The sequence below is a fragment of the Ylistrum balloti genome, unplaced genomic scaffold, assembly GCF_031769215.1.
Source record: "Ylistrum balloti isolate Yb309-2 unplaced genomic scaffold, AGI_CSIRO_Ybal_v1 Utg370378, whole genome shotgun sequence".
NCBI classification, from domain to species: Eukaryota; Metazoa; Mollusca; class Bivalvia; order Pectinida; family Pectinidae; genus Ylistrum; species Ylistrum balloti.
The window spans coordinates 479,641-623,819 of NW_026782264.1; the positions used below are offsets into that span (position 1 = coordinate 479,641).

General features: G+C 37.2%; 5 protein-coding genes across 6 annotated transcripts; 3 read left to right on the top strand and 2 right to left on the bottom strand.

Moving 5' to 3' along the window:
- The first annotated feature begins 7,517 nt into the window (after positions 1–7,517).
- LOC132554108 (ras-like protein family member 10B) lies at positions 7,518–8,153 on the top strand. The gene has a single exon (XM_060218407.1). The coding sequence runs from the start codon at positions 7,518–7,520 to the stop codon at positions 8,151–8,153; it is 636 nt and encodes a 211-aa protein (XP_060074390.1).
- Positions 8,154–39,126: 30,973 nt separating this feature from the next.
- On the bottom strand, positions 39,127–56,037 carry LOC132554104 (protein moonraker-like). 2 transcript variants are annotated; one of them, XM_060218403.1, is made up of 20 exons: positions 55,758–56,037; positions 54,516–54,580; positions 50,057–50,587; positions 49,609–49,770; positions 48,962–49,173; positions 48,557–48,778; positions 48,142–48,310; positions 47,642–47,695; positions 46,748–46,917; positions 46,243–46,394; positions 45,490–45,648; positions 45,316–45,352; positions 45,007–45,062; positions 44,597–44,690; positions 44,059–44,139; positions 43,606–43,776; positions 42,806–42,887; positions 42,484–42,568; positions 41,462–41,740; positions 39,127–40,996 (listed from the first exon to the last, which is right to left on the bottom strand). In XM_060218403.1, exons 1-20 carry the CDS (start codon positions 55,769–55,771, stop codon positions 40,618–40,620), a joined length of 3,174 nt encoding a protein of 1,057 aa, XP_060074386.1. In that variant the 5' UTR covers positions 55,772–56,037; the 3' UTR covers positions 39,127–40,617. The 2 variants fall into 2 exon arrangements, with proteins under 2 accessions (XP_060074386.1, XP_060074387.1); XM_060218404.1 differs by having other exon boundaries at positions 54,516–54,584.
- Positions 55,428–84,780, top strand: LOC132554105 (uncharacterized). Its single transcript, XM_060218405.1, has 3 exons — positions 55,428–56,075; positions 82,292–82,415; positions 82,812–84,780. Exons 1-3 carry the CDS (start codon positions 55,933–55,935, stop codon positions 83,775–83,777), a joined length of 1,233 nt encoding a protein of 410 aa, XP_060074388.1. The 5' UTR covers positions 55,428–55,932; the 3' UTR covers positions 83,778–84,780.
- A 9,441-nt stretch (positions 84,781–94,221) lies between these two features.
- LOC132554100 (serum amyloid A-5 protein-like) lies at positions 94,222–98,092 on the top strand. The gene is made up of 3 exons (XM_060218398.1): positions 94,222–94,578; positions 97,248–97,358; positions 97,598–98,092. Exons 1-3 carry the CDS (start codon positions 94,427–94,429, stop codon positions 97,737–97,739), a joined length of 405 nt encoding a protein of 134 aa, XP_060074381.1. The 5' UTR covers positions 94,222–94,426; the 3' UTR covers positions 97,740–98,092.
- Positions 98,093–120,771: 22,679 nt separating this feature from the next.
- Positions 120,772–123,015, bottom strand: LOC132554109 (uncharacterized). Its single transcript, XM_060218408.1, has 3 exons — positions 122,339–123,015; positions 121,321–121,833; positions 120,772–121,080 (listed from the first exon to the last, which is right to left on the bottom strand). Exons 1-3 carry the CDS (start codon positions 123,000–123,002, stop codon positions 120,812–120,814), a joined length of 1,446 nt encoding a protein of 481 aa, XP_060074391.1. The 5' UTR covers positions 123,003–123,015; the 3' UTR covers positions 120,772–120,811.
- Positions 123,016–144,179: the final 21,164 nt, after the last annotated feature.

The window sequence follows — 144,179 nt, forward strand, 5'->3', positions numbered from 1 at the left end:
CACATTCTCCGTCACATTACGGACACATTCTACGTCACATTACGGACACATTCTCCGTCACATTACGGACACATTCTCCGTCACAATCCGGACACATTCTCCGTCACAATCCGGACACATTCTCCGTCATATTACGGACACATTCTCCGTCACAATCCGGACACATTCTCCGTCACGTTACGACACATTCTTCGTCATATTACGGACACATTCTCCGTCACGTTACGACACATTCTTCGTCATATTACGGACACATTCTCCGTCACAATCCGGACACATTCTCCGTCACAATCCGGACACATTCTCCGTCACATTACGGACACATTCTCCGTCACATTACGGACACATTCTCCGTCACGTTACGACACATTCTTCGTCATATTACGGACACATTCTCCGTCACAATCCGGACACATTCTCCGTCACAATCCGGACACATTCTCCGTCACATTACGGACACATTCTCCGTCACATTACGGACACATTCTCCGTTACACTCCGGACACACAACGTCGTCACGGTACGTTCACTTCACTATGTCGTAATACCAAAATATCTTGTAGGATTAAGTTACGCTGATTAACAGGGGGTTAATATGAATGATTTCTCATTGTTTACTTCATAGAACTTATTATGGCAAATTACTGACAGTGGGAATAGATTTGTTATGTTCTCGACTTTGTCGTTTCTTCTTTTCGTTTTTGTTTCATTTCTTCTGTTTCCGACCTTTCCCTGAATCTTGTGCACCTCACTGACCCCAAAGTGCGACCTCTTACGACCCAATCACATTATTTTACGGTTGATTTTATCATCTCTGTCTTAGGTTGGATTTGCCGAAATGAACATTGATGACTTTTTGTTTTTAAATGACAGGATTTTTTTTAAACCAGAATTTGAAATCGACAGACTCTTCTACATCAGTTGCTTACCTCAATCTTTTCCGACAATGTACCTACCACAGACAGCTTCCCACCAATCTGTATGATTAGAGAGACGATAAAAATCTTTTTCTGATGGGAAATTTCCATTTCTGTATAGCAACATACATGTCGCTGGTGCTTCGATATTGTAACATCTGTCCCCAAAATATCCCGTTTTTTGTGTGGAAGATATCGGCAACTGACAGACACACATGGACCAAATGTTCTCGAGATATAAAGGCTGATGAAGTTTATGGGATGTTTTACAGTCGTCATATAATGATCACATAGAGAAAATATTATATTTGCTGTCCGATAAGGAGCTGGACGTGTTTCATGCGCGTTAGTAAGCCTAGAGATTCCGTTGATTTTTTTTAACATTGTTCTTATTTGAGAACGACACATTACTTACTTGGAATGACCAAAGTTCACATCACTTTCTAGAACAACTGGTTTTCTCCTCCTTTTCAGACGTCTTGGTGGAAAGCCTTCTTCTGTTGTTAATTGTGTGTGAATTAAGTTTTAACATGTCGATTCTGATGTTGTTTTGATCACAAAACATGAAAACATTTGTCGGTGAACCGTTTACTCTATTTTCTCAAAAATAACTTAAATGAGTTCCGTGATTTCCTGTTCAGCACAGGAATTGTTTACATGTTCTAGTAAAGAACCCATCTCTGCTGTGTGTCTTAGTTCAGTACTCGTTTTTCAATGCTGCTGTGTGTCATAGTTCAATTCTCGTCTCATAGGGTTACTTGTGTGTCATAGTTTAGTGTTTGTTGAGGAGCGCGAATATATATCATGCTGAGTATTCGTCTCTGAGAGGTGATATTTGTCTTTTTAAATGGTGTTCGTCTGTGAGAGATAATGTGTGACTTTCAAGTCGTGTTTGCCCCTGAGAATTATGTGTGACTTTTAAGTGGTGTTTGCCTCTGAGCGCTACTCTATGTCTTTGTTCAGTGTCTTATGCAGGACTAAATACAACTCCTTATAGGAACAGAAGACGCTTACTCTTCTGGAACATCCGGTCTTATTCTGTCCGTACTTTTCAAGGAGTCTTCACGAAAATCTTTGTTTTGGTTATTAATTTGCTCTACTTTCGTTGAATTTGATTTTCAGTAAAGACTTATTGTTTTTCGTAGATTGATTGATTCTCAGTGTTGGTGTTTGTAGAATAGAAAACAACTGAATACTGTTTCCGGATTAGTTCTGGATGTTGTGATGATAAACGACCTATAGAGGGCGCTGTGACAGATAACACGTGTAGTATTGACAATATGTCTATATACTCCATCACAACCTTTAGGACCAGAATAACGATTGTTTGGTAAATAATTGGCTAGCTTGGACGTAGAGGATATCATCAATGACAGATGGTAACAAACATGGCTCACAGGACTAATATCACAATGGAATCGTTTCAGTATTAACTCACATCCGCCTTTATATTTCGGCAACACGCCTCAGATGTAGGGACCAAATGTCTTGTCGTTCAATTGTGCTTTCAGTTAGTGAAAGGCTGTTTCATCATGAAAATTACCAAAAAACCTACAGAGAGAATCAATAAAACAATCATAGTAAATAGTTGTTGGTAATGATACGTGTCAGTTTTACTTGTGTCTATTACTGAACAGTTAAACTCCTCCAAGATAGCATACAACGACGACGGAGGAGCTGTTAACATGAATATCTTTAGGGCGTTCATTCTTATACAATTTACCAACATGTTCAACTATATTGATACTTTCAACAGCAAACCGTTTATTTTGTGTAGAAATATTTGTGGTTCACGACGTCTTTCGTGTTGCTGTCTGTTTGGTACCTGTCGTTTTTCTATTGTTGTATGAAATACCATTGACCTTGTCTTTATACCCTGATGTCCCAGTGTTTTCCTATCTCACTAGAGTATGCAGTTTAATGACGGATAATACATTTCTATAACTCGTCAACATTCCGGAAATTAACTAGAAGTATATTTTCCATTGTAAGAATTTCGAGGGTTTTGCTTACTTACTAGAATTGAAATGAAAAAAAGGAGAAAAATGAGAAACATTCCTTATTGGTTGAGAACATATAAGAAATGCAGTCATGCATTAAAGTCCATATGTTTACATGCAACCCTGGTAAAATACTAATAATGACGTCTGTTACATTGGCGTCCATGTAGGGACCTAGGAATAGTACTTAGCCATGCCCCACCAGCATTGCTGTAACCCCTGAAAACTCGAGGACAAGTTATTTCCAGGAGGGGGAGTATGTAACCCTGGTAAAATACTAGCCGCAATATACCACTCGGCTAGAGAGAACTTCTCTTTAGCTCGATTGGTTGAGCGTCAGACTAGTAAGCCGGGTTCGATTCCTAGCGGAGGCATTGAAATAAATAATGACCTCTGTTAGATTTTCTGTACCGATAAATTAGACTTTATATAAATGTACATTTTTGGCGAGGGATGTATGTTTCATCGTCTGGTGCTTTACCTAACAGCAGAATAACTGTCTGGACCTGCAATAACTAACGCAGACATATCTTTCAGATTTCACACTCAATACACTTACTTATGAAATCTCGTTGAAATCTCGTAATCCGGAAAAGATTGTTGCATTGCTAGACAAGCTAATTAGTTTTACGTCACGTACTTGTAGACTAATCTCCCAATCAGCGGGTTCATTCCTCGCGTGTTTTATATTTATTTAGAGTAGAGAGAAAGATTTCCGATTATATTGCAATCACAGCAAGTGATGCAGTCTGTCACCAGTTACATCCAGACGGACTGGATTCTGTTATTGTCCGACAACCAAGGTTTGCAACCGGTCCAAGATGTATCGGAAATTAATTTGCCTGTATCGTTAAGGATTTTAGATTCAACAACAAGCTCTTCTCACGAGTAAAAGACATGGTTTATGTTATGTGTGTTCCTGTACCATCTATACAGTGTTTTCGTGTAGACTTCACATTCCGGGACTCGTCAAAATCTGACGTGTCATACACTACTTGTTGTCCGTCGTTATATTGTTTCAGTAAACCTTATATATGATAATGACGTGATCAGAATACTGACGTTCGTCGGTGAGATAACGCCAAGAGATGGGAGGAGCCATGGAGATGGGAGGAGTCACGGCGATAGGAGGAGTCACGGAGATGGGAGGAGGCACGGAGATGGGAGGAGTCACGGAGATGGGAGGAATCACTGAGATGGGAGGAATCGATGAGATGGGAGGAGTCACTGAGATGGGAGGAGTCATTGAGATGGGAGGAGTCACAGAGAAGGGAGGAGTCACAGAGATGGGAGGAGTCACGGAGCTGGGAAACCTGTAAAAAACCAACCAACCAATCAAAGATTTATTATCATGTTCTCTTAAAAGTGTTTTAAACACATGTAATTGTATAAAAACTAAATAGTTTCAATTATATTCTTAGTTCGGATATGTTGGAACCTGTTCTGCTGTTTGACGATTGATAACGAAATGGTGTATAAAATTGTTTAAAACGGAATGGACATGATAACATACTCAGAAAATAAGTATATTTTAGCCGTCGATTTCAGGTAAGATAATCGATGACTAGCACGCTGTCCATAGCACCTTCTTACATTCATGTTTAACTGACTAGATAACCAGGTAGAGTTCACCAACACACTGTATTCAACCTCTCAACATTACTATATATTTACACAGAAACACATATAGGTATCAGACTTTGTTTATGAGTTACACATATCTACAAATGTCCACAGTAACGCTACCGAGTTTGTGTTAAAACACCCAAAACACCCTGAATACTTCAGTATTCATGTAATGAAATACGACGTAGCAATTCAAATACCGCTATACTATACAAATCCAGGACCTTTGATTGTACAAGTATATATTGTATAACAACGAAGGCAAAAATACTATATTAATAAAGAGGCAAAACGATTACAAGAAAAAGACACCGAAGTGTGAAAATTGAGAGAAATTCTAAAGAACGGGATTCATATCAGAATAAAAAGGAATGCTGACAGACCTACATCTCTGAAAACTGATATTTTTGTGTTTTTGTAAAATAATTAAGTGATAATTTAAAAAAAAAAAGCATTATTGAAGTTTTTGTGTTTCATCAATAATTGATTGAGTGACATTTTAATTTAAACATCCCTCGACAAGTAAATGTTATCAAACATGGAGTGTTGAAAACTGAATGTCACTTAGATCAGTGTATATACCATGTACTAGGAACTTCGTAAGAGGCCCAACACTGATCAGTGTATATACCTTGTACTAGGAACTTCGTAGGGGGCCCGACACTGATCAGTGTATATACCTTGTACCGGGAACTTCGTAGTGGGCCCAACACTGATCAGTGTATATACCTTGTACTGGGAACTTCGTAGGAGGCCCAACACTGATCAGGGTATATACCTTGTACTAGGAACTTCGTAGTGGGCCCAGCACTGATCAGTGTATATACCTTGTACTAGGAACTTCGTAGGGGGCCCAACACTGATCAGGGTATATACCTTGTACTAGGAACTTCGTAGGGGGCCCAACACTGATCAGGGTATATACCTTGTACTGGGAACTTCGTAGGGGGCCCAACACTGATCAGTGTATAAACCTTGTACTAGGATCTTCGTAGTGGGCCCAACACTGATCAGTGTATATACCTTGTACTGGGAACTTCGTAGGGGGCCCGACACTGATCAGGGTATATACCGTGTACTAGGAACTTCGTAGGAGGCCAACACTGATCAGTGTATATACCTTGTACTGGGAACTTCGTAGGAGGCCCAACACTGATCAGTGTATATACCTTGTACTAGGAACTTCGTAGGGGGCCCAGCACTGATCAGGGTATATACCTTGTACTAGGAACTTCGTAGGGGGCCCGACACTGATCAGTGTATATACCTTGTACTAGGAACTTCGTAGGGGGCCAAACACTGATCACTCGAAAATAGACATGAGTGTCTGCTTTAGTGCTATTTTTCTTAGCTTCATTACACTCGTTGAAAATCAGACATGTCAGGAATACAATCATGATCAAAATGTAGACAAAAAGGACGCCGATTGGTCAATTCATTCAATGAGTCTTTGTTTGGGTCTGAATCTCGGAATACCATCTTGATAAAAATTGGGATAATCAGGGAAAAATTGCCATGGTAAATGTATCGAAAATCTTTTGAAACGAAATATTTTCAAATTCCACAGTTACTCACTTGCATAAGGATTTTTTCCCCAAATAAATGTTCCATTGAACACACATAGTACTGACGAAATGAATACTAGCTACATTCTGGCGATCTTTAAATACAGACATTTTTTCTTTGTAAAGAACACCCTGCAGTTGATTTTAGATATCAACCAATCAGAATGCCAGGACTGTTAGCTCTGACGTGTCTACCCCGCAGTAAATATAGATATCAACCAATGACAGAATGACAGGACTGTTAGCCCTGACGTGTCTACCCCGCAGTAAACACAGATATCAACCAATGACAGAATGACAGGACTGTTAGCCCTGACGTGTCGTCGTATTTTCGAGGAGAAGTCTAGCTGAAGTTAAAAAAACTAAGACATGCAATCCAGTCTACAGGAAGCTATCCTGTGAACAGCTGACAAATGTAAAACGATTCATCTTGTGGTCTATAGAGTTAAGTATTATATCTGCGTGTTACGCTACCCTGAATGATGGCCTAGACTGAAGGTTGACACTCCGGGCAGGTCAGAACGTGGTTTTTCCTCCGGGAATAACAAATTGCTCCCAGGTTTACACAAAGTAATTAATTAAGGAAACATTTGCCATATTACGGTCCTTGTTTCTACTGGTCACACCTAATACTAGACAATCAGGCGATTAATCACGGGGAATTAGGTTCTATGGTTATCTACAGATTGACCAATGCTGACCACAAATGTCCATAATACAGCCACCGTGACTATTGATCGGGAGTCTGTACAGCCACATCGTCAACTTGATCGTATTATTTCCTTCTGTACCAAAAGAAAATGGAATATTTCGTGTTAGTGTTCTGTAGAATGGATGACTCCTTCCTTTAGGCTGACTGTTGAGGTACAGTCGGCTTGTGAATTCAATCATATCTCGGTACTGTCTACCGGGATATTTTCGCCCAGATCGTTTTCGCTCTTGTACCATTATACACTAATTCGCCCCATGTTCATTTCGCCCTCTAGGGATCATATCAAAGAGTCATATAAGCAACAATTTTTCGCTCTTGTCTTAAATTCTCCCTTCCTTTTCTAGAACGAGAAGAACGAAAATTAAATGGGGCGAAATGTCTAGGTATACAGTATCAAGGCATTAAAACTGCAGGAAAATTTTTATATGTCATTTCTTTTTCTATCAGATTAAACCTGATCCCTGATTTGAAATTCACAGTAACAGTGCACATGTCATACAAGTGTTAGGCATTGAAGTGCAATTGATTTTAACAGTGCAAGACAGATCATTAAAACATATTAGCTCACTTCGCTAAACCCGCAGTAAGATACATGTAAAATGCTATTTTTTGTTTGAATTATAAATATGTTTTATTCACGACCAAACCGTTTTAAATATTGCTTTATCTTTTTTTCCCAGAATGACCACATGTAACCATGACGACCTCTCATCTGACCATCGACTCGGACCAGCAGAAGATAAAACTGGCTGTGTTGGGAGCACCGGGTGTAGGAAAGACTTCCATTGTCAAACAGTTCGTGTGCAACCACTTCGAGGAGGACTACGAGCCAACAGACCGGAAACACGTGTACCTTCCGTCTGTCATCATCAACGATCACCTATATGAATTAAAAATCATAGATTGCCCATACATTCCATACTTCCCAGTGAATTCTCTGTACGAATTTACGGACTTCCGGGGCTATGGCTTACGAAATGCCACGGCCTATATTTTAGTGTATGACGTCACTTCCGAGGATAGTTTCCAGTATATTAAATCATTACGCGATCAGATTTTGGAAAGTCGCAATATGCATGACGTTCCACTTTTTGTTGTCGGAAACAAACATGATTTGTCAGATGAGCGTGGGAAGTTTCGACGAGAGGTCGCAAATTTAGTAAAGAAACAATGGAAATGTGGCTACGTAGAATGTTCGGCAAAATTCAACTGGCATATCGTGTTACTGTTTAAGGAACTCATGAAGGCCGTGGATTTCATCGATTATGGTCATAAGCCCACGGCTGTGAGAGTGCAGGATGCTCTGCGGCGAAACAGATGCGTCATTTTATGAGATTTTACATAGGATAAATATACCAGTTTAAGATATTCAATCCCCTTTATTTTCAGCCTGTGCAAGTATAAATTGTCTTTTGCCTTTCAGCAGATGTTGTTAATATAATAAAGACTGTTTAGCGCATAGCTGGGGAAGTACATATATATATTATCAAACGATAAAACACGACTTGCTGGCGACATGAAAGGCTGCGTGATAGCGAAACATTTATACTGGAAATGTATCGTGTCTTTATCTATCATTGGATTTTTTTATGGTATGATCGTTTTTGTATGTAATGGAATCCGACATGAAAATAAAGGCGAGCATTAAAATAAGGTGTTTATTTAAGAAACCAGTTTATAGATATGCACGTACATTGATGTATAAGTTCACTATAAAGCCTATTGTCTGTACGAGACTACCATCGGACACCTAGTCCGTCGTCCTTGTAACATCTTCAGTTGGTTTAGTTACCCTAGAAAAATATCAACATGCATCTGATTTTGAAAGTCCATTCAAGTATGCTTCTAATTCTGCTTAAACAACAACGACAACATCAACAACGACTACAACAACAACGTCTACAACAACGACTACAACGACGACGACGACGACAACACCACCAACAACGTCGACAACAACAATAACAACAACGATGACGACAACAACAATGTCTGAAATTTTATTATTATTATTATTGTCTTATTCCATAAAAGGTTATCAACGTTAATTGAAGGTATATAATATTAGAACATACCACCGTCTTGTTTATCACTAAATGTAAATGAAATCAATATTGAATTAAAACTAAAGGCTAAAAGGGTCTTTCAAATAAAATTTGAATAACATGTGTCAAATATCTCTTTAGAAACATCGAGATAAAAAACAAAATCAATTAATCATCCTGGAGAGATCGATATAACGACAATTATCCATGTCGGACAGTCTTATGGCCTTATATATCTTTGTGGGACAGAATCTGGCTGTGACGTACTGGAATGACGTACAGCGATCTATTTATATCTGTGAAGAAAATCAACTGGTACAAACATTCCTTAAGAAAGTATGAAATTATGTGGTAAATTGCAAGCAGACACAATAAAATCAACAAACACAACACTGTTGACAGTGACTCAATATTCCATGTTTAAACACATAATATGATTTCAATTTGCACTAAAGAATATAATTTCAATTTCAACAGAAACGTGGAGTAACACTACTCTTAACATTACAAGTCCGGGAGTATGACAATAGCTGTAGCACAATACTCACCTTTCTGAGTACCAATTGCAGCAGTGTACATGAAAACAAATCTGTGATCTTTCTTCCTTCCGATATTACCACAGAAGCTTCTATCGTACTTTTCAAATGACGTATTTGATCGGTCGATTTTATTTTTGGCCAATCAAATACTTCCTTTGAAAATTAAAATTGGTCCGATCCTATTCGGTTCTGCCGACAATAATAGCGACTGATTTGATTTAAATAAAGTTCTACACGAAAAGAAGTCTCTATCTAGAATTATTCACGAACTGAATAGAAGATTTGTAGTTTGTATACATAAATATGTTACTAAAAGTTATTTCAGCTGAAAGTGAACTAAACATGCTGACAGTGTTTTCATATGATACTAGTCTGATATGACGTGGATATCAGCGGACATACCTACAGAAATGTATATTGAGAAATCGTTGGTATTGTTTCGCTTTGAAAGTGAGCGGAAGGTGTCTATTGTAATGAAGCCATGGTTCCATAGCAGGTTATTTAGGTGTGATCGTTTTGGTACTAAAGTTTTATCTGAAATGTTATCTAGTGTATATATCTCGGATACAATCAAGAACATAGACAGTGTTTGTGGGACCAGATGACCACACACCGTTACCTCGACTTCATCTTGAACTTCACTACTTTCCTGAACGTGCATTACTTTCTGATCTACAGAATATCATACATCGATACATCGATACATCATCGATACATCGATAAATACAACTGATTAAGACAAAGTATTGTTAAGTTATATGAATTAATGACCACTATCAATATCCAAATATTACGGAAACTTAGCACTTTTATAACGAAACATGTTTAAACTATGTTCCTGGTTGTTTTAAAAACGAAACGTATTTAATCTCTGTTCCTGGTTGTTTTAAAACGAAATTTATTTAATCTCTGTTCCTGGTTATGAGCTCTCCATAATTACTGCACACAGGTTTCTCTATATAAAAGTAATTTGTAAAAGGGGAATGAATTGAATTTCACGTTCGGTCGGTTGAGAAATCGAATTCCGGAGGCTTAGAAAAAGCCAGACCACTTCACCACAGTGTGTAAATAAGATACAGATGCTGAACCATGTACACACCAATAGACACACAAATAATACAATAGGATTCCAGTACAGTAGATCAAATACAAAAACATACGGTCAAAGTATTTCAAAACATAGGTAAACTTGTAACAGAAGCCGGAAGGTGACTTTCCATTAAGTTTGAATATTTTTTTGATTATGTTCACCTCCTCAGGATGACGTCATCTACAGACTACAACAAACTACAAGTTGTTAATCCATTCACAGTATTAACAGCATTAAGAAGAAAATAATCACCACAAATTGTAGCTATTTTAAACTAATAATGGAAGCCGGAAGCTAATTAAATATGACATTGTAACCGTAAACGACCTGTCTAAGTAAACCAAACATAACACAGTGACATAAAGCATTCCTCGACTCGGTGACAGATTGTAAACATCTCAGCGGAATTGAAGATTAATATCAGATATCAGAAAGCCCTGTAACACTACAAATTACAAGCAAAGCCCACATCGACCAGTGTAGCACAAAGACGCACAAGAGAATAACACCTTTAGATACACAGTTAAACTAAGATACCGAGAAAACTAGTGAGTTAGACTATGTTATATAATTGTTTCGTACTAGATCCTGTCAGTGATATTACATCATACAGGTGTTTTACTCATCAGTGATGCTACATCATACAGATGTTTCACTCGTCGGTGGTGCTACATCATACATATGTTTTACTCATCAGTGATGCTACATCATACAGGTGTTTCGTACTAGATCCTGTCAGTGATGCTACATCATACAACTGTTTCGTCCTTTTAGGTCTCGTCAGTGATGCTACATCATAAAACTGTTTCGCCCTTCAAGGACTCGTTAGTGATGCTACATCATACAACTGTTTCGTCCTTCTAGGACTCGTCAGTGATGCTACATCATACAGCTGTTTCGTCCTTCTAGGACTCGTCAGTGATGCTACATCATACAGGTGCACTTCTAGGTTCTGCACGGGGACACCGGAAGATTTCATGAATTCAAAATAATGAATGGAAACAAAGGAAAATGTGAGCGTATCTTTACAGGAAACTGTTCAATAAATATCAGGCCTGGTAACAGGCCAAAGTAGTCGTCTTCTTCTATATGAATCGTACCCAACCGGATCAGACCTGGTGCTCTGAAAGGGTAACCGTCTTCTGCTGTATCGGTGATACACAAATGGATCAGACCTTATGCTCTGAAAGGGTAACCGTCTTCTGCTTTATCGATGATACCCAACTGGATCAGACCTGGTGCTCTGAAAGGGTAACCGTCTTCTGCTTTATCGATGATACCCAACCGGATCAGACCTGGTGCTCTGAAAAGGTAACCGTCTTCTGCTGTATCGATAATACCCAAGATATTGTTCAGAGATACATCAGCGATACCAGACGTTTCAATTTTACAACCACCTTTTATATATAAATTTAACTGGTTGTAAGTTTGATTTGCCTAACCATTTATCAGTACTGGTTTATATATATTTGTGTAAATTTATATTGTCAGTTAAGTAATACTTTCTATCTGGGTGGTTAATATCTTTTTAGATTATCTCTAATCTCTATTGTAACTAAGTATATCTTTATCTCAACCTTAAAACCAATTGTACAATTTATATTCAGTTCTGTTCATATGATGTGTAATGATGTTTATGAACTGTAAATGTCACAGGGAGAGGATTAATATAAGCTTTGCCTGGTGCCCGTATTGTATTTTTATATGTGGAATAAAATTATTTTGAAAAAAATGATGTCAAATCTCCGTTCACAATCTGTAGATACATTTATATACATAGGCTTACTGGTGCCACTTTTTCGAACGAAAATTAAAAGAAATTATATTTCTACATATTCTTTAATTGTACTGAAGAGATAAAAAGTGTTTCCAGCTAACTCGTTCGTACGACTTAATTGTGTTTTTTTCGTTCTGAAAGTGACATGGACAAGCTTTCGTGAATTTCAACCACCTACACAAATTATCTTTAGGTCTATATGTGTCGGTTTACTAGCGACGTTTCCATGGTGAAGTCTATATTTATACACTGTATTCATGATTGATGTATTTTTCATCTCGACATCCACTATTTAGACCACAATATCTACTCGTGCGCCTATAGTCTGAGCTTAAGGGGCTGATCAATATGACAGTAAAGCTCCCCTTGGACCACATAATTACCTCTTACACTAAGAATTACACTTGATCTTTCCTAACATCATGTTGGTCACAAGAAGACAAGTTTATTTCCTCTTAAGGTAACAGTGGCCAGGACATTGTCCTGATACAGAGATCCCTTGCCGTATATAGGACAATGATTGTATGGAGGAAAGTGCATCATTCCATTCAGTTAGAAATTAGTCATTCCCAAATTTGTTTCTCGGAATAGTTCTAGGCGTATTGAAGAAATCTCAAAGCTTCCTTACCGTAATGAACCACAAATCTAGAGTTGGTTCCGTTGTTCTATTGAATTTGAGTTTGGATTGTGATTCTGTTCACATGATTGTAATTTTTGTTGTTCCAGTCTGTGAACAATATACGCATTAAGCCGTGTACAAACAGTGTTTCTCTTATCAATCAAGGCAATGATATTACTACCGTATAAAAACCACCCTCACTCTTACATGAAATCCTCAAAACAAACTCTAAACAACACAAAGTTAGCATACAGAGACACAAGTTCCAAGGAGACAATGTATTCCGGAAGGGTAGGCGTTTCCTGCTTCATCTACAACACCAATCGTGTCAATCTGGATTAGCAAATACAAGAATTGACATTAGAACATTGCCTGACAATACACATTAATAAACAACCTTTTTCCTTTCAATGTAATTCTGTGGAATCCTTGTACCATTAGTGTATTAGTGGTAATGACAACAGGTCAGCAATATTGAACCAACTGTGACACGGTAGCATCGTGAGAAGCAGTAATGTTTGTTCTTACTTGAAATAAAAGCACAATAAAGGAAGGTAATTTGAAACCATTACGTTTATTAAACTGATCATCACCTGATAAGAACATGTAAGAACATCAACATTACAGCGTATGTTGTTTGATTGATTTTCAAATTTTAGGGCTTATCCGATTCACATGGTCTAATGATTTCTTGTCATTTGAAAACTAAATGATCGTCAGTATAGATAAGCTCGAAGTTTACAAATTGCACATTTACATCAGCAAAGTATTTCTTGTAAACATGTTTAAAGTTCATCTTCTTGTAGAAGTTATTCTTATTCTTCGCCAGTGAAATGCGTTTCTGTAACAGGAGATCCCCGAGGAGTATTGATGCCCACCGTGATAATCCTGATCCCCGAGGAGTATTGATGCCCACCGTGATAATCCTGATCCCCGAGGAGTATTGATGTCCACCGTGATAATCCTGATCCCCGAGGAGTATTGATGTCCACCGTGATAATCCTGATCCCCGAGGAGTATTGATGCCCACCGTGATAATCCTGATCCCCGAGGAGTATTGATGCCCACCGTGATAATCCTGATCTCCGAGGAGTATTGATGTCCACCGTGATAATCCTGATCTCCGAGGAGTATTGATGTCCACCGTGATAATCCTGATCCCCGAGGAGTATTGATGCCCACCGAGATAATCCTGATCCCCGAGGAGTATTGATGCCCACCGTGATAATCCTGATCCCCGAGGAGTATTGATGCCCACCGTGATAATCCTGATCCCCGAGGAGTATTGATGCCCACCGTGATAATCCTGATCCCCGAGGAGTATTGATGTCCACCGTGATAATCCTGATCCCCGAGGAGTATTGATGCCCACCGTGATAATCCTGATCCCCGAGGAGTATTGATGCCCACCGTGATAATCCTAACTGTTTCTACATCACTTGAATTCTTTTCGTTCTTTCCCTTTCTTTTCCATTGCTTGTTATTTTGTCAATCATTCCGAGATTTGTATTTAAACCCGTTTATAAATCGTGCACAACTAATGACCGAGAGGAACCTGGACATTATATTCGCGCACAACTAATGACCGAGAGGAACCTGGACATTAAATTCGCGCACAACTAATGACCAAGAGGAACCTGGACATTAAATTCGCGCATAACTAATGACCGAGAGGAACCTGAACATTAAATTCACGCACAACTAATGACCGAGAGGAACCTGGACATTAAATTCGCGAACAACTAATGACCGAGAGGAACCTGGACATTAAATTCGCGCACAACTAATGACCGAGAGGAACCTGAACATTAAATTCGTGCACAACTAATGACCGAGAGGAACCTGGACATTAAATTCGCGAACAACTAATGACCGAGAGGAACCTGGACATTAAATTCGCGAACAACTAATGACCGAGAGGAACCTGGACATTAAATTCACGCACAACTAATGACCGAGAGGAACCTGAACATTAAATTCGCGCACAACTAATGACCGAGAGGAACCTGGACATTAAATTCACGCACAACTAATGACCGAGAGGAACCTGAACATTAAATTCACGCACAACTAATGACCGAGAGGAACCTGAACATTAAATTCGCGCACAACTAATGACCGAGAGGAACCTGAACATTAAATTCACGCACAACTAATGACCGAGAGGAACCTGAACATTAAATTCACGCACAACTAATGACCGAGAGGAACCTGAACATTAAATTCGCGCACAACTAATGACCGAGAGGAACCTGAACATTAAATTCGTGCACAACTAATGACCGAGAGGAACATGGACATTAAATTCGCGAACAACTAATGACCGAGAGGAACCTGAACATTAAATTCGCGCACAACTAATGACCGAGAGGAACATGGACATTAAATTCGCGCACAACTAATGACCGAGAGGAACATGGACATTAAATTCGTGCACAACTAATGACCGAGAGGAACCTGAACATTAAATTCGTGCACAACTAATGACCGAGAGGAACCTGAACATTAAATTCGTGCACAACTAATGACCGAGAGGAACATGGACATTAAATTCGCGAACAACTAATGACCGAGAGGAACCTGAACATTAAATTCGCGCACAACTAATGACCGAGAGGAACATGGACATTAAATTCGCGCACAACTAATGACCGAGAGGAACCTGAACATTAAATTCGCGCACAACTAATGACCGAGAGGAACCTGGACATTAAATTTGAGAATTAGTCTCAGAAGGAAGGCTGAAGGGAAATTAACAAACAAAATTTGAGATAAAATCGATCTGTTTCTTCTTAGGAAATACGTTTTGTGACCGTCGGGCAGATCAGGGACGAAGGTCGATTAGAACAGCGCACTGTATGATGAAAGTGAGTTGTACTATATAATGATAGTGAGTTGTACTGTACAACGATAGTGATGAGTACTATATAATGATAGTGAGCTGTACTATATCATGAGAGTGAGCTGTACTATATAATGATAGTGAACTGTATTATATAATGATAGTGAGCTGTACTATATAATGACAGTAAGCTGTACTATATAATGATAGTGAGCTGTATTATATAATGATAGTGAGCTGTTCTATATAATGATAGTGAGCTGTACTACATAATGATAGTGAGCTGTTCTATATAATGATAGTGCGCTGTGCTACATAATGATAGTGAGCTGTACTATATAATGATAGTGAGCTGTATAATATAATGATAGTGAGCTGTATTATATAATGATAGTGAGCTGCACTATATAATAACAGTAAGCTGTACTATAAAATGATAGTGAACTGTATTATATAATGATAGTGAGCTGTCCTATTTAATGAAAGTGAGATGTATTACATAATGATAGTGAGCTGTCCTATTTATTGATAGTGAGCTGTACTATATAATGACAGTGAACTGTATTATATAATAATAGTGAGCTGTACTGTATAATGATAGTGAGCTGTACTGTATAAGGATAGTGAGCTGTACTGTATAATGATAGTGAACTGTATTGTATAATGATAGTGAGCTGTACTATATAATGAAAGTGAGCTGTATTATATAATGATAGTGAGCTGTACTATATAATGATAGTGAGCTGTATTATATAATGATAGTGAGCTGTCCTATTTAATGACAGTGAACTGTATTATATAATGATAGTGAGCTGTACTGTATAATGATAGTGAGCTGTACTGTATAACGGTAAATTAAGGATGAGCATGCTATTCTTTTGCAGGTGAAAGAGTTCAATCCAGGAACTGTTACGACATTTTCTTTCTCACTAAACCGTAAGCAACAACACTTCATAGCAAACAAGGTCGAAATAATGAAGGTGTAACTGGAATGTAAAAATTGCGTCTAGTCTGAATTAAAATTCTCTCAAAATGACTGGTCTTGTACCAAAATGTCAAACGTGTTGGGGTTTTTTTCTTTTCTTGTAGAATCCTAACCGTTGTGGCCATTGACAGCTGTACTTTGCCAATTTGTTTATTTGGGATTTTACGTCCTCACATCAGCTGCAGGCATATAAAGACGGTGCCAAGAAACGATGAGGTCATCCAACGACATTTTTATAGAGTGTCTAAATCTCAACTCCTAAAAATAACTCCTCGGCTGAATATTACAGCTGCGCCATAGGGACGCAAACAATATCGGGGCTCACGACCTTTCCATTATCATAACCTCGCTGTTCCTTTCGGTCTCTCGGGCTCCTAATAAAGACCAATTACACACACATATATATACATATACATATATCTACAGACGAAGCCTGTATCTGAAGCGAGATTAAAGTTTAATATGTAGATGTACTTCTGGGACATGCGCACTGGTATTGAGTAAAGCAGTGGAAAGTGGACAATAAGAATGAAAATATATGATAGAAGGTAAAACGACAACTTTATCTGTTGTTGTCTAATAGTAAGTTTTACGATGAAACATCAACCAAACGAAAAGGATTATTTCAGTGAAAGTTTATATAAGTAAACTATAAAACAAATATTTTTTTGAGTGATATACAAGTTTTTATGTTGAAAATGTAAGTAATATTTAAACTGAGTTTGAAACCCAAGCTTTGATTTTTTTTTCATACATTATTGACCAATCAGATCACAGCATTTGCAGCAGAGTAAATCAATTCTCATTGCGCGCATTACGGAACACCACCATTGATAGGTAATGTCAGGAAACCATCATCACTCTACAGTAATGTATAAAAGCGGTTTTACCTTTCAGTGTAAGAGTAAGACTATTTATCATGTATTCGGTCAGTTCTCCTGTGAACTTGTCCATGTAAGGTTTTTAATATATCACTAATGTGATTTGCGTTGAAGTCAGAAATCGATCTTATAATATGAACAACCACATTATGTCACACAACAAATGCCGGTCTCCGTTTGATTTTGTCCTCCATATTTTTACTTTCAAGCCTGATAAAATGCAACTTTTCTGAGTTAAATGGTCAAAAGCGTCTTAATTTTGTTTTAGTGTAATATGAGATTTGATTAAACAAGACAGGAAAAGATTTCTTTTAGCGAGCCTTGGTGAGCATCAATCAAAACTAAGAGACGAGTGACATGAAATAAAAATGAAAATCTGCATAAAATTTCTAATTTAGTCAAAATAGAAAAATAGATTAAAAATTTACATCAATTGAAAATTAAATTAAAATCACTCTCATTTAAAATTCTAAAAATTTCACGGCAGAAGATATCGGCATGTTAACCTGTTTGTCAATTACATAACACGGCATAATATTATATAGCATTACATAACATAGCATTATATATCATTACACAACATAGCATTACATAGCATAGCAGTGCAGTACACAGCATAACATAACATAGCATTACATAATCATATTACAGCAGGCATAACAACAGATCTCCATTCTCACCAAATATCTACTACAGAGGACATAACAACAGATCTCCACTCTCACCAAATATCTACAACACAGGACATAACAACAGATCTCCACTCTCACCAAATATCTACAACAGAGGACATAACAACAGATCTCCACTCTCACCAAATATTTACAACACAGGACATAACAACAGATCTCCACTCTCACCAAATATCTACAACACAGGACATAACAACAGATCTCCACTCTCACCAAATATCTACAACACAGGACATAACAACAGATCTCCACTCTCACCAAATATCTACAACACAGGACATAACAACAGATCTCCACTCTCACCAAATATCTACAACATAGGACATAACAACAGATCTCCACTCTCACCAAATATCTACCACAGACGACATAACAACAGATCTCCACTCTCACCAAATATCTACAACACAGGACATAACAACAGATCTCCACTCTCACCAAATATCTCACCAAATACAACAGACACTCTCACCAAAACTACCACAGGACATAACAACAGATCTCCACTCTCACCAAATATCTACAACACAGGACATAACAACAGATCTCCACTCTCACCAAATATCTACAACACAGGACATAACAACAGATCTCCACTCTCACCAAATATCTACAACATAGGACATAACAACAGATCTCCACTCTCACCAAATATCTACAACATAGGACATAACAACAGACCAAATATCTCACCAAATACAACATAGGACATAACAACAGATCTCCACTCTCACCAAATATCTACAACACAGGACATAACAACAGATCTCCACTCTCACCAAATATCTACCACAGACGACATAACAACAGATCTCCACTCTCACCAAATATCTACAACACAGGACATAACAACAGATCTCCACTCTCACCAAATATCTACAACATAGGACATAACAACAGATCTCCACTCTCACCAAATATCTACAACATAGGACATAACAACAGATCTCCACTCTCACCAAATATCTACAACATAGGACATAACAACAGATCTCCACTCTCACCAAATATCTACAACATAGGACATAACAACAGATCTCCACTCTCACCAAATATCTACAACACAGGACATAACAACAGATCTCCACTCTCACCAAATATCTACAACACAGGACATAACAACAGATCTCCACTCTCACCAAATATCTACAACACAGGACATAACAACAGATCTCCACTCTCACCAAATATCTACAACAGAAGACATAACAACAGATCTCCACTCTCACCAAATATCTACAACACAGGACATAACAACAGATCTCCACTCTCACCAAATATCTACAACAGAGGACATAACAACAGATCTCCACTCTCACCAAATATCTACAACACAGGACATAACAACAGATCTCCACTCTCACCAAATATCTACATAACAAATACTCTCACCAAATATCTACAACACAGGACATAACAACAGATCTCCACTCTCACCAAATATCTACAACATAGGACATAACAACAGATCTTCACTCTCACCAAATATCTACAACACAGGACATAACAACAGATCTCCACTCTCACCATAGGACATAACATTCTCACCAAATATCTACAACACAGGACATAACAACAGATCTCCACTCTCACCAAATATCTACAACAGAAGACATAACAACAGATCTCCACTCTCACCAAATATCTACAACACAGGACATAACAACAGATCTCCACTCTCACCAAATATCTACAACACAGGACATAACAACAGATCTCCACTCTCACAAAATATCTACAACACAGGACATAACAACAGATCTCCACTCTCACCAAATATCTACAACACAGGACATAACAACAGATCTCCACTCTCACCAAATATCTACAACACAGGACATAACAACAGATCTCCACTCTCACCAAATATCTACAACACAGGACATAACAACAGATCTCCACTCCACTCTCACCAAATATCTACAACACAGGACATAACAACAGATCTCCACTCTCACCAAATATCTACAACAGAGGACATAACAACAGATCTCCACTCTCACCAAATATCTACAACATAGGACATAACAACAGATCTCCACTCTCACCAAATATCGTACACCACAGGACATAACAACAGATCTCCACTCTCACCAAATATCTACAACAGAAGACATAACAACAGATCTCCATTCTCACCAAATATCTACAACATAGGACATGACAACAGATCTCCACTCTCACCAAATATCTACAACACAGGACATAACAACAGATCTCCACTCTCACCAAATATCTACAACACAGGACATAACAACAGATCTCCACTCTCACCAAATATCTACAACAGAAGACATAACAACAGATCTCCATTCTCACCAAATATCTACAACACAGGACATAACAAAGACATGACATAACAACAGATCTCCACTCTCACCAAATATCTACAACACAGGACATAACAACAGATCTCCACTCTCACCAAATATCTACAACAGAAGACATAACAACAGATCTCCACTCTCACCAAATATCTACAACACAGGACATAACAACAGATCTCCACTCTCACCAAATATCTACAACAGAAGACATAACAACAGATCTCCACTCTCACCAAATATCTACATAACACAGGACATAACAACAGATCTCCACTCTCACCAAATATCTACAACACAGGACATAACACAGATCTCACTCTCACCAAATATCTACAACACAGGACATAACAACAGATCTCCACTCTCACCAAATATCTACAACAGAAGACATAACAACAGATCTCCATTCTCACCAAATATCTACAACACAGGACATAACAACAGATCTCCACTCTCACCAAATATCTACAACAGAAGACATAACAACAGATCTCCACTCTCACCAAATATCTACAACAGAAGACATGACAACAGATCTCCACTCTCACCAAATATCTACAACATAGGACATAACAACAGATCTCCACTCTCACCAAATATCTATAAGAGAAGACACAACAACAGATCTCCACTCTCACTAAATATCTACAACAGAAGACATGACAACAGATCTCCACTCTCACCAAACATCTACAACAGAAGACACAATAACAGAACTCCACTCTCACCAAATATCTACAGCAGAAAACACAAGGGGTCTGGACTCCCATCCAATGTCGTTTAATGGACATATATCAATACATCTGGTCTATATATTGACAGGTACCTCAGACATTGTATATCCAATACTTTCCAGCAATGTTATTACCACTATCTATGTCAGTTTACCAATTTATGTACGTGAGGCGCTATTTGTATTGAAAGCCACATATAAAAACCTATTTATCACGACAAGTATTACTAATCTATCGAACAAAACGCTTCTTTTCAGTTCTGACACAATAGTCATTACGGGTGTGTTTCATTTTGAACAAGGTTTGCGATATAGTGACAAGATCTGTAGAGGATTAAATGGTATAATCCTGGTTATTAACGAGACACGCCAGGCGACGGCAGAGATCGACTAACAAGCTACACTCCCTGAGGCAACACTCATAAAACCGTACTGAGACTAATTTATTGTTACTGTTTTCGCTGCTGGGTGATTTGTCTTAGACGAACAGGAAATAATAACCTACTTTAACGGAGAAAAGCAATAGAAATGATGAAATATATATGATGTGACCATTTTCTTCTCAGCCGGTTTTTTTGTAGCTCGAACTCTGACTAAGAGTATCCAATTCTACAACGAAATGCATGGTTACATATCGTTGTTATATGTCCTGTCAATGTCCGTCGGATTTACGCGTGCTATTTCCCGCGCAATTACGTAGCATGTGCTTGTTCATACCTTCAACAATACGTCAAATGAATGACTGGGTCCCGTTAAATTTAGACGTTCGTATAAACCCCGTCTTCTTATTTAGGCCGGTGATTTGTGGATATTGTTGTCTGAGTGAACACGTATAAAGTCAGTTGGCGTGAAATAATGCCATGCCAATCATTGGTAGAAGCGTATTGACACATTCTACATTGTAGTAAACACTACTTGACAAGAAATAAAACCATTTTCCTACACAATGACCTAATTTGAATCTACTGAACGCAATGCACAGTTTTCATGTTTTCTTAACCAAAAAGTCAGCGTCATCAAAAACATGAGGTGATCATGTACATCGATCACCTCCCACTTCACTCCTCACCTACATGTAGCGTGACTTTATAATCGTAGATTGAACAGTAAACCTATCACTATCAGAAGCAGCCATTTTTCCATGTAAAACGTATGTCGCTACTCTCATATTGATCAAATAATTGTTAATTATTTTAGAACATTTTCTCTTATCAAAACACAACCAAACCCATAAATGGAATTAAATAGCCACAGCCTCATTTAATATCAAATTTTCCAATCTCCGAACATGGCGAACAGGTTAGCTTTTAAGCCAGGTAACTATTTTGCCGTATGTTATTACAACTACTGATATATCAAGTACACGCAAGGCAACATCCATGCTGAATGTCTACCCGCAGGTACCGGAGGTAATACTATTTCCTCTTTGGCCTTGCAGAGTTATCAGGCACTTGCAGAAAACCTATCCTCACACCCATGGCAATACAGTAACCATCTCCAGCACTCAGAACAAGCATCTCCAGCACTCAGAACAAAAATCTCCAGCGCCCATAAACAACATCTCCAGCACACAGAACAAACATCTCCAGCACCCAGAACAAGCATCTCCAGCACACAGAAAAAACATCTCCAGCACGCCGAAGAAACATCTCCTTAACCAACATCTCCAGGACGCAGAAACAACATCTCCAGCACACAGAACCAACATCTCCAGCACGCAGAACAAACATCTCCAGGACGCAGAACAAACATTTCCAGCAAGCAGAACAAACATCTCCGGCACGCAGAACAAACATCTCCAGCACACTAAACCAACATTTTCAGCACACAGAACAAACATCTCCAGCACCCAGAACAAGCATCTCTGACACGCCGAACAAACACCTCCAGCCCGCAGAACAAGCATTTCCAGCACGCAGAACCAACATTTCCAGCACCCAGAACAGGCATTTCCAGCACGCAGAACCAACATCTCCAGCACACAGAACAAACATATCCAGCACACTGAACCAACATTTCCAAGACGCAGAACAAACATCTCCAGCGCCCAGAACAAGCATCTCCGGCACGCAGAACAAACATCTCCAGCACACAGAACAAACATATCCAGCGCCCAGAACAAGCATCTCCAACAACTCCAGCACACTGAACCATTAATTAGATTTAAATCCAGGATGACATTCACTCTGTCGTCAGTCGGAGAGAGCAACATTCGTCGCCGTAACACCTCTTGCTTCTTCTGAAATGAATTATCTAACAAGAATGATTTTTTGAATTAATTGGATTTCAAAAATAAATCTCCATTGGAAATCTATCAGTGAAATATAGCGGAATTAGTTTGAATGTGATTTTCAGTATACAGCGGTAATGCTGTCTTCACTTTAACTATAGCCGGCTACCTGTATATCAGTGTTCACTTCCCTCAGTATTCACGTGTTTTAGACGAAAAGAAAACATCAAGGAAGTGGTATAATTCTTACAATTAATATTTCAAACCCTTGAGAGTTGTGGACGTATACCACACAGTTTTGCACCCTCATTTTCCTTTCATTTAAGACCTTACAAATAGTGTTCTTTTGAAGGACGGATATAGTGTGGTTTACAAGAAGGTGTTATGCCTAACAATGGACAGTGAAACGGTCAAAACGAACAGCCATGTATAATACATATAATCTCTTCATTTATCATCCATCTAATATTAGAACCGACAACTTTATTAATTGAGTAAAACGTTTACATGGTTTGTGGTCAATATGAGTTAGTCTCATTGTAATACTTGTATCAAACTCGTGGCCGACATCGTTTCGCTTTTCAGCCTGTAAAGTTGACATAATCCTTATAGTTTTTCTCTGTTGTTTAAAAATAATAAACGTGTCTGGAATATGTTGTTCTAGCATACCAATATATTCACCTCATTTCCGGCATCCTTGCGTCATATAAATCGATATGACATTTGCACACCACTTACTTATATACCGATTCACCGATTCCTCCGCCTAGGCACTTCCGTTTTGTCTTGCGCTCACTTCCTTTCCGTTAAAAATTGAGACTTCCGGTGTCAGAACACCAATGCTCTGCTGAGAGACAGAAAGGGTTGGTTTCGACTCTCCCAATTTAGCGAGGACTAAGCGACCAGTGTCCATGATAAAATCGGTGAACTCAGCTGTCAAGGTGTCTGGCCGTAGAATTATCTCCATTGTTATATTGATACCAACTGGATCGTGGCCTTCTGCCTCTTCACAAGTAATAAGGACAGCTTTCTAGAAATACAATTCCCCATATTAACCTTATCAAGTATTACTCCGTATAACCATCTGAGATTAGATCGGCAATCTGAAAAAACAAAGAAGCTACCGACCTGTCAAAACTCAGCTTCGGTCAAGCTACAGCAAAATGTGAAAAAGATTTACCGAGAACCCTATACGGCATAGTAGATGAATGAGATCAATTGTTCTTGTTGTCTAAGACAACACTCCCAATAGAAATCTTTGTCGATTTCTACACTAATGAGAACCATGGTTACAACCCTGAGATCGAAATATGTAACAGTTTTAATGCCACCCCGATACGTAAGTTTGTTAGTTACGGACGGCTATTTATGACGGGTCATCCATATATATAAGTTTGTTAGTTACGGACGGTTATTTATGACGGGCCATCCATATATGTAAGTTTGTTAGTTACGGACGGTTATTTATGACGGGCCATCCCTATATGTAAGTTTGTTAGTTACGGACGGTTATTCATGACGGGCCATCCCTATATGTAAGTTTGTTAGTTACGGACGGTTATTCATGACGGGCCATCCCTATATGTAAGTTTGTTAGTTACGGACGGTTATTCATGACGGGCCACCCCTTTACGTAAGTTTGTTTGTTATGGACGGTTATTCATGACGGGCCATCCCTATATGTAAGTTTGTTAGTTACGGACGGTTATTCATGACGGGCCATCCCTATATGTAAGTTTGTTTGTTACGGACGGTTATTCATGACGGGCCATCCCTATACGTAAGTTTGTTAGTTACGGACGGTTATTCATGACGGGCCACCCCTATACGTAAGTTTGTTAGTTACGGACGGTTATTTATGACGGGCCATCCATATATGTAAGTTTGTTAGTTACGGACGGTTATTTATGACGGGCCATCCCTATATGTAAGTTTGTTAGTTACGGACGGTTATTCATGACGGGCCACCCCTTTACGTAAGTTTGTTTGTTATGGACGGTTATTCATGACGGGCCATCCCTATATGTAAGTTTGTTAGTTACGGACGGTTATTCATGACGGGCCATCCCTATATGTAAGTTTGTTTGTTACGGACGGTTATTCATGACGGGCCATCCCTATACGTAAGTTTGTTAGTTACGGACGGTTATTCATGACGGGCCACCCCTATACGTAAGTTTGTTAGTTACGGACGGTTATTTATGACGGGCCATCCCTGTACGTAAATTTGTTAGTTACGGACGGTTATTCATGACGGGCCACCCCTATACGTAAGTTTGTTAGTTACGGACGGTTATTTATGACGGGCCATCCCTGTACGTAAATTTGTTAGTTACGGACGGTTATTCATGACGGGCCATCCCTATATGTAAGTTTGTTAGTTACGGACTGTTATTTATGACGGGCCATCCCTATATGTAAGTTTGTTAGTTACGGACGGTTATTTATGACGGGCCATCCCTATATGTAAGTTTGTTAGTTACGGACGGTTGTCTATGATGGGTCTTTGATATTGTTGATTTCCTCTATACGTTATAGATCATACCGAGGTCATTGAAACAAGTACGGGTGTGGCACATACTGTGTTTTTTTTTGAGACAAGACAAAAATCTTAACATTATGAGAGAATAATTCCATATAACGTCTCCATGTCCAATTATATCACTTTTTGAAAAAATGAATATTTTAGAATGTAGAAAATTGGTTTCCGTGATATAACTTGGGTTCCCTTGGACCAATCCAACTCAAACTTTATACAATGCTTCCTTACCAAAAGTGCTTGCTAGAGATTACTTTTCAGATACAGAGGTCAAAGGTTGAGGTTATTGTTGCTATAATGGAAAATACGTTTTGTAAATAACGCGAACCTAACTTAAACTTGATGCAATGCTTCTAACCAAAAAAAGTTTGTTTGAGATAGATTGCCATTCAGGTCCAAAGGTCAAATGATACAGTGATATAAACTAAAATCAGTTTCTGTGTGGTAACTTGAGTTTGCTTTGCCCAATCTAAATCAAACTTTATACAAGGCTTCCTTACCTAAAGTGCTTGCTGGGGATATTGCTTTTTATATCCCAAGTTCTTAGGTCAAAGTATTATATTTATAAATAAGACAATTTGATTATTCAATTAATTTGTTAAAATGTTTTGTTTTTCGTTACAGTCTTTCTTGATTTTTTTGACAGGGTGAACTGAGTAATGACGTGATATTAACCGGAAATAATGTCCCTTGTGCTATAAATAGAAACACATTTGTTTTTAAACGTAGTGACAGTATGTCCGTTTAAACAGTAAAACACCATTTGTTGTTGGTGGTGATGTAAACAAACAATACTGTCATGTCAACGGAATATTAATTCAAACTCAAATTCAAAGAAAACAGAGCAAAATACAGACAAAAAGACAGTAGAAAGATTTCCATAGAAACGCCTGAAAACTATACTCATCAAAATAGGAAGCATGGTTTTGGCATATACAGTAAACGAGTGCAAACAAAATGACGTTGTTTTTGTTTTGTTTGTTTGGTTTTGTTTTTTTTTATTTTTATTTTTTGGGGATGGGGACATTTTTATCTTATCTCATTTTAGTTTTTCGGGTTTTTTGTTTTTTGTTTTTGTTTCACGAAAGTGGCAATGATGAACATTATAAAATCAATTGTGGTGACCTTAACCATTCCAATGTAAGCTGTAATTACGGGAGGGCTCTTCAAGGGTTTTTTGTGATTAATTTGTATCGCCGCCTGAATTTCACAAAGAAATTAAACTGACACTTATTTTGTAGATTTTCAGGTCATACCATTGACCGAATCCTGTTATGTATCAGCGTTATATCCTGACTGTCATAGAGGAAAGCAGCGGTAGACTGGGGGTCTTGACGTCGAGTGAGACAGCATTTTGATTGATTCGTTTAAATCGTCCGATCGTCCTGGAAACGGCCGACCACACGAAATAACCGCTAGGGAAGACCTCTTTATACATGTACTTATAATACACATGCGCAATCGATGCATGATTGCAAGAAAGACGACAAATACATCGTTTGGCGTCGTAGGCCTGCACAAAGAATTCGCAAGCGCAGCAAACTTAAACTGGACAAATTTTGTCACCTTAAGGATCGCATCGTTGATGGCCCTTCCGACAACGGAGCCATATTCCCGTTTTCACATAAATCCTGATTTTTTTTCTTTTTGGAACACGAAGGGTGCTGATTGTGATGGCGAAAAAGGAAGCGTTTTACGACCTGCCGAGTCGGAAACGAAGACCGCTTTGGTGTCTGAATTGTACCATGTAAAATGTAATGACTTAGTGTGGTATTGTGGGTAAAATCGTTCCCAGATAAATGACTATCTAACCGCATATGATAACGGGACGAAAGTTTCAGATCATTGGTTCTTCCATCCTTATGACGTCATGGCGCTGGCGCCATCTTCCTGTAGGAAATCACGCCAATCCATACCAGGCGCGTCAGCAAAACAATCGCGAATCAGAATAACATGCAGGTGTTATATCGTCCATCGAGATCACCTGTCACCAATTTAGCATGTTTGGGACTTTGGGAAATTGGTGAGACAACGTCCAACTTGTAAGAGCTCGCCCAAGTCAACGAATCACACGCCGGTTTACGAGTTTCATATGATGACGCTGCGGTGGTATTTAACTTACAACAGGTGGTCATACCCGTGTTTTATTTGTGTATAAGTAGTCAGGGATTTTTTGTTTACATTGAGAATGTGACTAAGTCGTCCTTTTTGATAAAAGTTCTAAAGTCCCAGTAGATATCCTGAATCTTTTCAACGCTAGAAATATCCATGGTGTACGAATTGACATATATCAACAAATTCTAGATATTATATTAGATATCTAAACACATAATACTTACAACACACACAACATCAACCAAATTATTGCTGATAAACATCGCATCGTTTTAAGAAAAGCGAAGTGAGTTCCTGTCTGTTGCCGATAAGTTTCCTGTGTTCTGGTTAAGGAATTTCGCCATTCAGTCATATATCCTCTGATGATTTTATGCGTGTGATGGTGTGATTACGGAGACGCCTTCGTTGTTTGATTAATTTGCCTTATACTTGATACTTCGGAAATGGTCGCCGTGTCTGTGTAATATTAATTCATGTCGTATTCTCTAATATTCCCCGTGACATGTCGTATTCTCTAATATTCCCCGTGACATGTCGTATTCTCTAGTATTCCCCGTGACATGTCGTATTCTCTAGTATTCCCCGTGACATGTCGTATTCTCTAATATTCCCCGTGACATGTCGTATTCTCTAGTATTCCCCGTGACATGTCGTATTCTCTAGTATTCCCCGTGACATGTCGTTTTCTCTAGTACTCCGCGTGACATGTCGTATTCTCTAATATTCCCCGTGACATGTCGTATTCTCTAGTATTCCCCGTGACATGTCGTATTCTCTAGTATTCCCCGTGACATGTCGTATTCTCTAGTATTCCCCGTGACATGTCGTTTTCTCTAGTACTCCGCGTGACATGTCGTATTCTCTAGTATTCCCCGTGACATGTCGTATTCTCTAGTACTCCGCGTGACATGTCGTATTCTCTAGTATTCCCCGTGACATGTCGTATTCTCTAGTATTCCCCGTGACATGTCGTATACTTAATTATTCTCCGTGACATGTCGTATTCTCTAGTATTCCCCGTGGTATGTCGCTATATAAATCTGTTAGCTTCATCTTTATCATAAAAGACCATCTAATAGTAAAAATGATTATTTCGAACAGTCATGCCAGCAGTTAATGTGACCTGGTACAGAAAGCGCCGGCTTAACCAATTAAGTATTAATAGAAACTGAATCTAAAACTCCATGATTCAATATGTTCTATGTTCATTGGTTTTAAATTCGGCTTTTTAACGTAATGTGATTTCCAAAGGGACCATATCCCGAAGAAATGTAGGAAAAACTCGAAACTTTGCACATGAATTGCTCTATTAAGTAGAAATGTTAACCCAATTTTACCATCTTTTAAGGTTCGTTAGAGCCGTACGCTAATGCGATACTGTCCTGGTTTCCCGTAATCTCACCATCGCCGCACTGAAATAACCACTGTGGAATAAAGCTTGTCCATTCTAATAGAATCCGGAACTCTTTACACTGATCATTAACTTCTTCTATAATGGAGAACTTTGTTTCGTTTTACCATTTTTGAAAAAAAAACCCAAGATTTTCTTAGTGTCTTTTTTAAATCCAACCCGTATTTTTTGTCTTTTTCATCTGGGAATATTTCTAATCGATATTTGTTTTTTCCCTTTAAATTACCAGCACATTAGATTATAGTAATAGAATAAAATGTAAACGATAATTCTAACATCCTAAGACAGGGACCCGACTTTCCAGATGTCGTAGTCATACTTTAAACAGGGACCCGACTTTCCAGATGTCGTAGTCATACTTTAACCAGGGACCCGACTTTCTAGATGTTGTAGTCATACTTCAAACAGGAACCCGACTTTCTAGATGTCGTGGTCACACTTCAAACAGGGACCCGACTTTCCAGATGTCGTGGTCATACTTTAACCAGGGACCCGACTTTCTAGATGTCGTGGTCACACTTAAACGAGGGACCCGACTTTCTAGATGTCGTGGTCATACTTTAACCAGGGACCCAACTTTCTAGATGTTGTAGTCATACTTTAAATAGGAACCCGACTTTCTAGATGTCGTGGTCACACTTTAACCAGGTACCCGACTTTCTAGATGTCGTGGTCACACTTCAAACAGGGACCCGACTTTCTAGATGTCGTAGTCACACTTCAAACAGGGACCCGACTTTCTAGATGTCGTGGTCACACTTCAAACAGGGACCCGACTTTCTAGATGTCGTGGTCACACTTCAAACAGGGACCCGACTTTCTAGATGTTGTAGTCATACTTCAAACAGGGACCCGACTTTCTAGATGTCGTAGTCACACTTCAAACAGGGACCCGACTTTCTAGATGTCGTGGTCACACTTCAAATAGGGACCCGACTTTCTAGATGTTGTAGTCATACTTCAAACAGGGACCCGACTTTCTAGATGTCGTAGTCATACATTAACCAGGGACCCGACTTTCTAGATGTCGTGGTCACACTTCAAACAGGGACCCGACTTTCTAGATGTTGTAGTCATACTTTAACCAGGTACCCGACTTTCTAGATGTCGTAGTTATATTTTAAACAGGGACCCGACTTTCTAGATGTCGAATTCACACTTCAAACAGAGACCCGACTTTCTAGATGTTGTAGTCATACTTTAACCAGGTACCCGACTTTCTAGATGTCGTAGTTATATTTCAAACAGGGACCCGACTTTCTAGATGTCGTAGTCACACTTCAAACAGGGACCCGACTTTCTAGATGTCGTGGTCACACTTTAACCAGGTACCCGACTTTCTAGATGTCGTGGTCACACTTCAAACACTGACCCGACTTTCTAGATGTCGTGGTCACACTTCAAACAGGGACCCGGTATTCTAGATGTTGTAATCATACTTTAAACAGGGACCCGACTTTCTAAATGTCGTAGTCATACATTAACCAGGGACCCGACTTTCTAGATGTCGTGGTCACACTTCAAACAGGGACCCGACTTTCTAGATGTTGTAGTCACACTTAAACCAGGGACCCGACTTTCTAGATGTCGTGGTCACACTTCAAACAGGGACCCGACTTTCTAGATGTCGTGGTCACACTTTAACCAGGTACCCGACTTTCTAGATGTCGTGGTCACACTTCAAACAGGGACACGACTTTCTAGATGTCGTGGTCACACTTTAACCAGGTACCCGACTTTCTAGATGTCGTGGTCACACTTCAAACAGGGACCCGACTTTCTAGATGTCGTGGTCACACTTTAACCAGGTACCCGACTTTCTAGATGTCGTTGTCACACTTCAAACAGGGACCCGACTTTCTAGATGTCGTGGTCATACTTTAACCAGGTACCCGACTTTCTAGATGTCGTGGTCACACTTTAAACAGGGACCCGACTTTCTAGATGTCGTGGTCACACTTTAAACAGGGACCCGACTTTCCAGATGTCGTAGTCACATTTTAAACGGGGACTCGACTTTCTAGATGTCGTAGTCACACTTTAAACAGGGACCCGACTTTCTAGATGTCGTGGTCACACTTTAAACAGGGACCCGACTTTCCAGATGTTGTAGTCATACTTTAAATAGAGACCCGACTTTCTAGATGTCGTAGTCATACTTTAACCAGGGACCCGACTTTCTAGATGTTGTAGTCACACTTCAAACAGGGACCCGACTTTCTAGATGTCGTGGTCACACTTCAAACAGGGACCCGACTTTCCAGATGTCGTGGTCTCACTTCAAACAGGGACCCGACTTTCTAGATGTTGTAGTCATACTTCAAACAGGGACCCGACTTTCTAGATGTCGTAGTCACACTTCAAACAGGGACCCGACTTTCTAGATGTCGTGGTCACACTTCAAATAGGGACCCGACTTTCTAGATGTTGTGGTCACACTTCAAACAGGGACCCGACTTTCTAGATGTCGTGGTCACACTTTAAACAGGGACCCGACTTTCCAGATGTCGTAGTCACATTTTAAACGGGGACTCGACTTTCTAGATGTCGTAGTCACACTTTAAACAGGGACCCGACTTTCTAGATGTCGTGGTCACACTTTAAACAGGGACCCGACTTTCCAGATGTTGTAGTCATACTTTAAATAGAGACCCGACTTTCTAGATGTCGTAGTCATACTTTAACCAGGGACCCGACTTTCTAGATGTTGTAGTCACACTTCAAACAGGGACCCGACTTTCTAGATGTCGTGGTCACACTTCAAACAGGGACCCGACTTTCCAGATGTCGTGGTCTCACTTCAAACAGGGACCCGACTTTCTAGATGTTGTAGTCATACTTCAAACAGGGACCCGACTTTCTAGATGTCGAATTCACACTTCAAACAGGGACCCGACTTTCTAGATGTCGTGGTCACACTTCAAATAGGGACCCGACTTTCTAGATGTTGTGGTCACACTTCAAACAGGGACCCGGTATTCTAAATGTCGTAGTCATACATTAACCAGGGACCCGACTTTCTAGATGTCGTGGTCACATTTTAAACAGGGACCCGACTTTCCAGATGTCGTGGTCTCACTTCAAACAGGGACCCGACTTTCTAGATGTTGTAGTCATACTTCAAACAGGGACCCGACTTTCTAGATGTCGAATTCACACTTCAAACAGGGACCCGACTTTCTAGATGTTGTAGTCATACTTCAAACAGGGACCCGACTTTCTAGATGTCGTGGTCACACTTCAAACAGGGACCCGACTTTCCAGATGTCATGGTCTCACTTCAAACAGGGACCCGACTTTCTAGATGTCGTGGTCACACTTCAAACAGGGACCCGACTTTCTAGATGTCGTGGTCACACTTTACCTTATTCTCTTTCCACGTTTTAATTCACTTGAATTGTGGGAAGGGTCGGGAAATACAAACATACTTGACGCTATTCCAAATTATCTGATGTATGAAAGTTACGAAAATTTCATTATTTTGCTTTTCTTTTGATCACTTTGGATTTTCCTCAGTCGCCTCCTCGGCTTCTAAAGGCCCTCATTATCGCTGACGAGTCCTACAAACACGAAACAGCTATATGATGCAGTATAATTCATTGTTTGGCTGTACTGTATTTCGTTTTAAATTATGAAAAGGTGCTATTCACTTGTGTGTCTTTTAGAGAATTTACTGAAGGTTTGAAGATATCGTTGTCAAACATGGACTCGACTCAAGGTTTGTAAATGCCGTGGGGACAATTTTACGTTTTACGTCATATTGATCACTGTTATATTGTTTATGTCTCAGTGTTATAGGATCACTGTTATATTGTTTATGTCCCAGTGTTATAGGATCACTGTTATATTGTTTATATCCCAGTGTTATAGGTACACTGTTATATTGTTTATGTCTCAGTGTTATAGGACCACTGTTATATTGTTTATGTCCCAGTGTTATATTGTTTATGTCCCAGTGTTATATTGTTTATGTCCCAGTGTTATAGGATCACTGTTATATTGTTTATGTCCCAGTGTTATATTGTTTATGTTCCAGTGTTATAGGATCACTGTTATATTGTTGATGTCCCAGTGTTATAGGATCACTGTTATATTGTTTATGTCCCAGTGTTATATTGTTTATGTCCCAGTGTTATAGGATCACTGTTATATTGTTTATGTCCCAGTGTTATAGGATCACTCTCATATTGTTTATGTCCCAGTGTTATATTGTTTATGTCCCATTGTTATAGGATCACTGTCATATTGTTTATGTCCCAGTGTTATATTGTTTATGTCCCAGTGTTATAGGATCACTGTCATATTGTTTATGTCCCAGTGTTATATTGTTTATGTCCCAGTGTTATAAGATCACTGTTATATTGTTTATGTCCCAGTGTTATAGGATCACTGTTATATTGTTTATGTCCCAGTGTTATAGGATCACTGTTATATTGTTTATGTCCCAGTGTTATAGGATCACTGTTATATTGTTTATGTCCCAGTGTTATATTGTTTATGTCCCAGTGTTATAAGATCACTGTTATATTGTTTATGTCCCACTGTTATATTGTTTATGTCCCAGTGTTACAGGATCACTGTTATATTGTTTATATCCCAGTGTTATAGGTACACTGTTATATTGTTTATGTCCCAGTGTTATAGGATCACTGTTATATTGTTTATGTCTCAGTGTTATAGGATCACTGTTATATTGTTTATATCCCAGTGTTATAGGTTCACTGTTATATTGTTTATGTCTCAGTGTTATAGGATCACTGTTATATTGTTTATATCCCAATGTTATATTGTTTATGTCCCACTGTTATATTGTTTATGTCCCACTGTTATATTGTTTATGTCCCAGTGTTATAGGATCACTGTTATATTGTTTATGTCCCAGTGTTATAGGATCACTGTCATATTGTTTATGTCCCAGTGTTATATTGTTTATGTCCCAGTGTTATAGGATCACTGTTATATTGTTTATGTCCCAGTGTTATAGGATCACTGTTATATTGTTTATGTCCCAGGGTTATAGGTTCACTGTTATATTGTTTATGTCTCAGTGTTATAGGATCACTGTTATATTGTTTATATCCCAATGTTATATTATTTATGTCCCACTGTTATATTGTTGATGTCCCACTGTTATATTGTTTATGTCCCAGTGTTATAGGATCACTGTTATATTGTTTATGTCCCAGTGTTATAGGATCACTGTCATATTGTTTATGTCCCAGTGTTATATTGTTTATGTCCCAGTGTTATATTGTTTATGTCCCAGTGTTATATTGTTTATGTCCCAGTGTTATAGGATCACTGTTATATTGTTTATGTCCCAGTGTTATAGGTTTACTGTTATATTGTTTATGTCTCAGTGTTATAGGATCACTGTTATATTGTTTATATCCCAATGTTATATTGTTTATGTCCCACTGTTATATTGTTTATGTCCCACTGTTATATTGTTTATGTCCCAGTGTTATAGGATCACTGTTATATTGTTTATGTCCCAGTGTTATAGGATCACTGTCATATTGTTTATGTCCCAGTGTTATATTGTTTATGTCCCAGTGTTATATTGTTTATGTCCCAGTGTTGTTTATGGGCAAATGTTATATTGTTATCTATCGATGTACACTTGTCCAAAATTGAAAAAAAAAAATCACAACTTCACCCGATGAAGATCGAGCTTTCTGCAATAGGAAAGAAAACGAGACATCACACGTAGGAACACAAATGCTATGTCAACGATGTTGTCTTTCTAAAAATAAACACAGAACATTATGGACCATTGTAAGTGATACTACTATGTTTCCTGGTCGTAGAAAGAGCTTAATAGCATACTGAAAATGTCAACAGCAATTTTTGTCGTGGAAAGGTACACAAATGAAATACAACACACGACTTAACATTCCAGGATCAAAGAATTTTTATTCCTCCTTTCATTATAGGTTTTCTCCTCTGCTATGCTAACTTTTCGAAGCACAAAGATTTGATTAAAACCTGAACGTTGATAAATAAACGGCGACCCCTCAGAACAGAGCGACAGTAAAGTTTCAATTACTCTCCCGTATTGGCTACCAGGATTCCATACAACAAAACTTTGCACCGACTCGTTAAACTTCAAATGGCTAAAATTGTGCTGCTATCGTACTTTGAAAGCAGGTCTCGTGGGAACAGCGAGGAAGGTTTTACTGTAATGACATACGACGTGTACTTCCTTTGAGCTTACTTACATGCTCGTTCTCTCCTGTGTCAAGTTAAGGAAATTTGAAAACTTCAAATAAAAAAAATAATTACATTACGGATATTTTTTCATGATTCAATTTCAATCTGCGTCTATAAAACCTATCTCGATCCATCATTCTTTGGCCCCTTTTTAAGAACTGCCAATACCATTGATGTTTGTTTTGCATTTCCCGTCCAATCACTACGGATTTTCTGTTCACTGTTAGCATTATTCTAAGAATCATGTATCAACCTGCTTTGAAATTGAATTACATGAAAAATGATTTTGTGCAGCTGCCTTTGGCGTTCAGTTCACACATCATAATGTAATTGACGCACAAAAGAGAAGAGATCAATCGTCATAATCAACGCTGCGGGCAAATCCCAGCAAGATAACGCGCTGGAAATAGAAATGAAATCATGATGAAGGAACGGCGCAATGTTTTCACTAAATGAAATATATTTTGAATATTTATTGAATTTCAACAGTTGCTTTTTGGGTTTCAGAGGGGTACGTTGTCAAGCTTGTGTGACCAATTACAAAATCATATTAACAAATCAATTTATTTCTACTTATAAACAAGCTTCTTAACGGACAAGAATTTGAAGGAATACACGCCAACAGCTATTTTACACGAGATGAAGAAAGAGAGGAAGAAAAATGACAAATCACGTAGTTTTTATTCGGGTATAACGTCCTCGTTTGAAGGTCATACGGGAAAATAAATAAGTAAGAATGCCGCGACCTTACACAGTATGTCATAAACATTACTCTTGTTTATAGGGTCTTTATTGGTGGTAGGGAGGAGGTGAACGGGTAATCATATTCTCAACGGAAATTTGTATCGAAAGGTGCGATTCACTTGTGAGTCTTTTCTACAATCGTGGAGACGGGAATAGAGGCCAGAAAAAGTCGTTTTTATACATCAGTGCATAGCTCTAAGGAAAATGAAGATGAAAAGACTTTAAATCATTTGCTTTGTACTGATAAACGAAAACACATAGCTGTTTGGTCACCAACGTCCACTGGAGAAAAGCGAGCAATATCTGCTGGTTTACAAGTAGAAGTGGTAAATAACAAAACAGTTATGTGTCGCTGTCAACGAAACTATAGACAGACTTTTCTGTTGTCAAATTACATATATGCACTGAAGGAAAAAGCTGGATAGAAAACTCGGCAAAAGACATTAACTACAGCTTAAATACAAAAACGTATATATAAATATAGCAAATACACGGATGATGACAAGATTCAAAAGCGGTTGTGAATTTGTATTATTTCTTTCTTAAGATTTGGACACAAGGAATAATCTAAAACATTCCAAGAAAATATCCCCCAAACACTGTGAGCTTGATGTCTGTAAATAAATCTTTATGGGGCTACGGTCATGGTTGGGAGTAGTACCAAGTTTCACAGCGGTAGGATTGTACAGCAAGACATCTCCGCTGCAGTTCTTACTTTCGTAAGTGGTGGAAGAATTTAAGGTGTCCAAGTTTAGACTGAAAGATGTTTTAGACATCAAGAACACCTAAATTGGTTAACTAGCTACGTATGCACAGTCATCAAAGCGTAGTGTACACTGGGGCTGCAGGACAAAGTATACGTAAGATAGTCTGTGTTGGTAGACGAGTCAATCACCTTCGGTTATGGAGAAGAGCAGAAGGCAAGAATGGAGAATTGTATTAGTGAATATAGTGCCAATAGTGCTTGAATGTATTAGCAGACGTTGCTAATACCTGTGGTTGTGCAAGGACAACTGGGATCGTGGGCTTAGTGGAATCGTCCAGAGTACAACATCACATGAACTGACCAGTGGAAGTTTGAACCAGCTAAAATCTCCTTCATGCGCCAGCCTGTATATGACACATTGACATCACAAAGTTACTTGTGTATGTGATTCCGTTTGTACCCTGTGCGGTAGAAGAGGACTTCATGCGATGGCCTGTATATGACACACTGTCATCACAAAGTTACTTGTGTAGGTAATTCCGTTTGCGCCCTGTGCGGTAGAAGAGCAACACTAACGCACATAGAGACGGCAGTAAAGGCCAGGAACGGAACACCAGAAGTCCTCTCTCATACAACGAACGCCTGGTCTTTCCGGAAGTTCTGGATACTCCACTAAAACCAGACCTCGTGATAAGGTTGTAACAGCGTCAGAAAACCATATGATCGAGCTTCCAAGCATCAACAGCACTGTAGACAGAAGGAATGTAGAACATCCTATACAGTAGAGGTTGGTGTCAGAAGATTCCGGCACATTTCGTGGGTAGGCTGTCGCGGAGACTGGGACTGACAGACGCGAAAAAAACGGAAGCTACCAGCATTAGGCCCTATAGCCGAAACAAATTATTTCAACTCATACTAATCAATCTTGGCGCGGCTGTAACCGCAAGGGGTGAAAAGTGGTGAAAAGATAGATTCTGTCATTCACCCTGATCACCAATCTGTTAAAATGGTTTAGATAAAAAGCTATAAACGAAATGGTCACATTTAAGTGTCTCTTTACCGGTTCTTGTGGGATCATTGTTCTACCTCAGTAAACAAGGCAATATGTCGTATTGAAAACTGAAAACAAATGAATATACAAAAGATGCCGGAGGGATCTTGGCGCCCGCCATTGTTTGATCTTTATATGTCAAATCCAAAATGGCTGAATTGAAACCATTTTGTTTCTTCTGATCAGTCCCAAAATCAAACGGGCACAAAGAGAGACCAAATGGAACATACGTATGAAATTTTCGAGATATCCATTCAGTACTTAAGAAATAGCAATAACAATCTTTACTAGGCAAAATCCAAGATGGCTGCCTGTTGGTCATTTGTTTTCCTCGTCGGACCTAAACTCAAGTAGGCACAACTAGGGACCAAGGGGAACCTCCATATGAAATTTAAGAAAGATCCATCCAGTACTTCTCAAGAAATCGCGATAACAAACTTTCAAACTCAAAATCCAAGATGGCTGTTTCTCGGCCATTTCGCTTTTCTGGTCAGACTAAAAATTAAATGGGCACAACAAGGACCAAGGGAAACCTCCATATGAAATTTAAGAAACATCCATCCAGTCCTTCTCAAGAAATAGCGATAACAAATATTTACAGACGGATGGACGGCGGATCAAGGACGCAGAGCGATTTGAATAGATCTGATGAAGGTGGGCTAAGAAGATTAAATGAGCTACTGTTCCTTGATAAAATCATGAGGTAGTATTACACTTCTTCAGTGTTTAAATCACAAACGTGATGAAGATAAATAACAACAACAGAAACAGATAAACAACAAAGTTGTAAACAATTTATTTCATTTGAAATATTTTTGTTTACAATCAATTCATGATTATAATTGCTGTTCAGTTAGAAAAGATTCCTGTGTTTTTCCCCCTGGACTTTAATGGTACTCAAAGTTTAACATACTAAGTATAATTTTGGGACATTAACTTTGCTGTTATAATACCAAACAGAAAATTGAACTGTTGTAATCTACCTGATATCCTTGAATCTACAGAGCTTAAATAAGACAATTTTACTGTCATATTTATGTAATTCTATCTAATCTGGAAACAATCAGTCCTTCCCCATCCACAGAAATCACCTTAAACTATACAATAAGTAAAAGTGTATATTGTTTCTATAACTATATAATTGCTGCTATACATCACTCATCAAATATACAAAATAAATAGTTAAATATTCACAAATTATACATAAATACTTGTCAAAAACATTACAGGTTTCTCACTGTAACTCTGCAGTGTGTGTACATTATACATCTCTTTTGGTAGCAATTCTTCAGCTACCTCAAGTCAAAACAGGTAGCAATTCTTCAGCTTACTCAAGTCAAAACGGGTAGCAATTCTTCAGCTCACTCAAGTCAAAACAGGTAGCAATTCTTCAGCTTACTCAAATCAAAATACAGGTAGCAATTCTTTAGCTATCTCAAATCAAAATACAGGTAGCAATTCTTTAGCTATCTCAAACCAAAATACAGGTAGCAATTATTTAGCTAACTCAAACCAAAATACAGGTAGCAATTATTTAGCTAACTCAAACCAAAATACAGGTAGCAATTCTTTAGCTATCTCAAACCAAAATACAGGTAGCAATTATTTAGCTATCTCAAACCAAAATACAGGTAGCAATTATTTAGCTAACTCAAACCAAAATACAGGTAGCAATTATTTAGCTAACTCAAACCAAAATACAGGTAGCAATTCTTTAGCTATCTCAAACCAAAATACAGGTAGCAATTATTTAGCTAACTCAAACCAAAATACAGGTAGCAATTATTTAGCTAACTCAAACCAAAATACAGGTAGCAATTATTTAGCTAACTCAAACCAAAATACAGGTAGCAATTATTTAGCTATCTCAAACCAAAATACAGGTAGCAATTATTTAGCTAACTCAATACAAATACAGAAACCATTTATTAATATCAATATAAATTTCATATTTTTTTCACTTTTCTGAATTTTGCTATATGTTAAATTCAAATGAAGAAGCTTATATGAAAACAAAGTTCATTTTATTTCATGCTATAAACCTGTATGTATGGAAACAAAGAAGTATGAAACCATTTATTTAAATTAATTAACAACAGATATTTCAAGCTGTGACTTTTGGAAAGTTTGAATCTCACTTTTGATCACAGTATCAAGTTCAATAGATGTGTGTTCCTTCATAATTCATCAAATGACATAAATACACACAGAACATCCAAACACATTTTTTATCACAATATTTTATCACATTCCAAATATCAAATTGACACCTCTTCTTCATAATCATCTTCATAGTCCTCGTAATCATCATCATCTTCATCATCATCCTCTTCTGAATCCTCATCTCTGTTACTGATTTTCTTCATACTATCATCATCTACCTGTTTGATATGTGTCTCATCATCTGTGGCAGGAAGTGAGAAATGTACTGGCTGATCCTTAAACACCACCATAGTAGCACTGTCCTTGGAGGCAGGGCTAGGCAGGGTGGGGGCTGGTGAGATAGGTGGACTATCCCCTGTCTCCTTAGGTACCAGAAACTCAGATTTACATACATTAGTAACAATAGCTTCATTCAAGTCCTCAAGTTCCAAAGCAATGTCAGCCAAACACTCATCCAGAATGTGGTCAGCAACCCTGTGACAAGTAAATGGAAAACGAAACTAGAAATATATTGTGGCAACTTTTACTCTTTACTCGTTATTAAAAAGAGAAAGAATAGATCAACATTATCCGACTGTAAACAAAGTACTACTTCACATATGATAGTTGTGATGTTAGTTTTCAATCCTATGGATAACAGGACATTATGCCAGTGACTTATGTCTTAAATATAAGTGCTGGAGTTTTCAAGTATGCACCAATTGTTTCAGCAACAAAATGAAACAAGTTTAAGTTTTTTATAAACTGATTACAGTTACAGGGATGTGATGAATATCGTACCAATCTACTACCAATTCAATTCACCCAATATCTACCCAACTTATCGTGAAGTATCCTCAATATCACTGACTGGATTTCCAAAATTAAAACAAAACAAAATAAAAAAATAAATATTTGAAATGAAAAGAAAAAGATTGAAATGAAATTGTGTAAACCTACTCCTCCATGAGTCTCCATGGGTCAAACTTTCCAACACGCTGGTGAGACGTCTTCTTCAGATACCTATCATAAGCCTCTACACCAGACATGATTTTATCCCGAACACTCTTCGATATAGAGACTTGTATTTCTGGTCGACTCCTAATTTCATAAGCTGAATCTTTCAGAGGACCATCATCAAAACCTGTTTGAAATCCAGTCTTGAATTCAGTGAATTTCACTTCAGATTTCATTTTTGTAAATATGATTGGCTCATCATCCATGCTCTTTGTGAATTCCCTGAAATTTGTTGAAGTTTTTAATTCATGCAAACAATGAACAGGCTTCCTGACAGAGAACAGAAAATGTGTTTTATATATATATATATATCAATAAAGTGTTTCTATGTTGTGTCATTGGAAGTCTTGTATTTGAGAGAAAAAAAAGCATGGTTGAATATTTGTTTTTATAAGATCAATACACAGCTGAACTTGCTAGTAAACTATATGTTAGTGTTGAAGAGACATTGATTCCATCGCAATCTGCTCTACTTAAATGTGTGGGTATTTCCTGGCAGCATTTGGAATTATAACTCCTTGCCGACATATTTCTTATCCTAGATTGTAAGCAGGGTTATGATTGACCTATGTTACGTTTCTTTATAAAGTAGACATATTAGTAAAGTTTCCACTTGCTTTGTTTTGAGTGGCTTGATCAATGTTACCTGTACGTGTACATTTTTAGATCAATATTGATGATGTTTTCACTTGCTTTGTGTTTTGAGTGGCTTGATCAATGTTACTTGTACGTGTACATTTTTAGGTCGACATATTGATGATGTTTTCACTTGCCTTGTTTTTTGAGTGGCTTGATCAATGTTACCTGTACGTGTACATTTTTAGGTCGACATATTGATGATGTTTTCACTTGCCTTGTATTTTGAGTGGCTTGTTCAATGTTACTTGTACATGTAGATTTTTAGGTCGACATATTGATGATGTTGTCACTTGCATATGTTTTTGGGATTGCTTGATCAATTTTACCTGTGCATATTTTTCTGGATAGCTCTCGGAGGTACAGTGTGTCTAGTGATCTCCATAGCAGCTGGTGCCAGCGGACGACCTAAATCTAAAAAACAAATGGTACATGTGTATTGGAAACATGAAATACAGATTAAACTAAAATGACCTGACATGGCCTCTAGCAATCACCTTGGAATATATTTTGCACAATCAAATACATCTGGATCACAAAAACAAAGATGAATTTCCAAGTTTCAATGTCAATAAATGGTGAAAGCAATAATTTCATACAAATGTATCATTGAATATTTCTTTTTTAACAAAATACAGGAAAATGATTGACCTTTTACACTTGGTTTGTTTATTGGCTCTGTCTCTGAAAATTGTACTGTTGCCCATCTCCGTCTTATGTTGTGTCGTTCCTCCTGCAAAAGTTTGAACAAGTTTGAACTTCAATAATCTTATTCTTGATAATAATTTTCTTATGTGCTAATTAGAATTTTTAACGGGGGAGGGGGGAGAGGGGGCGGGAAAAGGGGGAGAGAATTATCATTCATTTCTAGGTATGCCCATAGGTTCAGTGTATAAAGCACATACCTAAGGGTGATGTGGTTTACCTACACTTAACACTACAATCAAAGCCTCTTATTACAATTGCAATGAAAGGTGCAAACTATTAAGTCCTTCTGGTCAGACCATACCGCAGGCAATAAAATAGTAAGATAAACAATTGTAACCAGGTACATCAATAACAGTAAATAGCCACTAATTGAGGAGATCTTTTTGTTTAAGTTTTGTGGTGTACACATGCGATGTACATGTCTACTTTTTTCATCATTTTCAAAACTTGTGCTGGCTTGTGACCATACTTCAAATTCAAAACTGATATTTCATGTGAAACTTAACAAATGTGTATAAATCACTAGTATTTTTGATGTAAGGATAGGATACTAGATCATTATCCCTGAGGAAAGAATTCTTTTCTCAATCTTATACATTAAGTTATCAATCTCATCCAAAACAAGAAACATAATATGTCTGGTATTTTAGATATCACAGCCCCACCCCTTCCACCACCCCCTCCCCCAGTAAAGAATATCTCCATAGGAAAACAAAGCATCACAGATACAATCAATGACTGACCTCCATCTGCTCCAGTTTATACATGAGGTTCTCTAAGGTAGGGCGGTCCTGCAGGGCAGCAGCCTTCTTCTCTGCCCGTTCCTGTCGCTCCAGGGCCTGAAACTCCTCTGCTGTGTCTGTGATTACATCTTGGAGTATCATCTCAGTCAACACGTCTCTTCTCTCTTTAGGCTGTCAAAATTAATCTCAAATTAATACATAGCAGAGGTTCAATTAAAATCATATCAGAAATTGTTTCTACATAAGAAGAAATCACACTCTTTAAGTTCTAATCACACTCTTTAAGTTCTAAACGAACAGACATCCCCCTTTGAATACTTCTGATAGATCCCAAAACATATCTATTTTAAGTTTTCATTGCAACAAATAAATGCACATTTTCATATCTGACAGATAATGTTTTCAAAGACATAGTATGTGTGAAGAATTTATCAATTGAGAAGGAAAACTCACATTGGTGATCTCATCTGCAAGTCCCTGTCTGTAGGTGGGATCAGACGCAGCCAACATTTGTTCCTGACGACAAGCTATCTCCTACAATGCATTATGCAAAATCTTCTCAATGTGACTACAAATGGAAAGCTGAACATGATTACCACAGTTTTGAACTCAATATAAACAGTATTACACAAATATAAACCACCCATAAGAATTAATCATCCAAGTTTACAACATCATCCATGCTATCCTGAAATAAGTCCTGCAAACCATACAAATTATCTGTGACTAGAAGATGAATATGGACTTGTCATTTACAATTTAATACCACTTGGTAGTAATTCTCAGAAAAATATTGTTTTTTTTACAACAGGCATGGGTCATTGCTGGAAATATACCTACTGAATTTTGGAGACTGGAGTGTGAAGGTCAACCAGGGTTCATTAAAACCGATGACCTAATGACCTCACATACTGACACTCCTCTGAGTTTTTGAAGAAAACTGTAATATTAACAAAAACAAACATGTCCTGCCTTATATTTTAATGATTACCTCTGCCTGGTCCAGTAGAGGCTGTAATCTCCTCTGGATGGCTCTCTCTGCATTATCAACCAGTCTCTCTGTTGGACTTTGTGATCGTGCTTGCCTGTAGTACACAGTTCACAAATGTACAACAATTAACACACCTTCAAAACCTTCAAATCCCTAATTCACATGTTACAGTAAGTTATGAAAAATACTTACACTTTGAACTTTGAATTTTTGTTTTGCCTTTTAAAAATTTGACCAACGGATAGCTGGTCAATTAGACATCACTTGGTTTGTTAGAAAATATCATTTAACACTTGGTGTTTTGGAGTTAATTCCCTTTAAAATAAGAAATTCATTGAGTGGCTGCACACAGAAAATCTCTAAGAGTTCCCCTAAAGTGTAAATTATGAGAACAAGATACAATATCTTACCTTCCTCTTCGTGAAGTGGCAGAATACAGTGGCCTTCCTCTAACTGGTGTTTTTTTCTGAAAAATCAAAAAATAAAACAAACTACGATCCAGATTTATGTTTACTATTTCAGTTTCTAATACAATTACAGGACATTTATTCAGCAGTATCCTGCTAGCCAGAACATGTACCAAAGATTTCACTAGATTCTGAAATGTTTATGAAGAAGAGACTTTAAAAAGATCCTGTCTAGTACTATATTTACAATCAGATCCTCCTTACAGAATGAGATGTTACCACATCTAATTTATTATAAAAGTCCTAACAAACCTTTTCTGTGTGGTCCATTTCATCAGGAAATAAGGTTCTGAAACAGAGAAATCAAAACTTTAAACCTAAAGAGTTGTCTTAGTAACTCGATAACCACAAGAACAGCTATATCTGGCTGCCATTTATAAACATCAATGTTTTAGGTTTTTTACATTATTGTAATGACCCACTTACTTGACTAAGTCTCCGTCCAGCATGTCTTTGATGAGGTGACATCTCTGTAGGGCTGGACTCTGTGATCGGGTCCTTCTACGTCCTTTAGACGGGGTTCGTCCGGTGCCTGCTGGTCGCCACGGTTCCCGCTGTTGTCCAGGGCTAACAGATCTCCATCTCCTTTATTCAGATAAGTCTAATTTCATTACCACTATCTCTGATCTCCTTCTCATTTAGTCAGATAAGTCTAATTTCATTACCACTATCTCTGATCTCCTTTTCCTTTAGTCAGATAAGTCTAATTTCATTACCACTATCTCTGATCTCCTTTTCCTTTAGTCAGATAAGTCTAATTTCATTACCACTATCTCTGATCTCCTTCTCCTTTAGTCAGATAAGTCTAATTTCATTACCACTATCTCTGATCTCCTTCTCATTTAGTCAGATACATGCACTTATCCTAAAAGTATTCATGGCTTGTCTGTAAGAGGGGAGGTAACTGTGTCATGTTAAACATAAAAGTGATAAATACATTTTATATGTTGTTATGATTCTTGTCCATAGAGTGAGGTTGGGGCAGAAATGGATCATTCCATTGTACCTAGAGGGTGTGGATAGGGCAGAAATGGATCATTCCAATGTACCCAGAGGGTGTAGGTGGGACACAGAAGGATTGTTACACTAATCAAGAGAGTGGTTTGGGTAAGGCAGAAATGGATCATTCCAATTTACACAAAGGGTGTAGGTGGGACTTAGAAGGACCATTATACTTACCCAGAGGGTGTGGGTGGGGCAGAGAAGGATCGTTCCATGACGAGGTTACGTTGAGGGGTCACAGATTTGAGATTGGAGGACACAGTAGGATCTGCAAAGTGACAGTCAGGATTAACTTGGATAGTAGCCCTCTGGGCACGGGCTCTCTTCTCCTGGAAATAAGGATGATACAAAGAGTATTTACAGGAGGCAAAATATTGATCGGTGCTTTGATTTCATTTACTGTAAACAATGTTTTTGATTCCAACACCCAATTCAAATTATAGACAAAGTAGACACAGAAATGACAGGTATTCTGTTAAAAGTAGTCTGCAACCTTAACTTGTATCACATACATGTATAGTGTGTATAGTACATAACAAAATTGTAGTTTCTTAGTAGCTCTTTCCCATTAAAAAAAATGTAACATCTTTTTTCACCTAACCATGGTTGTCTTATAAGTAGTAAAATTCTTGTCGAGAGACTTGAGACAAGTAATAGAGTTCAGTATTGGAATGGTGTGTACCTGTAGTTTGGCTGGGAGAATTAAACTTTTCCCTGCTGCCTGTGATGGATGATGTCCTGATACTTCCCAAGCCATACCTGCTCTACCTTTCTTTAGTTCTCCAGCCTCCACCAAGGCGGCGATGCCAGCTCTCATCGCAGCTCTTCTATCTGGTGTGCCATCCATAGCAACTAGAGAATGTATTGTTGGAAAAAATTTAAATTCAACATTTCCTGTTTTCTATAACTATCTGTAATTAAGCACATGACTACTCAGTAAACTTTCCAAATGATTCTAACAACACCTTTTTACCTAAGCAATACGCTGTAAAACAGTATGATTTTTATTTGTAACTACAACAGAAATGTTTCTTGTAATGTATTCATTTATTTTGACAACGTGATGTTTGTAGATTGAATCTTCAGTTGATGTGTGTTTAAAACAAAAACAAAAAAAACCAGAGACTCATAAAGATATAACACCATCCTCCCACAAACAGACCTTTTTTATATCAAGATATCTTGTAAACAAGCTTTTTATTTCAAAAATTGTCAGGTACATCTTTGGACCGTTTCATGAGATATGATTTATACAAGCTTCATTATGAAAGTGATAAAGTGTGACCTTTCACCTTTAACCTTGACTGATGGCCACCAAAATCTAATCAGGTATAACTTGACAGTGTGATGTTATGTGAACATGAGCTAAATGTGGTTCATGAGATCCCATGTATACAATACTTTGGGTATATGTACGCAAAGTGACTACATTATACTATACAAATCATCCCCATTATTATACACGCTTCAAACATACCATCTACATTAAATCTTATTTTAGATATCCTGCTCAAAATTAGCCTTTCATTTCTAAAAACTCAAACAGATATGGGTAGAGCAGAACAGTAAAACTTACCCTGTCTTGGCTTTTCTACTTTCCTAGAACCTGCTGTAGATGGTTTCATGATCCCTGAATATAAATAAAAGATCACAAAAGAACACAAGTTATTCTCCTGATTGTTCTTGTCATAGTAAATCTGTAGCAATGGCATCGAAAAAGAAACAGGAAATATTAGTACAATGTAGCTACATCCACATCATTTATTTCTTCATAATCATTACAACACAGACAAGCATCAACAGAAACCAACCAAGCATTAAAATATTGTATTCTTCTAAACAATTTAAAATTGGTCAACATGATACAGACAAGTAAATTGGCAGATCCTGACATTATGTAAGATATTGCTGACGTGTTCACTCCCTCAAACTCAAAGCTTCAAATCTAGGAACATCAATATCAGTTTTTAGGATCATAACTATGTCTCTGATGTGTAGCATCTATTTTCAAAAATTTCTTCTGGAAAGATACAGTTCAGACTAAAGACGTTCAACTTATGTTATAAATTACAATACCTTTCGCTGGTCTATTTTCCTTGCCTGTATTCTTCCTCTGTACTTGGCGACCCCTCTGTTGAGGCTGCTGACGAGTGGGAGGTACCTGCGGAGGATCCCGTGTCTTTGTAATCACAGGTTTTGCGATTTCTTTCTCTGGTAAATCTCTGCACCATGCTTTGTTCAGGTCCTGATTTTTAAAATTTCTATGCTTAGAAAAATGTATTTCACAAATCACTATCTATCAATGTCTCTATTTAAAATCCTATTCAAAATAATTAAATTCTTTCAGAAGATAAAAACATGCTGTCATTGAGTTTTTAACCCAGAAATACTTTTGTGTTTACATATGTACAAGAACTTATCATGGTACCATTGTCTTTGTTATAGAGAAGTTAAATAAACCATAATTATAACAGAACAGGAATACTCTTACATCAACTTTGTCCAACATCTTTAGTAGATCAGTCTGGACAGTGGATTTTTCTGAGGACACCTGGCTGCTGAGGAGAGTCATCTGACGGATGAGGAGGGCCAACTCATGGTAGGTAGAAGGAAGTCCCCCACTTAAATCTGTATGGGGTAGGTTAGCAACGAAAGACTGGATCGCTCTCACAGCACCACGGTGAGCTGCTGCTAGTCGAGCAGAGCTTCGACTCTACAGTGAAAATAAAACATATGTTAATCTCAGTCCAAAAAGTAAGTTATACAGTGCAAATACAGGCCAAGTAGTCATATTTATGTTGTGGATATTTAACAAGAATAGATGTCCCAATTAATGCTGGGGACAAAGAGCTATTATATTCTATGTACAATCCATGTATCACTGATAATGTCACACCTTCTTTGTGTGTTTCACTTTCTCCGGTCCAAGGCGGATGAACTCATTCTGCATCTCGCGGACTTGGTGTCGTAACACATAGAGCTGGCGTGATGTGCGTGTAGCCAACTCCTCCATGCGGACATGCTTTCTGTCTGTTCCCTCTTCCACTTCTAGATATCCAGCCTTCTGGCGAGGTTTAGAGGATGGTTGTAAAAAAGATGTGTTTTGATCTGGAGTAAAATAATAAACAGTAAAACAAGTGATTTTCTCTATATTTTCTTTACATTCATTGTCTGTAACTGTTTTATCCTTATCTATAAAAGTCCTGTATATTACATAGTTATCAAATGCTTCAACACATTCATTGTGTAATGACAATAATATGGTAAGAGCATTATATCCAAACAAATTATATTGTGATTTCTATCCATTAGATTTTTGTCACAGAAATGTAGAGAAATATCTCATTGATAAAAGTGTAATAGTGTCTCCAGATATAACTGTGCCCTCGTCAAATAAACTTAAATGTTAGACCCGCCTGTGAAATCTATTTGTATTTACTGAAGACACTATTAGATATCCCCTCTATCTCCATGTCCTAATATATCACTGCTATTTCTGAGTATGAGTCACTAATGAAGTACCCAAGGGTGAAAAAACATTACCATTCATTGCCCGCTGTTCAATTATCTGTATTTGCTGTAAATAACCCTCCATCTCATGCTGAAGTCTCTCTATTTCCTTGTCTGGTTGGGTCGAGGGAGCTGTGCGTGTGACTGGATAGATTTTAAAATCTGTATCTCTTGATGGCGGTGACTGTGACGATACTGATAAAAAAATCAAACAAGGAAATATGTAGTTTTTTCTAAATTGAAAATACATAAATTTTATTTCTAAAAATAAAAAATGTCCAAAATTTTGCGTATATTTGCAATGTTTACAATCCTATATGTATATTAAACTTTGTATCCTTGATCAAAATGTGTTCCAACAATAGAGTGCATTTGTGACTATATACATTGGTAAAAAATTTAAAGCCACATATACAAGTAATTGTAATACCATTTACAAAGAAATTCTTTTCTATATATCTCTACATATACATGTAACTACCTGGCATTGACAGATCAGGCACACGTCCTCCTCCAGGCCGAGACAATCTTGGAGGTGTTTGTGTTTTGGCATTCTTCGGACTACGGTTCCTATCATGTTCTTTAATCTTTAAATTTGTTTTGGTTTTCACTGGTTGGCGACGCATCCTGTCTCTCGATGCTCGATCTCTTATCACTTTTGTTTTTCCGAAAGTTTTTGGAGATGGAGATCGCGATCTTGTTCTAGTTTTTCCAAGTTGCTTCTTCATATTTTCTTCTTCCTTTTTCTTACGTATATCCCTCTGGGCGAGCCTCATAGCTATTGACATTCTGTCTTCAGACATGGATGACATGTTTAGGCCTCCTGAAATGTCCCCTTGTGGTTGGCCATGAATACTAGCATGACCTGCAGGGAAGATAACTCCTGGAGGCCCTCCTCCTTTATCTATTACTATGGGGTTTGGCCGATGGAATTTGAAGGCAAGGTTCTGTACATTACTGGGAACATCAAGATTGAACTGCAATTGATTCTGTATAGGATAGAATGCCATATCTGAAAGGAAAACAAATTCAATCTGTAGTTAATTATTTTCATTTAAACCATACTTAATTTAAATAAATAAAACACTGACTAATCAATGAAAGTATGTGTTTGCAGAGAAATGTGATACAATGTTTTAATAATTTTAGTTCTTCAACATTGCAGTTTAAAGTGTCTTTTTTTAAATAGCCAAGATTTTCTACATATGTACAATTAAAATAAATAAAATTTCAGATCAGCAAATACATTCAGATAAATCAAAGGACACATTTTAATATAAAGAATAACATGAATCAAAACCTATACTTAATTAACACTATATAGATATATTTATCCTGAAACCAACACTGATATTGTCAGAACATACATGCCACACATGGTTTGCTGTTTTCTGCAGTGATAGAAATCAGCTGTATTTGACATGTGCATTAAATCAACAAAATAACTTTCTCAGCCAGAGTTTACTTAAATAATGCAAGTGCAAAAGGCTTTGTCAATGGATATAGTGTTAAATACTGTCACTGTCACTCAGCTGATTGAATGCTTCTTTAGCCGAGTTGGTAGAGATTATTACACTGGAGACCTTGGTTCAATACCTGGTCATGGCACTTGACAGAAGTGTGTATTTTAGGTGTTCTTTCACATTAGTGCCAGCGGCATCGCCAAGGCTGTGGTATTTGGAGTCTAGGGTTCAGATTTAGCAAATCTCAACCAAATCAGAGGAAGAAGCATAAAAGGAGCAAGTCAATGTGGCTGGTGCATACTGTAAATACAATCTCTGTCATCCAGCTAATGGAACTCAGTAGTTGGTTGAGTCAGTCAGTAATCATACCCCAGAATCAGGTTTATTCATTGTCATCGCACTCAATACTTGAACAGCATTGAGTATTTTTCCTGTCTTTTTTTCACATATACACTAAAACCTTACCATAAAGACCATCTAAGGGACTGAATATGAATTGTCTTAACAACAATTCTCTGAATAGCAAGTGTCATAAAACAGACAGACTTTCCTTATGTGTTATATTACATTAAACACATAATGATTCTCCCCAAGTAGAAAGTCAAATACTAAATATAACAGTGATCCCACACCTGGCTGATAAACAGAGTTAAATATAAAAAATCCGACAACTTTGTGGCTAGCCAGTGGTCTGATTAGTGAGGTAGAATTCAATGCAAAACTGGTCTTTTGGACTTTTAAAACTGGTATGGAATACGGTGAAGGATCAACATGATGGATCTAACTTGTGATATATGAACGTCCCTTGCAGTTCATTTAGCAATGGACGTAGAGGTACATATGAAGGGCGGTAACCACTTGGGATAGTGGAATAATTATTTAATTAAATGTATTGCTCTCAATAGTATAATCATACTGACAGCGACTGTTCGCCCGATATTGGACGACAAGCATGGACATGAATTCAGAAACAACTCCTACGTTTAGGTCGAAATTATCTGCACTTTTCGGACGAATGAGAAGGAAATCATGTATACCATCAACATTACATCGAGTTAAATCAATACACGACGAAATGATAGTCAAATGACGCTAATCATGAACACAATCATCGCTTCTATGTCTTCGTGTATCACTCTTACCGTGTTTGTTGACAATTTTTTTCAAAAAGCTTCATTCCACAGTTTCGTACAAATCGCTTAAGCACATAAAAATAAATATGAAATAAGAAATGCTTCTTACACTGTGATAATGACGATAAAATACATTGTAATCTTATCGACAAGTTATTTGTTTACATTACAATTAGAATATAAGTCAAAATAGACAACTTTTGCCAAAGAGTTGAAAAAATATGTCGCTTATATCATTAAAATCAAGTTGTTTCCCTTTGATTGCAAACCTCACCAACCGAATGCATTTTAAAAAATAAATATGACAACGATTAAAGGGAAGTAAAACCAGTATTGATATTAGAATTAGAATCAGTCATATTTTCAGTTTTATGTAAATGATAAGTAATTCAGCAATCAGTTTCAAATGATTAAAAAAATCATATTCGATCCGATTTACCAAAAAACAAAAGTCTACAGGAATGTAGATAATGAAACAAATTACTGACACACTATTTATATGAATTGTAGTTCAGATAAAAGATTTCAAATATGTGAATCCCGACTACTGAGGTGGACCTCAGCCTTTGACCTTTAGGACTCGGTAATAAATATATCAATCAGTTTCTTTATCTCGGAAAATATTATTCCCTGGGCAAAAATTCCAAAACAACAAAAAACAAAAATGTAATATTTCCTCGGATATTTCTCTGTCAAAGCACACAGTGTATGCTATTAAAGTATTTGTGTCTGTGGAAATGGAAAATAAAGTGTCATAGATTTATATAAATTTATATGATTGCTATATAATGTTGAACAACAAATAGTATATACCCAGTCATATTTTGTTTTGGTTTAAAATATAGTCTATTCGTATAAAAACGTTAAAGTATGTTTTGCCAACTATAAGTGACTTCTCTCGAAACACATGTTAACAATCAAATTAAGTCACATGATCACACCGAGAAGAGATTCTGTAAACAACAAGGCACATGATCACACCGAGAAGAGATTCTGTAAACAACAAGTCACATGATCACATCGAGAAGAGATTCTGTAAACAACAAGTCACATGATCACATCGAGAAGGGAGTCTGTAAATAACAAGTCACATGATCACACCGAGAAGAGATTCTGTAAACAACAAGTCACATGATCACACCGAGAAGAGATTCTGTAAACAACAAGTCACGTGATCACACCGAGAAGGGAGTCTGTAAATAACAAGTCACATGATCACACCGAGAAGAGATTCTGTAAACAACAAGTCACATGATCACACCGAGAAGAGATTCTGTAAACAACAAGTCACATGATCACACCGAGGAGAGATTATGTAAACAGCATGTCACATGATCACATCGAGAAGAGATTCTGTAAACAACAAGTCACGTGATCACACCGAGAAGAGATTATGTAAACAACATGTCACATGATCACACCGAGAAGAGATTATGTAAATATATAGAATATTCCATCGCACCATTTTAATACTGTGTGTATTATCACTCGTAAATAACTTGTATAGGGAAAATAAACAAAGGTGTTAACAGTCTTCACAAGGGTGCCCCATTGACATTCGGCAGAATTGTTGAAATTTGTTCTGAAAAAATGACACTTTATTGAACTCGTCCGGTTTCTCAAACGACATTGAAGGATATTTAGTTGTCTTGGTAAATAGTTTACAAAATAACATCGTGGCTCGCTGTTATCTCCAGTTGAACGAGTTCGTTAAATATTTCGTCATACAGTCACTAAAAATGTACAAAAGACACACAATATCGCCATTCAATACAAATTTAGATACAGTAGAGCCAAACAGTATAGTATACAGTTGTCTCGTCCTTCTAGGACTCGTCAATAATACTAAGGTCTAAATCTCAAAACCTAGCGAATGGGAGAAATAAAAATTGATCGATTGAAATGTCAAAGTCTAGATAAAGAGCAACAATAGCTCCATAATGTTTATATATCTGATTAATTCATTCTGAACGAGACGACAGAGGAAAATCCACACTGGTCAAAAGAAATAAGAAATGACATTTTAGCGGGATACTTATGAAGTCATTCTAGTTTATGGACGAGCAGGTTCCAGTGTTGCTGACCTCTAGTGATTTAATAAGGTGTGACAGCTGGGGATAATATTCGTTGGGGGTGGGGGTGGGAGTGAAAAAAGATAGGGGAGAGTAAAAATGTTGGGAGTTTGTGTTTGATGTGGGTGGGGAGGGGGGACTAACGGGTCAACAAGGAGAAAGACTCTCATGTAGAAGGGGTACGAAGTTCATTGCCTCCTGGTTAATATTTGTTTCTCAGGCAGCTGAGGAAAGGAACGTTCTGTCTTGGCTTAATCCCCTGTCAAATCTACCTGATATGTGACGTGCCTCCCGTGTGTTGTTTAGTGTGGTAGCCACCAGCTGGTACAAGGAATTTCTGCCTGTTCAAAAGGGAGGTAAAGCCAGCAGACAAACAACATATGTCCTTAGTGATAATCAATTCTATATTATATAGTTATCACATCTTTATACATTCCGGATGATGTCCAATGGTAGTTTTGATATCATTTTTGGACTAAATCAGATTCAAAAATTGAGTTTGAAATTTTATGAAACACTGATCAAAATTCAATAATTATCTGGTGATGATAGAGTAGTATTAGTGGAAAATATACAAACAAACTGAAATATAGAAAAACAAAAACATGAAATCAGAACAATGAAAATATCTTATTGAAACTCCCATCATAAAGAAAGTCGTGTTTATCCGTTCTGAGTATTCGATACACCGTAACCTCATTAGTCCGTACAGCAGTGTTTAATTAGCACGCACAGCGAAACCAATGTTAATGAGTCCGCGATGTGAAAATTATCCCCAACACCGGTTCCTCGTATCGAGTTTCACTGCGATTTAGATTTCACGGAACAAACTTCCATTGGATCTCAGCATTAACCAGATGTCACTTTCACTGATCTTAATTCATTGATACACTCTGATATCATCTGAATGGTACTTCTGTATATCAAACTATCCATTTACCAGCCAAATAATAGAAAATTAATTGTGATCAGCAGCTGTGTCTAAATCATTAGTGCATTTAGCAGCCTTGGTGTAACTTTACCAGCAGTGTACTATTCCCAGGCTGTTTGCGAGTCTTTGGCGAGCCGTGGTTCCACATGATGCCAACCATAATGTCTAACAGCTGCGAGGATAGCAACTCTTAACAACATCTATTATTTCTCTTATAGACGAAAATCATCTTCACACAAAAACAGGAAATATTTTTAAAGATAAGATTTGAAAGACTTACGTTGTCATGGTAACCCTTAGTAACGTTAGCAAAGATAAAGAGAAAGTATATATATATACTGTACATCATATTACAAGGTTTTCTAAAAGAAAAATGTGAGCGCGAGATATATCTGTACGTACGTACGTCGATATATGTAGTACTGTGAGCAGTGGAGGGGCCCACAGCTCTCCTGTAAACAGGAGCTGTATTTTATGTATTCTCTGCCCCTCGTAAACGCTGGAGCTGAGTTGCCTCTGGGATAACCATTATCGTTACATAGATGTGAAGCTTTTCTGAGAAAACTTACAAAAAATTACTTACATACTACAGGTCATGCGCGTGTCCGCAATTTGGGACTTCTGGTGAAATTTGGTGAACGTCGCATCTTAAATACTTGGAATTACTTGGAGTCGCTGATCGGTTTTCGCCGGATAGTTTTCTGTGTGATATTTAACCGGTTTATTACGTGTGGAACAATCCCCGGGGGTGTAAAGGTATGGCTGGCCCGGGGGAGAAGTTTGTGCGCGTGAATTACCGACATTATCACTCCTGGCTCATCCCACGATCAGCTGTCTGCTCCATTCTATCATGCGCTCTCATCTCCATGTTGATTGGAATCATCCTACTACAGTTTGGAGGGTCAGTAACCAACACTTTGATAGAAGTTCACATTTTATTAGCAAAATAATTCTGTATATCAACAAAACAATATCTATGATATTCATGCATGCTTGTTGATTTCTTGTCGAAAAGACATGCGGTCAGCTTCTGGGTTGGTTGTCTAGAGATTTGATATTTCTATAAGTCAATAACATCGCCATGTTCTTGTTTTCTCTAATGATTAAATAAGCATGTCTCTGTAACGATATTCACCATGTTTAAGATCTGTGGATATTAAACTCCACCCTGTAAGGTGTCACATACCTGTATCACATAGAAGTACACACCTGGTCACTGACCACCAGGTATAGAGGTACTGACCATTATCATACAAACACAGATTACACAGCTATACCGTTACAATTAGAACGGGAAAGCTCCCGTAGCTTGTTGTTCAATATAGATCAAATTGGTAATTATTGTGTGTTAGAAAACTATTTATATACAAACAAATGCGAGATACAATTCTGTCACTCTCAACAATGTCCTGAAATTTCTGCTGTATTGACAGATACTTTCGACGGAAAGCAGATAGTTAGGCTCCCATTAAGCTAATGTCACATGAAAAATTCTGGAATTTCTCTCTAGCAGTAATCGTGTCGCACACACTTGGGATTTCATTCAGGCGATTGTGAGTACAATCCAGATTTTAATTCAATTGAGTAGTGTCACGGTTTAGAATATGATACACGAGTATTTGAGGTTCTAGTTTGATCATGGTTTTCGCTGTATTTATATTCTGATTAGAACTTCCATGAGTTGTCTCAACAGTTTCAACAGATTAGGTATTTAGCATCGCTGAGAGTCCTAGAAGGGTGAAACAGAAGTAGGATGCATTTTCATTCATTTTTTGGCTTTTCTTTACCTAACCCGTTCGTGTTAGTATTTGAAGACAGGAATAAGTTTAATGAGCTAAAACATGCTTTAAAGCTCAACTGAATCATGTTGTAAGACGAATAGGAGAGTACACAACAGTATAAAGCATATATCGAGCTTGTTCGGGATAGGATGGAAGGTGTAGATGTATTTGATGTACGGCTTTAAAGCAATTAGAGAACTCTTCAGGGCGCATTCGGATGTGATGTACTAGGAATTATTTTCAACTGTTCTGAACCTCTGGAAAGGCTGCTTATTTCAGCTTTGTACAGAATTTGAAGATCTTTCTGTAAATACTTGACCTGAATGTGTTTCGTTGTGACAAACTAAGATCGTGTATTGTATTTATTCTGGCCTTCGTCCTATATTGTATATATATATATTATTCACATTTGAACTCTGATGTTGACTAAGGATAAGGATATTTGTCTAAAACATGACGTGAGTTGCAGAATATTGCGGCCTAATATTTATTTAGAAAAGGTAGCGATTTAACAGAGTGATGATTACATACAATGTACCGGACAGGAATACTTTGTAAGCCTACGGCGGGAACGTTTGAAGTGCGAGAGGTCACACACCGCCTCAAACCTCCTGACTATAACCATATGATAAATACCATCAACATCAGCCATTATCATCTGGTTTAGGGCTTTTCATAAATCTCTCGTTATCATCTCTCCGTAAAACACGTAGTGTTTATGTTTACATAAACCATGTTTTACAGTTGTATGCATGTCTATACATACAGTGAAGGTTCACATCTGAACTTTGACCTGGCCGTAATCAGAGAGTGTGTTTACATTACAACCCAACCACGGCTTTCTGGTCGAGCACGTGTAACACAAGTTACTCACTCACTCTATTGCTTTACGCTATATTTTCAATATTTGGCGTGAAGTATAGGATTGTCGAGGATATGTATCAGATGAGTCTTTGTCTTTGCTCGTCGGACATACAAGGGTCAGGAGTGACATGTGTCGTCAATGAAACATACAAGGGTCAGGGGTGAAATATATAGTCAAATGTAACATACAAGGGTCAGGGATGAAATATGACATCAATGTAACATACAAGGGTCAGGGGTGAAATGTGTCGTCAATGAAACATACAAGGGTCAGGGGTGAAATGTGTCGACAATGTAACATACAAGGGTCAGGGGTGAAATGTATTTTCAATGTAACATACAAGGGTCAGGGGTGAAATGTGAGGTCATGTAACATACAAGGGTCAGGGGTGAAATATGTCGACAATGTAACATACAATGGTCAGGGGTGAAATATAAAGTCAAATGTAACATACAAGGGTCAGGGGTGAACTATGTCGTTAATTTAACATACAAGGGTCAGGGGTGAAATGTATTGTCAAATGAAACATACAAGGGTCAGAGGTGAAATACATTGTCAAATGAAACATACAAGGGTCAGGGGTGAAACATATAGTCAAATGTAACATACAAGGGTCAGGGGTGAAATGTGTCGACAATGTAACATACAAGGGTCAAGGGTGAAATATATTGTCAATGTAACATACAAGGATCAGGGGTGAAATATGACGTCAAATATAACATAAAAGGGTCAGCGGTGAAACATATAGTCAAATGTAACATACAAGGTTCAGGGGTGAAATATGTCGTTAATGTAACAAACAAGGGTCAGGGGTGAAATATATAGTCAAATGTAACATACAAGGGTCAGAGGTGAAATGTGTCGTTAATGTAACATACAAGGGTCAGGGGTGAAATATATAGTCAAATGTAACATACAAGGGTCAGAGGTGAAATGTGTCGTTAATGTAACATACAAGGGTCAGGGGTGAAATATATAGTCAAATGTAACATACAAGGGTCAGGGGTGAAATGTGTCGACAATGTAACATACAAGGGTCAAGGGTGAAATATATTGTCAATGTAACATACAAGGGTCAGAGGTGAAATGTGTCGTTAATGTAACATACAAGGGTCAGGAGTGAAATGTGTAATCAATGTAACATACAAGGGTCAGGGGTGAAAAATACAGTCAAATGTAACATATAAGGGTCAGGGATGAAATGTGTCATCAATATAACATAAAAGGGTCAGGAGTGAAATATGTAGTCAAATGCTACATACAAGGGTCAGGGGTGAAATATATAGTCAAATGTAACATACAAGGGTCAGTGGTGAAATCTGTCGTCAATGTAACATACAAGTGTCAGGGGTGAAATGTATTGTCAATGTAACATACAAGGGTCAGGGGTGAAAGATATAGTCAAATGTAACATACAAGGGTAAGGGGTGAAATGTATTGTCAATGTAACATACAAGGGTCAGGGGTGAAATGTGTTGCCAATGTCACAAATAAGGGTCAGGGGTGAAATATATAGTCAAATGTAACATACAAGAGTCAGGGGTGAATATATAGTCAAATGTAACATACAAGGGTTAGGGGTGAAATTTGTCGTCAAATGTTACATACAAGGATCAGGGGTGAAATGTATTGTCAATGTAACATACAAGGGTCAGGGGTGAAATATATAGTCAAATGTAACATACAAGGGTCAGGGGTGAAATATTTAGTAAATGTAACATACAAGGGTCAGGGATGAAATATATAGTCAAATGTAACATACAAGGATCAGGGGTGAAATGTATTGTCAAATATAACATACAAGGGTCAGGGGTGAAACATATAGTCAAATGTAACATACAAGGGTCAGGGGTGAAATATATAGTCAAATGTAACATACAAGGGTCAGGGGTGAAATATTTAGTAAATGTAACATACAAGGGTAAGGGGTGAAATATGTAGTCAAATGTAACATACAAGGGTCAGGGATGAAATGTATTGTCAAATATAACCTACAAAGGTCAGATTATGGGTTGATTATAACTGTTGTCTATTCCACAACAGAAATAACCTTTTGTAACTAATATAAATCCATTACTGAAAAGGTTCATTTATCTACATATGATTCCAAGCTTTAAACAAATCTTTTGGTGTGTAACGAGGAACCGATCATATCTCTTTAATATTCTGCGTGGAGCTTTTTATGTTTTGTCGCAGGCTGATTTTTCTCCGCAGTGAAAGGCTTTGAATGCATGCTAACAAAAATATGTATGTACATGATTTCATATGATCATTCTCTAAACTCAGCAGTGCAAGCAATTATATCATAACACCAAACATCTTTGAGGATTTTGATGAGAGCGTGGGTGTTGAGGAGGAGGGTCTTCTGTTTGTCCTCAAATTGTAACCACCGATTTGTTAGCCTACAAAGGTCAAATTCCCAGTGGGAGGTGTATTATAACTGTAAGTCAGTGGGAGGTAGTCCAGTAACAGAAAGGTAGTACCTTTTGGAACTACTCGGTAAAGTCCCATAGTACTGAAAGTGGGAGGTAGTACATCGGTAACGGCGGTAAGTCAGTGGGACATATGATTCCAGTGGGAGGTAGTACCTCTTCGGTAAGTCCAAGTGGGAGGTTTACCTGTGTAACGGCGGTAAGTCCCAGTGGGAGGTAGTACATCGGTAACGGCTTTAATAGTCTGCCTGGAGCTTTTTATGTTTTGTCGCAGTGGGAGGGCTGATTTTTTTTCCCGGAGTGAAAGGCTTTGAATGTAACGGCGGTAAGTCCCAGTGGGAAGTACCTCGGTAATATGTGGGATGTACATGATTTCAGTATGACCTCGGTAACGGCGGTAAGTCCCAGTGGGAGGGTGTTACCTCGGTAACGGCGGTATGTCCCAGTGGGAGGTAGTACATCGGTAACGGCGGTAAGTCCCAGTGGGAGGTAGTACCTCGGTAACGGCGGTAAGTCCCAGTGGGAGGGTTGCCTCGGTAACGGCGGTAAGTCCCATGGGAGGTGTACCTCGGTAACGACGGTAAGTCCCAGTGGGAGGAGTTGCCTCGGTATCGGCGGTAAGTCCCAGTGGCAAGGTGTTGCCTCGGTAACGGCGGTAAGTCGCAATGGGAGGGTGTTGCCTCGGTAACGGCGTTAAGTCCCAGTGGAAGGGTGTTGCCTCGGTAACGGCGGTAATCCCAAAGGGCGGGTGTTGCATCGGTAACGGCGGTAAGTCCCAGTGGGAGGGTGTTGCCTCGGTAACAGCGCTAAGTCCCAGTGGGAGGTAGTACCTGGGTAACGGCGGTAAGTCCCAGTGGGAGGGTGTTACCTCGGTAACGGCGGTATGTCCCAGTGGGAGGTAGTTCCTCGGTAACGGCGGTAAGTCCCAGTGGGAGGTAGTACCTCGGTAACGGCGGTAAGTCCCAGTGGGAGGTAGTACCTCGGTAACGGCGGTAAGTCCCAGTGGGAGGTAGTACCTCGGTAACGGCGGTAAGTCCCAGTGGGAGGTAGTACCTCGGTAACGGCGGTAAGTCCCAGTGGGAGGGTGTTACCTCGGTAACGGCGGTATGTCCCAGTGGGAGGTAGTACATCGGTAACGGCGGTAAGTCCCAGTGGGAGGTATTACCTCGGTAACGGCGGTAAGTCCCTGTGGGAGGGTGTTGCCTCGGTAACGGCGGTAAGTCCCAGTGGGAGGGTGTTGCCTCGGTAACGGCGGTAAGTCCCAGGGGGACGTAGTACCTCGGTAACGACGGTAAGTCCCAGTGGGAGGTAGTTGCCTCGGTATCGGCGGTAAGTCCCAGTGGCAAGGTGTTGCCACGGTAACGGCGGTAAGTCGCAATGGGAGGATGTTGCCTCGGTAACGGCGGTAAGTCCCATTGGGAGGGTGTTGCCTCGGTAACGGCGTTAAGACCCAGTGGAAGGGTGTTGCCTCGGTAACGGCGGTAATCCCAGTGGAAGGGTGTTGCCTCGGTAACGGCGGTAAGTCCCATTGGGAGGGTGTTGCCTCGGTAACGGCGGTAAGTCCCAGTGGGAGGTATTACCTCGGTAACGGCGGTAAGTCCCTGTGGGAGGGTGTTGCCTCAGTAACGGCGGTAAGTCCCAGTGGGAGGGTGTTGCCTCGGTAACGGCGGTAAGTCCCAGGGGGACGTAGTACCTCGGTAACGACGGTAAGTCCCAGTGGGAGGGTGTTGCCTCGGTATCGGCGGTAAGTCCCAGTGGCAGGGTGTTGCCTCGGTAACGGCGGTAAGTCGCAATGGGAGGATGTTGCCTCGGTAACGGCGGTAAGTCCCATTGGGAGGGTGTTGCCTCGGTAACGGCGGTAAGTCCCAGTGGAAGGGTGTTGCCTCGGTAACGGCGGTAATCCCAGTGGAAGGGTGTTGCCTCGGTAACGGCGGTAAGTCCCAGTGGGAGGGTGTTGCCTCGGTAACGGCGGTAAGTCCCATTGGGAGGGTGTTGCCTCGGTAACGGCGTTAAGACCCAGTGGAAGGGTGTTGCCTCGGTAACGGCGGTAATCCCAGTGGAAGGGTGTTGCCTCGGTAACGGCGGTAAGTCCCATTGGGAGGGTGTTGCCTCGGTAACGGCGGTAAGTCCCAGTGGGAGGTATTACCTCGGTAACGGCGGTAAGTCCCTGTGGGAGGGTGTTGCCTCAGTAACGGCGGTAAGTCCCAGTGGGAGGGTGTTGCCTCGGTAACGGCGGTAAGTCCCAGGGGGACGTAGTACCTCGGTAACGACGGTAAGTCCCAGTGGGAGGGTGTTGCCTCGGTATCGGCGGTAAGTCCCAGTGGCAGGGTGTTGCCTCGGTAACGGCGGTAAGTCGCAATGGGAGGATGTTGCCTCGGTAACGGCGGTAAGTCCCATTGGGAGGGTGTTGCCTCGGTAACGGCGTTAAGACCCAGTGGAAGGGTGTTGCCTCGGTAACGGCGGTAATCCCAGTGGAAGGGTGTTGCCTCGGTAACGGCGGTAAGTCCCATTGGGAGGGTGTTGCCTCGGTAACGGCGTTAAGTCCCAGTGGAAGGGTGTTGCCTCGGTAACGGCGGTAATCCCAGTGGGAGGGTGTTGCTTCGGTAACGGCGTTAAGTCCCAGTGGGAGGGTGTTGCCTCGGTATCGGCGGTAAGTCCCAGTGGAAGGGTGTTGCCTCGGTAACGGCGGTAAGTCGCAATGTGAGGATGTTGCCTCGGTAACGGCGGTAAGTCCCGGTTGGGGGGGAGGGGGGTAGTGCCTCGGTAACGGCGCAAAGTCCCCGGGGGGATGGCAGTGCCCATTAATGCCTGTAAGCCCCCGGGGGATGAAAGTGCCTCGGTACCGCCGGTAGGTCTCGTGAGGGAGGTAGTCCCTCTATAACGTTGGTAAGTCCTGGGGAAGGTAGTGGCTCTATATCAGTGGTATAAGACACTTGTGAAGGATTATCACGATAAGACAGGGAGTCTACACGTGTATTCAATACACATGAAACTATGATAGACTTGCTGTGTAACAGGATCCCTGCCGTGCGGACATCTCTATAGACCTCATCATCTACACGCGCCGTCTTAAAGCACTATATTCTCCACATACTACATGTATTGTTCACATTAAATCGCCTTACCTATATATTAAACCCTATTTGTTATAGAGAATTAAAGGAAACCACATCTGTCCTTTGTGAAGAACATTTATAATGAATCTGACACATCAAAACATTTTTTCTCTGTAGTTAAAGTCATTGATACTACTTGTGATAGAAATAAACACATTCTAACAGTGATAGAAATAAACACATTCTAACAGTGAGAGAAATAAACAAATTCTAACAGTGATAGAAATAAACAAATTCTAACAGCGATAGAAATAAACAAATTCTAACAGCGATAGAAATATACAAATTCTACCCGTGATAGAAATAAACAAATTCTAACACTGATAGAAATAAACAAATTCTAACCGTGATAGAAATATACAAATTCTAACTGTGATAGAAATAAACAAATTCTAACCGTGATAGAAATAAACACATCCTAACCGTGATAGAAATAAACAAATTCTAATTGTGATAGAAATAAACAAATTCTAACCGTGATAGAAATAAACAAATTCTAATTGTGATAGAAATAAACAAATTCTAACCGTGATAGAAATAAACAAATTCTAACAGTGGTAGAAATAAGTCATTTTGATTCCTGTATCAAAGTTAATTTCGACCGACTTGAAATGGATTTTTTGTACCGAAATGCATAGATACGTGTAATTAGATTCCAAAAGGCTCGGTCATACATGTGCTTTAACTACAGTGTTAAGCCACATATCTATGCAGAACAGATCTCTTTGAAAGCTACACGTAGGGAACCCCAGTGCACGTGAGGGATCTAGGTCAAATTATTGCTGATAATGTAGATACGAAAATAATTTCAATCTTTTGAATAAGTTATGGATAATATGCTACGATTGTGATTAGAAATACTTTTCACACTGGCTGATAATGGATTAGAAATACACAACACAACGGATGATAATGTATTAGAAATATTGAACACACCGACAGAAAACATTTTACACAACATCGGCAGATAATATATTAAACAACACACCGACAAATAATATATTATACAACACACCGACAGATAATATATTACACAACACACCGACAGATAATATATCACACAACACACCGACAGATAATATATCACACAACACACCGACAGATAATATATTACACAACACACCGACAGATAATATATTACACAACACACCGACAGATAATATATTACACAACACACCGACAGATAATATATTACACAACACACCGACAGATAATATATTACACAACACACCGGCAGATCATATATTACACAGCATACCGACAGATAATATATTACACAACATACCGACAGATAATATATCACACAACACACCGGCAGATCATATATTACACAACACACCGACAGATAATATATCACACAACACACCGACAGATCATATATTACACAGCACACACTTAGATGACAGATATGTAATATATGGAATATTCAACTCTGAAGTTGGAAAAATAGGAAAATATTTCCCGAACGCTGAACTCTTGAAGAACCCCTAAATGTATCTGTAAATTATACACTTACACATTGTAAATACACAGGACTTACGTCACACAAATCACAGGCGCTCGCAAAATTCTTTTCTTTGTTAATTAGAATATGTCGGAATCGTATTTACTGCTAAGCATGTAACAAAGTACCACGACCGCCGACAGATCCCCAACCGCAGACTTCGGGGTCTCGATATTTCCAGACCATATATCGAAAGCAACTTAAACTAATGTTGTTTCTTCGGCTGCTTCATACCTGTTAACGATCACAGGGACATGAGAATTAGTGTTAGTGTGTGACCTTCCTTGTCTGTCTGAAAGGTTTCTCGTTTTGGATAGGTAGATGACCAGTTATGATCACCACTCTATGTGAATAGCATCTAAACCATAACCCTTCTAGAAGTGTCGTTCCTTCTAAACAGACCAGCACATATTCATACGCGGGTACCTGTACACTGTGGTCGTTACCGTAAGACTTGTCGATGCAGCAATAAAGTTGAAGAGGAAGTAGATGCCTCCGTGTTTATTTATGTAAGAATATGTTTAGCCTCACTTAATTATTATCCCTGTTGGTAATCGTTGGTCCCCCCTCCCCCCTCACCTCACCTCGTCCACAATCTGTCCAACAGATGCGCTCAGCAGTGCAGCATTTCAAAAAGAATTACTTCAGATTTCCATGAAGAATTAAAGTTTTAAAAGATTTTTTGTAAATATGTATGCGTTTTATATTTGGATCAAAGTACAAAACTATGATTTCTCTGTGTCTTAAACTGATATTTTTTGATGGTACCACGTGGGGGCTCCGGCTCAGCACCATCTGGGATCGCCAATCACGCACTGTAAACAGTGTCGCTGTGGTAGTGTAAACGTTACTTCCGTTTCACAAGGCTGTAGTCGTTTCATTTATTCTTCATATCAAAATAATGAACAGTACGTACTTGGATTAATGCTGGAACCAAGCAAGTCAGGTGGAGGTCAGGGGTGGTCTGGTGCGTCGTATACACCATATGGTTAATTATAAGGCAATGGGAGGTGGAGGCGTTGACGGGAAGGGGGAGGGGCAAGGGAGAGAAGAGATATAGTTATGACCAGTTCCGACCTCTATTGAAGACCTAAATATCACAGAGAGTGGTCAGTTGTAAAGTGGTTTATGATACTTCTTCTATCTCCTACTTTGTGTGGAAGTACTCATTTTCTGTGACGAAGGTTCTCCAAAATGTTTATGCCTGTAAATCAGCCATACTCTCGGCACATTATTTCTTGTCAGTAATTTTCTGGTACAAAGTAATTGACTTTTGTGCAGTTACGTAATGGTAATTGAGAAGTTTGGATCCTTGAGGTTATAAACCGCAATGGTTTCCTCCATTGTTCTATCGTTATTTCTAACTCTGTAGATAGTTGTGAATTTCACTTTCTGTGTCACGACCACCCCGCTTTTCGTTTTCATGTAAATAAACGTGTGTTATAATACACATTGTTTCTATAACGATATCTTGATTACACGTGTATCATTGTTCTTTTCCTCGTCAACAGATGGCGCTAACTCGTGGGGGGTCCAGATCATTAGCCGGAACAAATCCCACCCTTCATTGCTTCTGGCGGTAAAGAATTCAGATCGTCATTAATTAAATAGTTTCATACATATCAGAAATTAACCAGTGTCGGCTAATGTTGGTGTTCGCGCTCTATTTATTCACTTACATCTATGTATATGTAATCCAGCTTTAAGCTCAGTAAAACTTCAAACTTCCATGTCTTCTATATTTTTTGTGATAATGAATCCATTCACAAGTCGAATCTATGGATTGGAGCGGCGGGTTGGCGGGCTGGCGGGTTGGCGGGTTGGCGGGCTGGCGGGTTGGCGGACGGTAACGCATTCGCCTTTCACCTAGACGTCCGAGGTTCGATTCTCGGAACGGACGTGAAAGGTATGGTCACCTGCCCGACCACGTGGGTTTTCCCCGGGTACTCCGGTTTCCTCTCATTACAAGACCCCACACGCGCTAACATCCGGGCCACCAAGAGTAATTGATATAAGATGGAAAAATGTTTTGCAATTGTTGGGAAATAGATAAAGTATATTTACATATTAAGTCATAGTTCACAAGGAAGTGATCCTTCTTACAGAACATTCCCAATAAGTGTGTCACCAATACATTTGCCGCTGAACAAAACACGAGTGATTGGGAGCTGTTTATACAATACATAAACAGAATATGTGCTTTTCGAAGCTTTACTTTTTTTCGGGAACTCTGTATGAGCCATCAAACAAATTATGAGCCATTGAGAGCTACAATGTATTTATGTTTTACAAAACAGTTTATGAGTCATCGGAGGCTCTATCTGTACCACCGAACAGAATTGAGGAATTAACCAATCTGACCTGCACTCTATTGATGGAGGTACGAAAATTGGTCAATCGGCCAGTGTACTGTCGCCAGAACACTTACATTCGTCACGGAGAAGAAAACTTGTGACCAACAAGTAGCTGTGCATGTTGTAAAATTGGTCAAATGTAGTTTAATTGTTGGAGAAGAGACTTAGTGAGATCTCTATGTAGGTGTAATCTGTGCCTAAAATAAGATCGTATTGTAAGGGTGTCATTCCTTTAACAAGGGTCGTTTTGTGGGGTTTCGAGAGAAGGTTGAGCCAGATGTAGCCATGGTCATGGTCTCCTACAGATATAGTCGACACAATGATAAGGTATGTAACTCGGCCAGCTATACTGTCTGTCTAGCGCGGTTAACGACAGTGGCTATTTGTCGGTACAAACTACTACATAAACAAATACTGCTAATAAAATGTTCCTGTGTGTGGAAATGGCATATCGTTTAACAATCAGCTGTAGTAGAAATGTACCAGGAATACTTATCCAATCAAAAAGCTTGTAACAACAGTCGGTTCTGGTGAGGGGCTAGCTGTCGTGGTGGACCGTTTCTCTCAGCGATAACATGTAACAACAGCTCCTCCTCTGATGAAAATCATATAACCCAACTTTGATACAAGCCAATCATGTTACTGCAAGGAAGTCGTTACATTAAATGATAAAGACATGTTTATCAGGCAGATATATACGTGGTAAGTCAGAAAATACCGTTGGGTATAACTGTCACGTGATAAAAAGGCACGAATCTTTTTCTCGTCGTACGGGACTTTACTTACATGATCTTGTTGACATGCTATTCCACAGGAACAAAGGGATTGCGAGAAAACATTTCGAACCAAACCAGAAGAAATTGATGTAAAGTGTATGTACTTCAAAGATTTGTATTTACTTAACTGTTGGCCGCACATATTAAAAAAAAAAACCCTGATTAACCAAATAATTGTATTTGAGCAATAAAGCTCCGAAACCTGATCTTAGTTTGAGATCTCGGAGAAGCATTTTACCTGTTTTTTCAAGAAGAGAGATTCGAAACACGAGCGTCTGCATAGACTGTATACTGGAACAAAGTTATGAAATAACACGACGAGCGGCAAGGCACTACAGACAATTCCCTTTCACTGTCTTACACCCAAGGTCTGTAGATTCACGGAATTTTGTAGACTATTTGTGAGTGTATGAACCAATCACAAACCGTGTTACTACTGTATCAACTCTAGGAATGTACGAAGCACGTGTCTCTTTTATCAGAACATTGGACTTGTTCATTGTCTGATTTTTATAGTTTCTCTTGAAAAGAAATTTGAACGGTGGTACAGACACACTGTGTATGCCTGTAAATATTTTTATCAAGACAAGATCACTAGATCACATCTCTTTAGAGTTGAACAATCAGCAACTGTGTCAGTTACTCAATGATGTACTGACGCTTGGCTTTCAGCCCCGTCCTCTCAAGGTAGTTTTAATGCCAAGAAATTATAGGTGGGGTTTTCCAAGGATGAAATCGTGAAAACGATCGAATTTCTGGTCGACAATATCTGTGTCGAATTTGGCGGCAATATATTCGAGCTTTTGGCACAAACTGTACTCTTCTCTTGTCTGACATGTTTTTATTTCCATATTTATCATGTCAATCATAATTACCGACTAGAATTAGAAATAAAAGAAATTCTAGGCTGCTTCTCGTCAGAACTTTCCCGTAGTGAAACCAACAGAGAAAGCTTTCCACTAAAGTGTATGATAACCGTGAAGATTTCGATTCCTGTTGTGAATTCACTATTTCTTGATAATAATATCCTGCTTCCCCAACCCGTTGTATATACATGTCACGGTTAATTCGATATTAAAAGGCATGCAATAGACGTACAATGCAATTTAACCTTAACTGTCTGGCTTATGTACAATCCTTTGAGACTACAGCTGACAGGCACTGCTGATGCCTTACTTGAAATTGATGTCGAGTTTATATGCATTTAAAAAGTGAAATATATCAATTCTATTAAATTGTGGGGCGTGTGCATTTCTTCATCCAAAAATTGACATTTCATTAGATCAATTTTAATTTCTTCAGACATCTGTAAAATGAAGTATCACTGACGAGTCCTGACAGGACAGACATCTGTAATTGGTAGTATCACTGACGAGTCCTGAATGGACAGACATCTGTAAAATGAAGTATCACTGACGAGTCCTGACAGGACAGACATCTGTAAGTGGTATTATCACTGACGAGTCCTGATAGGACAGACATCTGAAGGATGTGGTATCGCTGACGAGTCCTGACTGGACAGACATCTGTAAAATGAAGTATCACTGACGAGTCCTGTCCTGATAGGAGTCCTGATAGGACAGGCATCTGTAAAATGAAGTATCACTGACGAGTCCTGATAGGACAGACATCTGTAAAATGTAGTATCACTGACGAGTCCTGATAGGACAGACATCTGTAAGTGGTAGTATCACTGACGAGTCCTGAATGGACAGACATCTGAAAGATGTAGTATCACTGACGAGACCTGACTGGACAGACATCTGTAAAATGAAGTATCACTGACGAGTCCTGATAGGACAGACATCTGTAAAATGTAGTATCACTGACGAGTCCTGATAGGACAGACATCTGTAAAATGAAGTATCACTGACGAGTCCTGATAGGACAGACATCTGTAAAATGTAGTATCACTGACGAGTCCTGATAGGACAGACATCTGTAAGTGGTAGTATCACTGATGAGTCCTGATAGGACAGACATCTGTAAAATGTAGTATCACTGACGAGTCCTGATAGGACAGACATCTGTAAAATGTAGTATCACTGACGAGTCCTGATAGGACAGAAATCTGTAAGTGGTAGTATCACTGACGAGTCCTGACAAGACCGACATCTGTAAGTGGTAGTATCACTGACGAGTCCTGAATGAACAGACATCTGAAGGATGTGGTATCGCTGACGAGTCCTGACTGGACAGACATCTGTAAAATGAAGTATCACTGACAAGTCCTGAATGGACAGACATCTGAAGGATGTAGTATCACTGACAAGTCCTGAATGGACAGACGTCGGAAGGATGTAGTATCACTGACGAGACCTGAATGGACAGACAGCTGTAAGATGTAGTTTAATTTATTGTTTGCCTCCGTTTACTTATTCTATATGTATTTGAAGTACACAATTCTCTTGTTTGTCTTTTGTACAATCCAAGTGTGATGTTGCAACCCGTGCAAGCTTCAAAAGAGGAGACGAATAGTTAAGCATCCCTTGTAGATCGTAGTGATTTCTCTGATGTCTTCTGGTAGATGACATCAGGTAGACTCTACTGTATTTCAGTGTAAGCCTATAGAATCAGGAGGTTTCGTCCGTGTCTTCTACCAAAGGAACATTGAAGGGGGCCAATCTAGATGTAAGAGTACACTTTGTACATACAGAACTGACATGGTGTAAAACAGGTGTAAAAATAGTGCTGATGCAATGTTTTCTAGAAACGATTCCTCAGCATTATATTTGGGAAAGTTTTCTCTTTTGGGATCCGAGTCGAAGAGATTTATGGGAGGAGACTTGCCTTTCATCCGGATTACTGCCTAACTGAGATACATATCGAAAGTGTATTACCATAGTAACTAAAGAAACACGGAATTCCCGTCCTCAGTATAGAACAAGGCATTCCCATCTCCATTATAGAACACGGAATTCCCATCTCCATTATAGAACACGGAATTCCCATCTCCATTATAGAACAAGGCATTCCCATCTCCATTATAGAACATGGAATTCTCGTCTCCATTACAGAACGCGGAATTCCCATCAAAATTATAGAACACGGAATTCCCATCAAAATTATAGAACAAGGCATTCCCATCTCCATTACAGAACACGGAATTTCCGTCTTCATTATAGAACATGGAATTCCCATCCCAGTTATAGACTCAACATCATCAGGATATTTTAAGAATATATAATAATGGCGATAAATTTAATCTACTTAACATCAAGACAGCAATGGCAAAATATCTATGTACGACCAAGGTATCTAAACCGAGGAGCCTGCGGGTATTACATTGCTTCCCATACATTGCTACAACATCTGATTGTTTAAATCAAAGCATTCCGAAGGCTATAAGGGAAGAATCGGGGCAATGCGTGGGATGTGTTGTTCCGTCTGCTCAATATTTCTACTGATTTATACAGAGATCTCTAAAATAAAAATCCAGTAGAATTTGGCACGGTATATCAAGAGGAAGTTTGGGTCTCTAAATGTACTACACAGCTAGGAAAACTGTTTACTAACAACAATTGGTATAGAATCGCATGAAAGTCAAACGACAGTTTTGACGTCAGAATCAGTCGTCACAGACGAGAATATGGAAACAACTGAAAAGTCGTCTTTATTTCATCTCTCTAATAAAATCAGAAACTTATACAAAGAGATTGATTTTAGTTTTTTTACACAGAATTCTGAGGTGACTTTGCTAGATAGAAGAAACAGCACCCTCCCGATTGGTTACCTATATCACGCCGTACTACCTGTCTATAACCATTAGTTCCGTAACACACTATACACACGTGCCTCCAACAGTATTACCTACTGGGGACTGTGCCAGCAGTATACCTAGTTAACACTCAGTAATACTGATTTATGATCAACATTTTTATATATGACTCCTTTGTGTTAATTAGTATTGTTGTATTACAGTTCCTCATGAACTGTCATAGTAATACAATGACGTTTTTGTTGGAAAATTAGGCGTCCTTAGTAAAGCCTAGTTACTTGACGTTGTATGTTACAGTTTCAAATGTAGCTTATCTAACATAACAAAAATCTCAGAAGGAGGAACGGAATGTCTTTTACGAAAGCAATAGCAGAACAAAAAATTGAAGAAAACTTGCGAGCATATTTATAATTCTTGATATGTTATTCGCAAATGGTGCATTCAGAGAAAGAATGGTTAACATATCATATTACTGCCAAGAATGCCATGCATTAGTTTAGCGTTAGGGATATACATTAAAGTAAACAGTGAACACATTACTGATAACATCATGTAATGAAAAATCAGAAAAACTTATACAAATAAAAACCACTTGTATCAAACGTGGTTAAAAGAGCACACATATTGTAGACGGGGACGTATTTCTAGTAGAGGTATTTATTATTATATAAAACACCCGTAGTTACAATAATATAACTCTATACTCTCCTCTACCTATTTTCTTTGCTTTGGTCAGACCAAACTGTATTCCAATCTCTGTGTATTAATTCACATCCTGCTACTTCTTTTTTCTACAGACTTCCGGTATTTGCACTGCATGCCCACCATTGACATTGAGTTATGTGTAACAACTTGTGTTGTCGTCTGTATGTGCTGGCTTACAGCTAATAAGGACCCGCCTCAATATCGTTGACGCCATGTATCATATACTATGAACCTGTTACATAACGTTACTGTTTCCACTTAGAGGTGTCGAGTCCCCTTACCATTACATCAACATGTATACATGTTACACCAGAACAAGACGCCACACATTATACTTATGGTGATGTGTTTGACAGTAGAAACCTACCATTGACATCAATGACAATACACTTTATTCATATCTCCTACATTCTGTAACCTAATATTTGTCTGTGACCCTTTTTAATTTTTCAAACTTTCATCAACCACATGTAGCCCCAGTTATGTCAGACTGAGATTTCACTGAAGTACGAAACCGCAGCATGATGTTTAATCTATCTGCAACAGTTGCTGAATTCTTTAAGATGCTATAGCATATCTTTCAATATTAAAATTCATTTCAATACTAAATGTACTTAAAATGTCTAGTTTTGTCTGTTTACTTCTGTGGATATATAAATATAAATGTATATTTATCTTTGTAAGTATATAGGTATTTGGATATATTTACACGTTTGTAATTACATGAGTATTTGGATGTATTTAAAGGTTTGTAATTACATGAGTATTTGGATATATTTACACGTTTGTAATTACATGTGTATTTGGATATATTTTCACGTTTGTAATTACATGTGTATTTGGAAATATTTACACGTTTGTAATTACATGAGTATTTGGATATATTTACACGTTTGTAATTACATGAGTATTTGGAAATATTTACACGTTTGTAATTACATGTGTATTTGGATGTCTTTACAGGTTTGTAATTACATGAGTATATGGATATATTTACACGTTTGTAATTACATGTGTATTTGGATGTCTTTACAGGTTTGTAATTACATGAGTATATGGATATATTTACACATTTGTAATTACATGAGTATATGGATATATTTACACGTTTGTAATTACATGTGTATTTGGATATATTTACACGTTTGTAATTACATGAGTATATGGATATATTTACACGTTTGTAATTACATGTGTATTTGGAAATATTTACACGTTTGTAATTACATGAGTATTTGGATGTATTTACAGGTTTCTAATTACATGAGTATTTGGATATATTTACACGTTTGTAATTACATGAGTATTTGGAAATATTTACACGTTTGTAACTACATGTGTATTTGGATGTCTTTACAGGTTTGTAATTACATGAGTATATGGATATATTTACACGTTTGTAATTACATGAGTATATGGATATATTTACACGTTTGTAATTACATGTGTATTTGGAAATATTTACACGTTTGTAATTACATGAGTATTTGGATGTATTTACAGGTTTCTAATTACATAAGTATTTGGATATATTTACAGATTTCTAATTACATGAGTATATGGATATATTTACAGATTTCTAATTACATGAGTATTTGGATGTATTTACAGATTTCTAATTACATGGGTATTTAGATGTATTTACACGTTTGTAATTACATGGGTATTTGGATGTATTTAAAGGTTTGTAATTACATGAGTATTTGGATATATTTACAGATTTCTAATTACATGAGTATTTGGATGTATTTACAGGTTTGTAATTACATGGGTATTTGGATATATCCAACGAGGAATACATACTATATACTTATTATAAACAATATAGGATAGTAAATATATATATAGATATTGTATGTATGATAAGAGACTGAAAAGTACTATGCAGTAAAACAAACAAAACGATACTTTAACATATCCACGATTTTACTCCTTCTCCTTCCCCCACATAAAGGTTGATAAGCTAGGGTTAGCACACATCATGGTTGATGGTTGTAAATACGTATATGAATGCAATTTGTCTCGTGATTAATTATTTGTCAGTTTGATGCTTGACAGTCCGCTAAAATACCACTGTGGATAGCTTTGAATCAAGCTCTCGACTGATTAAATAAACAGAAGTGATTTAAGTTACATATATGTACATATATGTATATATATATATATATATATATATTAAAATTATTACTACGACAAATAAACTTTCTAGAACTGGCCAAAGTAAATGTTGTACACATACCGAAATCGTTACATCGTTGTGCCTACTAAAATACCTGTCGTGTTTACCTGAGCTAAGATGTTAACAGGACGTGAAACCCTTAACAAACAATCCTTAAATTCCAACAATAGCAGTGATGCCCATATGTTGTGCCAGCAGTTCTCATCATCAATACATTGAGGTTGTAGTTGTGTTCATGAGCGCCGTTACGCATTTACGAAGTGTTTGGTTAATAAACAAGGTTCTCTGTTGTTGAAATTACTGCATGGTTAGGTATCGTTTGAATGACAAGAATTATATGTTTCCAAAACTATCCAATTCAGACATTCCAAGAGTAATATTACAATATTCCCTGAACCACTAAGTCATCTTCTCAGTACATATATTTATTGACGTTTTCAAATCTACCCTAGGGTAGGTATTAGTAGGAACATTAATCAGCATGATATTGTATCTTGGTACCTTGGATGTCTATGTTTGATTCGACCAAGACAAGAGATATCGGAATTACTAACAATAATGATAAAAAAATGTCATAAGTAGTGACATGTTTAATTTTCAGTAACCCTAGCAACGTAAACAGCGGTGTAAGGTGTTGTTACTTTTTCTTATCATTTATCGGAGGAGACAGTGACAACTAATCTGCTTTTTGTACCAGTGTTGGAACAAATGTACCAGTGTTGGAACAAATGTACCAGTGTTGGAACAAATGTACCAGTGTTGGAACAAATGTACCAGTGATAATAAATACTTGATATGCCTAAGCCAAGGCATCTGAGGTTCGGTTTCTCGATCGGACGTGAAAATATATTTGGTCATCTGCCCAACCATGTGGGTTTTCCACTCGCGCGATTCTATCTGGGCCATCTTTGCAGATGTTGTGAAGTTAAATAAAGTACAGATTTATAGTACATCATATCTTCAAACTAATAATGTTATTTTTGGTACAGCATTGCGTTGGTTGTATTCAAAAACCCCGATTTTATTCAAGGTCATATATACAGAAATGATGGATACCAACACGCCTACTGTTTCAGTACCAGTGTTTGATGTTTTCTGCCAAGCCTTTAAACTTCGCTTTAAAGAGAAAGGTCTGGAGGGCTCTAGTGACAGATTCTACTACACCAAACAATTGCTGGTTTCACCTGGTGGTATCTTAAACTCATCAGAACACACACGAACATCTGTTTAACAGCAACGTAACTTAACACACGTATAGCCGTTAGCTTTGTGGCCATTATCATCTGTCTCATACGTAGGTGACATTGTACAAGGTAACCAAGCAGTATATACACTGCACCTATTCTATCTCACCCTCCTCATCTGAAGGACCAGCACCACGCTATATAGTTACTTACCTATTGAATGGTCGCCAGGTTGTATGTATTGTCAACATAAATGTAACCATGGTATATACATTATGGTGTCAGTACTTTATCTGTTACCCACATTTGTATTCAAGTTGACAATAAATTTATTTACATTTCAAAGTTCGATGAATATTGAGGGAAAATAGTGATCACATTGGAAAATGTTCTCTTTGCTGCTCATTAGAAGTAATTTTGTTGTTATTTACCTTGTTCTCATTTGAGAACGTGACATTATTTACTTGGATAGGCAAAATTTACATTAGGGTTGATTAATTAATTAAAGACGGTTGCTTTTCCGGAGCACTTGGTGTTTTAAAAATATCAGTGTAATTCCATTTTTATGTTTCTTATTTTGCCCTAGTTTCATCAAGTTTGAATATCAGATTCTGTTGACATGTCGGTATTCTCTTTGTTGATTAAAATAGCAATGTGACCTGAAAACAATAAACATCACGGGATTTACGTAAAATTATATGGTGTTCATGTAACTTAGAGCGCCATCAAAATGACGTCATTTTATTGTATTGATCTAGTGTATCTACATTGCCGTGAATACAATCCAGGATATTGTTGAGGTGATGGAAGACAATAACATAAAATGTAAACATAATGATTCTATTGTAGTTATTGGGAGATTCGTCTGTGAGGTACCCAAAAAACGAGCTTCTACTATTAAAACAATTTATCTTTGATTCTTTTGATACTTTAGAAAAATATTACACCCATGAATCATTGTTCACAATAAGAATTGAAGAACTGAAATTGGTATGCGTTCTTATACATTCTTGGTATCAGATATACGATATATCTGATCGACTTGAACACATTTAAGGTTGGAAATAGTGATATAATCTATTTGGTACTTTGTTGGGCGGATAACTACGCTTTATAAATACTGTATAGATTGATCTACTTTGGATTTTATCAAATTGAGTCCAGAAGCAGAACACGCTTACCCTTTAGGAATACATGGTCTTATTTTCCTTGTTGTCTCTCCAAATCTGTGTTAATATTTCGTTCTATTCTCATCGTAACTGAGTTTGAATAAAGATTTTGTTATTAGGTCTGTATCTCTTTAAGTACACTGTCACAAGTTATCGTACTAATTACATCTTGATTCCGTTCCATGTCAGTTCACATGGGTACTCTGATAAAGACAGAGATCTGATGACACTTTAACTTTAAAAATGACAGTTTAACCATCCGAATCATTTTTGTTTACTTAATAAAAATCATTTTCTATGATTAGTGACATTTGGTTAACAAGCGTAATGTTATTTCAATGTGCAAGTAACCCTTGGTGGTTTAGGTATATTTTGGAGACTGCTCTGAACCAAATCGCTCATATGCATTCTTTTTTTCGGGGTTAACCAATCTCGTGATTGGATCGATGTCTTATGTGACTCTAGTGTAAAAGACAAAAACAAGGAAATAACCCAGAGTGTAGCCATGGCAACAGTGAGTTTTGACAATCCATTTTCCTCTATGCAATCACACTGATGATGTTTTCACTAGGTAACTCTAACAGGGTTTATTTTGGTGATAAACAAATTTATCTCTTGCATGATGTCAATTATCCTTCGATTCTGAGATAAATTCGGTCATTTGTAGCACTACATACTACAGAGATAATCTAAAGTCGATGTATGATATACCGTACCGCACATTTTATTGAACAATTACATACTAAAATACAGCAGCGGAAGAAAGAATCACGTGACATCACGAATAAGTTGAACGTGCAGATGTAGCATGTAAATACCCTGTGTATAAATGTAACATTTATCCGGAACACAGAACAGTTGTTACGTAATATCTACTACCAAACAGAAGCATTCCGTGTTAATGTTACAAATACATGTTAGTAAATTAGTACACAACCAAGTCTTATTTATGGATTGATCGTAGGTTTGATGTGTACAGCTAGTGAGCATACCGATGAATGCCGGTATTGGACTCGGCAAATGTATAAAAAACTTTATCTTCTACAGGAATTACACAAAATATTGACATTACGTGTTTCTTTCCGATGGAAAATGTATTTAATAAATAAATAGATAGATAAATAAAAATACTCTAATTAAGCATTTTCCTCGACGTACAACATAACATCAAAACGTTTTGTCATATTTCATTAAGATTATGAAATACCGCCATTTGTTCATCCACATATTCCATAATGTCAAACATCATGATTGACAGCATAATTTGAAATTGAGCAAAGTATGTATTTTCTTTCGTATAATCACTGTATTGTCAGAAAATGTTATTTAAAACGGTCAAAGTCTTGACCTAATCATCGTTGAAATTAATTCGAGAAAAAAATTTGATGACATTAACGCTGTCAAAAAGGATGTGTTTTTTCCTGTAATATCTTTCAAGTAATATTACTTGTTCATTTTCGCTAAGTTTCCTCCGTCAAGCCACTAGGTCTATATAATTTCACAATTTCCAATGACATAGTGACTCAGATCGTTGTGATTAACGCATTGCAGTTCTACTTTTACAAGTGAGTGTGTATCATTTTCATTCTAATTATGTAACTTCCTTGTGAACTAAGGGACGAGGTAGTGAAAAGAGAAAATCTTATTAATCATTTCCGTTTGTACAAATACTAATTTAAACTTGCACATTGAAGTGATTTGCTCGACATCTTAAGCACGTGCGGTAGTTGAAGTTACTTCACTAAGAAAACCTGATAGCTTGCAAGGATAAAAACTCGTACAATTATGGACTACCTGATGTAGCTAAGGGTACTATAGAGCCCCGCCCACATCACTCCAGGCTAACGTTTATACTCGCTCCTATAGGTGATACACACATTTCTCTCTACATCAATAATCATTGCCATAACAGCTAACTACGTCTACTTCCGTTTATATCCGTAAAGCTATGTCAGTCTATATGATGAAGATACGATAAAATATTCGTCACTTATCTATGTAATTATCATACTTTGTGTACTTCTTGACACATCTACACTTTTCTTATTGTATTTGAAGAGGAGACATTGATACGGCCGACTGTGATGATTTAAACTATAAACATTGATGATTAATAAGAAGTAATTGAAAAGTGGGTTTGTACCAATTACAGGAAAGCGTGACTTGTTAGTGTTAAGTATTTGCTTTGTGTCATTATAATGTGGGAAAATAGTGAACCATGTTTTATTTTGACGTACAAACTGGAGTCTGTATTTCAATAAGTTATGTGATGAAGAATTTTGCATACAACTCAAACAGACACAGTCCACGAACATAGGGTTTGGTAAGCATTTGTCTCTATTTCAAGGCGTAGCGTTAAAACGCCATTTCTTTATCGTGATTGTTGTATCATATTCTAGACATGTTTTATTGTCCAGTAATTCCATACGGTATTTTAAGCCAGGTCCTTTTCAAAAGTCACGAGGAGCGAGATAAACTGAGATTTTGTTCCTTCTTCTGTTGATAACCCGACCCCCGCTCAAATAAACACCAAATATAATTGGTGTGACCACTCTGATGGCCTTGAATACGACTCCACTCGACACTTCACCGACAAAATGGCAGGTAGTCTTTTTTTCTAAGCCACTGGCAATATGTAAAATACAATCGGTACACTGAGTTGGTGTTATGACAGTATCTTTTTGTTTATTTATATGTAAATTGAAAGATATTTCTTTTGATACTCAAATTATTGACATGCAATAACTTTTTGTCCTAAGATTTTTACCGTTTGAGATGATTTCGCAACATAATTTATCCCAAATACTAACCTGACCAATGCCATATCATGGTTACCTTGAGAAATATCATGGAAAAGAAAGTATCGACAATAAAACCAGCCTCAAATATTGTGATGTGGATGAGTTTGATGCTCGTTAGATTTCCTGTTGTTTCCGCTGTATACGTTGTTCTCATTTAAAAAGGGTCGACAGTACTTGGATTGACCACGAATTACATGACGGGTGTCGTCGATGAAGCAGAAAACGCTTACTCTTCCGGAACACACGTGATCTTCTTCTCTTTGTACTCTTTCAGGATTCTCCATGTAAATCTTGTTCCTATTTGCCACACTTTGATTGAATTTGAGTTTTGAGTTTATAATGATGTTGATAATAGTTTCTGTGACAAGCATTAATACAATGATCTATCATATCATAATGAGAGCACGCTTGGTATCCCCAAGAGGAAATGATTGTTGAAATTGTCCATGATTTACGCTGGGTCATCAAAATGTTTTGGGTCACGATTGTGGGGGCGAGATAAAGTTGTCAACTTTGGATGCAGACTTTCCGCGGAGATGTGACAGAATCCAGACAGCTGTCTGTTTTACTTGCTATCGCCAAGGTTCTATCTCGTTGATTGTAGAGAGAGTCGGATTCCTCTCACCAATTGTCTTGATTGTGCCAGCTATTCTTGCAACGCTTTCATTGTTATGTGGTGTAGTATATATATATATATATATATATATATATATATATATATATAGTACACACAGCTGTAGGAGGTAAACGAAGAATTACTAATTGTAATGGTTCCAAGTTCTGCAATGAATCTTGTCCTTTCTTTACGATAACAAGGCATATAAAGCAATTAAGTCTACAGAAAGTCTAAGCCAGTTCGTTAATCTTACAGAAATTCACGGAATCAGGACAAGAGATGATGTACAACTGGAACATGATTATGTGACAAGAGCAGCCGTGATAGATAATTTGTCCTGATATTAAAAGTCTGCTTAATTACAGTTGTCCAATTTTATTTTGAGGAAATATCTGAAACCATCGACATCTACATCAGAATCCGCATTTTATATATTTTATATATACAGTTTATATGTAGATACAATCTATATATAGATACAGTTTATATGTAGATACAATCTATGTATAGATACAGTTTATATATAGATACAATATATGTATAGATACAGTTTATAACAAAACAATGAAACTTTATCATATAGGCGTGTCGTCTTAGGTCTCGGCAATTAGGGGCCTGAAGTCTCGGAGGCGACTCAAGAACATCGGAATATATCGAATCAATTGTTATGATATAGACTGGGAGATGTACTTACACCAAGCTTCTCTTTATGTATCAAAGTTTGCTTTTGTAGCTTTTTTACTTGGGTGATGTCCTGTAATGTGTGTTAACGTTCAGTACATAGGAAAGAGTAATACTACATATTTACAATGTATGTAGTTTATCAGATAAGCAGTGGAGAGCGGTATATTGTCCATCACGACTTCTAACAGCGTAGATATCATTTAGCTGTCGTCCTCGTGATGGCTTCAGTTTTCTGTGCAGAATGTTATGAAAGATCGTTGCGATTGATCATGAATTAGTGTCTTGATTGAAGGTTTTGATTTAAGGTCATGATTTAAGGTCTTGGTTTAAGGTCTTGATTTAAGGTCTTGGTTTAAGGTCTTGGTTTAACGTAACTTGGTTCATGTTTTGCTGAAGAGAAAAAGTTGTCACCATGGAACAAACGCTTTACCTTCCTTGATATGACAAAACTAGCTGTCTACTCTCCATTCTATCGTCAGATTGTCTGTTGGAGGGGTGTCCAGTTGAGTGAGCTATTTTAATGTCGACTACATTTACCAGTTGGACACGATCTGAGGCGTGCCGATCTGGAATGTAAAACTCTCGCCAATATATTACTGTAAATTATCTGGTTATTCCTTGTCTGAAAACAGGTTATTACTAGTTGGCAGAGCAAATTATAACGTATCTATCTCTCAGTCATTAATGTCTGGAAGTCCTAGTTTACTGTTTTGTTTTAAAAAGGAGAAACCCAACAATGCTAAATATCTTAATAAGCTACGTTAATTGATTGAGGTTTGGTTACTTGGCAACAAAGAAGGCCATACAAACTATCAAATGACCGGTTACGGATGTGAGATTTTATTTTACGTTTGTATCTAATTTTGAATTTTCATAGAAAGCTGTTGTATTTACGATACACTTTCAAACCACTGCAGAATGTTTCCACGTGTGATATCAAAGTGCAAGTGTTCGATGCTCTGAAGTTTACAGACTATTTTCGTTGTTATAAAACTGATTATTTACTTTACCACGTGACATTGACTAAAGTTTACATACATGGATCGTCCATGAAGCAGGAGACGCTTTACCTTCTGGAACAATAATACTGGCGTTTGTTTAAATTTTCCTTATAAATCTTTCTGTTATTCACATTTTGTTCTCATTCTATTAATCTTTAGCCTTAGTTCGTTTTTTTGTCTTTATCTTGTTTATTTCTACTGTAAACGTTAAAGTTCCTTGTTTTCGTTCTAGGATCCTGATTCCCTGGGGTGCCGTGGTGTTCGTGGTTGGAGTTTTATGTCTCTGTGTATGCATTTGCCTGTGCCTTCATGCCTACTGTATATTCCAACTCTCGGACCAGGAGACACAGACCACGGTAAACTATTCTATATAATTTATAATTTATTATATAAGCTTGAGCTATTATATTGATTGTTTTTTTATCATCATTTGGATATCCTGTAAACTTAAGTAAGGCGACATATTCACAAGACGTTTACCTAAGGTGATAGGTGGAGATTTCATATTTTTATAATGATTAGGTGATATTAGCAAATCAAATAGGGGATCTAAAACTAATCATTTGAGCGCTGTCACTTAAGTGGAGTACAAAGCACGAGGACAACTCGATAAGTGAGACTCTAAGTTATAGTACCAATTAACGGTATTCTTGTTACAACTTGAACCCTTATCGTGAATTAATGCCATTCAGACAATAAGCCCCATCTCAGTTTCTTGTTATTGAATCTGTGTCTCTTTCAATGCATTTCAGGATGACATTCCTATAATTTCCACGAAGGATTCGAACATTTCGCCCACCTTTACCTCTGTACTGGATAAGAAACCTCCGCTTGGTCCGGACAGTGGGGTGAGGAATGGGCGTTACGGAGGCGGTGGAGGATCACTGGCAAAGAAACAAGTGTCCATATCTCAAGGGGTGACTATCCCTATACAGCACCACGGACCACAACAGGCGCAAGTGTCATATGTCCAGGCCAACCGGGGATTCCCCCAGTCAGGGACTTATACACCATCAGGCAGTCAATCTATTCAGCCGTCAGGGCAACAGGGTCAGGTGTCAGGACCTCACGAGCAGAGTTCAGGGGGTTACGGTTCAACTCAAACCGGAGGACACGTGACTGGATCTCAGATTGGGACTAAACAGATGTCAGCTGGAACGGATCAAACACAAAGTGGAATCAGTAATATGTCCGGGAGTTACAGCGGAAGTGGTGGACATGTGACAGGAAACTATCACAGCACAGGTCCCCATGTTAACATAGGCTACTCTCAATATGGCGGGAGTGGGCAGTTATCACCTGGAGGATATCAAGGTAGCAGAAGTGGAACCATGTCGTCTGTTAGCTCACGTGGACACAGTCCTGGATACGGGTATCCTCTTCAGCCACATCAGCCAACTCCATATAGCACACTGACGCAAAAATCGGTAATTCCCGTTAGTGTTTCGCATGTACAGCATGGCCAAGTGATCAAACAGGGTGGCGGATACGACGAAGATTATGACAACACGGCAGAAACAGCACCGATGATAGGACAATCACATATTCAGAGTAACCAATCGTGGCGTCCGTCAGGTCCGTCACGTGACGACGATGTGCCGGAGCCTCAGCCATTGGTCTACCCATCAGAAAGACGACCAATGACATTTGAGCAAACTTCTACGTCTAAAATGAGTATTTATGATAATATGTATTCATTAGATAAATTAGATGAATGAATATCTATATTTCAGTCATTAAAATGGTATATACACGTTAATATATAGGAACATCAGGTACATCACGTGCTCTGTGTAAGTGGCGGATATGTGAACAGCCTTTCGCCCGACGGCTTTGATTTTGCTGGACCTACATACACTTTGTAGCCACCAGGAGCATGAATCATGACTCGTGTGATCAACATCTTTGGACTGCTCTTATATAATGACATTCTTTCAGGCTCAGTTTGCTTATGCCACTTGATAAAAGGAAGCGGTGCTAAGTCCTTAATATATGTACATTTTGTACATAAGTAATGAAGATTTATCCCTGTAATACTAACTAGGATATATACGTGACTGACCCGGGTGTGTTTTATACATGTGTGTTTTGTGTACTGTGAGAACTCCGTGTCGTAAGTCAATCTATTCAAACAAATTATAAGAGGTAACGATTGTAACAGGCAGTCTTTTCTTCGTCATTTTAACGGTATCGGTCTTTTTTCTTGTATATTTCTGCTAGACTGCATACACAATCTCCTCTCAGTTAATTTATCAATCAACATCAATTAACTTTGTGTGAACATCACAAAACACATATTTGTTAAAGCAACAGTATACAAAAGATCTGCATCCTACGAACATCCCTACCTCTACGTTTCACTTTAGTGATTAATTACTGCTGCCTTACAAACACATATCGAGTAGCTAGCCCGAGTTCCTTCTGTGTAACTGACACTGATCAATACTGTAGTTTGAGGTGAGTTCCCTCCCTTTTAATTATCACCCCTGCCGACGTATTATAATTTAATGATAATACGTATCTGGCTCCCTTTTTACCCACAACTTCAGATTCCGGTCGTTGTGACGTCATTTAGCTTGGTATATTATATGTTATTTAAATATCTATGCTTTTTTTAATTTAAGATAATTTAATAGTTATATATAAATGTATGATATGAATTATGTATGGTTTAACGCTATGAAATATTGTATTTTATAAAAATAAATACGTTAAAATTGATTTTTCATTTTGTTTTGCTTTCATATTAATTCATACTCTGTTAATATCACTTAAAAATCTGGAATTCCTATCAGCACGTCTGCATCCATCCCCACCCACGCTTACTAGAGATATATTTTGAGAAGATAAGTCCTATAGGTTTTCGAAACACACCAGATTTCATGCATGTTCAGCTGCGATGAAACATGTTTTGAAGTTAATATTTTGTAGATTTTTATCTTCAATCACACAAATTTCATGCTGAAATAACAAACTTTACTGAGAATGATTACCGCTACATGTAAGCGTCTCTAAACTCCCAAGATTACAACTAAAAAAATCTACGTACTTACATATACATTATAACTGCACATCTGCAAAACATGAGTACTAATGTATATGAATACAACCCTCCTTTGATATGCTTGTGGATTAAAGCGATACACAGGCGATACACATCAACATATCGCAAATACAGAAAACCACAGTCAACCGATTGCGATGAAGATGCATTGCCTCCTCCAACGTCAAAATGAATTGCTCCCTACCCCTCAACCCCCACCCCAACCCCCTCCCTTCCCTTAACCCCGCCATCACCACCACCACCCCAACAAATCAAAGTATCGGGGAACTATAGACGCCGAGTCTGGTGTATATTGAAATATAGGAATATCTCAGTATAGAATATCATAAGATCTTTAGTGTTGGCCAGACAGATATAGATATATACAGGAAGATTCAAAACGTGAAGTCATGATAAGATCTTCATATGATCGTTATGGTGGATGAGTGTGATTGGAGAGGTAATAACTGATCGTGTCCAGTCAAGTGTGACCCTGAAAGCTGCACCTTCTGCAGTGTAGTGCACGGTTATAGATCCCTGAATATCTTCTCGTGTTGGTGGGGATATGTTGAGATTACACTATCGATGATGAATTATTGGCTACCGGCAAACTAGTTCATAGCTTGTTTCAACACTGCATATTATCAGGTCTCAAATACAAAGTGTATGTTTTAAGCTGATATCAGAAGTTGTAGAAGTTGAGGCACTAACGGTGGCCTTTTTAGTCTTGTCTAGCGGGGATTTCTCTTTAGTCTAGTGGTAAAGTGTCTGGTTAGTGACTTCACTAGTAATTTGGTGGAGGTTAAAACCGCGAAGAAGATGCATTCAGGCTATAGATCCAATTCAATCCCTACCAGCTCGAAGCTGTGTTTTTCGATACTCCTTCCAATTTTTTTATCTGTATATTTTAGTTAAATGCATCAAAATCCAAGAAGACTTAAATATTTTCATTTTAAAGGTGAAAGTATTGTGTTAAAAATAAATTACGCTTTCAATTTCTAGATACAATAAACAGCATATGCACATATGTTCATTTTATCGGAAAAAGTTGATAAATCCTTGCCAGCGATCGTACGGATACTAGACAGACAGACAGACAAACAGACAGACAGAATGTATATATATCACAAGAATGTATAGAGTATACTAGATTTACAAGACTGATAAATCATAATATAAGAAAAAAATCGCAATGACCTATCAGTTGTCCACGCGATGAAACATGCTCTTCATGATATGCTCTAAATTCATGATTGGGTCTACAAGTTTATGACAAAACTTGAACACGTAACCAGAGATGTCGCCGATATTAAATCAATTTCTAACATTTACTAGCACAGATTCAATGACGTAATGGAAACAATGCTATCTCCACATCTATGTAGTTTGCAGGTCTATTTCTGTAATGTTTTTCACACTATAATTAAGAGAATGATGATCGTGGGTTATTGCGGCTTAAATCAAATTGAAGAATAATATCGATAGGATGTTGATAACCAGATCACCATTTTCGGACAGATGGAACTCTTCGTAAGATCCCGGACCTCAATAAAGACTATACTTGTGGGTAGTATTAACCAGAACATATTACATATCAATGCCAACTCTAGGTTTCTACAAATTCTGTACCTTAACCTACTATAATAACCGAATTGTCTGTAGCTAGCCTGGGTGTCCTACTAACCAATAGTCCTGACCCTATCATAAATGTTAATGTATTAGTATCTTTCTGTAGTGACCATTGTCCTTGTACTGCAGAAGACTCTTGGAAATGAGCATACTACAAAACTAAAGACACTGCTTTCTAGTGCTAACCCATCATATCACTAATTGATCTTAAAGAACACCTTAATCTTAGTGTTACTAGTCAAATCATTAACCAGCGAATTTTGCAATCTGTTGATAGATTTGTTCCGTCTTAAAATATTCATTAGACCCGATGATGAATTTTGGATGAACAATGAAATTTGACTAAAACGAGGCAATCTAATAAGACCATACCTTAAGGTAAACACATACTGATAAGGCATGGGCAAACTAGAGAACTATGTAACTATGTTATTACCATAAACATGAATGCCAAAGAAAAATATGTGAAAAATTGACCGAAATCCGTAAATGATTAAACACTATCTCCTGAGAAGCGACGGAAATTAACAAAACAACAAAGAAATGGCGGGAACAAACCAACTGAGAATTCTCCATTAATATATAATGACTCAATTAACATTCATTCAATAGATAAATTATTGTTTACTTCAGACAAGAATGATGATAACCTGCATGAAAGCTTCATTCATTTCTCTCTTACTACTGTTACCATTTCTGAACAAGATGTCCTCGATCAGCTGAAGATAGTTAACACCAACACACCTGAAGGGCCTGATATCTAAGTTTAATCACGGGCTTCGCTCTACCTCTAGTACTTTTCTCTAGCAAAATGAATCTGTGCCTCTCGTTCTACGTTTCAGTTCAATATCTGTTTATTCACTTCTTAAATGCTAGTGTCCATCCCCTTCTCACCTAAAAAGGTCACATTATATATGACATATATAATCAGCAAAAAAAGAAAGGTTAACATGTTTCCTTGGCGAATACCTGTAAATGAGTGAAAACAAAATGACGTTTGTCCAATATTAGAAAATGGTAATGTTTTACATTACAAAATCCAAGGGGGTTACCAAAATCATTCAAGCATGAAAGACTGTATTAGCGAAAGAGCTGCACGAGGTTTTCTGCGACTAACTTGTATCTTCGCTTGAATTTCATAAACATTCAAACTGACAACTGTTCTTTAGATCCTTACGATTTAGAAATCACCGAATCTTGCTATCTATCAACTTTATGATTATGCCCCGGCTGTCACAAGTACAGAGAGAAAGGGCTTTAGGCATGATCCAGGCTGGGGAGTCTCGCCGTCGAGTTGCACGGCATTTTGGTTGCAGTGTTAAGACAATTTGCCAGTTGGTAAGTCGTTTAAACCAAACTGGGTCAACATCCGATAGTCCCCGAAGCGGCCGAGCCCGTAAAACGACCGCCAGGGATGACCGTCGTATACGATCGATACACTTGCGCAATCGATTTGTAACCGCAGTAGAGACTACAAGGACATTGTTTGGGCGTCGTGTGTCTCCCCAAACAGTCCGCAACAGGTTGAGGGCCTACCAATTGAAAGCGCGGCGTCGCTACACTGGACCCAATTTGTTGCGACGTCACCGTAATAATCGGCGTAACTGGACCCGTGTTCACCGTCGTTGGGCCTTACGACAATGGAACAATGTTCTGTTTTCAGATGAGTCCAGGTTTTGTCTGCAACACGGTGACGGAAGGCGCAGAGTGTGGAGGCGACGAGGGAAGCGTTTTGCGAACTGCTGCATCGCAGAGCGGGACCGCTTTGGCGGCGGAAGTGTAATGGTTTGGGGTGGTATTTGTGGGGGGACTCGTACCAGGCTTGTTGTGTTAAATGGCAATTTAACCGGCATTCGATATCGGGACGAAATTTTAAGACCAGTGGTTCTGCCATTCTTAAGACGTCATGGCGTTGGCGCCATTTTTCAACAGGATAACGCACCAGCGCACACCATTCAGAACTTTCTTGCAGCAGAATAACGTACAGGTGTTAGATTGGCCATCTAAATCACCTGATTTGTCACCGATTGAGCATGTCTGGGACGTTCTTGGGCGACGCGTGAGAGAACGTCAAAATCATCCGTCAAACTTGCAGGAGCTGGCCCAAGCCTTGATCGCTGAATGGAACAACATCTCTCCTCGAATTATCCGCCGGTTTACGAGTTCCATGCGACGACGCTGCAATGCTGTTTACTTCCCAATCGGTGGCCATACCCGTTACTAATGGTGTTACCCTTGAAATTGACCCCAACGTCCTTTACAGTCGAATAAAATCAACTGAACGCAAAGTGTTATAATGAACCATGACTGCAGTTTTATCAGAATTGATCAATTACTTTATTCGTACATGATTGGTAAGGATTTATGAGGGGGTTAATTAATTAATCACAGAATAAAGTAGTGTTACCTTTCTTTTTTTGTTTAGTATATATTTATATATCGTATCTAGAGCAAAAATGTTTGAATTGATTTTCGCACGTACGACAGAGGGGAGGTAACTCGTCTTTTATTTATAAAACACGAAATGCCGGTTCGTGTTGAAGTGAATGTGTGACCGATATGTACTTTGTATTTATGTTTTTATTTGTCTATCATATAAAGATGACTTACATAGTCTTTGGCCTGTTCACCAATATTGTTTGGGACTTTTACAATAATATCTTCAATTTCAATATCAACACATTTTATTGACAAATGTCAAAAGGAATTGGACATCAGGCATTGCCTATTTAAGTCCTTTCCTTCAGGTGACAACCTGAGGTAAACAAACAAACAGACATATATATATATATACAATTTTATTGAAGAAAGACATAAGGGGGAGTAACTCCTTATTGTAAACAAACTAGTTCAGGATTATATTAGGAAGTAACCCAATGTTATGTCTATAGAGTTTGAGCATTAATCAAGATGATCTCGTCTGAGATAGTTTCATGTACTTAATTTTGGCTTGATGAGTTCAAATATTTGTTGAAATTAGATTTTTCTCCCAGCAGATAAGGCCACACAAAGTCCATATGCACAACACACTGGCCTACACTGCTTGGGTTTAAAACCCAATTTCAACAAATGGATATACATAGTTTGTAAGTAAGGTTACAACAAGTGCTATTTATAATATGAAGATTGCTTATTTAAATAAGAAGGAGTTACTGCATATAGTTACATAAGCGAAAGTAGCCATCTTAGCTGCCCAGACCAGACTTACATTGTATTTAATTGCAGTATAGGAGGGAAAATGTGAGAGATGATGATTCATAATAATACATCAGATATGTGTAGTACTGCTATAGTAGTAGTCAACTTGGGGGTTTAATTGATAAATAGGAATTTCTGAAAGTACATATAGGATGTTTACAATACCGCATTCAATTAGATAATTCTTCGTATTGGAAATAAAGTCATGTATCATTAGAATGATTGTACATTAGGCATTGAAAAATGGGAATCTCTTAGAACGTGAAATAAAATCTGAAACATGAGATAGGATGACTTTATTTTGTATATCATTACAAAGAACACAACCATGTAATAAAACCTTTACACATAAATGATTATGAGTATCATGGTGCAAGTTCTTTCGTAGGGACTGTCGAATATCGCTATATCTATTGCACTCAAAGAAGAAGTGTAGGGTAGTTTCAGGAGATTGAGTGCACTCACACATTGGAGATTCTATTAGATGATCTTTGAAACGATCATAGTTAAGATTACTAGCGTTATTTCTTAACTGGCACAATATAATGTTTGTATCACGATTACCTAGAAATTCAAAAGCATAATTTGTTCCAGAGTCTATATATTGATTCTTGTTAAATAACCTTTTCAACTGAGATGTGGAATGGATATTACTAATATCTGGGGCAAGTCTGTTAATCTCATTAAACATGCATGGAAAGAAACTTTCGTAATATTTACTGTGCGACACAATGGGGGATCAAAAATTCTATTTGCACGCAAGGTATATCTGTCTTGAGTTTCATCATGTACATATGGTTGAATTATTTCACTTAAGCAATCTGGAGTTTCATTATTTATTATTTTATACATTAAGATAAATTTATGTTCATATCCTCTGGTACTCAAAGTTTCCTAGTTCCCTATATAATTTATCATGTGTTGTCCCTCTACGTTAACCTGTAATTAATCTAGCAGTCTCAAGTTGTATGGATTCCAATAAATTTGTTTGAGCCAGTGTGCAGCTATCCCAAACAACATCTGCGTATTCAATAATTGGCCTAATGTAAGAAGTACACAAGGTAGTAAGAGATTTTCTATCAATTTTGTTTTTTTAATTAACCTTAAGATATTTACCCTTTTAAATGCTTTTTCATAGATATTAGATATGTGTTGATTCTACTTGGCATTACCACTAAGAGTAAGACCTAGATGTGTATGAAGTTTGTTATCAGTAATTGGTTGAACATAAAATGTAATAATTGAGTGGTTTTTGTCAGTTTTTCTTGAAAATACTACAGATTCAGTTTTGGAAGGATTTAATTTGATATCCCATTTATTGGCCCACAGCATTATGTTTGTCAAGTCATCTGAAAGATTCTGTGCCAATTCAATGGGATAATTATCACACGTACCAAAGAGAGATGTATTATCTGCAAATAATTTTATTTTACTGGAGACGCATTCAACAATATCATCAATATATAATAAAATAGTAATGGTCCGTAAACCGAGCCTTGTGGTACTCCAGCTTGGACAGGGTCAAAGGTTGATGCATAACCTTCTGTCAATACTCTCTGTTTCCTATAAGATAGAAAATTTTCAAGCCAATTTAATAGATTACCTGTAACACCATAATATTTTAATTTGGAAAGAAAGCAGTCCATTATGCCAAACCCTATTGAAAGCTTTACTTATGTCACAGAATATAAATCTGATTTCTTTATTTTGATCTAGGCAATTAACAATGGTATGGTAAATAGAGAATAACTGATTTACAGTAGAGTCTTTGGGTGTAAAGCCGGACTGGCGCTTTGTAATAATTTTATATGTAGTAAGATAATTATAGAGACATTTGAAAATAATTTTTTCAAGCATTTTGCTAAAACATGAAGTAATTGATATAGGTCTGTAATTAGATGCCTCATTAGCTAATCCTTTCCCTTTATAAATAGCATTAATATTAGCCAACTTCCAACTGATGGGAATAATACCTGTTTCTATAGATTTATTAAATAGGAGAGTGAGAGGGAGGAGAATAGATGGATGTAGTCGTTTGATTATTTTAGGAATCATGCCGTCTGGTCCAGCAGGTTTATTGCCATTCAAAAAAAATAATTGATCCTTAACATCTTGTTGAGTAATAACAATATTATTTATAGAGTGAGGATAATCATTGACAGTTTCAGGTAAAGGTTCAGTATTTTCAGAAGTGGTCGAAATTGATAGAAAGTATTTATTTAAGCATTCAGCTTTGTCAAATGGATGTTGAATAAATGAGTTATTGTGATTAAGTGGGGGATAGAAGAAGTCTTATTGGTTATATTAAGAACATTTCTTGCAATTTTCCACCATTTATTAGGTGGAATAGATCCGTCGGCTAATGATTTTTGAAGGTGTTCCATGTAAGATTTCTTTGCATCATGTATTTTACTAATAGTTTCATTTCTTTTGTTTCTATAGTCAATGAAGAGCAGAGTTAGTAGTTTTAGTTTACCTATGATTCCTATTTCTTTGTCTTATAAGTGGTCTAATATCATTTGTCATCCATTTCTTATCATTTGGCCTAATAGTCACATTCTTAAAGGGTATACATTCATCAATTAGCTGTTTTATAATGTCACATAGAATATTGTTGAAGTCATTTGAGTCATTAATATTGATAAGGTTTATCCAATCTTTTCCTCTAAGATACTTCTATTAATCTTATCATAATCTGCATCTTGATAAATAAATATTTTCTTCTGATAGATTTGTTGCTTGTAGACTGTGTACAAAATATTGAACTATATCAGAGAATGGTCACTACATATAGCAGGAAAAACCGATGCATATCTAACTAGATTAATGTTATTAGAAAAGACAATATCAATTGATGTGGATGAGGTTGGAGTGATACGGATGGGCTCAGTGATAAAACTTGAAAGATTAAATTTTGTCATAAGTCTAGCAAGATGAAAATTGGGTTGGAGATTTAGCATGTTCATGTTTATATCACCAGTAATTACCATATCTAAGTTGGTGTTTACAACTTTTTCAATTACTGAGTCTAAGTTTTTCCAATAGCTGACTGGTGATTCAGGTCTATAGAGACAAGTTAACAGAAACTTGTGTGACTCAACATGGATTTCCACCCATATTATTTCAACCTCATCCCGTTCGAGATCACATCGTCTTCTAACGAATATATTGTTTTTGTAATATATAAGTACCCCACCACCAGGACCTGTTTTGCTATCTAACCTATGAAGATTTTCAAAGTACTTAGGTATTATAAGCTCAGTATCAGGTGTGAGATGGTTTTCAGTTAAGCAAACGATATCATTACCATTTACCTCCGCATCAACAATGTCAATCTTATTTCGTAAGGATCTAATATTAAGATGAGAAATTTGTAGGTTACATAGAGAACCTGGGTTTAATCCAATATCATTACACCTTACTAACAAGGTGCTAGCACCATAAAGAGAGAAGAGTAAATTTTTGACATATAGAATATAATGGAAATTACAAATTGATATCACACAAAAGTATGCCAATAATTTATCAGTATACCCCCGAGCAACAATACATGTCCCGTCACGTAATATAACTATTGTTGTTTTAGCCATAATCATACAGAGCTATAATTCCAAAACATTCTGCTGTGACGCGATTAGGATACATGATATAGCGAGCATCTAGAAAGCAGATTAATTTAGTGTCTGGGCAAGCATAGATGAATAAAAATACGAGAAAATACATTCTATTCACAAACAAGGCAATAGTTAGACACACATATATACATACAGCGTGTAAGATAGACATTGAAGGGACAGGCAGATATACACGCACTGCTATTCAGCATGGTAATGGACAAAAATGAAAAAAAAGTGTCTGGGTTTCTGGGTATTTTAAGTTGTAATGTACCGTATATTGCAAACACTCAAACGATGGGGACATCCTAATAAGCATAATAACAATAATAGATAAACAGTGCTTTGATTTTATAATTGACTTCACATGATCGATTAAAATCAAACTCATAGGATTAATAGGACAAATAACAAACTTACTTAGAATATAAATAAACAGTGATTTTCCGGCAGCAGCATTTTATTTCAAATTTAGAATATGTCAAATAATATTAACTAGACACAACCTTTAAAAATCACAAGATGTTTAAATACACTACAAAATAAATACCCGGATGTTTCTGTTACTGGAGCGTGTGAACATTGTACTTCCTGGTCTGTTATTATAAACGTCGGTGGACACTAGTCATCACTAGTAACCCTAGTCAAGTATCAGTGACCGCTAGGTGCAGTTATTTCCGATAGATCTTACAAATAGCATGTATTTCTAGGTAAACACTTAATTCGCATAATATTAACTTACTTGTCTCTTATCCAAAACCACAGCCATTGGTCAGACGTCTCGTCTCTGTAACCAGCGAAACCAGACACACCAGGAACATAAATGTGCACCCCTTTATAAATAGCGTGAGAGCGAGATCCCTGCAATACCTAACCCTCCAGCATGAAGGTCCCCACGCTGTCACTACTCTTCACTGTAGTCATCCTGGCATGTCTGGTCAGCGAAGGACAATGCTGGTTCTCGTCTGTCAGAAGGGGAGCCAGTTTCGCTAAAGGCGCTGTCCTCGGGGCGCGTGATATGTACAGAGGATATAGGTATGTTCTTATTGTCTGTTTTTAGTTCATACCTTTTGTCTTGTATGTTCAGGGTCGCATGCATGTCGTAAAAGCAGATGTATATGTCTAATAAAATAGCCAATCGAAGATAAGTAATGGTAGTATACCAACATCTTATATATATAAACTTCAATTTATATGTACTTGGGATATATATATATATATGCGCGCGCGTGTGTGTGGTGATGTGTGTGTGTGTGTGTGTGTGTGTGTTGGTGTATGTATGTGTTGGTTTGTTAGTGTGGTGAGTATGTAATGTGGTGGTGGTGGTGTGTGTGTGGTGGTGGTGTGGTGGTGGTGGTGGTGGTGGTGTGTGTGTGTGTATGTGTTGGTTTGTTAGTGTGGTGAGTGTGTAGTGTGGTGGTGGTGGTGGTTTGTGTGTGTTGGTTTGTTAGTGTGGTGTAGTGGTGGTGGTGGTGGTGTGTGTGTGTGTGTGTGTTTGTGTGTGTGTGGGTGAGTAGTCGTGTGTGTGTGTGGGTGTGTGTATATTGGTGTGTGTATGTGTAATGTGATGTTGTGTGTGTGTGTGTGTGTGTGTGTGTGTGTGTGTGATAGTGTGTGTTGTTGTGTGTATGTGTTGGTTTGTTAGTGTGGTGAGTGTGTAGTGTGGTGGTGTGTATGCGTGTTGTGGTGGTGGTGGTGGTGATGTGTGATTATGTGCGTTGGTGTGTGTATGTGTTGGTTTGTTAGTGTTGTGAGTGTGTAGTGTGGTGGTGGTGGTGTGTGTGTGTTGTGGTGGTGATGGTGGTGGTGGTGGTGATGGGTGTGTGTGTGTGTGTTGGTGTGTGTATGTGTTGGTTTGTTAGTGTTTTGAGTGTGTAGTGTGGTGGTGGTGGTGTGTGTGGTGATGTGGTGGTGGTGGTTGTGGTGTGTGTGTTGGTGTGTGTATGTGTTGGTTTGTTAGTGTTTTGAGTGCGTAGTGTGGTGGTGGTGGTGTGTGTGTGTGTGTGTGTTGTGGTGGTGATGGTGGTGGTGGTGGTGATGGGTGTGTGAGTGTGTTGGTGTGTGTTTGTGTAATGTGGTGTTGTGTGTGTGTGTTTCAATTGCAATCTCTATAAGCATACTCGGAATCCATCATACGAACGCGATATTTTCTTTCTAAATATCCAATTGCATATATGAACTTGATATTCATTAATCAATATAACTTAACTCGATATTTATTTCTCCATGTCAGTATATATTCTTTATCAAAAGCTTTATTAATTTTGTCTCTATATTGAAATCTATACTGCTCAATATCTGTTCTCAAACCCATGTAAGTATTCACATCGATATATAACCGAATTGTCACTGTGAAGACAAATGTCTCTACAATGTTTTCCGGCAGGAAACTCTGGCTATTGTCTAGCGTAATTCTAGTCTCTAAACTCTTTGCACCAGCGGAACGCTCCAAATACAAGTTAATCTATCTGAAAGAGTCGCCCTTCCTCAAGTTAGTGAGATAATCATTGGGACTAACACAAAGTAAACATGTGGCATGGTGAACATTCTATATATTCGGTATAATCTATCATGAAGAATTTGCAATTGCAATTCTTCTAAAAGTTAAATTGAAGATATATTCATAAGTATTTCCGTAATTTAAAGTCTGTCGCATTGTGTTATATCTTTTGGCCAATATCATATTTTTATGTTTACCTTCTGTTCTTTTCTATTGAAGCATTTTGATTAGTAAGGTTAATCATTCGATCAATGTCTCTATATAAATTGTATGCTGCTGGTTAACATTGGTACATTGTACATGTATAAATTAACACAAATACGCTGCCATAGAGTGATCGGTAGGAATGTTATTTACCTGTCTACATCTCCACAGGTGACATGTGAAGGCGGATACAAGTCTGTGTGCGCCCGTGCGTGTAAGAGCGCAGTAGGACTTATCAAATTGTGTATTGCACATTGGTTAACTACATGTCTTCTCTATACTACTCAGTAAAACAACAAGCACCACTGTATGTTTGCATGACATGATATCATGTCAATATGTGGACCAAAAGGAAATAGAATTATGTATTACAAAAAAAGAAAAGACCATTTTTACTCGTTGGTTAGTTAAATGGTGACAAAAAATGATCGTTGGTTAGTTTTCTCTTCTTAAATCCTCAATACTTCCCACTATTCAAGATTTCTCGGTGTGAATTCAGCGTTTTCATTAAACGGTAAAAACAAAAAAGACCATTTGCATCTGATGTGAAGGTGTGGCGTTGAGACTGTAGGATAAATCACACAGAAAATCCACGTCTACTTTCATATGATAGTCGCATATTAATGCAAGATGGATATTTATTATCTAGCTTAAAATTTTGAAGATAATATTCTTTTTGTTCTGCCAATAACAATGAAGTTTGAAGCACATTAAGAAAATGACGATAGTGGTTCCATTGTATTTTTACTGGTAAATTGTGCTGCCATTTTTACGATGTCATTTGTAAACATTGGTACTGGTAAATTGTGCTGTCATTTTCACGATGTCTTGTTAATTTGGGATGCCATTTTCACGATGTCATTTGTAAATATTTGTAATGTTAATTTGGGATGCCATTTTCACGATGTCATTTGTAAGTAGTTTTACCCGACATCTCTACATATTCTCGTGTCATTGAGATTGCAATAATCGAAACTATAGGCAACCTCGTTCTTCCCAGGGATATGAGACGGGCCAACTGGAGGAACTCCGACAAGTATTTTCACGCCCGGGCTAATTACGACGTCGCCCGACACGGACCAGGTGGTCGCTGGGCCGCACGAGTTATTAGGTATGGACCATCTTACAACCCAGATGGCAGGCGTCCAGCACATTTTTTTTCCCGAAACTTTGAATGTGTTCCTTCAATCATTGATATTTTGAAAAGTATTTCCTTTTTTGGTATAAATTCATATGGAAATCTGCAAGATGTTTTTTTATTTTGATAATTGCGTTGATTCAATGACGTCCTAACTTGTGATAATTTATTACATTTGATATATTTATTCCTTTTTTGTTTTGTATTGCAAGTAACGCACGTGAGAACTGGCAGGGTAGTGTTAGTGGGCGTGGTTACGAGGACACACGAGCAGACCAAGAAGCTAACAGATGGGGACGTAACGGAGGGGACCCAAACAGGTATCGCCCTAGGGACCTTCCTGACAGATACTGAGCTTGAGAAACAACTAAAGAACTGGACACAATTCTTAGCTTTAAGTATGCGCTGTTCTTCTATAAACAATAAACCCTGATTCGTGTTTAACTCATCGCCTCCTCGCTTCTTAATTTACCGTATACTACAAAATTCCAGAGACTTTGCAAATATCGCTTACAAGGAATTGGCTACAGTTCACATATTGGTACATAAAAAGTCAACAATTACATTTTCATTTTGCTACATTTGCAATAAATACAGGGTTAAGCCCACGGAAAACATTTGAGATGTTCTTTTTATGATTCGGTTGTCGCGGAAAACATATATGTTAAGTTTTCACGTTTAAATGAAATAATAAAATGCTATTTGTATATATGTTTCCAGTTTTATATTTCCTACTTCATCAATTACTAGCCTTTCTCTGACTGTTATGGAAAAAGGCCATTGTAAAGAAAGAGTATTTTACTTTCGTGCATATATTATTATACTGCAACGAAAAGTCTTGTGAATTTACTTTCATCTCATATACTGTCTATACACTATAAAAAATAAGGTGTAAATTTACACCAAAAATGGTGGCAGTTATTTTGGTGTAAACGTTCCAGGAAATAAATAGTGTAAAGTTACACCTGCAAGGAAAGTGTAACATTACACCATATTAATCAGGTGTAACATTACACCAGTACCTGTGGTGTTACATTACACCATATCAATTAGGTGTAACATTACACCATACCAATCAGGTGTAACATTACACAATACCAATTAGATGTAAACTTACACCAGTACCTGTGGTGTAACATTACACCATACCAATTAAGTGTAACATTACACCATACCAATTAGGTGTAACATTACACCAGTACCTGTGGTGTAACATTACACCATACCAATTAGGTGTAACATTACACCAGTACCTGTGGTGTAACATTACACCATACCAATCAGTTGTAACATTACACAATACCAATTAGGTGTAAACTTACACCAGTACCTGTGGTGTAGCAGCACAACTGCATGAGTGTAGTTTGAATGTAAACTTACATGGATGCCTATGATTTAACAAAACACCACAGTTGCGATGGTGCTTTAGTGTTACACCAATGCATTTAAGGAAAGTTTATGCCAATAATGAGTGTAAACTCAACTGCCACCAGCAAAAACAGTAATGATTTAATATCACTACAGTAATGTAGATGGTATACATCATCGTGTGAGAAAAAATCAAACAGAAAATTTGTTATTTCCAAGGTTGATACACCACACTACTGTTGAATTACCCCCATTCCAACAATGTGGTCAAGTGTGACATTTGACCCCCTAACTTTCACCGATTACCACCATGAATAACCTAACCACATGTATAAATTTTACTATACAATGCCATCGTGTAAATATGAACTTAAATCTTTTTGTTTGGGCTCATAAGATATAAATGTATTTGAAATGGATAGACAAAACAATCAGTTTATTTAATACCATAATATTTTGTTGAGATATCATTACTGACAACAAAAGAAATTAAATATCCCAATATTTTTTTTAATAAACTTTCAAAATAGCCATGCAGTGATGCTACTTTCTTCATGATCAATAAAGCACTCTTTATCTTGCATGCCTATAAGAGTAATAACCAACAATATCCTTAAAATACCATACATACATTATTGTAATTACAATGCAATGTGGAAATAACAATATGTATACAAGTTATAATCAATCAAATCTTTTTTTATCAGCATTCAATATGAGAAAATGATTTCTGGTTAGAGAAAGTGTAATAAAAACATAAATCAATTCAGGGGTCAAGTGTTTAAACTGTTGTTTTGTGACGCTTTCTTCCAAACCAAACATAATATTATGTAGAGTTGATTCACAATTCTGCAAAATGCTATATGCCACCTCACATTTGGTGCATCTACATCAACAATGGGAGGACTTAGCACAGCAGCCACAGTTAACCTACTGATATTTGTGTAGCCAACACATAAGTATGTAAGTTTGGGGCAATGCTTTATATGTAAAAACTCTGTGTCCGGGAAATTTTCACATCCTGTAATCAGCAATGTTGACAGATTTTCGAGACATGGTACAGTGTAGAAAATTCTGCATAGGACAAGTCCAGCCAAAAAAGATGTGTTGACAGCGGTAAATATGTGTTTAAACACTCATCCAAAATAGCTACACTGTCATTGAAGTTACAGGTCATCATTCGAATATCTAGGCAGCGAAACTGGTGTGCATGCCTGAACACACTGTACACTTGGTCTTTGTTGGAAAAAATTGCTGCATCTTCTAACCACTCTAAATCCATGTGCTTCCACAGCACTGACCTAGTGTGTACAAAAGTGTTCATAAATTTACAGGTCCTGCTTAGATTCTTCAACAGGTCAAATATTCCAACATATCCCAAGATCTTCTCCAATGTCAAGTCCGGCAGGTCTGTCAGATCCACAAAATCACTCATATTGATACCTGAAACAAATATATGTATACATGTATTGGAAATACACATGAAAATTGAACCCTTAATTTAGATTTCAAATACCATTTATTTTTTTTATAGGTAAGCAACATACCAAATTTGATTTATTCAACAGAGAAACAGACACAGACTAGACTGTCAAGACATGAAACAATATGCTCCCCAGTCCTGAAAGCATAAAATGACCAAAACCTTGACATAATTTGACCAAATATTATCAAATTTCTCCTATTGAAAGAATTTCCAATAAATTTCAATTTATCAAAATGTCAGCATCCATGGAAGGCTATAATCACAATATCATTACCAAAGACCATCAAAATACAAGCAGTTTAATTCCAATCTTACCTTTTGAGCAATTGTAATCACTTTCTTTGCTGGAGTCTCTCCAAATGACAATTGTAAAGCATAATGCTGCAAAAACTGGTATGTATGTCTTGCTTTTATTGGATATTCAATATTGAATATCCAGTAGGTGGACATAAGCAGAAAAACTGCCTCCAGAATGTCTTTGTTATTCAAAATAATGTTGCCCTCTACAGCGATGTAAAATATCCTGTTTTTACTGTCAAATGGTTTGATGGCAATTATAAAAGGTGTCCTTGGTCCGCACTTCACAAATTCCATCAAGTTTTCATCAGTCTAAAAAACATAACACATCACATACATTAAATACCATGTGAGGCAAAAAAATGCAACCAAATTTGATCTACACTTTTAAGAGAATAATGTTTTTGTCCATCAAGAAATACTACCGTACATGGATGCATGAAATAAATATTTAACTGTCATTCAAACAATTTATATTTTTAAATGTGCCAAAACAGGTAAAGTTAATTGAAATTCCACCTCACAGCACTCACATACCTTGTCATTATGATTGATTAATATTCTTGAAAGTAAAATTAGTTCTATAATTTTATTATGATGCAGATAAGCTTTTCTCTAATAAACCATTGACCATGAAAGTAGGTCAAGTCATTCATTTGAACAAACTTGGTGGACCAATATTCTAGCATGCTACTGGCCATATCCCAGTATGCTGGGTCTATTCATTAGTCTCCTCAGAAAGTTTGTTAAAGATTTTATAACATTTGACCCTTGTGACCTTGAAAGTGAGTCAAGGTCATTCATTTGAACAAACTTGGAAGGGCTTCACCCCAGTATGCTACATGCCTAATATCTGTACCCGGGGTTATGGTTATTGAGGAGATGTTGTTTGAACGAAAAGTTTATACAGAAGGCATACAATGGATGATGGACGACGACGGATAAAGCACAATGACTATAAGTAACCATGACCCTTCGGATCAGATGACCTAAAAAAAGCCCTCATAACAGGCTACTATACTGTCCTAAAATGATGGATGTAGCTATCATTAACTTAGAGAATACCTTTTGCTTGAAAAACGTTAAGGGTACTTCAGATTGCATATATAAGCAGTTTTTGGAATTAACAGAAGCCATTTACACTGCAATTTTGCATCTTGGTATAACTAACTGAAAATCATCACCTCAGTTTCAGATAATAAAGGTGTATAATAGACAAAACTGTATTTAAACACTGTTTCTCCACCTGACTTGAGAATATTTCCCAGTGACACACTACTTCCTGTTTAAGGATCATACAATGTACAATAATTAGTGGCAAGATTTATGATAAGGGAGGTAACTTTGCTAAATGTGCCTATTTCCCAGTTTTGAGAAATCACGCTCAGGCACCTGTATGTGTAATGTATGATGAAGCTTCATACTGAATAATTATATTTTTTTTACCTTTTATTTCATAGCATCCTGATACCCATTGAATTGGAATGTGAAATTGTGGATTGTTTTAAACATAAATTAATAAAAGTCCATCAGTGTATATTGGAACCTTTTCCATATAAATGTAAAATGGAAATTTTCAGCTAAAATCTCAAGGGACATGGGTTCTGTATACAAACCCAAAACACACTGAAAGCACTGCTAAAGAAGAGGAAACTTTTGATTCATCAACCTGCATTGATATTAGGTAAAATATTTTACTCTGATGTACACCATAAATTAAAACACGATTTCTTTGATGAAGGAACCATCATCTTCGTCAAACATGAAGCAATGTGTTTGTGAACAAATACAGATTTGGGAGTTATTTCATCCAGATCAGCAATCACACAGTCCAATCTATTAATTATTGCATCAGATCTTTCAGTCTTCTTTTTTTTTTGTTCTTAATAATGTTCATAACATTTTCTGGAATCTTTGTGAGGTTTGTCTTGAGAATTTTCATAGCGTCTACACATGTCAAACGGGTCATTTCATTCTGACATACCTCAACTATTTTGAATGCTGAGTACTCCTCTAAGATTGTTTGTACCGGTGGACCAGTATTTACAAGACTCTGACGAAGGGGAAAAGTCTTCATGGTTGCCTGTTACCAATGATGCCCAGTTGGAACCCTTAGGTACACTTCTTTTCTTTTGCATGCTATGTGTACTACTGGCACTGCTTGAGGCAGAGCTACCACTGTCCATTTCCAATTTTGTTCTTTTTTTTCTCCATTTCACTGCTGGTTCACTCATATTTCTGCGCATGGTTTTAAGTTTGTCACGAATGCACTGTGTCCATCCATCATATCCATTTCCATTTTTTTCTGTCAGGTATGGGTATGTAAGTGAGAAGCCTAGCCACCTCACTTATTTGTCCACCATTTGGATAAAAGGTATACTCTTGTTTGCCCAAGAAAGAGATTTTTCTACCTGAAGATGGGTCAACAATATCTAGGAGTATTTAGAACTGTCAAGCTTGAAAGTCTTTGGCCAGATTCCAGTACCTCTCTTTTCTATCCCTGAAGTTGAAGCCTTCATTTCTGGTGATGAAATGATTGAACTGGTATCAGTATCATCTAAAGCTTCACTAAGAACAGATGACTGAGGTGTGGAAATTAGAATTAATGAATTATCTTCAACTTTCTCATCTGAATCAGTGATAGTGAGTTGAAGTTTTTCCTTTGTCTTCAAAGTGAAAAATTCCTCATTATCTGCAGTACCAACATACTCATCCCAATCTTTATGAAATCATTGTATGTTAACAGAACTATAGTTTTTTTTATTCCAAACTCCTTTCTCAACTTGTTTGGTAAAGTCAATATATCTTCCTTGCAAATGGTGACAATCTTTGTTGAAAAATCACATTTAACAAGAAATTGTAGGTCTTCAGGGTCCTCCAAATTAGGACAGACAGTATCCATCTGGAACAAGAAAAAAACAACAGAAAAATGTATAATGTGGAAACTTCACAGGAGGAAAATTACTTTTATAATAATAAACTTTATTTTCTGAGGATTACATACTTAGCCTACGGCTTATCTTCCATATGGTCCTTTTACAAGTATACAGTGTAACATTTCTATTATCCTTCAATACCTTTAATTAATATTTAGCATGCTGTATATTGATTACTTACATGTAATTACATATAGCTGCAAAGTACCAAATGTGTGTCTTAGCTTTTACCTTTGAAAACAACGCAAAATTTGTGTAATAAAAGTATGCCTCCAGTTAAAATTGTTTATCATACAAGAGGCCCATGAGCCTTTCAGTCATCTGACAAAAAACAAAACAAAAGATTTTGAACTCATTGATCCTTGGTTAAGAATCAAAATCATTTGATTGTTAGCCCTAGGCCTGCAATCCAAAATATATACCAATATCAGCACCATGGTCTTCTGGTTATCCAGAAAAAGTTTGTTAAGATTTTTACATATTTGACCCCTGTGACCTTGAAAGTGGGTCAAGGTCATTATGTACGGCCTAACATAGTAAGAATATTTAATTTTGATGCCAATCATGAATTTGTCAGATTGTTGCTTTAATTATATAAAAATCAATTGTTTTACCTCTTTGATAAAAAATAATGTGCTTTAGAATGATGACCAGCTGGTTGTAGTCCCGAAATCTGTAACCATCCAATGGCAATACATCCATCAGTTCTGTGTGTAAGAACAATTTCACTTCCTCAGTTCTTGTCAATTCGTTCCCGCCAATATGACTGTTGTGTCGTATGAAAATGTGCAGAATCCTGGAGGCATCAGGATCCTCTCTTTCCATGCCAGTAATAATAAAACATCCAATATGGTAACATATTCCGTGAATAGTGACATCTTTCAAACAAGAAAATTGTTTTATTTGTAGGCCTTTCCTCTCAAATAGATTCTCGTATCCTGCTGCTCTTTCTGGTACCGGGATGGTAGATGATACCTTAATTGATGCAGAACAGTGTAGAAATCCACATTCAGCTACATAAGCTTGCATGGTCTGATGTCTGTTGGCTAAAGTTGATGAGAGGTTTTTGAAATTCCCAAGTCGGCTAGCCGTCATTTTAAAATACCGATGCTTTGCTTCAAAACGCATACACCAACAAGAACGTGGTGGTCCAAAATTCAAAATCTGTTGTGGATAATGAATAAGAAAATGATGTTTTGGTGTCAGTCATTCCCCTGGAAAACATTCCTTGAAAAGCATATGATGATCTGTAATGGTAGCCTCTAAGTATGGACACATTCTCTTATGAATCCTCGGACTCGGTGACACTTCAGCTATACGTTTGAACAGTAACAGAAGTTCCCAGTCCATGTTTCCAGGAGGCACAAGGTCTCCGAGCATAAATGGAAGGAATCGCACCAATGTCCACATTTGAATAGCAGTCTGGGTGATACTTGATAGACTCTTTGGTGTAGCAGGTTTATCAGTAATATCACACTTACCAAACTGAAAACCGTCTATCCTTGAAATGACTAAATCTTCAGTGAAATAGCCATCTTTTGAGAGTTTTTTCAATAAAAGAGGAATTTCCACTCTAGCACAACCTTCTAATAGATCATGCATACAGTCTGGAGAAAGTCCATTCATAACATGGAAATATTTCAGTTCATTGAAAGGGCTATTTATCTTCAGTCCATATTCTGAGCTAGTAGCATTACCATTTTCTACTTCATTCACATGCCAATTATACAACTACACATCTCGTTGACATACAGTTGACACATTAAAACAGCTTTGCACATCTTCAGGAGTTGCCATACAGAATCTACACACATGCTTCACATTGGGGCCAAAACTTTCCATGAAGCCTCCAACTTGGTGACTTCCAAGATTATCAGCACATATATAAATTAAAGCTCCTTTGAAAATATATGCAGTGCAATCATGTTTTATTGATACCCTATCTCGTTCCAGAACTTTAAAAGTGGCTGTAGTATTGTTTTTAAGCCGAATTCCTTTATGTCTGGAACAGGACACAAGATACTTAGTTGAATGCAATTTAATCCTGAGCGTTGGAATGGATTGAGATTTCCAAGTGACAAATAAAAGGCACCCATTTTGTGTTTGCCTCTTCTTGAACCGAGTGGGTTTACTACTTCAAATTCATCATAGTAAATAATAACTTGAATACAATTTTTTTCTGTAGGCGGGGAGAGGGGGAATTTGGAAGCCCCGCCGCCCCCGCCACACGCTAAATACTTACTTCAAATCACCTGAACTGTTGAACTGTTTTGCATTGTAATTGATAAGTTTATTAGAAAGGAAAACATTACCTTGGAAGCAGGGATTTCAAGGTTTCTTGGTCTTTTATTGAGAAAGTTCCTATTTTCTTTGGTTTCGGTAATGGTATTATTAACTGGTTTCAAACGTTACTCAAAAATGTTCAATCAGCGGTCAATCATGGGGGTAATCTATCTTCTTTATTCAATATTCAATATTCAGTATCCACAGACAAGGGGATCCAATTGCACCATATTTGTTCATCCTGTGTGCAGAAATTTTAGCAATAAGAGTTATAATAATAGCATCATTAAGGAGATTTAAATTAAAAAATGATTCACTCTTGTTATCACAATATGCAGACGGTACCTCATTAATATGAGATGGATCAGAAAATTCGTTAATTGAATCAATTAAAGAGTGGGATAGGTTTGCAAAGGTTTCGGGTTGAAAAGTAAATGTTGATAAGACTGACGTAGTATGGACTAGGAATAAAAAAATAGATTGAAGACTGTTCTTTTACCAGAGTTCAATCTTCAGTGGGGTAGGGGAAAAAACTACATTGTTAAGGACAGAGTTAAGTGTAAACCTCCATGAGAGACCTAAACTTCATTTTGGCCAAAAACTAAAAGCATTGCTAAATACATGGAAGAGGAGGTCAATATTGGAAAAATAAAATCGTTACTTATATCTCAGTTTACTTATTTATGTATTTCTCTACCTAACCCTGATAATGTTTTTTTTTTTTTTTTAACTTAATTCAATATTTTTCGATTACTCATGGAATGAGGGACCTGATAAATAATAAAAGGGAGATAATTGGGTGTTTGAAAATAGTTAATCAGTTTTCTTCTGTAACTCCTTAAAGCTAATTTGGATACACAGACTTTTTAAAATAAAGATATAGTGAAATCTTACATCAATATGGATCTTTTTGCAAACTGTGGCAGTGAGTATATTGATAATTGTTTAAAGAGTTGTGAAAACGATTTTTGGATGGATGTACTGAAATTATGTTATCTTTTTAAAACTAAATACTACAGTAATCTTTTTCAAGAACAGGAATTCCACTGTAGCACAGCAAGGATATAAAGACGGGCGGTTCGGTAGAGTTTTATATGAAATTGTACTTCAAAAATATTTTTGTAATTAATGATTTGTTTAAGACACGACCACTGGTATGTTCTACACATTTGATGAATTTATTCAAGAATTTAATCTTTTGACATGCGCTAAGGTAATAAGTTAATGTGTATCATAATGCTGCCTGTTTGATTCTCATATCATAGAAACTATTGTTTCTTGTATGTTTAAGATAAGAGTTTAAAGGTTTGATGGGACACTTAATAAGTTGATTGGATATTCCAGGTCCTGTTTCCAATATCATAATTATTCACAGATATTCTTTAAGAGATGCAGATAAGTGATTTTTTTTAGAAGTTTCACGGACATCCTGGTGATTTCACTGAGAAATATTCTATTTCTTTTTGCGATATGATGCTATTTGAGAACGTGACATTACTTTCTTGGATTCAGCAAGATTCACATGGCGGATGTCGTCTATGAAGTAGAAGACGCTTACTCTTCTGGAACATCTGGTCAAATTATCTTTGTGCTTTTTTATTAGTCTTTATTCTGATCTTCTTTTTGTATATTTTTTTCCCTAGTTTTAAGGAATTTGAGTTTGGATTATGATTATGTTGACATATTGGTATTTTCTTGTTGTTTACTAATGATCTGAATCATTTCGTCCAGTGAAATTGTAGACAGAGAAAGAAACAACGAAGAAAATGCCTACATCTCAACGAAAGCTGACTTTTAACTGAAATTCTATGAACGAATTATGTCATTCCTGAAAAGTAATTTGTCGATAAAACTCACCAAGTAAATTTAACTCAATCCAAGAGTTATCTCACCTTGTCTAATATTGCTGCTCTCTAACGGTATGTATGTACAGTATAACATATAATGGTTTAATAAAGAATTAAGTTTATAACCATCATTTTGCAGGAATGTCATTTCTTCGGTTACATGATATACCGATATGAATTCAAACAAAGTTCTGTACAAATACTTATTAATTGTGATAATGTACATTTTATTTTTTACTAAATTTCATTGACTTTAAAATGTCTATTGAGTCGGATATGAGGCTTAGATCAAAGTATCAAATATCAAAACATCAATATTATTGATAGACGTAGTGAATATAAAAAATCCTTCGAGACCTATATTATATGCATTATATTCGCTACATACAAATATTAAAAAAAAAATAAAAAAAAAAAAAAAATAAGATATCAAACATGAAATATATTTAACTGAGTGTGCAGTCTTTTCACGTTTGATTCAGACTTGCATGCTTTCTAATGTTTCATGTAATCAATATTCTATCACAGACTGATATTCGATGCCCATTCAAGTTCCCAGTTCCGCATTTGCGCCTTCCGTTTGTTCCGTTCCTTACTCAGTTCTATGCAACGACGTGAGATATGACGTACGGAGCAATAATTTGTCGACTGAGATACGGACAAACTGAACTACTCCATTTGTCAAGTTTCTTTTGGATTCGACTGCTAGTGAAATCTCGGAGAGTTTCGTCCGTTATTTCATCCGTAACATTTTTGTTGTAAACCATCAAAATCTGAAAGGAACACATTCGTTGATTTTTAGTTAAAATAATTTTGTTTGTACGGATGAAACATGATTACACATTTTCCAATTATTCGAATGCATATGATCATATACATTGCATATTTGAAACTCAAAGACGTTGGGTAATTAAGTGAAACATAGTTATTCCTTATATATTAAATGGTAATGTCATATTTTCAGCACTCAAATGTTAATGCCATACGTAAAACGCAAAATTATTTTCGTAAATTCGGGGCTCTTTGTCAATGGCGTTTTAAAGCATATCTTGGCTTAGGTAACGGTGACTGTTTTGAATTTTGAAACAATAGAATCTAATAAAAAAAAATGAAGCACAAGGTTATTTACCAGGCCATGACATACGTGGAAAATTCTAAATAAAATAATAAATATACATACTGTATTTATCATATTGCAATTTCGATTACCTTCAAAACTTGTTCCAAAGCAGATGAGTCGTCTTTTGTTTCTATATATACCCGGATATGACCTCTGACCCGATATGCCATTTCCTGCTCTAACAGATCCAGTACTGGAGACGGGTTGTCACTTGGACCAAACAACATCTCTTCGATGTTTTTATCATCGAATGGTCGGTACTTCTCGTTCACCGTCGAAACTAAAAGATTAAAGTCAAATTTTATTTACGGAACAATCAGCAGGTATAATGGTGTACATAATGGCATGGTAACTTAAACATTAATGTTAAGATGATCAGAATATTAACTGATATGATATCAGGTTCCCGGAACGCTCATTTCATGTGACATGTGTCTAATTGTTGAGTTTTACATAGTAAGACTGATGAATTATGATTTCCCGCGTGCATGAACGAAATCAATTCCTGATTGCTTATACACCACAAATAATACAACAAATATCAAAATAAATTCCGTGTGTGTGACAGATTTATCATTGTTTTTGACTTAACCTTTGCCGATGCATCTTCCACAGTTAGCAACAGCATTAAGGTGAGATACGTCGATTAAAAAATCAAAAGTTGTATTTGTGACCACTTGTTTGACATCTATGTTTCCATAAAAGTCCTGCTGATTGGAACAAACACTTGGCTGACCGGGAGGCACATGGGACATTCGGACGTCATTGTTTTGGTCAATTACTTGCATTCAACACTTCCGGAGACCTAGTTACTGAAACGACATATGTTCAGTGAAAGTGAAGTATATTACTTCAAAAGTACGTTATACAGTAGGTTACCTAAACTAACAAGAAAAGCGTCTTGAATGATAGATACAAACATGTATTTTCCTTTTTCAGAATCACTGATACATGTAGAAGACAATTTTAAAATTTTTATCAGGAGGTATTTTAACTGATGTAAGTGAATCTACCTATTTCTAGAACAAAAAGGATGTATTTATTAAACAAAATTGTATGAATACATAAAAACTGAACTGCACTTACTTTCCCATTTTGCTTGTGTTGTGTCGTATACTCTCCTGAAGCTGGTACTATCACAAACACAGTCCCTGGCATAATTGTGTGTATCAAGACTACCACAAGTCCCAGGCCAGCACCAACGGTTTTCCCAGGAGCATGTCCATAACATTACAGAGTGATACATTTTAAACTGGGTTATCCTCTTGGTGTTTCGACGGAAGAAGTTTGTTTTTATGTCAATACGGAAACCAAATGATTTTCTTTATACCCATTGATATTTCACGCCGTTTTCCCAACATATAGAAAATATTGAAACGCTATATTTTGCTTTGCATGTACAATTTTACGCCTGCCTTCGTGAATAATTTCCTACTTTGCGCTTAAACTCGCGTATATAAATACTTGTATATATACATTGAGGTCAGACGGTTATGCTTTTGTAGATGTTTCTTGTCTATACAATTGAATGATATTATAAAACTTGGTTAAGCCAATTTCATGAGTGCCAGAAAATAATTCGTTATAATCGAAATTGCTGATAGGGTGAATACTCGGACAGTTCACCGCAGTTTCAGACTCAACTCATGACTGGGACAATTAGGTACATGTATATCACAAAATCTGATACAGTACATATTACAGAAAAGTCGATGAATATTATTTTCAAGCATCTTGAAACCACGACAAGAAGATCTTGATTTACACAGTTGTGATCTTGGCTTGCTCTTTCCGGAGTTTTTTAGAGGTACGCCTCAAATGCCGACATGCTAAAAGAGTTGTGGAGCATTTACAGTTAATCATCTTAAATAACGCAGAGTGTTGATACATTTCACTGCAGGTTTAGTTTTTGCAGGTACCATTTCACGTACTCTACTCTTTTGTCATATACTTCGTCATTTGGATTTTTGTTTGTGTGATGAAAGCTATAATTTCGTCGTCAGCACGGCCATGTGACGTTACGATTTTGTCGTAAATGACGACATACTTGTCTGGACTCACTTCGCGATCCATTGGAACACTATTCTAATGCATCAAAACGGAGAGAGGTTCTTCCTCCTCTGAGGTGTTCTATGCGGCTAAATAGAAGTTTTCGCAAAGTAGTTCTGAGAACAGGTGTATGTTATTTCCTGCCATCTAGAGTTAACTATATGAGTAGCTTTCAAAAACATTGACCTGGGTATCATGTTTCATGTCTAAATCATCAAGGTAGGGCTTAATAAGTCATATAATAAGTGCGATAGTAAGAATATTTTTTTAAAGACGGCGCGTTCACCACTTATTGCTCTACATTCATATACCTTTTTAAAAAGAAAAAAAAATATTGACCCAAGAAAAGTTAGTCTGAAAAATTTAAACTCCATGTCTTTAAGCAAAACCATTCACTTATTCTATCAATATTTTTTCCGTTTCATGGAAGAGTTTGAAACCAATCAATAAACGCATCCACAATATTTTGGAGATAACTGCAACGGATTTGTTTACAGGTCGGTAATAAGCTAGATGATTCGAACATGTGTAAAATACTTTTCGGGTTTTAAAAAAAATGTGTTTAATCTACTCGCAGGAATCCTGAATAAAAAAAACCCCAAATCATCAGATCTTCCTGACGTGTTAACATATATTCGATCGAAGGTTTATCAACTTCACCTTCAAATATAAACGTGTGACCTCTTTTTAATATGCAGGATTTGTTTGAGGATGTCTGTACAAATAAAGCTCTATTTGAGTTGTGGACATACTTTAATGATGTTAAATTAAACAAGTTTCATTGACTTATCTTTGACTTAGCCGAAGGTAGGCAGGGCTAGCAAAATTTCAGACGGTAGGAACTTATCACGAAACCGACTTCAGATATGGATACTGAGAATACAGCTATTCAAGGCTATCCCGAATAGAATATTTCCCGTCATCGACAGCTTTTGAAAATGGATGATTTTATTTCTAATGACAAATCCTTTCTTTTAAGCGTTGTTGACATGTCGTTGGTAACACAATGATATACACACATCTAAGGCATAAGGGATGTAATTAATAACTTCCGGTTACCGAATGTTTCGATCTCGGGCATCTTTACGTTACCATAAGGCGATGTCGACTGTTAAACATGTATGGTACTTTAATTTGTACTGAGGGGATATCCATGACCATGTTCTATATAGTGAATCCTCTCAGTTTTTGGAGTAAATCAATGGCATGACGATATAGCAAGGCATATGCCTACTTTTTGGATCATGTGGACAGAAACCGGTATTAAAAATGCCTGGTAGGTAAAGGATCTCAAATATTAATGCTTCATTAATGTTTAATTGTATACACATTCTACACTAAAACATTACGATCATGATATTTTATGATTGAAGAGTAGCAAAGGATGTTTTACCCCGTGGCGATAGCCCCTAAGAACAGCGAGGTCGTATGCTTTTTCTAGTGACCAGGAATCATGCAATAACTTACTTACTGCATTATTTCACCTCCAACAAAATAAAGAGGGACTGACAAAAATCTCTTGTCCTGTCTTTTAATTTTTTCCTGCATAATTTACCTGTTCTTGTATGAGTGAGTACTTCTCTGTACTAGAAACTCCTGACTCATTATTGATATCAGTCTGCCATTATCTACTGTAATGGACACAAGGAGATTACTTTTCTCAGAAAGCAGATTTATTGCTTAAAGCCAGCAAACTATGACGGAAATATTATCAATATTTCAACAAATTTTTCGAGATGATCAGGATAATTTTAAATCAGATAAAAGAGGAAATCCTGTTCTGAGGTTAGAGGAAAGTGACAACAAATTATTAGATACAAGGGGAAATCCTGTCCTGAGGTTAGAGGAAAGTGACAACAAATTATTAGATACAAGGGGAAATCCTGTCCTGAGGAGGAAAATAAATTTTAAAAGGAGAGGATCAGGATAATTTGAAATCAGATAAAAGAGGAAATTCTGTCCTGAGGTTAGAGGAAAGTGACAAGAAATTATTAGATACAAGGGGAAATCCTGCCCTGAGGTTAGAGGAGAGTGACAAGAAATTATTAGATACAAGGGGAAATCCTGTCCTGAGGTTAGAGGAGAGTGACAAGAAATTATTAGATACAAGGGGAAATCCTGTTCTGAGGTTAGAGGAAAGTGACAAGAAATTATTAGATACAAGGGGAAATCCTGTCCTGAGGTTAGAGGAAAGTGACAAGAAATTATTAGATACAAGGGGAAATCCTGTCCTGAGGTTAGAGGAAAGTGACAAGAAATTATTAGATACAAGGGGAAATCCTGTCCTGAGGTTAGAGGAAAGTGACAACAAATTATTAGATACAAGAAGGAAAATTCTTTTCTGAGATTATGGGAAAGTGACAAAGCCAATAATAAATTGTACATTCCGAGTGAAATATTTTCAAGTCGTAGAGAGCTTCATTTTTCATTCATGTCATCTCGTCGGATGGATACTTTGACATTCGATTTAATGTAGATGCTCTTGTTACAAAAGAACAAAGAAAATCCCCTATACATTCGTAGGTTAAGTGATTAAGTGTGATAAAATGTTCTCCAACCTAAAGCCTTCAATAATATTATAAATCTTGTGAAATCAAGTAATAAACCACTAAACCAAATCGAAATATGTCATTCATAAAAAAAACTCCACCCTTTTCCTTTTTTGAATTCTGTACCCAGTGATGGTGTCCTGGCTCTTACAACGCGAGTGTCATTGCAATAAATAAATTTTTCCTCATGTTCATTTCGCCGTCTGAAATTGATACAAAAGAGTTATACAACTATTAACAAGTCTCAAATTCGGATAATGGAAGAAAAGGCCAAAAATCAAACCGTGCCGAAAACTTCCCGATTTACAATATTTGTGTTTATTGATACGAGAGTGCCTTAATGAAAGATCTACACAGACACTTTTGTACTCTATATTATTAGACAAAATAAACATTGATATGCCACTTACATAATCCAGCATCCAGTCTGGGTCAAATCCTGAATTTCCACGGTAGACCACGATACGTTTTATCCTTCCGACATTCAAATTCACGTTTGTATATTCTGTAGTTCCTGTTTGGAAGTCGTCGCCAAGATACACTGAATTCTTAGTGTCAGTTGTTCCTATCACATTCATTCTGACTGAGGCTGAAGTTCCAGCACACCATTCGTTTCTGGTCTTTATCTTTACCTTAAATTGAACACCTGGGATTTAATTTAATAAACTATGTAGAATGTACGAAAGACACACACATGATTAACGCCTTTCAATACAAAACATGCCAGATAATCAACCAAACTTTTAGGCCTTACATGTTAGTCTTGTCAGTGATGCAAGGGTCCTATGGTTTACCAAAATCGGTTAGAAAATATATGGTAATACATTGTACATATATTGGGGTTGGACTTAAATCCAAATGCATTCATGTCTACAATGTGTTATTACACCGCACCCCACTCCTTCTCCACATGAAAACAAATTGATAACCATACTGACTAACAATCTTCGTTTTATAAATACGAAGACAACATTTCGAAAATATCGTGTTGGTTCCGAATCCTCGTTTAAACGTCGTCTGCTTTCTGCTCGCGATAACAAAATGGTTGCGTTGATATGTAGAATACTTAGTGAATTGGCAACAAATGCCAAATGCTAAAAACTGTAACCTTGCTTTTTGATGACGTTTGTTTTACTTCATCTGGACAGCTTTTTAAATTTTTTTTGTCTCTTAATATTCAAACCATGCCGTGTTAGGATGACATCGGAGAATAAAGTGAAAAAGTTAACTGAAAACACCCTGTGATCTCAAATTGTTATACAAATGACAAACACAAATAACGAGAGAATATCAGTTGGAGATTCTGATCAGATTCGGAAAGCCAAATAATAAATGACAAAATCTATATATAGCAGTTATATATTTCTACCACTGAAGCTATGTGATAAAATATTGGAGGTTCCTAATGGATATCAAAATTCGCCATCGAAGTACTAAAATAGTGATGGGAAGATTCACTAAGCGAGTAGTGGATAAATCATACACACAGGATACGTGAAAAGCTCCCGAACGTTTCCCGTCATAATTTTGTTAATCGCATTCTTGTTTCTTACCCATTGTGATTGTCGGGATGCAAATCACCACGCAAATAAACGATGTATTCGCCTTCATCTTTCAACTTGTTTGTGGTCATATCAGTAGATCTGAAATAATTTAAGTAAATGGACAAATTTCAAGCAATATAACTGGACAGCAATAAACTGTAAAGTAATATAAAATGATTAAGCATGACAACAATCATCACATACCTACGTTTCTATTAGTGTAAAACACCCATATAAATTATGTCATATGAAAAAAAGATATGAATTATGTAAAAAAAACTGAATCTTCCATTCGCTTCTATTTCATGTGATGACGATTCCGTTGTTAGCCTCGTTGTCATTTGGAAACATCACAGGTATTACTTTAATTGACCAAGATTTATAAGGATGAAGCAATGCCGTCTACCCTTCTAGAACACCTTTTGTAAGTATATGTGCCTGTTATCAGAAAATTTATATTTTCTTAATATTTTGCCCGAGATTGATAGTTTATCGAATCTGAGTTTGAATTAATGTTCCGTTAGCATGTCGGAATTTTCTTCGGTTTTTACATTTCCTTTTTTATTTATATACCACAAATAATTATATTAGTAATATAATATAATGTAATTTAACGTATATTATATAATTGAGAACCACAAAGTATTTCATATATTCCGAAAGATTAAGACCGTCGGTTATCTTTAGATGAGACAACCGTAGTAGTGTAAACTCAAAAACTTAACTTATAAGAATATAGATGTCCAATTTAGCTGCATTCAGGTAACACAAAATCGTTCAGCAAAGCAAAGGTTATTACCTTATAACGTCACTCAGTGACAACGGCGTGTTATCTATCTTGCAACTGACGTTGCCATTTTCCGAATGATGTATTCGGTAGAAACGGAAAACACCTGTATGTAAGCACGTGCATTAAATCGACAAAATTTCTTCCTGAATTCACATTAAAATGAGGTTTATCGATGTAAAAAAATCACCGGAAAAAATTTTTATTAACATAAATTCATAAAATCGCTTTCCGTTGAAGTGTGAATTATATACATCGTCAAGCAAAACTAAGCGCAACGTCAACGTCAGGTAAACAAAGATTGAACAACAACATTGTTGAATTTACAATCATTGTTGCAGGACAAATATAATACCTGGTCAGTGTCTTAAAATATAGGCTACATTTTGGCAAATTGTGGTGAAATAAGTGGCTCACCCTCGTCAAAATACAGTTCATATTTTAGAACACTGACCAGGTATTCTATGTATGGTCTTTTTATGTATATTGCATTATGTATTTAAAGTTAAGATCAATACATACCTTGAATGAATCGTATTCTCTCTGTCCATTCATCAGGTTTGAAACGTAGTGTCGTTTTACAGATTTTTATTTGAGTAGGGTTGTTTTATCTTTGGAAAGTGATATATTGAGTCTACTATATTACGTACTCGTGTATTAGGTCTTGGTCCATCTCCACACATGACATCGATCAGTTCAATTGCACATTCAATCCGCAATGTTTATTGATATATTTAACATTTCCGACCAACATAATTTTAAATCATGGGAGTTATTTGTTTTTCAACAGTTTTATGGGTGCATACCTTGCCTCTTACAAATTGCTCCTTCACGTTGAAAACACTTTATGTCTAACTGATGTAATGATTAACATTATCTTTATATAGATTAAAACGTTCATTTAGGTATGCTGTATTTCAGCTTTTTGTATGAATCACTTTTACCAGCTTTTCTTTGTAATAACTGTAGCACATGTTTTTACCTTAACAAGTCATCTGGCATATATCTAACCAACCAAAATCAACCCTCCAATATATGTAATTTATGATGATATATCTATAAGTTATAATATCATCGATCATTAAGGGTTTTTTTTTGTTGATATATTGCAAATGAAGATCCATCTCTTTACGTATTGCAGAAAGTGCGATCTGTCATTCGGAAAGTCATATTGTCTCATATTCATCATTTCTATCGTGGTTTTATCATATGCCGGATTTCGAGACTTCATGAAGATTTCAGCGCAAATATGACAGGGCGGAATGTGGCATCGGAAAGCTTCGCAATCATTCAATAAATTGGTTTTAGCCAAAAACGTGAAATTGTGGTTTAATCAACAGTGTGGTAGTTGTATTCAAACAATGCATGTATGCAAAGCAAAATTGAAATATTAGATGGTGAACGGAATCATACATTGGTCATTATCCATTCAGGTTCATGTTGGTAATAAAAACTAACAAAATGTTGTGCTGAATTGCTTGATGTTAAAATGTTAGACAGTAGGTAGTGAATAAAAATGTAGACTGTGTCTTCTGTCAACGTTTTGGCCTGTTCCATCATCAATAATGATAAATGAAAAATATTTCAGTTTTTCATTAAGTTATGATCGACCTGAGACTGCCAGACTTTAAAACCGATGTATTTTTTTGACTGCCTCGTGACGTTTATTGTCGTTATTGACGAGTTGCTGACTCTGTTGTAGATCCTGCCTTTGTATTCCATTTTCGAATTATTCACAACTGATATAGAGATATATAAGTATAATTTTGTAACATTTAATGATCAGTCTTATATCAAATAAAGACTATAAGATGCAGTGGAAGTACGTTACATTTAATGAATATCAGGTATCGTCTCCACTTGTCAGCTATTGTTTTCATGCGTTAGTCAGGACACTAAATTTGATAACAAGAAAATAATTCTCCAGGTAAAATACATAAATATTCAATCGTATAAAGAATTCTATAGTAAGTATGATGAGATTATGATTAATTTTGGACCAGATCAAACATTGTCTTTGTTCTAACATATCAGACGGCGCAGTTATCATTGGTCTGAGTTTATTAGCTATACTGACATCAAACTATTCTGCGTGATACAAATACGAAATATAAGAGATGAACGGTTTTATAATCCTAAAATATCAATTTCTAATTTTCAGAAACGAGTACACATGCGGTGTACCTGACTTCCTTTGCGCTTTTTAGATAAACACATTTCCATGCGTTATCTCAAATGTACCTGAGCATTTGCCGCACCTCCTTCAATAAATGTTTGTCCTGAAGAGACATATACACAAAATATAATCTTCAGTAAATCAGCAAGAGCTTTTCTCAGAGACGATATTTAATATTTGTTAACCGACAAGGACGTTACGCAAATAACCTATCACATCTTCACTACATATCAGATGATATATGCGTATATCATATTACATGTAGTGAAGATCACGCATTCTCAGATCTTAACGGTGTGAAAAAGTCAATAAGGGAGTCTATAGACTCTATACCTATCTAATATCTAAACGTTTGACGTTTAAGTTCAAAGCTTGCCGATTGCCAGTCAGTCAAACTCTTACACGAGATTATCATGTCCGTGGAACAGAATCATGTTTATCCGCCCCCCTCCCCCTTAAAAAAAAAAGCAGTAAAATGTTAATTGATGTCGCGAAGAGTATGTATCCATTGTGAATCAAAATTGATGTAGTCATGTGATTGAGACATGATTAAATAAATGATAACCTTAATATTGACGCAACTCTATTGTTTACCATCTTAACTCTTTACTCAGATGTGTCTTTTCCCTAAGCCTAAGATATAGAGATATAATAATGAAGTATGTGCTTCTATCATCCTTATGTTGATAATCAATGGAGGGTTCCTTCTGCAAGAATCTTGTGATGAGAAACATATAATGATATTAAGAATTTTTAAACCCGCTTTTCAGGGTTTGTAAAAAGGACACGAACAAGCAGATAGTATTTTGTTAAATAAGAGGCAGGTGTAGGTATGATTTTAGAAACACAATAACACAAAGACGGTGTTAAAACCAATATATAAGTATTCTTAAAAGGCAAGTTCGTGGATTTAAATGTGTAGACATTGTTAACAGATTATATTTTTTGTGTCAGTGTTTCATGTATCTTAGAAATCGTAAAAAAGGAAAAGGAAACATACAGCTTTAAACGTATATTCTATATCAGTTGTCAAGTCAAACATGAAATAAATTTTATACTATGTTTGCAAATACGGCCACATCAGTACCTTATCAGGGTATGTAATAAAATTAATTTTTGCTGTACATGTATGTCATACATGATCTCTCATTTTCAAATTATCATGTCCACTTATCCCCTTTCTAACTTTAAAAAAATATATTTTTAAATTTCAATTACTAAGTATGCACTATGTGCGGGACACCTACGACATATTAAGTAAGAATGCTAGCAAATTGATACGCCCATGCGAGCTTAACCTATATTTTAATGTATGCATGAATCAACGGACATTTGGTTATTCAACCATTTGTTGCATACCTTTCGAGGTTCTAGAATTCCCTTTCTGTAGGCATGAATGGTAGTACCCTTGCAGACTTTTATATGAGAGGGAGGATTTAACCTTTTGATAAGCAATTGTGTTGGAAATGATAAAAAAACAATATCTATTGCAGGAGCCATTTCCACCCCGACGGCTTGGTAATTTTACAAAGTTTGGAAGTCCGTTATTCATTTGCCATGGACAGATCATGTTACCTTTCTATTTTATCGAACAATACAACTACCTGTTCTATAATATAACTGTTATATTCAGAGTATTCATGATGTTGTTACATTCAACACATTAAATACTTCTTCAGTTGCGTAATTTATAGTGAACCCAAACGAAGAAAAACAGACTGATACACGTTTGGCTTGTAATATGTCAGGTTGTGATATCACCATTTAGATACACATTGCAAGCAAATCAGAAAAAACCGTCTACTGGCTTATTAAAATCTAAGATCTCCGTGATCAGTCAATATAAGGTCCGGTATGATCAGAAGTTTGTACAATGCGAAAATGACGGAAAGACCAAAAGGGCATCTTTGATAACATAAATGGTATCTATTGGTTTTTAGGATAAGTGGTTACAATGCTTGAAACAAACAAAAAAAATACATTAATGTATTTTCAACTTTTAATTGTCAAACCGAAAAAAAAAAAAAAAAAAAAATCGAGATTCACGTAAAATGATGCAAGGTGAAAAATAAGTTCATCAGTCAATATGTATTCGGTCAATACTTAAAACTTCGAGAACGTAGGGTTCGTCGAAAACTATTAGCATACATTTAACATCAATCATAAAGTCAAGCCATTTTTCAGTTTTGTGTTCCTATATCAACTAAACTTGGGTTTAGGAGTTGGAATCACTGTATTGTGAAGTTTACTTAATGCTTCTACTCAGCTTAATCTATTTCTCTAGAACAATTCAAAATATATCCACATGTACTTGCTGAACTATGGAGTCAGTGCACCTCTCCATCAGGATTTTGACATTTCTCCCGATGGGGTTTGGTTTGCTTCGAGCTATTCCTGGGTTTCCAAGTTTGGGCCAATTGTCATAAATGACGAGTCCAAGAAGGACGAAAAAGCTGTCTAATACAATTTTGTTTATAATTTGACTCTACAATATCTAATTATGAAGTTCATTAAAATATCATTTATTTGTGTTTTTGTGGAAATCGTCTTAGTTAAAATAGCATATCCGTAGACCGTCAAAGAATTGTTTCACTCGTATCTAGGAATGTCAAGTCAGAGAGATTATTTCTTTTATAAAATAAATGACAGTTTTGCATGAAAGCGTTTACAAAACTGTTACAATTGCAATCTAAATTCCCTTCCCTTTTATAACCACCAAAAGTTAAATAGATGTTTAACGGTAATTAAAGGTCTAAAATGGATTTCTCCAATATTCATACAATAACACGTTAACGGAAAGAAAAACAAGACATAAGACGTAAATTAATTTTATTCACCTCATCATAAAAAACAGCCGTGGGTCAAGGGGGATCAAAACAATGTTAAATATAAGTTTATATATTTAAACTTTTGACAAAATGAAAGGTTATGTTTTAGGCTAGATTGTTATTTTGAATTCCATTTGCGATCACAAATCATGACATTCAAGATAAGGATTGTTTTTCTCGAAATACAGACGATGCCCCAGTTTGATATTTACAGGTAATATCGATAAATACGTCACTTCCGTCGTACGTATTGTGAAACACGTGACGTTGTTCTCTAGTCTCAATATGTCGTAGGATGTCAACAAGTCCCTCTTGTGAACCGAGTTTTATGGCATATGTTGGCAGGAGTTCGGGCCGTACGGAAAACACATCACTCCAGATTATTTCGATTTTTTCCCCAGTTCTTGTGACTTTGGAATGTCGACCTTATACCAAACAAACCAGAATGAAGAAACATAATAAAAGATAACAAGAACTTTGTAATAAAGATGATAATTTGCTCAACGTGATCAGAAACTATTCTAGGAATGTTTTAAAATCTATTTCTTTGAATTTTCAAATATTAGCTGCTTAAAACGGTAATTACAGAAATCATGACAAAGTCGACTCGAGACACCGTAATAAAGATTCCTTAATGCTACATAGCTTCAATCATACATTGGTACCTGTAAGAACAGGAGCATCCCCTGTGACGAGAACAGATGCGTTGATGGCTTTGCTGTAGATCCCGTCCTTGCTACACGCTGTTACCTCCACGATATACAAATTGTTGTTTTTTAGGCTAACGTCCTCAACCGATACGTAGGTCCGCATCTCCGTGTCCTCCCAATCTTTCGTCACCTGATCACCCTGGAGGACACGGTAGGAATACGTCTGGATTCCATAAGAATCGTCGAATTCTCCCCACGAAAATATCAAGGGTGAACCTGGTGGGATAACGGGAACTTCCGATGATGTCTCGGCCAACGTGTTGACGTATATTGCAGCATTGTTGATGTCCGGCGGGAAATAAGTTATAAGTTTAGGTCCAACAGATAAAATCTTCTTTAGATCAGCGTCATTTGAACAAGTAACTTCCGCCGAAATCATACTACCATGTATCAAGGGAAGATATGGCGTTTGGAAGTGGTGGAGCGACAATCTCATTCCACTTTCGATAATAACTGAGTTGTTTACAACTGAAAAAAAACCTTTATACTTATAAATTTGTAATATTTCATGACTTTTATCAGGTCGGTTCAATACTATTTGCCTGCGTGATCAGTCTTAAATTAAACAAAGGCTATAAAATGCAGTGGAAGTGTGTCACATTTAACGGTTATTTAATATCGTCTCAACATGTCGCATATCATTTTGAGGTGTTATTCATAACAATACGTATGTAATAAACGATGCTTAAAATATGTACTTCAATACATTAAGTTTAAAACCACTGCATGGCTTCGTTGGTTCAGTCGTCACTTTGATGTGGTTGTAATTCATTTTTTAGATCCATTGAAATTTATCTTTCGTTCTTACAGGTCAGACGGTGCAGTTATCGTTGATCTGGTTTGCACTGCTACACTGACATACAAAACTGTTTGTTTAAACAGTTACAGTTCTGTTACAATACAACTACAATACCAAACAGATAAACAGTTTTATAATAAAAAAATCCTAATTTCTTAGTTTCTTGTTTCTTACCTATGGCACAAGAACAATGTGTAGATGAACTTTCAGCATCAATGACTTCCCAGGTAACACTTACTGTAGTCAATGTATCCTCTCCGAAACTGATGTAAGTCGTATTCATCACTGCGTTTGATATTATTGGTGGTGTGTGGTCCATAATGATAGCGTGGGAATGAAAATGACCCCGGATTCCGGCATGGTTCTCTACAATCGCTGTGATATATATCGCCTGTCCATGAGGAGCCTCTGTGAAGAGAATTACATTTGACAATGACGGCACAAGAAGAAGAGGGTGGATCTGAAATCCTTCACGTGTAGACCCTGCGCCGACGTAAATCTGTTTGATTCCACTTTCTTTGTCGAAGACATTGATGGTAATCATTAATTCTAATGGTGATACCTGCCGAACAATGACACAATCGTCTGTCTGATTGGAAAGTGTGACGTTCTTACTGACATCCAACGTGAGTTGAAGTTTTGTATCGGCCACAGCTTTTATCATCTGGACAGTGATACTGCGCTCACCAAGAAAAAGCGAACTGACAAATGAGGTATGAATTTCATAAACTTCATTGCTATTTGTTCGAGTAGAATGCAAATGGTTTTGACCTTCAAAAGAAATTTCGACCAAGTCCCCGTTTTCCACACTGTCAAAAACTAAGTGTAGCATATACATTGATGTCAGTGGTTCCTTAGATAACATTTTTGTCCAAACTAAAGTTCCATTTTCAGTTTCTAATGTTTCGTTGTACAAATTATCAAAAAGGTTAGTTTCAAATGCGGTCGGTGGAGAAGAATCATACAGAGCAGGTGGAGAAAATATCACATCACTTTCAAATCCTGCAGCATCAACCGCTTTGACGGCGAATCTGTACCATTGTCCATTAGTGAGATTGATATGATTAAACATGAATGCATTTCTCAAGCCTATTCGATTGAATTCTAATGAATCGCTACTAGCATTCCCTGTCGTATCTACAGCTACAAAGAACGATTCAATCGCCGAGTGCCGGTCATGAAAGCCCCTAAACGATACTCCAACGTCTTGTGAATTTTGAGTATGAGCATTATAGTAATGGGCAGTGTTGAAGGCGACGCCTGCGAAAGGCTTTTCTCGATCTACTAGAACTCCATCCGAGACAAGCGTTCTGTGTAGCCTTAAGTGATTAATAGCTGTTACAGTGACATAATATGTTGTTCCGGAAAATAGGGTAAGGTCCCGCCAAGATATTGAGGTGTTCATACCTACATCGACAGTTAAAATGACGTCATCGCCTGCAGAAACCAAAGGTATTGATGCATTAAGTGATTATATGTAAATACAGATGTGATTATTTTATCTATGTGACATAATATCATAACTTTACTGAAATTCAAAATAATTAATTGAATAAGTTGATAATCGGAATACCATCAGTATGGTTTAAGCCAGAAAAATGTATGTAAATTGATAAGAAGTAGAATGTTAATTGTATTGGTATTTTATCATGATATGTATAATTGACGCTGTAATATTTACTTACCACCTGGATTGGTTCCAAGAGATACGAGGTAGGTGTGAATTCCACTTTGAGGGTCGGTAAATACACCTGACCAGCACGCAGCCAATGTATCTAAGGTCGAGGTGAAGTCGAGGTCAAGGTCACAAGTCCCTCTGTCATTTTCTTTGATGTAACGTCCTCTCCTTACAGACGGCGGAGTACTGTCAATATGGACAGGATGTGACGTGAAAACAGCATATTCTGATGTAGATGTCCATGCTCTGACGTATACTGCATAACTTGTGTCATGCAAGAGATAACGGTCTCCACTCAGACAATGAACTAACGAGGTTTGATTGCCTACGTCATACCACAGATTTTCTAGTAAAGGATCAAATATCCCAGTTCCGACAGGCATTTTAGCTTGTCCCATACTCCATTCGAATCGCATGATGTTTTCTGCACCAGACTCTCCAATCGTCCAGTTAGCGGAAATACATGAGGACGATGCTGACATTGGTTTCGCTATAGAGCCGTATTCAATATTGATATGTATGGACAAGGAGCTGTTTTGGTTGTTACTCTTACACTCAATGACCCCGTCGACGCTGTGACATTTTTGTCCTACAACTGCACATGTGCAATCCTTGTTGCAATAATGTGCATCACAGGAATGTCTTAAAATCTCAAGGTCTCCATGCATGTCGACCTGGTTTGAAGAGACAACCGTCACCGTCACCTTACCCACAGCACTTCTTAGTCCCGCGTGATTCTCTGCCCATACTGAGATAATCAGCAGTTCTCCTGGTGTCAGGTTTGTATTTAACATGATTTGAATAGTTTCAGTGTCGTTCCCAGAGTTCGATGGTACAAACGATAAAACACCATCACTTACCTCGGACCCACTATACGTTTTTCCAACAGCAATATCGTACGTTTTTATACCGGATTCGACATCTTTGAATCCAGACACCGTGATGTTGATGACTGAAACAGTTTTACCTAAAGCGGTAGTAGAGCGCCATACCATCGGGTCTATGACTCCACCAAGATGAGGAGGAGTCGGGTCGATGACGAGATTATTGGAAACCGCGTAAGTACAAAGCCCTGCTTCGTTACAAGATGTCACGGTAGCGACGTATGTGTCTCCTGGTTTCAGCCATTCTTCATTTGAAAGCGGAAGACGTAATTCGTTGATATTTGCCAGGTGGATGTTTTCTACGGATGTATGTCCTTCGTGATGAGTCTTCAGGGAAACTATGTGTTTTACTATAGGACTTTCCGGATCTTCAAATTTCCATGAAATTTTGAGAATAGAAGGATCAAACTGGAACATGTTTCCTATCACCGACTCCAGCACTGGTGTGGTGATCAGTATTGGTGAAGTTGGATCAACAACAAAGCTGTCGGAAACACTTTCAGTAGACATGCCAAGATGGTTTTCTGCTCTGACCACCACAACTAATGTCTCATCCAGGGGGAGAGAAATCGGGATTGTCAAATAGTTGGCCAGCAGGAAATTTGTAAATGGCAAGACGTCACACGTCTCACTAACGCCATGTCGGATACATACTTTGTAACTCCTTATACCTGATTCAACGTCGGAAAAACCAAACCACTGAGCTTGAATGGTATCTCTGCAACAACATCAAACACAACCAAAGCTGTTTCAAAAGGCGGATAGAATTAGGATATACACCACGATTGTGTAGAATTTTCATTACTTTTCTTTTTTTTTTAATGCAGTTTAATGTACTCACGGATGTGCCCAGTATCTTGAGTGGTGTCCATCAACTCCAACATGAACAATCCCCGGAATTGGAGGTGAACTGTCGGCAGTAAAGCCATTTGATGACACAGATGTACACAATCCGGCTCCGTTACAAACTTTTACGGTGCAGAAATATTTAACTCCAGGGACTAGGATCTGCTGCCAGTTTATCACTATGAAATGGAAGTAGCACATTGGAAAATGCATCCAAAATTATTACATGCATCAAATTTGACGAATTTTAGGTCAAAATATTAAATAATAAGGAAATAAAAGGATATTTCGAATAGCTGAATTTTGAATAGTTACATTTTGGATAAGATAATTTAGAAAAAAAAAGAAATAGCGACATACATAACAGATATACAAGGCTGTCATTTACTATGACGTAATAAATCTTATCTCCAATTACCGATAAGGAATACTGAATAACAATATAAACAGGTGGACCACACTGTTAAGATTACGTCTCACTTGTTTTAGTTCCAGTAGAGGACGTTGCCCTGACATCATCTTGTAGAGGCTGGGTGCCTAGTCCTGCTGCGAAGTACCGGACTCCGGAATGGGGATCACTGAATCCGGACCAGTGACATCCAGCATGAGTCGTATTAGCTTGAAAGTCAACGTCCGGCTGTGGACAAAACATTTCTAATAAATAATACAGTGTCACGATATCACCATCTGAATGTCAATCATGTTGAATCGAATAAGGTCAAAGTATAGAAACAAAAGGAAGATATTACCGTGTGATGAAGGAGGCCGTCAAGGACAGCGCCCTCTGATGGAGGAGATCGATCAACAACAAATGATTCTGAGGATGATAATGCTGATAATCCCGCTCTGTTCGTCACCTATTTAATACAAATATAATGTGGATAGCGTTGTATATAAATATTCGTACCTTAAATATTTTATATAATTAAGAAATTGAAAACAAATCCGCTTACCAATATAATAGCAAAATATTTGTGTCCGTCATGCAGAGGTGACAGGTCAGTAAATGAGGCGAAATCTTCCGACACGTCTCGGAATTCTAAAACGTCTGGTGCTGATGGAGTTGATCCGATTCCCAATTGTATTCTGTCAATACCACTCTCGACGTCATGGAAACCTGTCCAGTGTACGTTGATCTTTGGTCCAAGGGTGATTTGTGACGTCAAATACGTTCCAACCTGCACTTTACCCACGACAGGAGGAGTAGTGTCATATAGAACACCAGGGGACACAACTGTACTCGAATGGCCGACATGATCAAATGCTGGTTAACAAAGGTAAGAATAACTCGTGGTTAATGGAAAAACGAAACAGCTGTATGATATAGTTTATTTCGCTGTTAAGTTGTAACATATATAACACTAAATTTCTATTGAAATAAGCCGTTCACTTTTATCATTTTTGTACAAACTTCGAAATTGCATAATGAAGTCTCAGTCGATCGACCTTTAAGTTACCATTTCAATTAATCGGAAATGCCTCAACTCAGAAGATATCAATGTACTCGGCGATTTTTCAAATATATGAGAAATAACGAAATACATTGAATTCCTTCACCATACTTGGATTGGCATTTCATTTCAATTACTTATCACAATTTAGGCATTTCACATCACCGAAGGACGAAACAGCGTTTAAATGTATATCAATGGGTGCTTGAATGCCAGTTATTTAAATATTTTTACATTACATAAAAGAAATCTGACATTCGTCGACTTTGACAATAACTGAGTTGATGTAAAATTTAGTTTCTTGTTGCATTTACCCCGATACAATATTTGTTTTTCCCGTTTCATAATAATTGGGACTTTTTGACAACTTACCAGTAACAGTGACGTAGTAGGTCAAGCCCGAACGGAAATTAGGGTTAATAATTTTCACGGATTTCGACCGGCCGTTTGAGGTCTTTGCTACAACATCTTGTCCGCATGGGTTACTGCCTTTAAAAGAAAAATTCCCATGAAATCACTTAGGATGTAGTCAGATGAAATGTTAACAATATTTTCCATCTTAAATGATATTAAACTGTACTGAGAGAAAGACACCTACCTAGAGAATACTCATAATTCGCTATACTGTCTGGATATCCTAGACTTTCGTAACCATGGTAATCATGGAAGCTATCCCAGTGAACCAGTAGGTGTCGGTTGTCTGTAAGGTAGCCATTCTGTGATGCAATAAAGACATCGCCTTTCGCAGGTGGATTTCCATCGATGATAAATCCGTCACCACAAGTCTGAAATGCAGGCAGAACTTCTCCGTTCGCGGTTGTAGATGTTTCTATCTCGGCACAAATGTAATATAATACTTCGTTTTCCAGAGAAATTCCCTGAAAAGCAGAATATCCTCCAATCGTGTTGATGGAAGCAACACATAGCGGATTGTCTTCACACGTTTGATGTTTGGTATCCTTGAGAAGATACCACGTGACTTGTCTGTCTTGCAGCCCAAGTATTGTTCCAGCGATCCGAACAGGCTTGTTTGTATAATCCAGTTCCGCCTCATGTAAGGAAGCCAGTTTTTGTCCGATGTTAGTTGCGTGGATGTACTTTCTTATGTCTCTTGCAAAATCCGTATCAGAGTCCAATTCGTACAAACGGCTTTTATCAAAGATGTTCGGGTCTTCTGTTACAGTCAGAGGGACACATCGTCCGCCTGAAGGTCCCATGGGGCAAAATATCTCTACACAGGTAAATAGCTTCTGATGGGGATAGACCGGAAATCCTAAACATTGTGATAGCTGTTGGAGATAAAAACATGACATCTTTTATATCAGGACATGAAAACTAGAAACAATACTGGAATGAAAACACAAAAAGTGGGATTTAGAAATTAACAAGTGATTTGAATACTTACTGTCACATCTTCACGGATGTATCCCGACTGATGATACATGCTCCATTTTGTTATTTGTGTTGTTGCCGTGCTATCTCTGAAAAGACCCCAGCGAACGATGATATCATCGTAGATTTTGTCGACTATTCCAGAAGGACATTCAACGTTTGATACAGTTACTTTAACGTGTGAACATGTATCTTCTGTCTTGTCTAATGTCGCCTCTATCCTAAAATCGTCGTATATCGAGTCCATGACAGTAAAGCCGTCAGAACTAATCCATTTAAAACAGACATCTTCGACACACGGTCTTACGGAGAAAGCATATCGACCTGTGTTTAATGAAATGTCTCTGAAACTGTAATTATGATCATTACCGATTGATTTGCCGTACGCTATAGCGGTCTGTTTAGTCTGCGTTAAGTTATTAGCCCACAAAGCTGAAAGCTCCACTTCATAATGAGTTACATATGACTGGAAGTCATTACTATCCCAGTAAGCGGAAACATGATCGGCTCCAAACACGACGTCATCATCAACATTACAATCGGCGATATTTACAGCAACAGAAGCATTGGTATGCCTTGGCGATGATACATTGAAAATGGGAGACTCGACTACCGGCACAAATGATATGTAATGTAGGTGATTTATTGGTCTTTGATTGTAAAAATACACTTCCTGGCTTCGAATAGACACGCTAACATTTGAAATAAACGTGTACGTATGACCAACATGGAGCCGTATACCATCAAGAGTAAACTCGAGTTCTGTTAAGAGTATGGACGTTGAAAAAATGTCTATCCTTTCGGAACATCCTTTTCCATCAAACACCTGTAGAACTGAAGAACTAATATCGGATTCGTTGACGAGGAAGAAACCATCCGATTTACCAATAGTTTTACCACCTGTTGACGATGCCCGGATGACCGTAAAATAGCGGGTGTAAAATTGAAGGTTTCTGTCTGTTTCACACAGAACGTCTACTTCAAGTACATCGTGAAATGGGACAACGTCGTCATCCCCAGGAGTTGACCCTACTCCAAGTTCATAGCCCACGTCGCTATGATGTTCAAATCCCCTCCAGGCAACACAAAATTGAGACGATGCTAGTATAATATCGACGTCATCGTATCTTCTTTTTGTTGATGATAGTTTGTCGATCATGACGTCATAAACTAGGCCATGACCAGGTGGGAATATGGATGGGAGATAGAATGGTTCGGTATTCACACTGCAGAAGTAGCCAGCATTGTTAAAGGCATATAATGCAATGTAAAATTCCAATCCCTCGTCAAAATTGTACTTCTGGAAATTTGACACGTCTAGTTTGAAACACATCATCTCTCCACATTTCGTAGTGTGAACTGGTTTAAAACCAGACACAAGATTTCCCTGGCGACCTGATCAATAGGAATACATTAAACATGAAACTATTATTAAATGTCACGTAAAAGTCCATTAAAATCAGTCTTTAAGATAAAATAAAATACAACTTTAAAGTATATTCAAAGACATTTCAAAATTAACATTTTAAATGTATTATAAAACCGTCTGGTCACGTGATTTGTCCAAATTTATACTAGTTAATTTTAAAGTTGATTTATTCTTCAACAAAAGCAGAATTATGAATTCCAACATATATTAATCTTTCTAGCATGTGGAACGTTTCACGAATATAAGCTTTTCAGAATAGAACGTAAAAGTAATAAATTTACCTATTCTGTAGAAAAAAGAAGATATAACTTCCTGTTGTTCGTTGTCGCTGAACTGACTCCTATTCCAGTGAATATACAAATATCCATCGTGGAGACTTGGAACTAATGTAGACGGACAAACGGGCGAGGATTCGTCAAGAAGGATGGGACCAATAACCGCCGTTGTTTGTAGACCAGCACTGTTTATAATCCTGATGAAGATGTAAAACTCATCACCGTTACTAAGGCCAATATGTCTGTTCTTGTAGAAATATTTATGCGGGGATTGATGATAATCAATCAAATCCGGAGAGACCGCGCTGTTTATTGTTGAACCTATTCCAACAAAGGCTTCGTGAACTTGGCTATCGTATTCAACTATATCCCATTTAATGTTAATCATATCAACTGGTAGATAGATTATCCCATGTGTAGAACTGATTTCGCAGGTTTGAGAAATAGGCGTGGCATATGAAATATTATTTGGCAAACTGGAAACAAAGTCATTCGTTGTTGAATTCATACACTTTTTGTTGCAATAAGAGTCCAGTATTTGCTGTTTTGTTAACTTTCCTGTGATCAACCAAGCTCTGTTATCAGAACACAAAACAGTTTCTTTTATAGTCGCACTTTGTAACGTTATATTTACCAATACAGGAGCTGTCCTATCGAGGACGATGCCATCGGAACAAACAGGTTGTGACGGTTCCATGGCGTTATTGTAGGCAACTACAGTGGCGAAGTACCTTCCCTCGTCTGGGAGGGACAAGCGAACAGACGTCACAGTTGTTACTTCAGTTAATGTTTTGTTTGTCGAGAAACTAGTATTGGAAGCGATAAAGTCTGTTACTTGTAAACATTCGCTAGCCAAGCCAACTTTATACATCTTTATTCCGCTCTCATGGTCAATGAACCCGGCCCAGTTTACGATGATCGTCTCCTTGCTAGTATAGTCAATATCTGGTGCCCCGACCGGTCCTTCCATCACCACCCCGGTGGTTGGGGGTGAATCATCTGCTAAAACGTCTAAATGCTTCGTATAGACCAGGCGGGCTACGTTTGTGACTGTGACTGTAAAGTGATACTGACGATTATGATTCCCGATGTGGGTGTTATCATTAATGAGTGAATTTAATGTTAGAGTGAAATTAAAATAGGAACATGGACCTACAGCTGGACAGTAGCAAGTCAAGGCTTCTTCCGAACACGATGCCTATAATGGAAATATGTAAAATGATTAAGTTTCATATCTACAAATATCTTTCACAAGAAATTGAAATCTCTGTAAATAAGACCTTAATACATTAATAACACAGAGTTTTGTCTGCATGAAAGATAAAAAAGAACTCACGTTTTTTCCTAGTCTTTGAACACCAAGTGAACCTTGTCCGATGTCGCTACCTCCGAAGGTTGTACCAAGGGACCAGTCTACAGAGTAAATGCCGCTGTGAATATCCAGTGATTCAAATGCTAGAACCATTTTTGAGAGATCGGAACTGTTGTGTACATAAAGACGTTTGTATCCGTCTTTCTCGAGCCACATATTAATTATCTCAGGTTCACTTGAATCTATGTGAGTTGATATAGATTCTGTGTACGTATGGGTCATTACATCTTCTGCCACTATGTCTAACTGATAGGTCTCTCCATCACCTATGGTTGGCGACACACACAACTTCTGTGACATAAAGTTAGGGACATCAGTTTCCGGAATTTCCAACTGATCGTCACGCCACAGTGAATAATGAAACATTGTTACACCATGAATGTTTACCGTTCCAGATATAGGGAGAATCCCGGATAACTGTTCATATACGCCTGATATCAAGCCGTGATGATCTTGTTTTATCGGCTTCAGGAGATTAAGGTTGTAAAATTTATCGTTGTAGTATCTGTCAATCCAGGAATAACAGATTTGTCCGAGGTTTGTTTGCCATTTATAATCAGTTTCAGAAGAAGCCGTTGTTGAATAAATTGGCCGATCATCCCGTGCAAGTACACTTGACGAATTGTCAAACATCACAAACCTGCGGGCTTGTCTGATGTTGTTAGCGACGTCTTTCACTTCTAACACGACAGCGTACAAAGCAGGATTCGGTAAATTAGATGGTATGCTGATTTCAACTGGCGATGATTGTTCAATGGCGGGGATAACAGGAACTTTAGCCACATCCAAAAAGTCTGTTCCGGACTCCTTTACCTCGTAAAGATTTACCACGTAAGTATGTATACCGGAAGCAAACCTAGGATCTCCTGTAACCGGGGAAGGGTCTTCCCATCCTGTAAAAGTCACCGTGAAATCTAGACCTATCAGGATACGACTGGTTGTGTCTACTGGTTCTGTGCTACAAGAAGTGTATTCTAGACAATGTCTCGGCGAGGCGTCATCATACCAGTAACATATTTCTCTGGTTGTATCTGTCTTCCGATACGGTACCGGATGCGTGTCATGGGTTTGAACATTCTTAGAAATCATGTGCCCTCCGCCCTGTACATCTAATCGCAGACAAAGCCTTTAATATAGAGATTAACATTTTATGTGATTTGATTTACGCAGTTATATATGTATATTTATAAGATCTTTACCTACTTAAACTTTGTGACTTATGCCTAGTATAACCCGTCTATAACGTCAAGCACTGTAGAAATTAACATTTGCAAATTATTGGTTTTGATATCAGTTTCTTTTTGATAAGTTAGAACGATGTTGCTAAGTGCTGAAAGTAAATAAAGAGTTTCTTAACAAACTACAAACCTTTGTCCGTTTACCAGGTGACCTGAGTTTTCCAAGACCCGGTCATATGACAGGAGATGCAACGGATTGTCGCTTTGTGGGTCTACCTTCACAGGAAAAGTGGTCACTGTCTCTGAACCTGCGTTATATATAATATTCCAAGCATGATTTCAAAAGTAGTATGGTTCTTTGGTGTAGACAAAGAGTGCAATGCTACAAATGATGTCAATGTGAAAAAATCAAATGGGCTGTATTCGGGTGTGAACCGAAGCTATTTGTAGAAATATGATGAAACAAATCACACACACCAAATGGGTAGCCTATGAGAAAATGCCACTGTCACACGAACAAAATTAAGATTGATATAGAGACACCTAGAGCAAGTGTTTCGGAAGAGTGAGCGTCGTCTACTTCTTCGACGATACCGCTATGTAATCTTGTTCAATCCATATAAGTAATGTCGATTTTCCAAATAAAAACATGAAAAAACAACAACGTAACAACCAGGCAATCTTACATATATATTGTTTCATATAACTAACCTGACAAAGTTTTCTTTACAATGTGAAAATGCACATCAGTGACACCAAACGCATATTCGTCGACAAAGTACGGTTTAACAGCATTCAGGTGAGATACGTTGATTAGAAAATCAAAAGTTGTATTTGTGACCACTTGTTTGACATCTATGTTTCCATAAAAGTCCTGCTGATTGGAACAAACACTTGGCTGGCCGGGAGGCACATGGGACATTCGGACGTCATTGTTTTGGTCAATAACTTGCATTCTGCAGGTCAACACTTCCGGAGACCTAGTTACTGAAACGACATATGTTAAGTGAAAGTTAGTGTATTTTACCGCAAAAAGTACGTTATTCAGTAAGTTACCTAAACTAACACGAAAAGCGTCTTTAATGATAGATAAATAAATATCCTTTTTCAGAATCATCGATACACGTAGAAGACAATTTTAAAATGATTATCAGGAGGTATTTTAACTTATATAAGTATATCTAACTGTTGCTAGAATACGTAGGTATCTATTTATTACACAAAATTGTATGAATATATGAAAACTGAACTGCACTTACTTTCACATTTTGCTTGTGTTGTGTCGTATACTCTTTTGAAGCTAGTACTATCACAGACACAGTCCCTGGCATAATTGTGTGTATCAGGACTACCACAAGTTCCAGGCCAGCACCAACGGTTTTCCCAGGAGCATGTTCCTAAGACGATGGGAAAATAATTTTTATTTTTATATTTTTTATTTGGTGCAACCGAGTGTCGAGTCTTGCTAATCAATTAGGGGTTATGATATACTTCGGTTGAAACCTGTTTTCACGTGCTGGTTACTTTGTTGCATTTGAAAACCACAGACGGGCTACGGTTTTTAAAATCAGTATACTTGTATTACATAGTTTTCTATATTCATACGTACAATATCCTGCATCTTTTTTTGTTTTTGTTGGATTATGTTGGAATTCAGGAAATAACCTTTAATCCATCGGCAGTTGTGTGGTACCAGTTGCACTAAAGTTAGTGAAATTGGTAAAACATGGCGAATAATTTCAAGATTTTCAAATACTAAATGATGTTAACATAACGATCTTATTTCAGAGAGAATTGGGAAACAGAAAGTAAAACTGAATAAGTTGACGTATGGCTTAATTATCATGATGTATTTCCACAGTAATCAATTATATTAACGCTTTGGTTTTGATTATTTGTATTTGTTCATTGTTATGGCACAATATAAATTTAAAATATGCTACGTACTTGCACATGTTGTGTCACCATTGTCCAGCTTAAACAGATCGGCATCTTTGCACTGGGTACACCATCGATTAGACAAACTGGTACATAACGTCCTGCTGCAATCAGTTATACTTCCGCATGCTGGAAGTAAAGTTGATATAATTGCATCAAAGATCTAAAAATATACCATTGTGTATTCAGCTAGGTTTCCGTCACAGTAAGACAGTTTAACAACTAACTTTACCATGAATAGCCTAAGTCCGTTATCAGAAATCTGTTAATTACCATGATATCCTGTTTTTTTGCTATCATAAACTAATTATATATCAAAATGATTGATTTCTGTCTGTAGGACAAGCGAAAGTGACGGAGTGTTTGATTGTTATCATATTTAGCGAAGGAAACATGATAACCACCCGTAACATTTCTCTTGTTAAACAGCCCAGCGATTTATTCCACACAGTTTTTAATCTATCAGTTTGTTAATGGCCTCATTTCATTTTCTTGCTTTGTCTTTCTGTGTCAAACCTTTCAATGACTACACCATTTTTATGTTAATTGAAATTAGATATTACTGTGCCTCAGTCGTCAGTATGATGCCGTGCTTCTCATTCTTGCAATATAATTGTAAAAATTGAACAATAAACACGCAAAAAAAATATCGTCTTTCAATTCAAATTTGTAATTTATAATTCGCTCGGCCAACTTAACAATCCTCTCTTTCGGGTTGTGATCCCGCTATCTCACCCCAAGTAGGTTAAAAGATTATATCATTCTCGCACCCCATTCAGGGCTGTCCCACGTTAGATCCCATCCTAGATTTTTCTATATCGCCCGATCTGTCTAGTACCCTTCATGCGTTTTCATTTTTATTTATCCGCATGTAGGCGTAGGTGGCACCTACACCTGTGCATTTCAACAAAAACTTATGTTAAGTCGTTGTTAAAATTTCCCACACACAACCTACTTACTACGGCCACTGCTATGCTTCCTGTATTCGTTGTCAACATTATATTGTTTCGTGAACATGGGTACGTATATAGTCATTGTTATACACAGAACAGCCTCGTTTTGGATAAAACAACTGTGCAAGGATTTTGTTTTATTGACTAGATTTCCTGTATAAGTTAACGTTTCTTTCAATTTGCCCTTCTGCAATTACAGTTCATATAGAAATTCACTTTTGTAATAGCGATGAACGTTTTTCTGTAACAAGGAGGAGTACTTTGGGGATTCATAACTTTTGTCTATTGAAATATCAGCATAAAATATTCTTAATTTGTCAGTTTTTAAGCAATGTTTCAGCAATACTCACAACTGCATTCATTGTTATCGATGAAATAACCATCTACACATTTGGTGCATCTTCCGATGTGACATTCAACACGCTGCGGGGTCGTTTTGCAATTCTTAATTGGACGATAGAAGTAACATTCTGTATGAATATAAAACATGAAATAGTATAGTATTACTTTGTAAAGAAGTATTGAATATTCACAGAGAACATACATATACAGTAAGTTTTCTTTTCGCCACATACTGAAAAAGGAAATTATCTTTTTTGTGAAGGATATCATAACATCGCGTTTTGTGTTAATGCTGGATTATACAATCAACTCTTGAATTGGCATTGGTAAATTTCATTAGAAAGTGTCAATTATATTCATTCGAATTGTCCGATCTGTTCACGTTCATTGTGTAAAGTTCTTTCATTTTGTTTTGTGATTTTGGGATTAATTTTTTGACATTTTCCATAATGCTATAACATACACAAAATGAAATGGGACAGGTGACTTCTGTGGATAATACGTTAACATTATACTGGACGAGGTATAAAATTCAACACGAAATGCAAATGAGTTTTGGATATTTTTCACACCACCACACGATTTATTTCTTAACGACATTGTCTGCCACTCCTGTCCATGTTGTACACAATTGTGACATTATTCAATCAGATACTGGAGCATTGCCACTCATCTACTCAACACATTGTCAGCCTCCTCAAAAAAAGAAGAAGCGATTACAAGAGATTGTTGTGAAGAAATTTGACAGCAAGCAATATTCGAGTTTCCCAGTTATTTATATCTGTAAATATTGTCGTATATCTTCATCTGACATACAAGATGATCGTTATGTTCATCAAACAATCTAACTTACGTGGAATACAGACTTTCTGCTATCTAGAATATTGTTAGGTTCTTACCCAGTTTTCACCTACGATATCACACACTCAAGATGCCTAAAATTATCTGCCTGTATTACCGCGATGTGTGACTGAATAATTCCATCATTTTATCATCTATGACTAAAACATTTAAATCGATACTAGTCTTTTTATTTCTATAACAAACACATAAAGCAATTCTGACATATGCAAATATATTATCTTATTTCAAGTTAGCATTTCAGTTGTGTTCAATGAGTCCGTTTGAAAACGATAACGATCACTAGTAGTATGTGGAGTACGTACCTTGTGAGTTCATGTTTTTTCTGTCATTTTTCTTCACCCAACATCCGCAATTAAACGTATACACCAGACTTGTTGATGTGTCTGTTATTTCTATCTGTATAATAAACAAAGGAACAAATTCTTAAGAAAAAACGTCATGAATTTACATATATGTATGGACAAATGATACCAAATTCAGAAGGACGACACAGCTGTCAGATGCAGTTTAATTTATCCGTTGCTCTACTAAACAATCCCCGAGTATTACAATAATCTGCATTTCACGTTTTAATTCATTCGACGATTCAGAAATTACACATGTACTTGACGTTCTAATGAAATTGTTAACGGCATGAAGTTACGTCATCTATATTTAATATTTATGCAACAGCAGAAATTAAGAGTCCTTGAAGAATGCAGTTAAATTCATCATCTGGCGCTGTTGCATCTTATCCAAATTTGTATTAAACAAGCTATTTACTTGTGTGATTTTTGGCACATTTTTCAATTGAGATACACATGTGCTTTCATTCTCGGCTTTCTTTATCTACAATAGGAGTTCTGTTGATTCAGATTGAATGCAGAGGTGTGGACATTTGAGTTTCATCAAAGGAGACATGCCATCGTTCCGTAATTCCATCAATTTCATAATTTTCATATATTTGATTATTACAAGAGAATGTTAGTGTATTCTGAACCGTGTCACTATTCGAATGAACTAAAGCATGGCATACTTAAAGTCTACCAACAATTTCTGCCACAGCAATATACTTAATTGTACAAAAGACACACGAGACAAAGAGAATATAGCACCTTACAATACAAATTTACAATAAGATTTAACTCTATGACTCGTCAGTGATATTTATGACCTTAATTGAATGAGAGAAACCATAAAAAATGCCAGCATCAAGAAGGGGTGGTCCACTGGCTCAATAAGTAAGTATTCTTCATAAAGAGTCTACCATTTCCGAAAGCTAACCATCATTACAGCTCACCTGACTTAATTCAGGTATGTATAGTTTGTACTTCAGAGTACAAGTTTACATTGTCTGTCGTTAATAGGTGATCAAATTTCACAGGGAAGTCCAGGATAGTATCACAAATTTTGAACAATGACAGACAATTGATAAGAAAATGACATTCTCTTTGAAAAATAATATTTATTATCCATTCCAACATAGAAAAAAATAATGACATATAATATGTTAAAAATATGATCATATTTCGAAATCTAGCATTTTCCCCGAATTTATGTACTTAGACCAAATAAAGTCTCTCTTTTATAAACTGCAAACACATTTCTACCGCCGCCCAGGTAATTTTAGGAAAAAGAAAATGATCACATGTCGTCAACAGTGTCTTTCCCGTGGAAATTAGCGAAAATAGACAAGTCAATCAATAATTTAAATTCAAATTCAAGAACAATATAGTGTTTTTAAGAAAAGGAGGTGGGGGCGTGGGTTGGTGGGTCGCAAACTTACATAGCTGAGATCCCACCCTGGGGCCAATCCGGAATTGTCATGATATACAGTTATACTGTTTATTCGCCCTACGTTAATGTAGACGTCTTTATAGTCCGTGTCACCATTGCTGAAGTCGTCTCCAAGATATACACCTGGAGAACTTCTGATCGTTCCATACACATCCATTTCAACTCTGGCGGAGGTTCCAGCGAAATTTCGTGTTCCGGTTTTGATCTTGACACTTAATCTCACACCTGCAGAAGCATACGAGATTAATGAAAATGAAAAGTTTTCCCAGATAACTTATTCCATCGATGATTGCATGGGTCAGTGAAATGAGTCCGGGACACATTTTATACAATTGACATATTTTCTACAAGTACTTTTACTCACCGGATGTGAATGGAATCAAACAATGAATTGTTACAGCGATGACTGCCAATATAAGTTCCATTGTTACCCGCTGTTAACGCTCACATGAATGTCATGTCTGCAAAGGTATATATTCGTTATTGTCTAAAGATTAGCATAACACAATAACAGCAGATATTTTGATTCTCACAAACATTTATAACAAAAACGTAATTGATTATGACAGTAACAACGAAAAAATACCAACATGTGAACATTATATTTTCACGGAAACTCCTGTACAAAGAGAATATACACATGTGTTGCGGAAGAATAGGTGTCATTGGCTTCATCGACATCCGCCATGTAATTCTTGATCAATTCAAATATGTAATGTCACGTTCTCTAATGAGAATAATGTATATTACAAATAACCAACAGGCAAACTAACGAACATGAAACACGTCCAGCTTCATATAGCACAAAGGTTTTTTTTGCCCGACCAGACAACTACGACGACCTTAAAACGTCCCTAAAATTTTCATCAACAAGCATATTGTGAACCCTATCTTAGGAGACAGAGGCAAATTAGTTCATTAATGTTAATTGAAGTGTCACTTTCTCGAACTGAAAACCATCAAGATTGTATCATCTTTTCATATAATTTGAATAGACATCGATTCAACATAGACCAAGTATTGAATAAGACTTAACCATACCGCTATTCCATCCTACAATATTCTACAAGGACCCGGCAAGATGTTACGAGGCGATACAGGAAAAACAAAAGACGTTAGAAAGACCAAGAATATGTTATATAGACAATATGCCATACCTGTTGTCTCATGAATCTATAGCTACACCCTGGTCCGTTTAAGTTCGTGTAGACACGACTTGGTTATCACGGAGTCACCCTATTCATAGCAGTTTATCATAAATTTTGTTGGCCTGTTTCAATAAAGCACTGTATCATTGGTGTAAATAAGACCAGGTATACCTAGGTAAATGGTTGCTTTTTATAACCCCCTTCGAACAAGCGGGGGTATTTTGTTTTGCACCTATATGTCGTTCAGTTGGTAGACCGCATATTATCCAATCATTATCTTGATAACCTTTGACTTCATTGTCATGATATTTTAAACGTCGATTAGTCAGTTGACGTTAATGACACCTATTGTTTTACATGTTAAAAGGTCAAAGGTCACCAGGTTAAAAAAACCTATCAACTTGGTGTAGACCAAATACCTTTTACTTCATATTAATGATATTTCACACTTGGATTGGACATTGGTTGTAGATTCCTCCTTAAAGTCAAAAGGTCAAAGGCTATCGGGTTCAATCCAGCAACCTTTGAAATTAGGTTTATAATGACAAATTAATATTATTTTCAAGAAATTACTTATTCAATAAAAGTATATAGATATATATGTAGCCTTTTTCCTGTGTTGTTAATTGTGTAGTGTGTGATGTTACTGTATAGTGTGTGATGTCCAGTCATATATATATATATGTATAAAAACCAGATACTCAATCTAACTTCATAACTCTAAGAAGGCAATCTCCAAACTAGCAAAATACCTTATGTATTCAAATGTATACATATTTAATTGTGTTGAGATTGAATATGATGTATTTGTGGTGAACATAACAACATGAAATACGCAAGCAGAGTCAATATATAATAACTGCTCATTGCCTCAGTTTGGGCTTTCGTTGAACACCCGCCCCTATGAGAAGGCTTTTGGTTCTGCCCCCTAGTCGAGGCATACTTTAAATTGGGTAATTACTTCCTACTGAATGTCAGGTATTGTGGTAGAGTAATGCATTATATTTGTCTTTGTTTTATTACATATAAAGACCACCAAACTTGAATCACTTCACTTAAGCTCGAAAACTATTTTCCTGGTTGTTGGTTCTTTCGATATTTTGCCCTGTGACAGAAAAAATATAGAAGCTAATTTCTAAGTAAATGAAGATATTGGACAAAACTAATATCATACTTAGCCTGGTTTTGACAACTCTATTTTTCCTCTTAAACTACCTGCATACCTTATGAATACCTATATACAAATACCAATTAAAATAATAATGAATTATGTTTCAGGAAAGTAACAACATACGAATTAATGACAAAGTCGATTAGGCATGTTTTGACTTATGGGCAGGTAACGGAACACGCGGACCCTTTGAGCTTTTGTAATCAACAAAATGAAATTGCAAGTGTCTATTTGCATTATCGTTCATAGCATTACGAGCATATAATTAATTTTTCTTTTTTTCATACAAATGCTGCAATCTGATTGGTCTAAAAAAATTTCATACCTTCATGAAAAATAATAAGCCACGCCCTCTCTTCGCCGGAACTCTTTTTCCCTGGCAACATCAAAGGCTCACTGAAACCTTTGATCTTCACCTTTAACTTCCGGTTTGTGTCAAACCAACTGTACTTAAAATTCAAATGAAAGTTCAATCCGGAGTTATAGCCGTGGTTGCACTTCCGGACAGAAATATCAGCTCAGTACACTCCTGTCTTCAGTCATACAGCCGAACGTCAGTCAGGAAGTCGTACATGTAACTCATACTATTACACAACCCGAAGCCACCATCACCCGGAGTATTGGCCTACAACCAACTGTCAAACGTGAACCACATGTGTCAGGATTAAACCATACGTTGAATTCAACATAGCTTGTTTCTTCCAACAACTTTATGTCCTCTGGACTTCTTTCCCACTCTTCCTTTTCAAAATGCGTGTTTAACTTCGGCCCAAAGCAGTTTTAAGTAAAACAATGAACTTTTCCATCCAGCATTCCTCGCTTGGGTGAGCTATGAAAGATGACCGATGTCTTATCGCTGATCCGATCAGATGACTTGCGCGCGCACATTTGCATACCGTTCAGTTCATGGTTATTGTGCATATATAAAGTGCCACCATTATATTCGTTTAAAATTACTTCCTTTTATGTTTAATGTTTAAACTCAGTGGATTTTAAATCTTTTTAAAATTAAAAAAAAATTTAATTTAAAAATGTTTAAATTATAAGCGTTGATGTGAATAGGGGTATGAAAAAAAATTTGTTTGCAAACTTTTGAATGAACTTTAACGTTAGCTGGGACCTCATGTAATTATGTTTACTAGTTTAAATGGTATTGAAGTCGATATCACGTATCACGGCGTATATTTCAAGGTACCATAGTCCTGACATTTGCGATTCGAACGATATTAGCTGGAAACACCAGAGTATCAAATGATTAACAGAATAAATAACACAACTGTAAGGTATGCATAGCAATGACAAAAACACACTCTTAAAATGGCTACGCGATCCAAGACTAGTCCTGCGACGAAAAACATAAACTTTGCTTATAATTGGAATCTATATATCAAAGTCATGGCATTGAGATGGCTAATACTCCGAAATTGAAAATAACACACAATCCTTTAAAGAAAATTATATCGACATGTCAGCTGGATCTAGATTTAAATACGAAATCGATTAACTGATGACAAAACAGTAACAAAAACACGAGGACCTTCGAAAAAGACCGGGATAATAAGAAAATGTGTTGTTGAAGAGTAAGCGATATCCGCCATTCATATGTTGATCGACCAGTGTCAGTAGTGAAAACTTTGAGAAGGAGGGTAGTCTGTACCAACACAATACAAAATGTTTAAGAATGCTGTATGTTTCATGATATTCAAGTAGATGTAAATCTTTTGAAACATCTTTTGCATTTCAATATACCGAATGTTAATATTATTCGATTTCAGCAAGAGTTAATAATTTCCACACTAAAATTATTTAAAATCTACATATTAAAATTAAACACATGACTTACTTATTTTGATAATTTGTATTTGATCGTTATGTTTAAGCCATGCCATAATTGAAACTTTCAATTTAAAATTAAAGTTTTCGTTTGTTTCGTTATCAACATATTCTATCAGCTAACTTCATATCTATATAAATACACTCTCAGGTCTATTGTTTTGTTAATTGTAGTAATTGTACGACTTATCACTGACACATCACTGTTTCTCCTCAGTTTTAGTATATTACCTCACGCTCGTATTGATACAAACGGTTACATTGACAAAAAAATTGTAAAACGTACAAAACAATAAACCATGATATAAAGTATTTGGATTTACACTTGTCTGATACTTGACTGAATACTTATCTAAATCTACTTAGATAACATAATTTGTAGGCTGTATATCAAAAGTACCTGAACCTAATATATAAGTGGGATATAAATATTCAAGTGACAGAATCTCTCTTTATTCCAATAAATACAGCTTCAGAAGTGATCAATACACAAAATAAAGCTGTGTCATGACAGCACAATGTCGAATTACTCTTGCTGCAAGAGCTCTCATAAAAATCTCAAGAGGCGGATAACTACCTGCCACTGCAACGAAATATTTAAAAGTTTATATATCAGAATGTTACACGAAACAACTTGTCTTACATAATACGTAATAAAATGAAGTGAACATCACGTTTTCCCAGATTTTACATTTGTGAATTCTAGTGGCCAGCTTTAATGACATTGACATGTAAAAACTGATGTGAACGGCTGACTGGTAACCTTGAGATTCACCACCACATATGTTTTTTTTTTCATTGAATAGACACATATGGTAATTGTTGGTCACTATACAGTAGTCATTCGCATTGTTTTCTTTATTGTTCGTCAACATTGATGACTTTGCCAAACTTGACATGAGAGTATGTCAGGAAATATAAAACAAAATTATTATTGATTGTGCATAACATATATAATCATGTAAATAAGAATATTTTTAAAAGATAAAACTAATGAAATATATCACAATGTTGCCATGAATGTCCAGTTTTTTAACGATCTTTTTCACGGACCGTCTGAAATTATTAAGACGCCAGTTTAATTGATAAAAAAACAACAATATAATACAACCACATCAACAGATTCATAATCCAAAGACAAATTTTAAAAAATATTTTCGCAAAGAAAAATGTAAAAGGAACGAGACCAGGTGTCCCAGAAGAGTAAGCGTCTTCTGTTTCATCGACGACACTCATCATGTAAATCCTGGACAATCTAAATAAGTGATGTCAAATTCGAAAATGAGAACTTTTGAAATTCTGTTGTGAGTTTGCACGAAAATCGTGATATTCAGAAAAGTTCCTTGACTATCAAATCAATTAAGAAATGTAAACACTATAAGAATGGAAATGCTGGGGTGTTGGTGTCCAGAGATGTAACACTACCAATAACGAATTAAAATCATAGCACTTACTATACATAAGACACTTACTCTTCCGGACCCC

Bases quoted from the DNA above. Each gene is read 5' to 3' on its own strand.
- LOC132554108 (XM_060218407.1), top strand. From the start codon at position 7,518: ATGACGACCTCTCATCTGACCATCGACTCGGACCAGCAGAAGATAAAA.
- LOC132554104 (XM_060218403.1), bottom strand. The intron at 47,696-48,141 runs GTATTGTAATTT...ATTTATATTCAG, and splicing joins GGAAAATAGACCAGCGAAAG to GGATCATGAAACCATCTACA. The intron at 43,777-44,058 runs GTGAGTTTTCCT...TAATTTTGACAG, and splicing joins TTGCAGATGAGATCACCAAT to CCTAAAGAGAGAAGAGACGT.
- LOC132554105 (XM_060218405.1), top strand. From the start codon at position 55,933: ATGGCTGGCCCGGGGGAGAAGTTTGTGCGCGTGAATTACCGACATTAT. The intron at 56,076-82,291 runs GTCAGTAACCAA...TTTTCGTTCTAG, and splicing joins ATCCTACTACAGTTTGGAGG to GATCCTGATTCCCTGGGGTG. The intron at 82,416-82,811 runs GTAAACTATTCT...AATGCATTTCAG, and splicing joins ACCAGGAGACACAGACCACG to GATGACATTCCTATAATTTC.
- LOC132554100 (XM_060218398.1), top strand. From the start codon at position 94,427: ATGAAGGTCCCCACGCTGTCACTACTCTTCACTGTAGTCATCCTGGCA. The intron at 94,579-97,247 runs GTATGTTCTTAT...CGTTCTTCCCAG, and splicing joins GATATGTACAGAGGATATAG to GGATATGAGACGGGCCAACT. The intron at 97,359-97,597 runs GTATGGACCATC...TTGTATTGCAAG, and splicing joins TGGGCCGCACGAGTTATTAG to TAACGCACGTGAGAACTGGC.
- LOC132554109 (XM_060218408.1), bottom strand. From the start codon at position 123,002: ATGTATATGCTACACTTAGTTTTTGACAGTGTGGAAAACGGGGACTTG. The intron at 121,834-122,338 runs GTAAGAAACAAG...GTTTTTTTTCAG, and splicing joins ACATTGTTCTTGTGCCATAG to TTGTAAACAACTCAGTTATT. The intron at 121,081-121,320 runs GTACCAATGTAT...GTTTGGTATAAG, and splicing joins GGATGCTCCTGTTCTTACAG to GTCGACATTCCAAAGTCACA.